The 113,605-nt window shown below is 45.4% G+C and overlaps 5 protein-coding genes across 8 annotated transcripts; 2 read left to right on the forward strand and 3 right to left on the reverse strand.

Annotated features, from left to right (window-relative positions):
• Nucleotides 1-621: 621 nt before the first annotated feature.
• TMEM127 (transmembrane protein 127) lies at nucleotides 622-16,142 on the reverse strand. 3 transcript variants are annotated; one of them, XM_082230597.1, is made up of 4 exons: nucleotides 15,911-16,142; nucleotides 13,156-13,585; nucleotides 7,598-7,762; nucleotides 622-3,458 (listed from the first exon to the last, which is right to left on the reverse strand). In XM_082230597.1, exons 2-4 carry the CDS (start codon nucleotides 13,397-13,399, stop codon nucleotides 3,151-3,153), a joined length of 717 nt encoding a protein of 238 aa, XP_082086723.1. In that variant the 5' UTR covers nucleotides 13,400-13,585; nucleotides 15,911-16,142; the 3' UTR covers nucleotides 622-3,150. The 3 variants fall into 3 exon arrangements, with proteins under 3 accessions (XP_082086723.1, XP_082086721.1, XP_082086722.1); XM_082230595.1 differs by lacking the exon at nucleotides 15,911-16,142 and adding an exon at nucleotides 15,642-15,788; XM_082230596.1 differs by lacking the exon at nucleotides 15,911-16,142 and adding an exon at nucleotides 15,616-15,756.
• CIAO1 (cytosolic iron-sulfur assembly component 1) lies at nucleotides 15,814-24,743 on the forward strand. 2 transcript variants are annotated; one of them, XM_082230436.1, is made up of 8 exons: nucleotides 15,814-15,934; nucleotides 18,783-18,948; nucleotides 19,581-19,729; nucleotides 20,084-20,195; nucleotides 20,433-20,521; nucleotides 21,925-22,126; nucleotides 23,648-23,735; nucleotides 23,913-24,743. In XM_082230436.1, exons 2-8 carry the CDS (start codon nucleotides 18,810-18,812, stop codon nucleotides 24,151-24,153), a joined length of 1,020 nt encoding a protein of 339 aa, XP_082086562.1. In that variant the 5' UTR covers nucleotides 15,814-15,934; nucleotides 18,783-18,809; the 3' UTR covers nucleotides 24,154-24,743. The 2 variants fall into 2 exon arrangements, with proteins under 2 accessions (XP_082086562.1, XP_082086563.1); XM_082230437.1 differs by lacking the exon at nucleotides 15,814-15,934 and adding an exon at nucleotides 16,298-16,342.
• Nucleotides 24,744-26,128: 1,385 nt separating this feature from the next.
• Nucleotides 26,129-76,764, reverse strand: SNRNP200 (small nuclear ribonucleoprotein U5 subunit 200). Its single transcript, XM_082229650.1, has 45 exons — nucleotides 76,603-76,764; nucleotides 74,896-75,059; nucleotides 72,148-72,319; nucleotides 70,592-70,784; nucleotides 69,413-69,468; nucleotides 67,799-67,897; nucleotides 67,374-67,526; nucleotides 63,953-64,052; nucleotides 62,882-63,018; nucleotides 61,972-62,055; nucleotides 61,577-61,750; nucleotides 60,067-60,204; nucleotides 59,757-59,912; nucleotides 57,011-57,181; nucleotides 56,603-56,796; nucleotides 54,558-54,681; nucleotides 52,338-52,487; nucleotides 51,809-51,919; nucleotides 50,928-51,059; nucleotides 50,562-50,750; nucleotides 47,416-47,613; nucleotides 45,896-46,048; nucleotides 45,303-45,383; nucleotides 44,831-44,914; nucleotides 44,015-44,121; nucleotides 43,060-43,178; nucleotides 42,667-42,821; nucleotides 42,271-42,460; nucleotides 39,608-39,781; nucleotides 38,326-38,486; nucleotides 37,676-37,903; nucleotides 36,216-36,407; nucleotides 35,784-35,962; nucleotides 34,615-34,766; nucleotides 33,059-33,167; nucleotides 32,096-32,204; nucleotides 31,693-31,882; nucleotides 31,291-31,455; nucleotides 31,034-31,155; nucleotides 29,322-29,465; nucleotides 28,975-29,151; nucleotides 28,708-28,868; nucleotides 28,299-28,380; nucleotides 28,046-28,138; nucleotides 26,129-26,588 (listed from the first exon to the last, which is right to left on the reverse strand). Exons 1-45 carry the CDS (start codon nucleotides 76,645-76,647, stop codon nucleotides 26,445-26,447), a joined length of 6,411 nt encoding a protein of 2,136 aa, XP_082085776.1. The 5' UTR covers nucleotides 76,648-76,764; the 3' UTR covers nucleotides 26,129-26,444.
• A 5,650-nt stretch (nucleotides 76,765-82,414) lies between these two features.
• SFTPB (surfactant protein B) lies at nucleotides 82,415-95,527 on the forward strand. Its single transcript, XM_082230307.1, has 11 exons — nucleotides 82,415-82,555; nucleotides 84,718-84,851; nucleotides 85,086-85,157; nucleotides 86,504-86,629; nucleotides 87,487-87,636; nucleotides 88,669-88,776; nucleotides 89,506-89,689; nucleotides 91,584-91,744; nucleotides 93,085-93,165; nucleotides 93,902-94,006; nucleotides 95,322-95,527. The coding sequence occupies exons 1-11, from the start codon at nucleotides 82,510-82,512 to the stop codon at nucleotides 95,355-95,357; spliced, it is 1,203 nt and encodes a 400-aa protein (XP_082086433.1). The 5' UTR covers nucleotides 82,415-82,509; the 3' UTR covers nucleotides 95,358-95,527.
• Nucleotides 95,528-98,565: 3,038 nt separating this feature from the next.
• USP39 (ubiquitin specific peptidase 39) lies at nucleotides 98,566-113,332 on the reverse strand. Its single transcript, XM_082230159.1, has 13 exons — nucleotides 113,104-113,332; nucleotides 110,052-110,121; nucleotides 109,484-109,578; nucleotides 108,252-108,388; nucleotides 107,751-107,903; nucleotides 106,146-106,371; nucleotides 105,095-105,172; nucleotides 104,254-104,321; nucleotides 103,039-103,227; nucleotides 102,162-102,304; nucleotides 99,733-99,868; nucleotides 99,445-99,531; nucleotides 98,566-99,044 (listed from the first exon to the last, which is right to left on the reverse strand). Exons 1-13 carry the CDS (start codon nucleotides 113,300-113,302, stop codon nucleotides 98,994-98,996), a joined length of 1,632 nt encoding a protein of 543 aa, XP_082086285.1. The 5' UTR covers nucleotides 113,303-113,332; the 3' UTR covers nucleotides 98,566-98,993.
• Between the last annotated feature and the right edge of the window lie 273 nt (nucleotides 113,333-113,605).

Below are 113,605 nucleotides of genomic sequence, written 5' to 3' on the forward strand. Positions count from 1 at the left end.
TGTCTTGGCAAATTCAGGACCACTTCTATCCCCATCCTTTCCATGTCAGCTGAGAAGCCATGACATACTCTATACCTCTCCCACCTCCTGGAGTCAAAATTTAGACTGTATGTCCCTAATAGCAAAGACATTTGTTTTGTGATTACCTGTCGATCTGCAGCTATAGAGACATTCTCTTGGTAGTGTGTATATTGGTGTTTTCACAGGTAGTTCCACAGCTTTAAAACTGCCTTCGTCCAGAGATCCAAGTGCCCTCCAGTAGTGATGCAAGACCCCTACATATATCACTAGCCTTCATAGATAAGAGAGACTAGAAATTCTAATTCTGGAGTCATGCATTAGCCTTAGAAGCAACCAAGTTCAAGGCAAGTTGACAAGTTGGCTAAGGAACAATTCACACTAAAGGACAGTAGTATAATGGTTTTGACAGCAAAGTAAAAAAAAAAAAAAGCTTTTTAAGATGCACATGCAAGGCAGTGGCCTTTGGTGACTGACAGACAGCTTATACACAAGCAAACAATAGGCAGGTTTGGTTAATGCTTTCTAATGGTGTGTGGGTGAACAAGATTGCCCAGTTATGTGGTAATTTCTCTCAGCCATAGTATAAACACCCCCCAAAAAGACTATTTACATCCTTATTTTATTTTTGGTAGAAAAGGGTATTCAGGATTTTACAGATGGATTTAATCAACAGTGCTTCATGAATGTTGTTCAAGGTCTAAAAATGATCACAGTAACCAAGTACACATGGAAACCAGTTTTGGTCAAGTCACCTCTGTGGAAACAAGCTGAATGGAGCCACCTCCATACTGGAGATAAGTCAAACTCCCTTTGGCACATGGAGGTGCTGCCAGTGTTGCTTTCCCTTCTCAGGGCCAGAAAAAGAGAAGACCGCAAGAGTGACCAGCAAAATATTCCCGAGACCAACCACATCTCTTCGATAGCCAAAGATTAGAGATTAGGTGGAGATAGATAGTAAAATTATGCATACTATTTACAGCCAAACTCTTTTCTCATATGCAGCAGTGGGGAGGGGGAGGAGAGAGGGGGGACAGTCTCTGCTCACACCACATACAAAAGGAGCTACAGAGTCAACTCTGTTGACATGTGGAAGGCCCTCCTCTGGTAAAGACAGTGAGCAGTAACAAGAAGAGAACTCAAAATGAGAATGCACCAGTGGCACATTCATCATTCACTGGACTGGAGCTGAATGAAAACCACTCTTTGTCTAATCTCCTGCAAACTGCTTTTTAAAGACAGACTTCTTTCAAATTCTACAATTTAGTCCCATTTCTCTATATTTTGAAGGAAGCAGAGAGGGAAGCACCTTATCAGAATCCAATTAAAGCCCCCGTTTTCAAGTGATTAGGATAACACAAAGGAGTCACTCCTCACTGTGATGTGTAACATTTCATACTTGTAGCAGGAAAATCTCAGCTACACTGCACATTACTTTTGCATGAACCAGTTCTAGACAGAGAGAAGTTAGCAGACTGAAATCAGATAGACATCTGAAAGACAGGAGTGTCCTCAGGATATAGCTTCAGCATATCCTGAATGGCAACCTGTTTCATGGAAGTTTCACTGTTGAATCTCTTGTCTTCCTAAGTTAAAGCAGCTCTTGCTTTTAGTTCTCCAAAGTGCCATCCCCTTATTTTTATTCTAAACTGAAACAGGCATCTCTTTCATCCACTCCCTCCCATCTTTTCAGTTCAACATAACATCCCACCTAGTCATCAAAAAAGAGCTGCAGTGAGTAGGTCAAGTTCCTGGCTTATTCAAAGCAATTTTAGTTCAAAGCACTACAATACACAAAGAAAAAGGGGGTGTCAGTAATAACACAGAGCATCATGCACCATCTTGCATCACTGCCTGCAACTATCAGGAATATCTCTGCCTCTCAGTTAAACAGTGGCTTAAGTTGGAAGAACTGCCTTTTGGGCTAGAGAGCTTAAAAACCATAAGTAAATATAGTTTCAATTAAAATAGATTAAAAAAATTAAAATCAAGCCTAGGATCAGATTTTGCATATAGTCTTGTGATACACAAATAGGTGCCAATACTACTTCTCCAAAACTGGGACATGAGTGTGCACAGAGGTATGTACACATGTGCCAACATGAACACACACACCAAGTGCCAACTGGAATAACCCTTTAAAAGGTGCTGTTCCTTTACCTCAAAAGGTAGCCCAGTCCATCCAGGAGATATTTAGTAGTGGCAACATCCTGGAGGTGGCTCTGCCAAGTTTTGTTGGTCCTCCCCCCACCCTTCCCAATGCCTATGGAGGAATGGGGGCTACGAGAACAGCAAATAAAGTGCAAAATGTTTCTCTTAAGTAGCATGAGGCAGAATGTGGGAGAGGAAGAAGCAATGGTGGCAGCAAGCTTACCATGCCTTTCAGAGAGCACATGAATCAACCCAAATGTGTCACCTCCCCACAAACCAGTGCATAGAGAAGGATTCCCACCTTCTGATGTGCTAAATGAAGAACATCTTTGCCCCCAGGTGTGAATATCAGTGAGAGTCACATTCCCCCCAAAGAGGCAGCGCCTCGGAGTGCGGGTGGATGAACAGTGCAGGACTGCTGAACTCACGACCACAAGTGTGCATACTAGTGTGAAAGATCTTATCACAATGCAAAAAAAAACTGTGGACCCCTCCCCCCTCTTCCCAAACACTTAAGTCAAGCTTGCACATGCCATCTCTTTCACATACAAGGCAAGACCTCTCCTGGAGTAGCTGTGCTTTGTCTCTCTGTACAGGAGGACACCCAAGTGAGTGCAAGAGCTGGACTGCCTGGGTCGAGTCTGTTGAGTCACAAAAAAGCACAAACCTATAGCTGGGTCACACACCAGTCAGTTCATTGAGTCACTTGCTGTACGAAATGCAAGGGGCTGGGAAAGAAAAATCACCCAGAGTGCTGTTTTGGAAGTCACAGCATGAGCAAAGCTTCAGTTTGCAGCTCCAAAGTGAGTTCTCTTCCTGGCTGGGAGGTCATAAAAGTGAGTGAACCACCTGGGAAAGAAAAGCACCAGTGAGTGGCTCCAGGCAAGGGAATGCAGTCCCAAGTGATTGTGTGCAGTTAGGATCTGCAGCTGGGCTACAAGAAAGCCTTCTTTCCCCCAGCCCAGTCGTTCAGTGGTAGCATTATGGTGTATATGCTGGAGGTGGCTGGAACTGGTTGATCACTTCGTATTCTGCTGGATAAGGTTCATTCTCTTCCATCTCGGAGAGGAGCTCCAATGCTTGCTCTTCCTCTTCAGTTGGGTAATGGCGCAGTAGGTTGGCAGCTGTGGCAAGGATGGAGGCCCCACCAGCTCCAGCCACCAGGTAAAAGCTAACGGCAAAGGTAACATACACTTGTGAGCCATGGTACTTTTTGTGCTGCTGCTGCTGCGCAAGGATGAGCTCCGAGGCCCAATAACAAAACCCGATCACAGTGGCACACTGCAGCACTGAGGGCAGAAGCAAGAGAAAAGAATTAGAAACTGTTCCCCAGATTCTAGATTTAGGTATTTTTATCACAAGCATTGCTCAGTGGAATTCGTTTGACTCTAATGCGACTTCTTAAAAGCTTGTGGATATGGGTAATGTAGCACATAATCCTACAAGTCGTTTATCAGAATGGTAACATATTTACATTTGACTAATTTGAATTTGTGGGTGTGCATTTTCTTGTTTCTGTGCATAGACATGGAGATTTAAAGATGCAAGCTATTTATCAGACTCCACCATGGCTGAGAATGTTCCCGTTTCTCAGCCCCACCCTCTTGCCTGACCTCAGAGGACATCAATGGAGCTTTGCCCAGTTAGTGAGGTTTGAAGAACAACTTCAGGGAAGACAAAAGGATGACAAAAGAAAACAAAGTAGGTCTCACAAACCTGAAGTCTGCCCAGCCTTGGACTAAGTAATGCATGCACAACATCTGAGATTTTTCTAGGCAAAATTCCTAAGTCCCAAACCAGAGAACTCAAGGCAAAACTCAAGGCAAAACAAGGTATTTACCGTATTTTTTGCACCATAACACTCACTTTTTTCCTCCTAGAAAGTAAGGGAAAATGTCTGTGCATGTTATGGAGCGAATGCCTACGGGTGGCGGGGGAGGGGGGGATCTGCTGCAGTCGTGAGCAGAGGATCCATGGTTCCCCTTCCCTCCTCCGAGGCTCGCTTTGAAACAGCAAAGCGGGAGAAGAGCCGCTGAGTGGGGAGGAGAGAGGGACAGAGAGCCTGCTTCTTTAAAGGAGCAAAGCGGGAGAGGAGAGGAGCCGCTTACACGAGTGTAAGCGGCTCCTGTCCAGTTGGTTTCTTTAAAGCAAGCAGGCTCTCTGTCCCTCTCTCCTCCCGCTACATAGCAGCAAAGTTTTTCAGCTCGCTAAGCCGGGGATGAGCGGGGAGGAGGGAGAAAAGCAGAGCCTGCTTGCTTTAAAGGAGCAAAGCGGGAAAGGAGCCTTCTCCCCCTCTTCTTCATTATTAGCAGCATCCTTCTCCACCCACCCCACGCGTGCTCCTTGTCCCTTGAGTGCTTTTCCTTCCCTCCCCACTTAAAACGTGGTTACAAAGCACGGATTCACATGGATCCTCAGGATTTTTGCACTGGGTCATTCCAAATTCACCATCAGATCACATAGCATGTCCATGGCTACATCTTGCACCAAAAAAAATCACGCACCCACTGTTGCCTGGGGCTGCAGTGGTGCAAAAATGTGGTTAGAAAGCATGGATCCACTTGGATCCTCAGGATTTTTGCATTGGGCTACTTCAAACTCACTGTCAGATCACATGTCTGTGGCCACAGCATGAACCACAAAAATCATACATCCACTGTTTCGTTTAGAATTTTTTTTCTTGTTTTCCTCCTCTAAAAACAACATGCGTGTTATGGTCGGGTGCGTGTTATAGAGCGAAAAATACGGTAATTGCTACAACTGTTCTAATATTTTTATTACTATTTATATAGTCTTCAATGTACATACCACTGTATAGAGTAATATAAGCAGAAGGCAGGTCACAGGAATCATAGAATTGTAGAGTTGGAAGGGACCACAAGGGTCATCTAGTCCAACCCCCTGCAATGCAGGAATCTCAGCTAAAGCACCTATAAGAGGTGACTATTCAACCTCAGCTTAAAAACCTCCAAAGGAGAGTCTACTGCCTTCTGGGGGAGTCTGGTCCACTTTTGAACAGCTCTTACTGTCATAAAGTTCTTCCAGGTGTTTAGTCAGGATCTCCTTTTTGTAACTTGAAGCCATTGGTTCAGGTCCTACCCTCTGGAGCGGGAGAAAACAGGCTTGCTCCATCTTCCACTGGGCAGCCCTTTAGATATTACCAATATGCTTCTTAAATTATGGCACCTAGAACCAGACACAGTACTCCAGATGTGGTCTGATGACAGAATATAGCATTACCAGTGGCGTAGCGTGGGTTGTCAGCACCCGGGGCAAGGCAAGTAATTTGCGCCCCCTAACCCGTGGATTTTAGCACTTGAGTGCGAGCGCGCCCCCCCCCAAGATGTTGCGCCCGGCCCCCCCTGCACCCCCACGCTACGCCGCTGCTTCAGGCCCCCCAATAAAACATTTGAGGGGGCCAGTCCCCCAGTTGATGGGCATTGCCAATGTGATCAACTATGCAGGGCGGGGCTTACTTATCCCCCCCAATATCATACTGTATTCACGTTGGCACCCCTGATGAACTCAGCGGGGCTTACTTCTGCCCCGTAAGCCTTTGCACCTCTGCGTCTCCTTTCCTCTCTATATGTAAGAGGGTGAAGGTCAGGCTGGCAGCGCAAATAAGGGCCCCGCTGCTGAAGACCTCTCCCGCCACGACCTCCTGGTCCACGGGCAGGGCAAGAAAGTGCCTTTTCCTTGGGGGGGGGGGAGTCTTAAATTTCAAACCATTATTATTATTATTATTACTACTATTATTATTATTATTTCTCTACCTCCACCGACGACTCGCCCCGTGCGAGGAGGGAGGCAGCGGGCTCCCTTCACCTCCCCGTCCCCTCAAGGGAAAGGGAAAACGACGTGAGGAAAAGCGACGCGGGACAGCGAGCGAGCTTCTCCTCAGATCCTTTTCCCGCCGCCCCCTCGCAAGACAACCCCGAAGCCGCGCGCGGAGGGGGGAGGGACGGGGCCCGGCAGTCTCGCTGCCCCCCAACGCCTCTCGAGGCGGCATGAGGGGCGCCGCGTCAAGGGCGCCCGCGGGCGCAGCGGCGGCTCCTGTCAGGGCACGAGGCGGGCCCGGCGCCTCTCCCCCCCCGTCCGCCCACCCATATCCCGCTCAGGAGGGGCCGGTGGGCTGGCGAGCGCCTCACAGCAGCAGCACCAGAGAGGGAGAGAAGTCCGTCTCCCGCCGCCGCCTCTTCATCCCCAGCAGCAACTTCCCTGCCCGGCTCCCCGCCGCCACCGCCTCCTTCTCTCCCTGCTTTGCAGTAGCAGCCGCCGCCGCTCCTCCTCTCCTCCCGGGGACGATGCTCTGGCTCCTCAGCGGCAGCTCCCGAGCCGTGTCCCCGCGGCGCCTCCGCTCCCCCGGGCTCCCCTTGGCTCCCCTTGGCCGCCTAGCTCCTGCTGCACCACCTGGGGGCAGCGCCCATGGCCGGGGCTTCCTCCTTCTCGAGACATGGGGCTCTGCTATAGCCTGCGCCCGAGGCTCTTTGGCGACTCCGGAGGCGGCGAGCGCCCCCCCCAGATGTTGCGCCCGGTGCAGCCGGCACCCCTGGCACCCCCCACGCTACGCCACTGAGCATTACTATTACTTCCCATGAGCTGGACACTATACTTCCATTGATGTGGCCTAGAATAGCATTAGCGCCTTTTTTCTGCATCTCATGGTTGACTCATGTTAAGCTTGTCGTCTACTAAGACCCCTAGATCCTTATCACATGTACTACTGACAAGCCAAGTGTCCCCTAACGTATATTTGTGCAGCTGGTTATTCTTGCCCAAGTATCAGTAAAGGTAAAGGGACCCCCGACCATTAGGTCCAGTCATGGCTGACTCTGGGGTTGCGGCGCTCATCTCGCTTTATTGGCTGAGGGAGCCGGCGTACAGCTTCCAGGCCATGTGGCCAGCATGACTAAGCCGCTTCTGGCGAACTAGAGCAGCGCATGGAAACGCTGTTTACCTTCCCGCCGGAGCGGTACCTATTGATCTACTTGCACTTTGACGTGCTTTCAAACTGCTAGGTTGGCAGGATGCCTAAGTATAGAACCTTGCATTTGTCCCTACTAAAATTTATTTTGTTAGTTTTGGCCCATTCTCCAATCTGTTAAGGCCATCTTGAATCCCTGTGTATTCTTCTTTACATAGGAATGGATAGCAGAGGGAGAATGTGCAGATGAAGTTGTGTTTTGGTTCGGTTAAAAGGCAAGAGGTTCATAGAAAAGGAGGGTTTGGATAAGGAGAGAGGTGGCACTCCAAAGGAACCAACCTAGAATACAATTTAGCAGCCACATGGGTCTAGAGAAATTGCAGAGGCCATGAGTAAACTATGAACCAACCACATGGGCAACCCCTTTTTGAACCATGGCTTGCAAGCATAAGCTTCAGGTGCCCAACACACTAAACGGAGCAGATCAATCCCCTTTATCATTACCTGTGAGGATGTGGGCAAATGCATAACGTCGTGTGATCTTCAGTGCAGGATGCTTTGGTCCAAACACATCCAACAGAAAAGCTGAAAGGCTGCATATGATTCCCAAGAAGCAGAAGGCAGCAATAACCCGAAGCAACAACACTGTCTGGGGGTTCATGCAGTACTCTGCGGGGAGGGGGGGGGAGAGAATTCAAAGTTAGATTTCACACATGTAATTTACTATTCTTAAGACCAGCTGCTTCCTGGAGCATTCTGAGAATTAAACATATTAGTTTGTAGCTCTGCCAGGATTTACATGGTACTTGGCATTCTTTCCACATTATAAATTCTGTATCTATGATGTGCTAGGCAGAAGTGAGGCTGTTCCTGTCCATACAGCTTAGAGCAGTTTTGCATTTGTTAGCTGATGATGAATTGCCAATGGCATGCTGAAGACAAAAATAAAAGTTGTCACCATTTTAATGAAGTATTATAATATTGCTGGATCAAGTTCTATGTGCCATGCTGATCAAACTGCTTGACACCTCTGTCATAAGAGCACAGGTGTGAAAATGTTGGAGTCTGATGTGGGCTTTAAACAAAGACAAACCTTTTCTTCTGTGGATAAAAAGGAACCTCTCTCTTCCAGACTCACCAAGGGTTATTGCCAAAAGTCACTGCGCAAGCTGAATAACTTCTGCTCATGGAACATAATTTGCCCTCATACTCCATTTCCCACCCCCTAAATCAGCTCTGATGCTTCCCCTCAACCCTTTGGAGTAGTGAAGGTAGTCATAGGGAAAAGAAGGGAAACTTTAATTATGGAAGCAGTATTAGTTCTGCTCTGTGGTGACTTCATTTAATGGATACAGCCACAAAACAAAGGACAAACAAGCCTTATCTGGTCTTATTTAATGGCTGCGTAGTCCAGCACATATTTGATAAATGAGACAGCTTTTTCCTTGAATACATCACTGACATGTCAGTCCCCTTTGTTTGAAATGGGAATTGTGCCCAACCTCCCAGGGTTCTGTGGGAAAGACTATTATATAGCACTTTTAATATCCAATCACTTTACAAGTAGCATATTGGTTATGCGAGAGCACATTTTGCACTATACCATCCGAAACAGACCACATTTTACAGAAATAAAAGTACTTTATACAGTCATTTATAAAAGCCTTCATAAAAAACACAACACACTTTTCAAGCTATATTCCACAACCTTGAGGATCACAGATGTTCTTTCTTGCTTTAAATAAAAATCATTTTGAGAGAATCCAACGACAGAGGAGATGCACTACAGAAATTTACAGAAATCTTACAATTTTGGATTGGCTACATTAATAACAAATAAAATGAACTTGGGGAACTTGCTGCTCTAAAATCACATTATTTGCCATTGACACAAGCAGAGTTACTCTATTATAGGTTTGTTCCAAGATTTCATCATAGACTGCTTCTAACTGGATTCCAGCAGGATGTCTTTCTCAGTCTCAGGTTTTTTCCAGCTTCCCCCATGGTTGGGAACTTCTTTCTAGGCTTGCATTGATTTGATAATGTTGATCACCTAATATTTCAGCCATTCTGACCCACAAAAGGACTTACTTCAGTCCAAAAGCCTCGTACATTCTATTTCCTCAAGGACATTTTCTATAAGTTTAACAATGGTTTTTCTTGTTGCTTTTGCAGCTTACAAGATTGCTGCGTGTTCTCTAAAACATGGGAAGGGAATACCCAACACAAATAACTTGATCCAAAATATACAAAGAGGTGGAGATCAAGCTAGGTTAGGAGGCAGGAGGGTGCTGTGTGTTACTTGGGCTTGAACAGGTTGTGGTAGCCATGTTCAATTCTTGACTGAACAACTGTATGAAAAACTGACATTCTCCTCCAATGCCATCATTTAAAACTCATTCTGAAACTCATGTTTGCCATACTGCATGGAGTGGGGAGAAGGGAGCTGCTGTTTAGAAGTAAACAAAAAGCCTCCTGGGCTCTGAAACTCATTTCACAGTACAGTAGGCCAGCCACTTATGGTTCTGGGGGTATGTGCGCCAAGGCAAACTCATCCAAAGTTGGGAATCCCTGAACTGTCCCGCTACCACAAGGGGCTCTGAGACAGTTGCAGAAAGGCCCTGGGAAGCTCTCAGGGACCTCCTGTGATCTTTGAAGAGCCTGGGAATCAAGGAAAACCCGCTGGGTGTACGGATGGGTCAGTGAGTGAAAATACATGGAGGAGAGAATTGAGCGCACTCTGTTTATTTATTTATTTCTCCCCACCCACATAATGTTATGTTCATGTAAGCAAAGTGAGTGCAAGTTGTGGGCTTACCATACTCTGGATTCTGGCCTAAGTCACACACATGTTAGAATAATCTTTTGGTCACCTGCAGTGCCTGCTTATCCAAAACAAGAGCCTTCTATTGCTCCGGAAAGGATAATCACTCAGATTCATTCTAGCTTATACAGTGGTACCTCAGGTTAAGTACTTAATTCGTTCCGGGGGTCTGCACTTAACCTGAAACTGTTCTTAACCTGAAGAACCACTTTAGCTAATGGGGCCTCCTGCTGCTGCCACGTCGCTGGAGCACAATTTCTGTTCTCATCCTGAAGCAAAGTTCTTAACCCGAGATAATATTTCTGGGTTAGTGGAGTCTGTAACCTGAAGCGTATGTAACCTGAAGGGTATGTAACCCTAGGTACCACTGTATTGGGCTAGAATAACTACTTGTCTGGGCAGCAAGGGTTACTTCCAGGTGACATGGCAAGGGAGCGTTTGTCAACTGGGAGAAAGCTGATTCCTTTTTCTTTAAAGGTACAAATCTAACAAAAAAGACAAACATGTGGGAGGGCAAGCAAGGCGGAATTTTCATGGACTATTTGCTTTTGCAGACCTCTTTGTAGGGGTCTTTAAAACTGAACCCACAGTGCTTTATATTCTTAAATGTGAAAACTGAAAAGTCCTGAGAAGTGTAGTTATTTCCATGTTATTAAAATTTAAAATAAAATTTAAAAAACATTAAGTTCCTCACATTTTCCATCCTTTCTGCAAAGAGCTAGAAACAATTTTTAAAAAATGAAACAGGGATTCTGAGATTTCTAAAGGAGCACAGAAACTACCTAGACTTTCTTCAACATCTGTTGGATGCAGATCTTCCCAAGACAACAGGCTGTTTCATGGCAGCTTCTTCATGACAATGAGCACTATAAAAAACAGTTTAGTAAGATATACTGTGCTTTGTTTCAGATCAATTCATTTGCATCTAGTGCAGCAGCCACATAATCTAATACCAAAGGCATATTTACTTGGAACCGGATGTATAAAGCTAAAACACCACAGTACTAGCCATACCAGAATGAATCAGCCTCATTTGAATATGAAATCAAATTCCTCTTGCTCCCATTAAGAGAACTATGGCATGTAACAACTGTTCATAGCAGGGACATAGTGGGGGGGGGCAATTCGGGGGAGGGGGCGCTGCTCACGATGCCCTCCTCAAGCCAACCCTGCGTGGCTTTGTGAGGGTGGCATGAGAAGGACCCCAGCCTCAGCAAATGGCTGTTATGTCCTTCTCAAGTGCCCTCCTCAAGCAGCTTTGAGAGGAGCATTTCCATGGCACTCTGGCCACCAGAGTGATGCCTGACACAGTGGACTCCATTTGCCCTCAGGGAGTGTGTGTAAAAAGGATGCAACAGCCATGTGCCCTTGGATCCAGATTGAAGTCTAGGATCATTCTGCCCTCCCCGAGCGCTCCAGGGCGCCGTGGGAGCATGCTCCACTGCTGGTTCATAGTGCACTGCAAAGTAACAAAGGTAAAAAGGTAAAAGGCACAGACGCGGGTCTAAATGACTGAGCCTCTTGGGTTTGCCAATTGGAAGATCGGAGGTTCAATTCTGCACAGTGGCGGTGAGCTCCTGTTGCTCTGTCCCAGCTTCTGCCAACCTAGCAGTTCGAAAACATACCAGTGCAAGTAGATAAATAGGTACCTAAGTGATGTTTCTGTGTGTTCTGGCACCTGTCACAGTGTCCCATTGTGCCAGAAGCGGCTTAGTCATGCTGGCCACATGACCCGGAAAGCTGTCTGTGGACAAATACTGCCTCCTTCGGCCTGAAGCAAGGTGAGCGCCACACCCAATAGTCACCTTTACCTTTTTAGCTTTACCGCAAAGCAACTGATACATAAAAGCAAACAAACCAGCCCAGATTCAAAGCGCTTACAGTCTAAACACTGACAGTGGCGTAGACAAAGGGAGGGGAGAAAGGAGAGAGGCATACTCTACAAGGGATGAATTAAGAGTCCCTGCAATTATTCACACAAAGGCTTCATTTCAGTTAGGTATGAGAGGGTTTAAGTAACATGCATCATGGAAACCTTGGGTTTCATGGAGGTTATGGAAAGAAGACAGGTGGTACAATATATGTTATATATAGGCAAGCCCGCATGCATCAGGGTCCTCCTCCCACTGATTCCCCACGTCCCTGTTGCCCAGGCATAGGCAAACTCTGCCCTCCAGATGTTTGGGGACTACAACTCCCATCATCCCTGACCACTGGTCCTGGTAGCTAGGGATGATGGGAGTTGTATTCCCAAAACATCTAGAGGGCAGCGTTTGCCTATGCCTGCTGTTGCCCAACTGACTAGCCAGAATAGCTGAGAGATACTGCTCAGCTATTTCTGTGCTAATCAGCTTGGTGGCAGAAAGGTGCATGACGGCATCTCCTCACCGCTGATGGGTGAGATGAGGTGTGGGTGAAAAAGAGAGGGGTGGAAGGGATGCCTGACCCACAGGCTACATGTGCCTTCAACCCACCATCTATGACCATTGCAGGTGTTAAGAGGGAGGAAAAGAAATTAATGAAGAAACAAGTTTTTTGAGCCCGCAAGAAGTTGCAGTGTGCATTCTTTTTAGTAGCGACAAGCTTCTTGCCAGTTATGGCCAAAGCTGGGAATATGAAATTGCATGGGATGTATGTTGCAAGATCCAGCCAGAACTTAAATAACAGATTTATGATTTAAGCGCATGTCTAACTTTTGTAAACCACTTTGAGGTTTGTTTGTATTTACAATCAAGTGGCATATAAATTTTATGCAATAACTTTATCCCACTGCAATGAATGGAACATTGGCAGTTAAATTTTGACAAGATTAGAGCTCAAAAACGCTGAACATTTAAAATATCATTATAACAAAATTGATACAAAGTGTCCTTTTGACAGCACTTAGTTCTACAAAAAGACAACTTTGGCTGCAGTCCTGTTTAGCTGTAAGTAAGCTCCTCTGACGACATTGGGATTTACATCTGAGTAAACATGCAGACAAGAATGCACAAACTGTAGGGGTAGGTGGAGCAGCAAGTTTCATTGCCACAGGGACCGATCCCTCCATAACTTCTGGGTTGGTAAATATTTAATAAGGAGAACCATGAAACAAGAATCAACTCCTCTACAGGCAGTTGATTATTATATGACACCAGGAATCACACACACAAAATTCACCTTGGTGAGCACAAAATTACACTGAACGGCTACTGCGTGAACCAACCTACACCAATTTCTATACACAATTCACTCTCACCTTTAAGTAAATCCGGGTCTACATATCCCAGCACATCAGCAACTCCCAGCTCCTGGCGAGAACAAGTGCCCCCATGAATCCGTAGCCATGCAGGCTCTGCTAGTGCTGTACACAGGGCAGTTATTGAGAGGGCACCAGGCAATGCAGAAGCCAGGCTCCTTTCTGGCTGCTTTGGCAAGGCACTCCCATCCTGGCCTCTTCGCCTGCGCCCACTGGGCAACACTGAGCCACTTGGGGTGTACATGGATCCTCTTTCTGAGATTAGGCCAAATAAATCCAACGAAACACACTATGCACAGAAGCCCTTGGGATCTTCTGGAATGGGTGAGTGGCCAATGACTATAGGCACCAGTCAGGGGGAGCAGACTCACAGAAGGCTGCAGGCAGAACAGAGCACCAGATGAAGTGCCTCTTCTGCACTCAGAAGAACCTGAAAAAGACAAACAGATCAAGCCTTGTAAATAGCCTCTCACCTGTGGCAAGTTAAGGGCCGCCTCAAGGTGACCAAGTCTGACCAACATTTCTTCCTTTTTTGGTACAAGTGAGCAGACTCACTGATTTCTATGGAGATTCCCATGGTTAAGCAGATGAAATACAGCAGTTTCCCTGCACCCCACAAGCACACAATGCCAAAAAACCTGGGTTTAATAAGTGGTCATTAATTCTCAGGCCAAAGGAGATTAGGGCCAGAGTTCACAAAAGTGGCAAAAATTTTGCTAATGAGTATAATAGACTCATTATGTTCCAAGATTAAATTGCACAAAAGCAGTGTTTTTAAGAGAACTTATTGAGGCTCCCATTTTATACTTCATACAACAATACTAGCAAACCAAATCAACCTGTCAAATGGCAATGGCCAATGGCCAGGCCAGGAGTTGGTCATGGATATTAGACATTCCTGTAATGATGTATGAATGTATGGCTTGAAATGAGGAGCAGCAGTAGCCCCCCCCCCATAGCATTTCTTTATTTTTAGGCAAGTGGATTTGTGCCTTTGTTATGCATATGCACCTCAGCCAACTAAACTGCTTCTAAACAACAGTGAAGCCAGTTAGTGTTCCAAGGGTGCTCCACTGAGACAGAGTATAAATGGAACACGTATCTTGCATATTATCCCACTGAACACTTTCAAAAAACAGTTTGTAGATTTCAGCTGGCTGGAGATAATCCAACATGGCGTATAAAAGAGCTGAGACAAAGGGACCCTCTCTTGTACTTTTGTCAAAATGGCACCTTTGTTTATCTACACATACACACACACAACTTTTTAGCAGAACAATTAGTGCTTCTGACATAGCCACACTGTGTTGTTCATTTAATTATTGCAAGTCTAATGAATGCATCACACAAGAGCTATTCAGGTTGTGTGAGGTCAGAGGACATTAGACATTTTCATAAGGCACATCTAAGTGTTTTGGAATAAAGAATAAAGGGAAATTATCGCTCAAATCATCACAGCTCAAGCAGCTGAGTCCATTTAACAGATTCCACAGAAACCATTCAGTTTATTTAATAATATTAGACATTTACCTGATTAAATGGTAACCAAGTCAAAGTAACACAAGTAACTATGTAGTCTTTCTGCTTTACCTTCCTCTGTTTATCCTCTCATTTGACACAAGGAACCCTGTATATGCTTTCACCAGCCAAAAAAGGAACAAAGATGCCTTTTTTAGTTTGGTTTGCTCCCACTGCTCCCTCAAAATCCCCTTTCCTTTTGTGTTGTGTCTTTTAAATTGTAATCCTGAGACCAGGGACCATCTTAATGAGCATTATAGCCTTCTTCAGGAACTTGTATTCTGCTGAGGAGCGAGGTACACATACTTCAAGTACACATGTAACTTGGAAACAACCCTGCCCTCACCTTTCTTAAACTGCTCACTCTCTGAACAACGAAAAGTACCTTAAAGACTTAACAAGTTTGTTAGAGAGGAAGCTTTCACGGACTAGGGCACAGCTGGCAAACTTCAGTCTTGTGGAATCTCATTTATTTTTCCTGAGAACCCCAAGACTCACCACCCGGAGTCAGGTGCTAAGGGTTATCGCCAACGCTAGGTCCGAGTTACTCGTGCCCTCTGATTTCAGTGGGTCTACTCTTGAGCAGGACTAGCATTGACTACAACCCCCAGAACTAAGGAATCCTACGGCCAGGGATTTGTTTTGAGTAGTAGAACTCAACTCGGACATCTTTTTTAACGTCAGGAAAACATCCACTCGGGGCTCCCGCCCCCCCCCATTTCAGTGAGTGGCAAAGAGGAGGCGTGGTTTTGTTGTCGTTATCAAAACACATTCGAAGCCGGAAATCCAGGCCCCTGGACTTGCGACCCTCCCGGGGAGCCCGATCCACCTCCCACCCACCCCTGGGCCCTCCTTCGCCCCGGCGCCTTCCAGAGAGGGCGCTCTCCCTCGGATCCTGCCCCCCGGGGGGCCCTCGGAGACACAAAGGGGCGCCGCCCTGACCTGGCGGGTCGGACTCCCCCACTCACCGCTCGGCTCCCTTCCCGGGCGCTGAGCCCCGTCGGGCCTGGCCTTCCTTCCAAGGCCGCGGCACTCCGCGGGGCCGGCGCCTTCCTCCTCCTCCTCCTCCTCGCCCGACGACAGCCCGACCCCCCCGCTGCCACCAAACAACAGCCGCCGGCCACTTCCGCTTCCGGCCGGCCGCGCGCATGACGTCACGGCGCCAGAGGCGGGAGGAGGGGCGGGCGCCTCCTGAAACGGAGAAGGCGGCGAACTACGGAAACAGATCCAAATTCACCTCAGCATTTCTCAGCCCTGAGTTGTTGGCATTTTGCTTGACTTTTTCTTGTCTTTATCTTTTGGTAAAGCGCTTTGAGGGGTTATTCTTTTTCTTTTTCCTTCAAGGGGTGAATACATAAATAAATAAATAAAACAACTTTGTTCCTTTGAAAGTTGCAGGAGGGCCAGTTCAAGAACTGAGTAAAGAGATGCGGTCCATCTTTCCTTCCTTGTGTTGTGTGTGTACACTCACCCAATATATATTCTTTCTCGCAAAGCATACTGGGAATCGTAGTTTCCGCCTGGGGTCGTCACTTCCGCCCCGGAGAGGGGGGAGGCGAACCTCGCGGCGAGGGAGTGGCCTCTAGGGGGCGCTGTGGCGGGAGCGGCGCTGCCCGCGTTGCCCTGCGCGCCTGCGCCTAGAGGTGCCCTGTGGGAAGCGCGGAGGCAGGTAGGAGGCAGCGGCGCTGGGTGGCTTCCTTGGGCTGCTGAGGGAGGGTTTGCCGGAGCTGGAGGTACATGGTTCTTCTCCCCCTTTAATTCCCACAACAGCCCTGTGAGGTGGGCTGGCCCGAAGTCACACCCAGTGGGCGTCATGGCTAGTGAGGGGGAAGAGTTGGACCCTGCTCTCCCAGCCCAGGCACAGGCGAACTCGGCCTTCCAGGTACTTTGGGACTACAACTCCCATCATCCCTAGCCAACAGGACCAGTGGTCAGGGATGATGGGAGTTGTAGTCCGAAAACATCTGGAGGGCCGAGTTCGCCTATGCCTGTCCTGCCCGACACTCCGCTGCACCGCTCTGGCTCTCTCATCCAGCTACCAGACTAGACTTGGAGCAAGAGTCCTTTACTACCATTTATCTCTTTTCTTTTATGACCAAGACATACAGCTGATAGAACTTCCTAGTCCAGAGGCAGAATACCTTTGCATGGTAAACTGCACAAGTAAAATAAAAGAGAAGAGGCATCTGCTGTAGGAAGTGAGATGCTATGCTAAGTTGAGCCTTGCTTTGGCCAAGAAGGAGAAGTGCGGCGTAGGGATAGATAGATATGGCTGCATATACGTGATAGCTGTGAATGAACTGTTGTGTACAGAGGCTGTGGAAACGAGTGACGCTGGGAGTGATCAGTAAGGTTTGGTTGTTGGTCCTGATCTGATGCCCCACTTTGTGGCTCCCTGGAAGCACTGGCTGAGCACTTTGGGAAATAGGATGCCAGACTCGGTGGGATCTCACTGTGAGCCAGCAAGGTTCGCACACAAACACACACACAAATCTTTTTTCGCTGGATAGCTAACTCCTGTGGTTTTGGATGTAGCTCGAAGTGTGTATTTTTCTTGGCCCCCACCCCACCCTCTGCAGTGGTTTGATTCTATAAATGTTGACTGCATCTAACGGTCTGCTAAGAAGTCTATTTTGGAAATTAATAAATAATGCAATAGGAATTGGGGTTTATTTCTGGCATGTTCTTAGGTACTGCACATTATATATAGCTGCGGGGAAAAATAAACTCATAAAATTGTAGAGTTAGAAGTGACCCTGGTTATCACCTACTCCAATCTCCTGTAATACAGGAATCACAGCTAACGGGTTACATACTAAATCAAACCAGAGAAATGTGTTGAATTGTGTGATATATTTCTTCTTCAATTTGAATATTCTTTTCCTTTCCTTTTGAATGACATTCTCAACAAATGTTTTACCAGGCCTTAATTCAAATTATGTAGCTTCTGAGAGCCACATAAAACTAACCCTCTACAGCAGTGTTCCCAATTAGTGGTCCACCAAATCCACCCAGGAGGTCTGTGGCACATACCCATCACCTGTCTGGTACATCCCACAGGTCATGCATCCCAGTTTGCATTGGGTCATGTTGGAGGGTATGGTGGCGCCATTCACATAACAAAAACTCCCACAGAGATACCAACAATTTCAAAGGATTGGCTTTTGGAAAACAGGGTCTTCAGTACTTAGCTACAGGCTTGTGGCCCTTAGAATCATAGAATAGAATCATAGAGTTGGAAGAGACCACAAGGGCCATCGAGTCCACAAGGGCCATCGAGTCCAACCCCCTGCCAAGTCCTCCTGTGATCACAGAGTCAAAAGGAAACCTACATACCATATTTTTCGCCCCATAGGGTGCACCTAGGGGTTTTTTTTGGGGGGGGGATAAAGAAAAAAAAGCTTCCCGAGCTTCCCCTGACCCCAGCCCCCAGAACAGGCTGCTATCCGCAAGCCTAGGGAGCCCGGCAGGAAGTCGCGCCGGGCTCCCAAGGGTTGCAGAGAGCTGCCTAAAGCCCGCGGCGCGCTCTTCAGCGCGCCCCGGGTTTTGGGATGCAGGCAGCTCTGTGCAACCCTTTCTTCCCTTGTCTGCAAACACACAGTTCTGTAGTGTACCAGTTACCAAACTTTCTGCCCCTCCCCACAAGGACCACTTGAAACTTGCTGATGATGTTAGTGGACTACTTTAATGATTTTTCTGCCCATTGTAGCAATTGTAATGCACTGTGCTAGATACTGTATACTTTTAAATTGCATTTTTATTGATTGTTCTATTGCACTGTAGTTTATATTCCATAGAATTCAAATCATAATGCAATAAAAGAAATAAAAGAAGCAATAACAATAAATATTACTATTGGATGAAGGCATGATGTGACCCACTGGAGTGAAGGTTTCAGATCACAGTTTTAAAACACTTGCATAATGCAAAAGGCATGTGGGCTGCGTGCCTGGAGGATTTTCATTACACACCTTGATAAAATAAAGGCTTTATTCTGCAGTTGCAAATCGATGTTAGAATGCTGGGCACTCTTGTTCAGGAGATGCCTGAATTGCAAGTTTTTAAATCATTCTTATTTTTTGTTGGTCTCATTCTTTGCTGCTTCATAGGTTCTGCAGGGACTGTTTGGTGTTATAATGAAGGATTCCCTGACACTTTTGTCTCGCATCCCAGCACACCCAGATTCCCGATGCTGGTTTCTCGCTTGGAACCCTACAGGGAGTCTCTTAGCTTCCTGTGGTGGGGACCGTAGCATTCGAATATGGGGGAAAGAAGGTGAGCTAGTCTGCCAGTTTGGACTGCAATCCTAACATAATGTACTTCACCTCAATGGGACTGAGTAGACATGGTTCAGATTGCTCTCCTTGTTGTCATTCCTTGAAAGTAGGGGGAGAGAAACAGGCAACCAAGTCTTTGGTCAAGGGTTTCATTGTGCAATTAGGAGAAGCATTGCACTCTGGGTTCCTGCTGCATCTTATGCTGGGAGGGTAGAGAGAGACTTGTGATGTGTGACCCACCTATAGATGAAATACAGGTGTCAGGAATCTTTGGACCTCCTATCCCTTGGCCATTGGCCATGAATTTCTGTCATCCCATATCAGTGCCTAGGCCTGCTTAAGACAGCTATGACAAAAAAGAGTGGGCCAGTGCCAAAGGGGAGTTGAGTGGGTAGAGCTTTATTAGATCTCTTTCGCCATGATGCTTTTTAACTCGGGTGGTGGTAACAGCAGCTCTTGATTTTTCTGGGTAGTTTAGGTGGATCTGATCCCAGTGTAAAGCTGAACCAGGTAAACACCTCTCTTACTAGGTTTATGTAGTGACCTCTGAGGTGCCAGGAGGAGGGAGAAGGACTCTCCAGTGGACCCTGAGATGTGTCACAGCTCCTAATTGGCTTTCTCTCTTGGCAGGTGATACCTGGGTGTGCAAGTCTGTTCTGGGTGAGGGACACCAGAGAACTATCCGCAAGGTGGCCTGGTCCCCCTGTGGGAACTACCTGGCTTCTGCCAGTTTTGATGCTACCACCTGCATTTGGAAGAAGAACCATGAGGATTTTGAGGTGTCTTGAATCTCCCTTTTGGTTTTGTTGTTGCTGCTGCTGCTTTTCTCATGCTTTTCAGTTGATTAAAAATCTGTCACAATTGAATACATACACACATGCAAACTCATAACACATAGCAAGAAACCCTTCAGATCTTGCTGGACACCAGCTCCTGTCAGCCCCAACCTGCATGACCAATGCTCATAGATAGTGGGATTTGTAATCCAACACTGTCTGGAGGCACCATTTCTGCTGCCTCCAGCAATAGGAAATGTTTGTTGTGTTTTCAGGTGTCTCATCCTGCCACGTTGTCATGTTTTCACAGTTTCCTGGTTACCCTTCTCTTACCCATATCCCCTTTTCTCTTTGCAGTGTGCAGCCACACTGGAGGGCCATGAGAATGAGGTGAAGTCTGTGTCATGGGCACCATCTGGCAGTCTTCTGGCCACTTGCAGCCGAGACAAAACTGTCTGGGTTTGGGAAGGTGAGAGCCGCAAAAGTGTTTTGAGAGGACGGAGCTGGGGCAAAGGAATTGGGATTTTCACTGTGTGTAACTATACTTGATGCATGATGGATGGAGCACAGACATGGGAGGGAATCATAGAATTGTAGAGTTGGAGATGACCCCAAGAGTCATCTAGTCAAACACCTTACAATGCAGAAATCACAGTGCCTTGTTTCTTAAACTGTTCCCCTACATCCCCCCTCTTCTGTGCTGCAGTGGACGAAGAGGATGAATACGAGTGCATGAGTGTCTTGAATTCCCACACGCAGGATGTCAAGCATGTTGTCTGGCATCCCAACCAAGAGGTGAGTGTTCCCCTCCTGTATGGCGGACAGCTGGTATCCTTGGGGCGTGGTGTCTTGGAGACCTATCAAATGGCTGGTCTCTAACCAGGGCAGTGTTTCTATAGCCCCCTGTCATAAACTGTAAACATTTATATTTCTGTCCTTCCTGCCCCCTCCCATTGAAGCCTTATAGCCCTCCTAATCGAACAAGAATACCCTTGTGTTGCAATTTTTGCACTCAGTTGCTGCAGTCTCCTGATGCTAATGGGGTGTGTGGACTGGAGTATTCATTTCAACATGGTCATTTGAAGTAAGACAGAAATGACAGGCTGATCCATAAAACTGCATCCAGGGAATTGTAATGAGTACATAGCAGCAGCTCTCCTTGGGCTTCCCAAATCAGTCAGTGGGAAGATGGTCATCCCCACCAACTCAGGGTGGATTAGGGAGAGACCTTTGTGCAAGGAGCCCTGTCCACTCAGGGCCTGGCTGGCAGAGGGAAGAAGACTTCTCAGGGGCCGGTCCTTCCAAGGGCTGACCCAGCATATTTTGCTGCCTGGGGCAAAGGATCAAATGAGGTTGGCATCCAACCTTTATTTCCTTGACATCTGATGGGAGGGTGTTCCACAGGGTGGCGCCACTACTGAGAAGGCCCTCTGCTTGGTTCCCTGTAACCTCACTTCTTGCAGTGAGGGAACCGCTAGGAGGCCCTCGGAGCTGGACCTCAGTGTCTGGGCTGAACGATGGGAGTGGAGACGCTCCTTCAGGTATACTGGGCCGAGGCCATTTAAGGCTTTAAAGGTCAGCACCAGCACTTGGAATTGTGCTCGGAAATGTACAGGGAGCCAGTGTAGGTCTTTCAGCAAGGGCTGAAAGGCTGCAGCGTTTGCTTCACCCGCTTTGCAGCAGGGATGCAGGCAAAAGGCTGTTCATCACCCTCCCTGGTGTGACCACCAGCAGTGGGGCTTTGTCACCTTCACAGCTTACGTCTCTATTCCTGTTTCTTCGAAGTTGCTGCTTCTCTGTGGATCTGTTTCTCCTGGAAACTACTGCAGGATCCTTGATATCTTTGTTGCCCTAGGACACGGATTGCCAAAGTGGTTTGCCCCCCCCCCCACCCCCATGTTGCTCAGCTGCAACTCTCATCATCCATGATCAGTGGCTGTTCCGACTGGGATTGATGGGCATGGGAGTCCAACATCACCTAGAAGAGAAGGCACACCACTGGCTACCCATACCCTAAGTGCTGTAAACATGCTTTTGGCTTTAAAATAAATTCCGGGATTATCAGGGAACTGAGCTTTGTGTCTTACACAACATTCTGCATTCCCCTCCATGCTCTCATTGGACAGCCCTGCTCTCAGTTTTGCCCCAGAGGTGTTTCGTTCCAACACTTACCTGTGATTTTTCCTTTCCATTACCAGCTATTGGCATCAGCGAGTTATGATGACACTGTAAAATTGTACCGGGAGGAAGAGGACGACTGGGTGTGTTTTACCACCCTGGAAGGGCACGAGTCCACGGTGTGGAGCCTGGCCTTTGACCACAGTGGGGAGCGCCTGGCCTCCTGCAGCGATGACAAGACAGTGCGCATTTGGCGCCAGTATAAGCCGGGCAATGAGCAAGGTCAGTGGCATTTGCAAAGATGGAATGGATCTGTTCAAGGAATTGGATCTGCCTAGTTTTCCAAGGGCCATGGCAGCTAAGATTTGAAGTTTTTGTTGCTGGGGCGGCTGAGCCACCCTAAGGAATTGGCTTCTGTAGGGCCTGAAGAGCTGTCACTGGTGGCAGTGCAGAAGTGCAGCATCTCTTAGGCTTTCCACTGCTGTTTTTTCATTAGGTCAAGGATGCTGTTTGACTCTGCATCCCATTACCCGCAGTCAGCAAGCCAATGTTCAGGGATGATGGGAGCTGTAGTCCAGCAACACTTAGGGGACCACAGGTTCCATATTACATAGCTAAAATCAACCACCACTACACATGCCAATAGTAAATGCCATTCTCTGTGGGCTGGTTCTGAAGTATGCAAAGCTACAGTATCCACAAACAGGAAGCACCAAGGTTTGCAGATGCACAAAAAAAATCCTTAGGAAAACAGCCTAAGGCTGATAGCTCAGTGAGAAATGGGCATGCTCCTTGGACACAAAATGCTGCTGGTAGTGTGGAAGTACAGTGGTACCTCGGGTTAAATACGCTTCAGGTTACATACGCTTCAGGTTACAGACTCCGCTAACCCAGAAATAGTACCTCAGTTTAAGAACTTTGCTTCAGGATGAGAACAGAAATCACGCAGTGGCCGTGGGAGGCCCCATTAGCTAAAGTGGTGCTTCAGGTTAAGAACAGTTTCAGGTTAAGAACGGACCTCCAGAACAAATTAAGTACGTAACCAGAGGTAGCACTGTAAGTCAGTATTATTTTCCCCTATATTACATATGGGGAACCTGGGGCTGAGAAAGCACTGATTCCTGCCCAAGACTCAATGAGTTCGTGATAGAGTTGATGTTTGAGCAGGTGTGTGTGTGTGTTCATGTTCAAATTTACAGCTCAGAATCTTAGCCACTGTGCTATATTACCTCCATGCAGATTCTCTGAATACAGACACACACATACACAATTTTGTATTCTTTAATCTTCTTTAACTTCTAGTCTTTGTGATCGTGGAGATGCCTGAAGCATGGAAGAGTTATCTGAAAAGGGGGTTTGGGTAGGGAAGGCAAGCGTCTCAGCTCTTATCACTGAACCCTTGTTGAGTAAAAACTGTAATGGGAGGGGAGGAGTGAACCCTGTTCTGCCCAATCACATGAGAGAGTGCAGTTATGAAAATCTGTGTGGAAGTTGGAGCAATCTAGAGCTAATTAAGTGATGTTTGAAAAGTTCAGTTCCAGGGTTTTAGTACTTAAGTTGAAGTGCTGACCAAAGACAAGACTTAAGTGTGTCAGGATCTCCTGGCTCCAGGATGTAAATGGGGAATTTCACAGCTTCTGCATCCAGTGGGGACACTGCTTCCTTCCATACACTTTGGTTTCTGAAGTGAAAAAGCATTGGTGGGGTCTGTAGAGCTTCAAGTTGCCTCTCTTTGCAAAGAAGCTTTTGGCCTATGAAGCAAAGAAGACAGGCCCAGCCTAAGGAGTTGTTTGTGTGTTGCAGGTGTTGTCTGCAATGGCACAGATCCTACCTGGAAATGCATCTGCACCCTTTCTGGCTTCCACACAAGAACCATCTACGACGTGGCATGGTGAGTGTGCACGGTAGGAGCTTACAAGTCATTTTGGGCACCAATCAATCTGTTCCAGTCAAGTGGTAAGGCTTTTCCTGTGATTGTATCACTCCATGTGATAGGGGACAGGACCTTTGCACAGATCGCGAGTGTGTTCAGGCCCATAGTCCATTCTTTTCGTTTCATCCTCTGCAGGTGCCAGCTAACGGGAGCTTTAGCCACGGCTTGTGGAGATGATGCCATCAGAATATTTGAGGAGGAGCTGCACTCAGACCCCCACCAGCCCACTTTCACCCTTACTGTCCACATGGCCCGGGCTCACTCCCAGGATGTGAACTGTGTGGCCTGGAACCCTAAGGAGCCTGGGCTGCTGGCTTCATGCAGCGATGATGGAGAGATGGCATTTTGGAAATACCAGCGCCCCGAGGTCTGCTGAGGGTCCAAATTTCCCAGCTCCCTCTGACAATAACACAGTTCTAGTAGTGTAACAGTGGCACACCTGTGGGCAGCAAGCTGGACTGCATCCCCTCTGTAAAGGCAATTAAAAAGGTGATATCGTGTAAGCTTGTTATGAAGTACCTCCCCCCTTTCCACAAGAGCTGCTGTGCCAGAGCTAACACCTAGTGGGGGCAGCGGAGGGCAGCTGGGTCTTCTGCACAGATTGATGTTGTTGACCAAACAGGGTCTTGTCTTGCAGCTGGGTAGAAAATCCCCCAACTACATAGGCTGGGTTTTCTTAGCTTCATCACTCCTTTAAAACGAAGCCAGGGTTGCCTGCAGAAAGACTGGCCTGCTGATTAGGCGTTTCTTACCAGTTGGGAAGCAGCAGGCTTTGTAACTGCTGGTTTTGTACTAAAATGTGGTTGTATAAGATGTAGGTTTGGATTGGGAGGTGGTGCTGCAGAGGGAGAAGAGCAGTTCTGAGCAAATGAGCTTGTGACACTTGTAAAATTTATTTTGACCAAGTGCTATTGTATGTCTGCTGCTATCTCTAAATGGGTTTTTATGTTAAAAATGCAACTAAGACTTTGCCATGCCAACTACTTATTTGACATACAGGGGTCACCATCCAAGAGAGAAAAGTGCTGTTCAGCTATCAGAAATGAGTTGGCAATTTGCCCGGCTGATTCCAAAAATGAAAATGCCAACATAGCTCAGCACAGATGGGTTGAGTTGTCCTTGTCAGTTCATTTCCCCCCTCATTATAAAATGTGTGGGAGTTTCCTCATGGGAAAGGTATCTTTGTCTCATCCGTGTCAAATACTTCAGCATGTGAGGCGGGGAGAGGTTGTTTCACAAAACATTCTGCATGGATTGCAACCTCAGAAGGCAGAGGGGGAAGTCAAGAAGCCCTGGTCAAAATGATTTCCAAACTTCCTCTATATGGTACTGTCTTTTGGGTTCTTGTAAGCACTTCAAGATGGTGGTGCTCATAGCTCTCCTCATTTTATCCACAAAGCAACCTTGTGATGTTGGTTAAGCTGAGACACAGTGACTAAAGCCCATGTCACCTAGTGACCTTCATGACCAAGGTGATCTTTGAATTCTGCTCTGTCCAAGACTCTCTAATAACCACTACATCATGCTGACTTTCCCTGGACACATTGGTTAGGGCTGATGAAAGTTGGGTTCCATCACTATCTGGAAGGCTGGAACAAGGTAACACAAAGGAATTGTTTCCAAAGAGATATTTGTGTTAGTCTGTTGCAGCACAAAACAAATTGGAAAGTCAACTAATTGCAGAGACAAGTATATTAGTTTTGCATGAAGAAGTACATGTATTGATTCTGCCAGCAAGGTAATATTAGATACCTACACTAGAGAGCAGAGAAATAGCCACAGATGGCTGTGCTGCTGTTTCATATTCCCCAATCAGGATAACTATCTTGCTCATGGTAGGGCATCTTAATTAGCTTCCTGCACCTGACATAGGATCCTAATTACAAGCCAGAAAAGCAAGTGTCAAAGACATACTTCAAACCGGGGCTAGGACAATGGGACAGCCCAAAAGACTGTGGGGGAAAGGTAAAAATACATGCAGAGAAAGTCTAGGAATGGGTAGTTAACCTTTTTATACCTACCGCCCACTAATGCATCTTTCTTGATAAAATTTCCTTACCACCCACCAGTGCTCAGGGGAAGGAGGATTCACCTTGTGCCGTAGAATCCCCTACCGTAAGGTTACCAGACGTCCCCGTTTCCCAGGGACAGTCCCTGGATTTACAAACCAGTCCCCATACAAAATCCATTGAAGTTGGAAAATGTCCCCAGATTCATTGAAAAAAAATTGGTAACCTTACCCTACCACCCACCAGAATCCTGAAACGCCCACTAGTAGGCGGTAGGAACCAGGTTGACAACCCCTGGTCTAGGAATTAGTTCCCCCTCCCACAAGAAAAGTAGCAAGGAGGTTGTTCCTAAATATCTTTATTTGGGAAAACAAGTAGGAACACAGCAGAACCAACTGAGTCCACTCACATAAAAATACTGTGCACAAAACTTTTTGAGTTGCTCAGTTAAAAAAAACAAAACAAAACAGGAAGGGCAGAGGTAATTTCTCGAATGCCAGTTGAAAGTGAACAGAAACAGTCAAGTACGGAGTAACCTAACTCTCCAGCCAGCAGGAAGCAGAAGTTCACAAACGTCTCTAGAAGCAGATATTGTGGACATCCCATTCCATGGAGGCTCAGAACTGCACTCATACAAGACAGAAGGTGAAGGCCCAGCTCAATCAGTATCGCTGTCACTCTCCGCTTCCTTTACATCCACACTGAACTTGTACTCCTGGTCGCAGCCCATGTAGGCATCACTCATGAAATAGAGGGTGTAGTTGTGAGTCCCAGTGGCTGGTGCCACAAAGTCCAGTTTCACCTAAAAGGAGACAGAGCATGAACTGGGGTGTAAAGGGTTTGCTCCACAAGAAAGGGGTGGGGTGAGAAGCAAGCTCAGAGGAATGGGGCTCCATGCACACCCTGTGCTGAGAGCTGGGCAGGAAGGAACTGGAGAGGTCGCCCTCTGATATGAGGCTATAGACATTTGATATGACCTGCCTAGCAGAGCAAGGGGGAGAAACAACCCATTCCAGGATTCCCACCTCCTTGCAGGGGGCCTTTGCAGACCACTCTTCATTTTGAAGCTTCAGATTTTCTGTCAATCAGTGACAGTTATGATAAGCAGGACTGTGGGTATTCTGCAATTTAACAGAATGCAGGAAACACAAGGAAATTGGCATTGGGCGTAAGCTGCTGCTTCTAGCAAGTCTACTCTCCCTCTCACTCTTATTGCATGGGGTGGAACTTGTGGCCCCCAAATGTTGCTGAACTACCTCCCATCAGCCCATGGGAGTTGCAATTCAGCAACAGGTGTTCCCACCCCTGCCTTACTGCAAAGCCATGTTTTAAAGTGTGTGTACAAGGCCTGCTAGAATCCCAGAAGCTGCAGGAGATGGGTTTTCAGCCCAATCAAGGATCAGCAAACCCCAATCGGCACATGCTACATAAATCACATAATGCACTTGGATTTCCTGGGGCCAGGAGGAGTCCAGACCCTTGAGCATAAGCACAATTTTATTTTCAGTAATCCCAAACTTATCTTGTATTCTTAAAAAAATGTTGAGGCCAGTAATACCAGGACATGGTCAATAAAGCCAACAAAAATCAGACTGGTGCAAGGTGTGTCAAGCTGTCCATTTGGGAGGAGTATGAGTTAGCTAAAGATCCCACCTCCAACATCCCACACACTACCCATCCTCCTTCACCACCCCCAGCTCCAGCCTGAACAGAATTCAGGTGTGCTTATATAATAAGAGATGCACAGCATGGACTGTTCCTGTGATCCAAAATATGGGTTTATGGGGTGGGGATGGGGGGGTTAGAGGTTGCATCTTAGTCAAAGCTCTCTCCTGACATGATTGCAAGAATAGAGCAGGCCTCTCTAGGGGTGGGGGGGTAGTTTTACTGTGCCGTCCACTATGTCCCTTCTTGCTGCTTCAGCAGGTTTTCTGAGCTGCTCAATTTTTCTGTTTGCAGCTAAGAGGCAGAAAATAATCTCAATTGTTTTACATGAGTGATTGCCTGGATCCCTGTTACGCTGCAACTTGTGGGAGGCCAAAGAAGCCACACCCTTATGGTCTCCCTCACTGGATGCCTTTAACCTCCCCTTTTGCTTGATAATTCTGTCCCATTGGCCAAAAAGCAGGAGGTCCTTGACCTACAATGCTGAGGATGCCCTGGCCTAACACAAGGCTCATGACAGCAGCAATTATGCCTCCCCATAAGGCTCTTCTGGAGGTGAAATGAGATCATCATGGTTGTTCCCAAATCACTCACCTTAGCCTTCTGCTGCAGCGTCAGTCTCTTGATGGAGATAAGGCTGTTGGATTTGGAGTCTCCAATCACTACCCACCAGCCTTCCTCGCGTTTCTGCAGATGAGAGGGGGAAAGTGAGGAAGACGACTTGTGACATCCTCCCTGTCCCTCTGCATCACAACCCTGTAGGTTCCCGCCCCATCCTACCCTTTGCCTCCCACAAGTGGGCCCAGCTGAACTGCATCAGGCACAGGCTGGGCAGGACTCAACATACCTGTGGGAAGAGGGGCGCAATCACTGGTCCAGTGACTTCTTCCTCTCGCTCCAGCTGCACCAGCACCACCACTGGCCCTCCGCTGAAGAAACAAACCAGATTAGACACACACACCTGGAACAATGTGCTAAGGGGGAGCATGCAAAGGTTGCTAACCGGCCTGCAAGCGGCAACGTGCATAGAAGCCCATTTGGCAGCAAATCACATGGCAAAATCATGGTCTACAGTGAAAAATCAACCACAGCAGCTTTCGTTTTGAAAACGGAGGAAGCCTTTGTTATTTTGAAGGAAACCCTCTGAAAGGGCACAAAAAATGAAGAATAATGCCCCCCCCCCCAGCTAAGTAACAAGAACTGCTTGGTCAAATTTACATCTTCTGGCTTTATTTTTCATTGCTATGCTCCATTACCTGCGAATACCATCCTTTTCCACCACTTCATAGGAAAGCTCAATGTTAGGGTAGCGGTTACAGAAGCGGGCCACATCAGCAATTTGGGTATCAGAGAGCTGCAGCAGGGCGTTGCGGTCTTCGTCCTCCATTTCCATGATGTCGAATACACTCTCCACTCCCTGCAAAAGGGCAGACATGGGATAAGGCAGCCGGGGTGGCCAAGAAAGGAGCAGGTTCCTGGTGGTGGAACAACCTCCCCACCTCCCTGCCTGAGTCCGCTCTCACCTTCTCCGTGCAGCGCTTGATGTGCTCAGAGGTGAAGTGGGGCAGCTGCTTCAGGTAGGAGTCCTTTGACCACATGGCCTGGGTGACCATCTGGGCCAGCTCCATGGCAGCCAGAGCAGGACTCAGCCAGCCGTTGCTGGACAGAACATCCACGCAAGCTTGGATCAGACGAATTGCCTGGGAGAAAAGACAGAACAAAGGAGCTTAGCATCCCAGACAATGCCCTCAGCTAGCCAAGCTTCAAATATGAGACCAAATGGGAATTGGCAGCATCTGTTGTGAACTCGCCCTGAGGCAGCAGGCAGCTCTGGGTGCCCCCCAGCCGTGTTTTTGCTCTCCCCCAATACCTTGCTGAGAATCTCCTCTGTGTCAGACTGGAGCTCTGCACTCAGCTGCATACGTGACAGATGAGCCTGAAGCAGAAGGTTCGTTTTGACATGGGGGTCGTTGAATTTGGGGTTATTCAGCTTGTGAGGTACTTTCTGGGCAAGCTGAGGAAAGGAGAGAAGCAACATTCAGCACACAGTAATGTTCTCTGACTATCTCTTAGCACCAAATGCAATCACACACACAAATTGCGGGAGCAAGACAGATTGGAACGCAACGATCAACACCCATCACCCAGAGAGGGCGGGGGCTTGAGCTGCAGCATAAAAGACAGGCGACACTGCCATGCGGAGGACAAGTCTAGAGCTGGCAAAGATGTAGCCAGCAGGATGTAGAGGCCCTGCTAGCCACATTGGCCCACGGATCTACCATTTAGTGGGATAGGGATATATTTCTTATTCAGTTTTAAAAGGTCATCACAGACTTCAGAATTTGAAACTACAGAAGTGAAAGTTCTCTACGAACGAAACAGAGGACAAAATGTACACAATGAATACAGACTGGGTAACTTAAGTGCACATGTACAGCCCAGTAGGTTAACTGTATTTGGTTCTATAAACTTAGCTCTCAGCCACTGGAAATTTTACCACTTTTACATGCATAATATATTTTTCCCAACAAGTACCAACTTCTATTTTGGTTTTAAGTTGTTTTTTTAAAGCAGATCACACATTTTAAAAATATTTGCAACGCACATAAAGCAGAAAGAATTTTTCACAAATGAACCATCTCCACACAAAAATCTCTGTTCAGACAATAACAATTTCCCAATTCTTTAAAACCATGTTTGCTTATCTTTAATATATATATACATAAAAACCCCTCCTAAACAACTCAGTCTTCACCAACTTCGCACAAGAAAGGCCTTAGGAGGGAACTTCTAGTTATGGAATCATAGAATCATAGAATCATAGAATCATAGAGTTGGAAGAGACCACAAGGGCCATCGAGTCCAACCCCCTGCCAAGCAGGAAACACCATCAGAGCACTCCTGACATATGGTTGTCAAGCCTCTGCTTAAAGACCTCCAAAGTAGGAGACTCCACCACACTCCTTGGCAGCAAATTCCACTGTCGAACAGCTCTTACTGTCAGGAAGTTCTTCCGAATGTTTAGGTGGAATCTTCTTTCTTGTAGTTTGGATCCATTGCTCCGTGTCCTGCTCTGTATCCTCATGGATTTATCTCAGGCAGGTGGACGCTAGAGCAGGATCAGGACCACTTGCCCTGCATCTGGCATCTAAATACAGTGGTGCCCCGCAAGACGAATGCCTCGCAAGACGAAAAACTCGCAAGACGAAAGAGTTTTTTGTTTTTTGAGTTGCTTTGCAAGACGAATTTCCCTATGAGCTTGCTTCGCAAGACGAAAACGTCTTGCAAGTTTGTTTCCTTTTTCTTAAAACCGTTAATACCCAGGGTAACCATGCTTCGCAAGACAAAAAATTCGCAAGACGAAAAAACTCGCAGAACAAATTAATTTCGTCTTGCGAGGCACCACTGTACTACTAACTTGGGTTAAATTATTGCTTCCAAATATATATATTTTAATGTTTTGCTAAACCAGAATTTGAGAAGGACTGGGGTCCTCTGCTCTTGGAGGGAAGCCAATGGGCCAAGTCAACCAACCACCCCACCCCCACCCCCCGTGCCCATCAAACTGAAGAGCTGACTCACCTGGCGCAGGAGGTTGTCCTCATGGTGCCGAATGGGAATGTTCTCATACTCAGCAGCATTGGAAATGATTTCAATCAGCCCTCGCACTTTAGTCTTGGCATTCAGGGACATGCTGAAGAGCTCTAGAGGTGGTGGTGGGTTTTTAATAAAAGAAAAGGTAGCATCAGGTATGAGGCTGCAGCCTCAGACAACAAGCAACACACCAGCATGCCATGCACAGGTGCCATGATGTCCGTAACTCCCAGCACGCCCCTTACCAATGGTGGTGTAGTTGATGTAGTAATAAGCTGCAATCATGCCCAAGTTCAAAGGCGCCACATCCATCTCATCCTCAATGCTGATACACTTGGACTGCTCAAGGTCACTAAGCGTCTGCTCCACCAACTCTGACAGGTGGTCACTGAGATGCCTGTGCGAAACTCCTGAACAAAGAGACAAAGGAATACAGATGCTGCACATCCACAGGGGCTGGAAACATAGGAGTTTGAAATAATATTTGTGTTTTATTACTTCAGAACCAGTACAACTTTGAGGAAGGACAGTGTGAAAACATAAGAAATAATCCTTCTCCATTCCCCTCCCTCTTGTCCAAGTGTGTGGCAGGATAGAGGCACAAAGCAACAAAAACAGGGGGAGGGGTTGGGATTCGGCTTTCCCACCTTGCAGGTTGTAGTAGTTGGGATTCTGAGTCATCCTGCGATACAAGAAGGTCCAGGTGAGATAGTCGACAGCATCCTGCTTGTTCTCAATGGTCTTGGTGACGATCTCAGCATTGAAGTGATCGTGCATGCAGTGGTCTAAATGAGACTCCACTGGCAGGGGCTCGTATAGGAACTTCTTGAAGAAATCCTTTGAGTGGGAGAACCAAAGTGGCATTTTTAGTGGAGTTTCATAAAGATCTCCACTCTGAACAAAGGAATACTCAAATCCAGACTGGAAGAGAAACTGTGCCTCAAGCAAACCTCATCCAGGGAACATATGGAAGAAATGTGATCCTAAATTTCTTCAGGCCCCCAGCCCTAAAGAACATGCAAGACCACTCATCCCCTGTTGTTTGCTCACCTTCTTGGATCCCTGGCACATAATGACACAGCGCCCCTCATCGTCCTGCAGTGGGCGGTTTGCATGGCCCACCATCTGCAGCACATCATAGATGGGGTAATCCACATACCTGGCACATAGGAAAGTAATTAACTATGTTAATAGAAGCAGAACGCAAAAGGTTTAGAATTCTGTGGAGGGGAAGCTTCTGCAATATGCATGTCATGACAAATTCCAGATTCAGTCTGACTGGCTGAAAGTTAAAAGGTCTAGTTAGTTCATTTTCTGCAAGGGATGGAGGAGATGCAATGGGCTGCTTCTCCTGCTCATCCATGGATCTCCCTCCTCCACTGCCCCAAATCACCACATTCCCTTGTGAAGAAACCAGGGCAGGAGCTTGGAAAACTGAAGAGGCAAAAAATGCACAGGAATCTTCACCGAGGGCTGAGGGTTCCACTTCAAGAATGAAAGGCCCACTTCAATTCCTTCTGGCCTCTTATGAGGGTACCAGTACCTGGCCACGTATTTTCAGCTGCCCAAATCACAAGAACCAGCAATGTGTGTTGTTGATATGACTGTTTCAATCTGCAGAGGAATTAATACTTGGACTCTGGGTCAGATATTATATTCTGTAAACCATAGCCAAATTGCAGCTATTGATAAAGGTAATGCATGAGACACATGAAAACCCATTTTTTTCACATCAATGTCACTCTAGGAGTAAGAAATACACATCTGGTTGACCAGCTTCTAGACTATTCCAATTGTGCCTGAGCAGCCAGGATGAAACAAGGTCTATCTTAACAACAAAATCAAAACCAGCCCCAAATGAGATGCTCTCCTCTAGTGTCTGGGGTCAGCCTCACTTTCCCTTTCACCCTGGGCTTCTTTTCCCAGTGGCTCTTACATTCCTCACTGCGTAGCCCAACAGTCCTCACCTTTCCCGTGGGCCCAGAACCCAGCAACCCAACTCCCTTCACTCACGCATGGATCTTGCCATTGTAGTACTGCGTGTCCATGATGATCACCAGGTGAGAAGCGACATTCATTCCCCAGCAGAGGCTCCGCGAGGCCACCACCACCTGAATGGCACCTAACAGCAAAAGAGAAGAGCAGAACTAGATGAGAACCAATTCACAGCCCAGCTGACTGTGGTGGAGCAACACACATAGAAGCAGCGCGGAGCAGTCAGCAGTTTGCAAAGTATGATTCAGACACCTAAGCCCTTTCATGACATTATCCGGTGTAGAAATGAACATACATAGTTGAAGGGGTGGAGCCTGCCACCACAATGCCACCTCCTGACATTTCTACTATATCAGATTACATCTGAAAAAATCTAGATTTCTAATTTCCTACAGGTCACCAAGAAACCTAATCATACACTGAGAATATTATTTAACAAAAGAGATTGTGTGCATAAAGGAAGATATGCAGGTTGCTTGATCTGCATCATAGGATGGCCAATTACTGAATTCTCAGGGGTGGCAAACTTGATTTTGCACACAAACTGAGTAGTTGATCGCCTTATTATTTATTGAATTTATATACTGCCCTATACCCGGAGGTCTCAAGGCAGTTCACAATGTTGCTGGAAGAAATGCTTAGGAAGAAAAGCCTCTCAAATACAGAACACATGAGCTCAGGAAACACATACATAAGCATGAGAGGTGTAACATAAAATGCTCAATATCTCCATCACTTTAAAATATTTTTTCCCTTATGTATGAAACATTTCAACAGTGAGGCGGGTGATAAACCAGCAGAATCCCTAATCTGTCCTGATTCCCCAGTGCCAGGGACACACACTCTAGATTCCCCCGACTGGACAGAGAGCCTGGAGATAGAGAATCTCTATAGAGCACAGCAACTCCCCCTCCCTGACCCTTGAGTCTGGCCTGATGCTGCACTGAGTACCCAGGTGGGCACAGCTGGGTGAGACCAACTCCACCCTGTTCACACACCCAGGTTTCAGTCATACATGCCAGATCAGCCTCCTCATCCATAATCAGATCATAGATGAGGGAGATTTTATTCTGGGTCGACCTGGTCACCAGCAGCAGTTGCAGACCCAAGGGTTGGCTGATATGACAACCACAATTCCCCAGGTTGGAGGAGGGGCTGGCACACAGTATAGTCACTAATTGCCTGAGCTGCGTGCCCCTTACCTGGCCTGCCCCTCCTCCCATACCATACCCCCCCTACCCAGAACCACTGTAATTGGGGCTCCTCTCTCCTCTCCTCCCAGGCACATCCCACAAAATGCCCTTACAACTCAGTTAAAAACAGTTAAAACACTAAAAAAAATAAATATGAAAAACAATTTAAAAGAAGTATCTTAAATAAATAAAAATCAACAACCGGGAGCCTGATCTGACCTTTAGTCTTGTACACAGCCATCCCTGATTTACATCTTAGTTACTGCCTTGTGGGTTTTTGGAATTCCCCCCCTGAATAGAGACATTTCTTTATGGTGCCTGATAATCCCTCATTTTCTGAATTGACCCATAAATCTGCAGTCTGCTCCCACCCCACTTTACCTGAGCCAAAAAGCTGCTCCACAACTCTTCGCTCCATGGAGGTCAGTCCCTCATGCAGGTATCCCACCCCGTTCACCAGGGTCTCCTTCAAGGTGTTGTCATTCAGCTTGTCCAAGTAGGGAGCCACATCCTTCTCAGTGCAGTGCAGGAACCTGGCAAGGAGCAACAAGCCAGACCGAAGTCAGGACAGCCAGCAGACCAAGACAAACCTCCTCATTCAGTCAACAGTCTCCATCCTATCACCCAAAAGACTGGTGAAGGGTGACCCCTCCTGTCCCCAGAACCTTAAAAGCAGACGGGAACCATCAACTGTCAGTGACAGAGTTTCTCATCAACACTTCTCATTTCCCTCAACAGCTTTTGTAAAGCAATAATTCTGCCGCAGCAGATTTAATTTCTGGGCAGAAAAGTAGCAACTTGAGAAACTCTCATCTCTGCAAAATCCAGTCTACTTCCAACATCCCTTGCCCATGTTTGGCCCTCACAAACTTCATTACTTCCACATCATCTGCCCCAGACTGAGCTAGATATCCTTCACCCCAGACCCTCCAGCATGTAGACATTAAGCACATACACATCCAGCCAAATACAAATTAAATAAGTGGGCCCATCACACCCATTCTTTCAGATTATTCATATCATTTCTTTGTATAAGAACAAGCATGAAGGAGGTTTCCCAGCCCACTCACAGATCCTTATAGTATCAGTGGAAACAGCTGGTCCTAGCAAGTGTTAACCACTTTCAATTTTAATCTGAGGATGGTCATTTGTCCAGTTTTAATTTTAACTTTTATTTATTTGAATTAATTTTGGGATGCATTTTAATCAACTGATTGCTTGTTTTTATGCATATTGTATTATTTATATGATGCTAGCTGCTCTGAGCCTGGCTCCGGCCAGGGTACAAATAATTTTTTATTATTATTAATTATTATTATTATTAAATGTCAAAGTCACTGAAAGATTGCAGAGGGAAGGCGTTTCACAGAGCAAGTCCCTCTCTATTCTACTCTAGTGTAGCTCCAGTGTCCTTTAATAGCTTCTTGCCCCTTCTCAATTACTGACAGGGGTACAATAAAAAGGAATCACACACAGGCTGCAAAATTCAGCTTCTCCTCTTGTATCATTAAGTTATCTGGAGCACAGATTACATGGTGTCCTGCCCATACCTTTGTCTCTGGACATCTGATGCGCAGGTGGTGAGGATGTCAATGGCTGTGAGGCGCGTCTGCTTGCGAGACGGAACAAACACGATCACTGGCTTCTTTGGAGAGTGCTTCATGATAGCATGATAGACTGGCTTGGCCATGGACAACAGGCGGGTCTGGGTGTGGCTGATGTTGAAGCCCTAAGGAGCAGCAAAAGAGAAGAGAGAGGGTGATAATGTTGCCAAACCTCAGTGCTTGGAAGAGGCTAATGGAAGGGTCCCAGGTTCGATCCCTAGGGTCTCCAGGGAGGGCTGGAACAAAGGCCTGCCTGAAACCTTCAAGAGCGGCTTCCTGTCAGTATTGACTGTACCAAGCCGAATGGCCCTTTGAGCTAGATGAACGCCAGCTTTCTATGTTCCTAGAGTTCCCCAGAGGTGGTGGGTAGGAACTTACTTGGATGTGTAGCTCCAGGGGCACAGGGCGCACGTTGGGGTGGAAGTTGAAGGTGGCCGTGGCACTGCAGCCTAGCCAGTGGGCCACATCCTTGGCGTTGGACAGTGATGAGCTCAAGGCCACAATGCGGATGGGACGCTCAATCTGGGAGGAGATGTAGCGCATCCGGGAACAGATCACCTCCAAGACTGGCTGCAGAAGGAAGCCAAAGACACCTGAGTTATTTCAAGCACCTTCAGCCATTCCACATCTAGATATTTTCATCAGCATTGATTTTATTTTGCTATCCACTCCTCCTCCATCACCACTACTAGGATCTTCAGTTTCCAGCTCATTCCTCAATCATCCCACCTCCCTTCGATCTCTTAGGCAAACTGTGGAAGAATTCCAAGTGATTATACCTTGGTGCAACCAGTTAGTGTGAACAGGTGATACAATTAACAAGAGATCTCGGCAGGCTGTTTTTCATTTTGAGCATGCATAGATATGTAACTTGTATATAATCAATTGACTTTCTTTTTACAGTGTTGAATATTGATATATTGCTTTTGTTTTCAGATCCCTCAAAACATATTGAGCTGTTTTGAAAATAAAACCCAAATTTGGCAGCACATTAATATATGTTCTCCTTTGTTTTGGGGTTCATTTTAAATGCTCAATGGTTTTTGCATTTTCTTGATGCAACCACTAACATTAATACTTCAGTGTCCACCCTCTGGAAGGCCTCATTTCGAGATGATTGAAGGACCCTGACTTTGACTAGCTGGGTTAGGCGGAAAGCCTCCAAGAGAGAGGTGACAGCTCTATAGGAAAAGCCCACCATCTTCACATCCAGCTGGCACCTGCTATTGCCAACTGCTATCAACAATTACTAAAATTGATAATTTCAGTCATCATTTTTGATGCCCAACTGGTTCACTGGCAATATTTATTACTCAGGGGAGGGTGGTAGAACTGAGTTTTGCATCCAAATGTCCCCATGTTTAATCCCTACTATTTCCATGTAGGTCTGGGGAAAGCTCCCTTCCGAAAACCTCAAGAGCTGTTGTTAGATTGTGTAGATAGACAATGCTGAGATAGGTGGTTCAAATGCCTGCTGACGGAAGGTGTCTTCCTATCCCTGGGTAAGTTATCTTTGAAAACCATCAGCCATAAAATACATGGACCTGTTTGGATGCCTCACATTCTGCTCAGCACACACTGGCCGTGGGAGCTACTTCTAATTGCAGCCCCTCGTGCAATGTCAGGTGCTGCACAAGATGCTGGGAAGGAGAGAGGTGCTTAAGGGATGAAACGGTTACAGATTTCTGTCTCCTTCTGTTGCCCAGAACGAGAAACTCCTCAGTACACAGGATATGCAGCAGCTCTGAATGGGAAACCCTCCAAGATAGAAAGGTCAGTGTCCTGCTTTCTCCCTCCAATCCCCTTTGTGGTGGGCTGCATTCCCCCATGTGACTCACCCCATTCTCGCCACCAATGAGATGCACTTCATCCACAATGAAGAGGTTGACGTTTTGCACGTTCTTGCGCTGCTTCCAGCGCCGGGAAAGGATGTCCCACTTCTCAGGAGTGCTGATTATAATGTTGCCTTTGCCCAACAGCTTCAGGTCAGTGCTGGTCTCCCCCGTCAGCAAGACAACTTTCTTGAGTAGGCGCTCTTGGAACTTCTCATACCAATCCAGGAAGATCTTCCATGGCAAAAGGAAGAGCAGACAATGTTCTTAACAGCCGTCCTTCCAAGCACTCTCTTCCTCACACACACAAAGCACACCTTCTCTAGTTTTTCTAGCTTACAAACCAACAAAGTGATCATCCAGACTTACCCACATATATTCTGCAATGCTTTAATTCCATCTTTGCAGAATCTGAACTTCACTCACAAAGCAAAGAGAATAAGGAGGACAATGGGGAAGTAGAGAGAGCTGTGTAACATATACTTGAGTACTTGATCCAGCTAAGGCCAACAGCTACCCCTCAGAACACCCTATCCAGACCATCTTCTTTTGTTTTTCTGCCTGAAAAGCTTTCACTGGGAAGAGGAATTGATTGAAGCTATTCTTATCAACCTCCTGAAAAGGGCAGATTTCAAAATAGTTGGGGAGTGCTGTACCTGCTCAGCAAGGGCTTCCATTGGTGTGATGTAGACACAGCGGCCTTCCAAATTCTGCAGCAACATCCTCAGAATGGCAAACTCAGCACAGATCGTTTTCCCACTGCCTGTGGGAGCTCCCACAAACACATTTTCGTCGCTGTTATAGACGGTGTTGAAAACTAGAACGAGAAAGAAAAGGCAGAGGAAAATTTCCCTATGACCAGCAACAGTTACTCCAGAACCCACAAGAACCGAAAAGTATCCTTCCCCAGATGGTGCCCTCTAGATGTTTTGAACTGCAAATCCCATCAAATCCAGGCAACACAACTGGGGGCGATGGGAGCATCTTAAGAATCATAGAATTGTAGAGCTGGAAGGGGCAACAAGGGTCCTATAGTCCAACCCCCTGCAGTGCAGGGATCTTTTGCACACCGTGGGGCTCAAACCCATGAGCCTGAGATTAAAAGTCTCATGACTGAGCTCAGAGGCTTGCTGGCTGGGGCTCATGGGAGTTGCAGCTCAAACTACGTAGAGGGCACCAGTTTGGTGAACGTTGCTAGAAGTGTCGGTATTTAAGAAAAGAAGAAGAGCTTGCTGGATCAGGCCAATGATGCGTCATATTCAGCATCCTGTTCTCACAGTGGCCAAGCAGATGCTTGTGGGAAACTCCCAAGTGAGATCCAAGCACAAAAGGACTCCCTTCCCGTGGCTTCCAACAACGGGCATTCATCATGGCTAGTAGCGAACTTCCCCAGCAACAGACACAGCACCTGAATTTGTAACCACGTCACAAACAAGCACCACATACCGAAGTGATGTTCACAAGACTACTAGACTGAATCCCCCAGCTATGTGATGGAATGTCTGACAATTAAGACTGCAGTTCTGAATTATGCCATTTTGTCTTGCATGCTCCAGGCTGTTGGCACCTAATATATACCGTATTTTTCGCTCTATAAGATGCACCAAGCCATAAGATGCACCTAGTTTTTGGAGGAGTAAAACAAGAAAAAAAAATATTCTGAATCTCAGAAGCCAGAACAGCAAGAGGGATCACTGCGCAGTGAAAGCAGCAATCCCTCTTGCTGTTCTGGCTTCTGGGATAGCTGAGCAGCCTGCATTCGCTCCACAAGACGCACACACATTTCCCCTTACTTTTTAGGAGGGAAAAAGTGAGTCTTATAGAGCAAAAAATACGGTAATACTATGCAGCTTCCCCCACCCCGCCCCTGCTAAGATGGTTCCTATTTTCTTGGCAGCCCTCCTCATCACTGACTCAGGACCCGGCTGCACTGCCCACCTTGAGTCTGGATAGGATTGAAGAAGGGAAACTTGTCCTGGTAGAGGCTCTCAAAGGCGCTGTTCCGCAAAGCGGAGACAGGCAGTGGCTGCAGGTCCAGCAGCTCGGTTGGGGGAGGGTACTTCTCTGGAAGGATCAGATGTCGGAAGGACACGGGCAGCTGTGTCTCACAGGCTGAAATAATCAAGCACATAAACACAAAGAAGATGAAAACAGAGGATCTAGATCTGTTCTCTGCTTTTACAAGAGGTATTATTTGAATGAGAAGATCACTAGAGAGAGGTCAGACCCAGAATGTTGTAACAGGGCCTGAGGGAGTCACATTTTAGCCATGGCTGTGCTTGTGCCAGGATATGGTGCTCTTAGCAAATGTTCAACATGATCCCAGGTCTGCCCCCTAAACCCTGGAACATCAGGGTGCTCATCTTTCTTTTGCACCTTCTGCACCCTGAGCAGCAGACTGCAAAGATACTTGCATACTCAGATGCAATCCAGGCATTCTCATGACGGTAGTTAGGAGTAGTAGACCGGTGGGGGTCTACCAGTGGCGTAGCGTGGGTTGTCAGCACCCGGGGCAAGGCAAGTAATTTGCGCCCCCTAACCCGTGGATTTGCGCCCCCTAACCCGTGGATTTGCGCCCCCTAACCCTAACCCCCACATGTTGCGCCCGGTGCGGCCGGCCCCCCCTGCACCCCCTACGCTACGCCACTGGGGTCTACTACCCCAAAGCCAATAATTGTCCTACGCCAATTCTGTCATTCAACAGAAGGAAGATTGGCCTCCAAGAGCTATGAAGCGTTTGGAACACAGGATGGAACAGAAAAAAATGCTTTAAGAACTTGGACTGAACAGCTTCTTTAGATCCAAGGTGAGCGTCTGTCCAAATCTGCACCCCACATAATAACTGTGCTAGGGGTTAGCTTTAAACATTTCAAGTGCTGAAGATACATGATTGCCACCTTTTGTATGGAAAAAGCATGTCCAAATTTTGGCACTCTGAGACACTTTTTCCTTCGTGTCTTTCTGATGTGCTGCCCTTTTGACTGAAAATTTGGTCCAACATATTTAAAGACTTTAACTGGTTATCCATATACCATTTGTGGGCCCTGTAGTGTCTTCAAGACTTTGGTAATTCACAGCCAGCTGTTCCTTTTGGCAGTATCCTGAGAATGCCCTCGTCAATCTTCTAGGCCGACTTTTGTTTGAGATAGGAGTACTGTGTCAACAGCATATAGTAACAGATGGCTTTTGTGGCCAATTTAGGGGCATGATACTCTGGGGGTGTTAATTTATATTTATATATAAATTAAATAATGCAGGAGCTAGGATACACCTTGCTTAACTCCCTTTGTAGCTGGTATGCAACCTGCAAGCTGCCTGTTTGTAGAGCAACGCACTTTCAGCATGGTGTCTTTATGTAGACATTTAACCAAGAAAAACAATCTTTTATGTATTCTCAAAGAATTTGATTTATCCCAGAGTCTTACTCAAGAGATTGATTTGAATGCAGCTTTCAGGTCTATGAAAGCTGCATATAGCACGCTACCTGGTTTCTTAACATATTTATCTATAAAATGGGCTAATACAAAGCAATGGTCTGTGCTGGATCTACCTTGTCGACTCTAGCTAGCATAGTACAGGTGATGTGGCCTTTCTGGAAAATTTTCAGGAATTAGGGTAATATACATTGGGAAATTTTCAGTTTGCAACATGAAAATTTCTGATGCTCTAAATAGTAACTTAATTTAGCATGTTCATTCTATTTTAGTAAACAAAGCTTAAAAACAGAACTGTCCAGCTTGCTTAAAACTGCATTTGCAGTTTGCATCCATTCTTCATTACCAAGGATCTTAGGATATGGAACACTTTCCATGGAAAAAATTCCACTCTGCATCACTCCTGTGGCACGACCAACCTGTTATGAACTATTAGAAGAGGTTATAGGGCAGCCACATTTTTCCAAACATGAAGTACTGAAGGGACAGAATTAACTATGCAGGTGAATGCAAACAGTATGGAAGTGATGCTTTTGACTCCTCAGTGTGGCAAAGGAAGACAACACGGGAGGGGCTTCCCTATTACAGTGGTGCCTCGCAAGACGAAAAGAATCCGTTCTGTGATTCTCTTCGTCTAGTTTTTTCGTCTTGCGAAGCAAGCCCATTGAAGGATTAGCGGATTAGCGCTATTAGCGGCTTATCTGCTGATCGGATCAGCTGATAAGCGGCTTAGCGGCTTAGAAAAGGGGGGGGAAGGGAAAAAAACCAGCAGGAACTCGCAAGACATTGTTGTCTTGCAAAGCAAGCCCATAGGAGATTCGTTTTGCGAAGCACCTCCAAAACGGAAAACTCTTTCGTCTAGCGAGTTTTCCGTCTTGCGAGACATTCGTCTTGCGGGGCACCACTGTATACGATTCCAGGCATGTCTATGGCTGTTCAGAGAGGAAAGTGAGGTCCTGATTTGACCCCACCTGGGCTGGCATTGTGTAATGTAGGTGGTGCTGGTGGGCTTTCATCTTTAGGGGAGCAAGAGGGGGCAGAAACAGCTAGAAAAAAGACTTGACAGGCAAAGAACATGTCTAGGCTTCCCCCGCAATAGACTGTTCACACTGCAGACCCCAGCTGGGGAGCTGGAGAACATCCTTCTGCAAAAGAATGGGGACTTACAGAGCCAGCGATCCGAGACCACCCGGATAAAGTATTGTGGGGGGAGAGGCTCGAAGACTGGCACAAAGAAAGTGATGAGGTGTTCATCCTGAGCATACTTGGCCTTCAGAAGGAAATACTCGTGATGTAGGATCACTTCACTGTCCACATCCTCCACCAGGATCCAAAAGGCCTCTGAAGAACCATGCACCTGGCCCAAGAGAGGAGAAAACTGGGATTTAAATACTGCTCTCTCTGTGTACTGTTTAAGGAGTGCAACTTGTACTGCTGCTACCATTCAGTCCCCATCAATCCCTGTTCCATGAGCTGCCTCCACCTCAAACTAGCTACCCAGCAACCCTCCCCACCCCACCTTACTGGTGGCCATTACTTCAGACCTCCAGGGGGTCCCTTTACCTTTTCATCCCACTGGAAATCTGGGGTAATTGTCAGCTCTACTTTCAGAGTGGACCTGGTGATGGGCTGCAGGTGGACAGACAACTCCAGTTTGGGGAACAAATGGACATATTTGTGGATTGTCTTCCCCATCTTTGGCATCCGAATCAGCTCCCCTGTGAAGGGATGGTATTTAAAAAAAAGACGAGTAAGCATGTGCAGAGATGGAGATCTGAGATGAACTGCACACATTCAAGGTTCTCAGCAGGTCATAATCAAGTTGGTCCATACTCTGTAGAAAAACTGAGAGACCCTTTAGCCCAGAAACACCAATCCCTTAGATCCCCTCCGCTGCCACACACACACACACACACACACACACACACACACACACAACCACTTCTGTCCACTGACCTATTTCATTGTGATTCAAGTCATAGAGTCGTTCAAATGGGAAGTTTTTCTTCTCAATTTTCTTCACCACCTCTTCAGGCAGTTTCTTGAATTGACGAAGGGGGCACATGGATTGCCACCTGCATTAGCAAGAAGCACCATCAGGATTGTGCCAGCAATGATGGTTAGTAAGTAATGGAAGAGGAATTTAGGCACTACCCAAGTTCCTTGTGTTTTTCTCCGCGCTCTTCCTTCAAATTGAGGAAGAAAAGTGAGGAGGTTCCTCTTCAGCCTCAAAATGGGCCCTCTGTGTGGCCATCTGTGCATAACCCCACCCCAACCCGCAGCCCCACAAGGCTTCCCATTTCCGGTGCCTTTGGCTTGCAAGCCTGCTCAGGAGACTAAGCCAATGTTCTTCACACTGCCATCGCAAGAGACTTGGGTTGCCTGATGGAGCTTGCTTCTTGCCCCCTGCCCTGGCACAAAAACAAACACCATGGTCTGTCCCACTTATGGGAAGTGATTCTGGAAACCAGTACGGATGCAATCACATAACTGGCTTTCTAGGGCAGGACATACTGCTCATTTTGAAATCCCAGAAACTCCAGTCTTCTGGTCCTTAGCGTGGCACAAGTCCTTTCCCCTCTACAGCTGCTTTCCCAACCAACACTTTAAAAAAAAGGGTATACCACCCTACACTCAAAGGTCTCAGGGCGGTTACAGCATGAAATCACTTTTTATCCCTCCCTTTTGACTGCCCACCCACTGCCAAAAGACTGCCCAGGATGAAGTAAGGAGCATGGTAAGGCAGCACAACTGGATCAGGCTGGTGAGGGGCTGCCAAGCTGCTGGGGTCCTCAGCCAGTGCCCAGCCTGGCTGAGTGCTGCTGCTAGGCCCAGCTGCAGGGCAGGGCACTACTGGTATAAAGTCTGCAATACATAAAGATTAAGAGCATGCTCTGGAGCCACTACGTACATTCGTTTGTCAATCATCTTGCAGAGGTTCAAAGTCTTGTCAGTAAGCTGCGCCCAACCACGGTTGAGGACAATCTCAAAGATTGCACGCATGAGCCGCCCAGCAGACTGAAAGCAGGACAAAACAGATGTCAAATATCAAAGAAAGAAACCTCACAGGGAGGTTTTAGTTGATTTTTTGATTAAAATACAAGCATGTATCCACATCCATCTAAAGATCAATTTGTGAAACTCCGCTTCCACCCTGCAGGTGATCAGGCCCATTAATATAATACATCTGACAAAATGGCTCACAAGAAACAAAGAAGACCTCCAGGTACCTACAAGACTCCTTACTGCAATGAATTTACAGGGCCACCCCTTTGGAATGAAGCCATCTTACACCAAGTTAAGCCACTGGTCCATCTAGTCCAGCCTTTGCCAAACTTGTGCCCTCCAGATTCTTCGGATACGCTGGATATGGCTGTTCAAAATGTTAGTGCAAAAACTCTGGAGGGCACCGGGTTGGCAAAGGCTGGGCAAGCTCTACAATGCCTACTGCAGTGACTTTCCCAGTTCTGCTCCTCTAGATTGAAGGGATGCAACCTGGGGCCTTCTGTATATAAAGTATGGGATCTACCACATGACAAGCTGTACAGACCACCAAAGATAGTAAGTAAAAGTTCCTCTTTACCCATGCACAACAGAAGGCTTGTGATAGCTAAACAACAAACTTATTGCGATGTGGTCTTTCTCAAAGTGGTGGATTCATGAAAACCTTGTAAATGGAGGATACCGGAGCACAAAAGAGCCACTTACAATCTGAATGGTTACTCACCTGAGTGACATACACCATGTCTGCCATGAGAGCAAAGCCCTCCAGCTTCAGCTGGGAGATAAAGGCCTGAAGGAGCACATTGATCTAAGGAGAAGACAATAAGGGGCATTAACATCCTCCAAAGAAGGGATGAGGAACCTTTTTCAGGCCCACAGCCACATTCTCCTGGTGTTGGCCAGACCCACAAACAAGCACACACACAACATATTAAACGTATATATATGTAGCTTTGCAAGTACACTCAAGTTTCACCATAGATTTTCTTCATAGGCTTGCTTTTTTAAAATGAAGTTGGTTTAAAACAAAACAGCTCCCAAGAGGGCAGCCAGCCAGTTACTCCCTTGGGTAAAATGACTCCCTGAACAAGTAGAACTAGTCAGAGGACAAAAAATGGGGAATTCATACAACTCAGGAACTTGTAGAACCAACCTCACGCTGGATATAAGCTTGCCCTGGAAGAGACAGGGCTTACCTTAGCACTAGGCTCCTCAATGCTTTCTTTCACTGGGATTGGGACCCGCTCAAGTAGCTTCTGCAGTTCCAGTTTCTCTTCCTGCAGTTGTTTTAAAAATAGTAATTAGGAAAGAACAGAGTAGGCTAGGCCACTCTGCCAAGCCTACAACAGCACAATATCCTTTTGAAATGAATAAAAAAGTAGGCCACTCATCCACTTCTGAGGGCCACAGATCAACAACTGCAGCAAGTTTGCATGATTAATGGAGAAATATGTATGCAGATATCAGTTTCATTCTCAATGGGTTTTCCACTGAGCTAAGCACCAGTACTTTATTCAAATTTCATTCAGTTCCTTAGCAGTTTAAATACAAACATAGAAATGACGGCAATTTGAAAAAATCAGAACAAGTTGTGTTCTCTGGACAGAGCCTTGCCGATCCAGTACCTTCACGTTTAAAAGTATTTATAGTCACAAAGACTAGGAATGTCTCCTCCACTCCACCAGTAAAAACAAGACCTTGCAGAAGAGGATACAAACTAAACACTAACAAAAATAACTACAAGGGCAGGAGGTGGGTATCCTGCCCAAAAAGATCTCTGGATTCATACCTCTCTCACGGTGATGTTCTTAAACTCAGAAGAAAGTGAGAAAACCCGGAAGAGTTCAATCTCACTCAAGGTGGGCTTGAGTAGTTGGTTGTAAGTCTGTATGGTCTCGTTGGTGATATAGTAGTGGCTGGCAATGCGTCCCAGCTCAGTAACCTGGGGAGAGAGGGAGGAAAGCCACTTCTGGTTAACAAAATGGAGAGGAAAGAACAAACCAGGCTTAGGTTACTGAAACACATAGGTGGGGCAGCCCTCAATATTTTGAAACTTCGGTTCAAAATAGGGTGGGGAGGTTGGTGCACTGGAATGAGCACGTTTTAAGAGATTTAAATTTTAACAGATGTTCATTGGCACCCAGACTGTTTTCCAAGCATAACTGAAGGTGCAAGTTTTAACCTTAAAAGCCCCACCAGGTCTTGAATTAGGTACCTGGAAGGACCATTGCCTCCCAACAAAAGAGACTGTTTTTGAAGGCTGTTTTTGGGGTGCCTTTTGAAGTGAAAGGAGAAGCTGCTTCAAGAAACAAACTGGTTCAGACACAACACTAAGCCAGCCACTCTGTGGCTTGAATAAAATGGAGAAGCTTGAGCTATGTGCACATAGACTACTTTGCTTAGCCAGTTTGGCTTGGTGCTGTGTAAATACTGCTATATAAAATTGTTTTTTCCTCCACTCAAAATATACAAAAAATGGACAGTGGTGACAGAGATTTAACGTATTTTTACATTGATTGGAATGACCACAGATGGAAAGGGGAGAAAGGATCTTTGCTACATCCCTGTCTTGTCATATATTACTACTTCAGTAAACAGAGGTTCAGTTTGGCTAACAGGCTTAGCCTCCTTTTTTTATTCATTTGGAATGTCTAGTGTGAAAATTTCTATGTAATTCATTCTGAAGCTTTAGAAACTGATAATTCTCATGTATAACAATGGAGAAATATACAATGCTTGGATCAAAGATGCATTTCTGCTCCTAGAGTATGCTGCCATCTTCATGAGGAGCATACATTGCTATTGTTTCCTGCAATTTTCTTAGTTTGTGCATCTCAAAAGTAGGAAAAAATAAGATAATGTGCTTAGCACAGGATGCAACCATCTGCAACTCTTTAGTATTTAGCATACCATTTTTAAACCTATATAGGATGTCATTTTTAGTATACTTACCAATTTGCTTGTACAAACTGAAGCCATATGTCATATAGCAAAATGTTACATACTAAGTATACACACATCATTTGGGATTTGTATTATTTTGTATTCGTGTTATTTTATTTGTATTTATCTGCTTATTCTTGGGAGCCACCTAGGAAGCCTTTTTGGCTGAAGGGCAGCATACAAATAGTAACACATTTTATTTTAAAGCAGCAAAATAAGTTTTGTGTGATAAGAATATAAGAATACAACGTGTGAAGATGCACAAAGAGGCTGGCAAAGCAGCTGCAAATAAGCATCCTGGGTGGCCAGACTCCTGATAAGACTAGCAGAAAGCACCTGCAAAGAGAGTTTGAACTCCACTCTCACCTGGAAGTTCCCTGTCTTCTTGTCGTACTTGACCAGGTTGTTCTTATCTAGCATCAGAGCTGCAGTGTGCACCAAATCCAGTCGGCGCTGGTCCAACAGTGGGTCTCCTTTCAGGTCATCATGCGATATCCCGTATAGAGTTGGGGAACGTAGCATTCGTATGTAGAGATAAGTATAGCCAAGCCAGTTTACAGCATCCTGCAGCGGCCAAGAAACACAGTATCAGAGTCAGCAGTTTCCAGCAACCTGTCATGCCTCAAATCCTGGAAGGGATAGGATGGGGCAGAGGCCACAGGGACATCACAGCATGCTTTAAAGTCCACCTCTGCTGGCCATCAGGCAAGGGCAGGCATAGGCAAACTCGGCCCTCCAGATGTTTTTGAGACTACAATTCCCATCATCCCTGACCACTGGTCCTGTTAGTTGGGATGATGGGAGTTGTAGTCCCAAAACATTTGGAGGGCCAAGTTTGCCTATGCCTGGGCAAGGGCTTTTCCCACCTGCCTTGCCCTAACCTCCAGCCCTTTCAGCCCTAGAAGCTTTCAGAAGGGAGTTGCTGTCATGACCATTCTGCGTATGTGCCTTCTGATGAACTGAGTAGAAGACTATGAGTCATGGGGTGGAGAGTGTGTGTGTGTGAATTCAACAGTGCTTAGTTTGTTTTTGGTTGTTAGTTTGTTAATATTGGTTTGTGGATTATGAGTGCTGCCATGCTTTGTGAATTTTATAATATGACTTTTCTTGTGGTTGTGCTGTTTAGCCTATATTTTAAATTGTTTTGTTAAGAGCATTTTATAGAAAGTGGTTGTTTTACTGATAATCTGTAATTGCTCTACTAATGATTTGTTTATTTTTTATATGATTTACGTTGTAATTTGTGGTGTTCTAATATATTATTATTTACTGTGTATAAGATGCTTTGTGACTTGTGTGAGTGAAAAGTGGCATAGAAATATAATAAATGGAATGAAAATGCAAAGGACAGGTCCTTCAAATAATAGTGAAGAGGGGCACACCTTTGCAGATTCATTAACTAATGTCACATCCACACCAGCCATTTAAAGCACATTTATGCCAGAAAACAAGACCCCAAGATGGTTATCACCAATGGAGGCTAAGGCCCGAAAGAAACTCAATATGGAGGCCGGCTGGCCAAAATATTGGGAAATAATAGAAAAAATTGGAGATAATTGGAGGTTGCAGAGCTTGGAAAAAATAAAGAATAAGGTGCGAGATTGGCTACATTACGCTCAAAGTCAAGAGGTTTTTAAATTAGACAAAAAGATAGGATTCCAGGTGGAAAAATCGAAGTTAGAGACAGAATTGTTAGAACCAAAGACTAAGGTACTTTCAAGAATGTATAGCTTGCTGCTTAAATGGAACACTCAGGATAAGACAGTCAAATCAGCCATGATAAAATGGGCCCAGGATATTGGGTATAACATTATGTTTGAGGACTGGGAAAGGTTATGGACCACCGGAATGAAATTCACGGCATGTAATGCCTTGAAGGAAAATATTATGAAAATGATATATAGGTGGTACATGACCCCAGTCAAGCTTGCAAAAATATATCACCTGTCTGATAACAAATGCTGGAAATGTAAAGAGGCTGAAGGGACATTTTTTCACCTCTGGTGGACCTGTCCAAAAGTGAAGGCCTTCTGGGAAATGATTTATAATGGGCTAAAAAAGGTATTTAAATATACCTTTACCAAGAAACCAGAGGCCTTCCTCTTGGGCATTGTCGGCCAGAAAGTGTTAAAAAAGATAGAACGTTTTTTATGTATGCGACCACAGCAGCAAGAATACTTATTGCAAAATGTTGGAAGACACAAGATTTGCCCACACTGGAAGAGTGGCAGACGCAATTGATGGACTATATGGAACTGGCCGAAATGACTGGCAGAATCCGAGACTTGGGAGAAGAAACAATGGAAGAGGACTGGAAAAAATTTAAGGACTATTTACAGAAACAATATAAGTTGTATGAATGTTAAGAAATTGCACGATTTAGTAAAATACTGCTCCAGTAATTTAACTGTGAGATACAGAAAATTAAGTTATAAGTAAGAAAAGGTCGAAACTTAAAGTAATATCATGTTTAATTTAAGGTACAAATAATTGACAAAAACTACTTTAAATCTAGAAACATAACATTTGAAAAGTACAAAATAAGGTATGAAATAAGGTAATAATTTGCTGGTATTTTTTATTTAAATAATGCAGGGTAAGGGAGATGTGAGGAAGTCCAGTTAGTCATATTTCTTGTTCTTTTTTGTTTGTATTGTTTGTTGGCATATTGGTGTTTTGGTTTTTCTGTTTGTTGTCTTTTTGGGATTTTGTGTGTTTGCTTTTTGTTTTGTGTTTGAAAACTTAATAAAATATTTTATATATATAAAAAAAGCACTTTTATGCCACTTTACCAGTCATGCCCCCCCCCAAAGAATCCTGGGAACTGTAGTTTACCCCTCACAAAGCAAGAAACTGCATTTTCCAGGATTTGGCCAGGGTGAGATAGCCAAGACAGTTAAAAGTGGTGTAAGAGTGTTTTAAACTGATGGTGTGGATGTGGCCTTAAGAGAAGAGGGGAAGACTGATGATTTTATCAATGGAGCAGTAAGATGTCACTGGTGAAATGTCTGGCAACAACAGAACATTGTTTTGCAAGAGAATGCATAAGCAGGTGGCTCTTTGTTGTACCATCTGTTGCATAATGGGTTTCCACTAGTCAGCTGTTGCACTGGATTCCTATTTCACAGCATTAAAACTCACCGTCCACAGCACAAGAACCCTTGCACTAGCTGACAGAGAATACTGGATAAAGCCCTGAATTCTGAAATTGCCGCGAACTAGGCTGAGAGGCTTCAGAGATGAACTTCTCTCGCACACAACCCACTAAATACCACGACTACTGCCCTGCATGATTCTAGATGCCAGATTCACAGCTGAGTATCTAGCCTCCCAAAATGTGACTCTAGAACCATCTGAAGGACTGTTACATTATACTTTATACACACACTCAAAATCCCTAATCAGGTGTTGTGACTAAATGGTCTCCCTAACACAGCACCCCCCTTTTTCTCTACACTGAGACACTAAAAACAGAGCAGCCACAAGTCATGACTGGGGTCTCTCCTCCTCACCTTTGCATTTTGGACGTTGCCCAGCACGACCTCTGCATTCAGCATGTCTGGCAGCTTCGCCACCATTTGGCTCTCAATGGGAAGCTGCTGGTTCAGCAGTGAGAGGTAATACTGCAGCTCTCCATGAGAAGTGATCAGGATTCCCTCGCCCTTGGTGTCGTACTGAGGTCTCCCAGCACGACCCAGCATCTTTAAAAACACACACAAGTCAGAGAGGTAAGTTAGACCTCAAACAGAGTTTCTAACATTAATTAACAGCCAAGTGTCTTAAGAATATTTCTGCAACATCTAAAGAAACACAGAGAGAAACAGTGTCCTTAATCCTAAAATCCACTACAGTGTGTGCCTGTGTCCCATAGGAATTACCTGCAAGATGTCCAGGGCACCCAGTTCAGTCCAGCGACCTTTCTCTGGGCTGTACACCTGTGTCCCCTTGATGATGACGGTGTGAGCAGGAAGATTTACACCCCAAGCCAAAGTTGCTGTGGATACCAAAACCTGTAAGGGGAAAATATCAGGGTTGAAAAAAATCTTCTGCTTAGTTTCAAAGGAACTCCCGACAATGCTGCAATACACCGGGGGTGGGGATTAAAAGTGGCACCCAATTTTAATAGAGATTCGCCATCAACCATCTTTGGAGACTGGGTGGTAAGCAGGAGAAGAGCAGACAGGCTGCGCTGCATCAGTTTAAAGCAGAGAGGGAACCATGACAAGATTGTTTTGCTTCAGTGCTGTGCTAGGAGAAAGAAAAGCTCCCCATGCTCACCCCTTTGTCTCCCAAGTCTGCCCCTCCAGTCCCTACCCTTGATCTTTCTTTGCCCACATCCCAGTCCCTCAACCTATTTCTTCCCACAGTTCTTAACCTCTTTCCCCAACCCCTAGTTTCACTCTCCATATGCCTTCCACCCCTGAATCTATTTCTTTCCCTTCCCAGTCTCTGGTCTTGCTCTCTCCCCACCATGACAACTTAAAGTTCACGTGTGCCTCTATGTCAAGCATGTTATAGGGTTTTGCCTACCCCAAGCTCCACCTGCTGTTTGTTGTCTTGCCCTCTTCCCTGTCTTTCACCTCACCGGGAAGCAGGGTTCCAACTTGAATAAAATATTTGGAGGGGAGCCAGCCATGCCCCGCCTTGCATAACCGATCACATAATGCCATACATGGACACCATTTGAATGGCAATGCCCATCAACTTTGGAGGGGGTGACGCCTTCAAATATTTTGCTGGGGGAAATCTGCTGTCATACCTGGATGTGCTTGTCTGCAAACAGATCTTCCACCAATGTTCGGTCCACCCTGGTCATGCCAGCATGGTGAATTGCAAAGCCATAGGGCAGCAAGTCTTTAAGCTCCAAATTCTGTGAGCAAAAAACAACATTGCCGTCAAAAACCCCCAATGCTTCCTGATTTTCTGTAGCTAAGTTAAGGAAGAGATGCAAACTTGTTCTAGAGAAAGAAAAGAGATGCTAGCAAGCACTAAAGATATTCTGGTAAATCTCTGAATTCTATCCTCTGAGGAGCCTAGGCTGACCTTCCACTAGGGGAAGGGACTCTTTCCCAAGACTTATGAAAAGAAAAGGTTTCACTTGGCCTTTGAAAGCAAACCACTTTATTTTCTGGTTCTGACACAGATTTTATCACTGCGTTGTTTCTTGCCAATTATTTTTTGGTTTGGATATTTTGGTATTAATTTATGTGGGTTAATTTGTGAATCATTATACAAATTAAATATGACAAAGTGGTAGATAAAGGTTGAATAAGTACAGAAATAAATACCTTGCATTGCTCAGCTTCTGTCCTCAAGACCTCGGTGGAGGCAGAGCCCTCTCGCAGGAAGAGACCCAGGGTGTCCTTCTCCAGACACATGTCCCTGATGGCTCGAGCAGTTTTCCCGGTCTCCTTCCTAGAGTGGACAAACACTAGCACCTGATTGGAGACAACAGAAATCAAAGTTATCAGTCCATGGTAGCTATGCAATGAGAAAGCAAGCCATTGGGGCACGGGGATCAAAGAGGACAGTATAAGTACAAGCGGAAAAGTCCAAAAGGTGTTCTGCCTCATGTGATCAACATCATGTGAGGAAAGGGGAAGAACTATATTTGCTGGCCCTGCATTCTCTTCTAGCCATATGGGTGAGGCCTGCAATGGAGAGCTTGCTCTGTGCAGGTAGGCTCCAGACGCGATTTAGAGCCCTGTTCATGCAGATAAATGTTCTAAAATCATGCAGGGAGCCAACATGATTTTTGGTTTATAAGAATACACACATTCTGAATAAATGGAGAGCACCAGAGTCAATTAACAGTGGCATATAGGAAAACAGCCCCTTTCCCACTCTACTGTGTGAGAGTAGACTGTATTGACATGTCTGAAAGCAGCAGCAGCATCTGCTGGAAAGAGTGAACCCCAAAACACAGATGAACACTATGCATAACTCTGCCTGCTCTTTCCTAAATGTCTGTACAAAGAAAAGCTGGATTAGGGCTCAAGAGGAGAGCAGTTTAGAAGGGCTTATAGGTACTCAACAGATATACCATGACATTAGATTGCTATGTGCTTCAGATAGACAGCAGCCCACCCTCTTTTTCTCTATACTATAAAATATAGCTGTAGGACCGGGCAAAAAAGGGGAGGCAGCACAGGTTTTTCTAAGCAGAAGATTCCAGTTCCTGTTCATTTAAAGCATTTTTACCGCACTCTTCAGCTGAAGAGGCTCCCAGTGTGGATTAAAAGTCACTAAAGAAAAAGCAAAAGCAGCCTCTGCTCTCAGGCTGACACCTGGAGAAATCACAGGAAGCTGCTACCTGTCAAGGTAAGTTATATTGGGTCAGACTTGGCATGTTCAAAATGTACCCAATGTTAAAATTGCAACTCTTGTCCACTTAAGTTCACTGCAGTTACAACCAAGAGACCCATAAAAATAAAAAAGTCAGTGTTCAACAAAATGGGGAACTCCAGCTGGGTTATAGAAGAAACACCATAGAGGCTGCAATGCAGTTCCAAATCAGCAGCTACCCAGCAGCCAGGACGACATTCCCAACAACGCATGCCTCTTCCTGAGAAGATGCACTTCACCACATCCCTGAGCCAAGAACAGATTAAGAAATGATATTTCAAAGTGGGGGAGGGGATAGAAAGCAATGGCCAAATAAAGACTATTTACAGAAATACTGTAAAATTAATGAATGTTAGGAAAATGTTGGTATGGCTTTAGTAGAAATGTTATAAGGAATTAAGTATAAATAGATTAATAGAGTATTAAAGGGAAAAATAAGGTTAGAATGTGTTAAGATAATTAAAGGATAGAAAGCAGAGGAAGATGGAAAGGAATTGGTGAAACAATTAACAGAAGTGGAATACAAAAAGGGAGGTGTGAGGAGGTCATTGAAATAAGTGAATGAAAGATAAGATATTGAAACTGTTTGATGTGTTTTAAACTGTTTTTGTTTTGTTTTGTTAGTTTAATGTGTTAGTGTTATGTATTGTTTTTGTATTGTATTGTATATATATATATATTGTAGTGTTTAAATTGTTGGAAAAGTAATAAATATTATTTAAAAAGAAAGAAAGAAAGAAAGCAATGGCCAAATAGGATGCCTGAAGGTAAAGAGGGGTGCACAGAGATGCCTCCACCCACTTGCAAGTTGTTCTTCAATAATAATAATAATAATAATAATAATAATAATAATAATAATAATAATAATAATAATTTTTTATTATTTATATCCCGCCCATCTGGCTGGGTTTCCCCAGCCATTCTGGGTGGCTTCCAACAAAGTATTAAAATACAATAGTCCGCCAAACATTAAAAGCTTCCCTAAACAGGGCTGCCTTCAGATGTCTTCAAAAAGTCTTGTAGTTGTTTTTCTCTTTGACATCTGGTGGGAGGGCATTCCACAGGGCAGATGCCACTACCGAGAAGGCCCTCTGCCTTCTTTGAGATGCAACCACTCTTCCCACACCTCCTGCCCCAATTTACCCAGAGATGAAAGAACCTACCTGGTTCTTCCCAGCATGCTCCATGATTTTCTCATACACAATCTCATTCATGATCTGGAAGCGCTTGATTGCTTTCTTCTCAGTGATTCCCACATAAGTCTGTTCCAGGGGCACTGGGCGGAAACTGCAAAAAGTGTCAGGCATCAAGTAAGTGACAAGCAAAAAGGTAAGATCTGCAGAAGGCAATTACTTCCTCAGAAATCTACAGTGAAGGAGCAATGGCATATTTATCTACCCTACAAAATACACTGCACATCCCCTTCTTGTTTGACATTAAAAAACAACTCCATAGCCGCAAACAGGTCATTTACCTAGAGAGCAAATATATATAGGCAAACATAGTGCACACAGAACTTTGTGCAGAAACACTTGGTTTATTGAGGCTAGGACTGTAGTGATACATCACCCAGGATGAGGGCCAGAGCATGATGGCGGCTTCACCCCGCAGTATATGGCGAGTGAAACCGCTGCAGCTCCCAAGTCCCACTTCTTTAAACTGCTCTTCTGAGGGGCACATGGCTGCACACACCTCAGCAAAGCCTTTTAAATACCCCCCCCCGTGCAAAGCCAGCGTTTGAGGGGGTGCCTCAGCACCTTCACCGCAGCCAACTGCCGCTGTGCGCTGGGGGTCGAGGCCCTTCCGGGCTGAGTATGATAGAAGGTTGGACAACTTATAAAAATATATTAAAACAAGAGGGAGGAGAGTTTAAATTAAACAAATTAAGGTTTTATCAGAAAATTAACAACATGGATACAATATAATCATTTGAATGAAATATTTAAGAAAAATAGAATACAAGGGTTTGGGAAACAAATGTAACAACTGGAGAGAGATCTGTTGGAATGCAATATTAAAGTGCTGCCTAAAATGTATAAGGTATTATTGGAATGGGAGACAAAGGATGAGCAAGTAAAATCTTCAATGATACATTGGGAAATAGATATTGGTTATAATATAGATATTGAAACAAGGGACCGATTGTAGAATATGGATATAAAATTTACAGCATGCTATGGTTTAAGAAAAAACTACATGAAAATGTTATAAAGATGGTATCGAATGCCGAATAAATCAGCAAAAATGTATAAATCAAAACCGATTAAGTGTTGGAAATGCAAAGAGGGAAAAAAGGGTTTTTTATCATATGTGATGGTCCTATAGAAAGGTTAAACCTTAATGGGAAATGATATACAGTGGTGCCCCGCAAGACGAATGCCTCGCAAGACGGAAAACTCGCAAAACGAATTTCCTATGGGCTTGCTTCACAAGACGACAATGTCTTGCGAGTTCCTGCTGGTTTTTTCCCCCTTCCCCTCCCTTTTTCTAAGCCGCTAAGCTGCTTATCAGCTGATCTGATCAGCAGATAAGCCGCTAATAGCGCTAATCCGTCAATGGGCTTGCTTCGCAAGACGAAAAAAACCGCTAGATGAAGAGAATCACAGAACGGATTCTTTTCGTCTTGCGAGGCACCACTGTACAATGAATTGAAAAAGATGTTTAAAATAACATTTGTAAAAAAAACACCCAAAGCTTTTCTTTTGGGAATTATAGAGGGAGAACTATCTAAACAGTATAGAAATGTATTCATGTATGCGACTACAGCGGCGAGAATGCTATTTGCCCAAAAATGGAAAGAAGAAGTCCCGATGAAAGAAGAATGGATACAAAAACTTATGGACTATGCAGAAATAGTGAAATTTAGTGGAAAAATAAGAAATCAAGATAACAAACTTTTTATAAAAGAATGGAAATGGTTTATTTAATATTTACAAACAAACTCTAAACAGATAAGGACGTTGGCAGAGTTATTGTAATAACCTGCAGTTTCATGAAAGTATATATTTAAAGTAGATGAATAAAAGAGTAAGTTAAGTTAATTTAGAATATGCAGGAAATGATAAAAATAAATTTAAGGAACTGCAGAAAGAGGAGGAATGAAGTCGAGTTTTGAAATGTGAGAATGATTATAAAACTATTGAAATGCATATAACTGAAAGTCATAAAAAATAAAAAAAGAAGACTCTCCACAGCACACACACCATACCTGTTGTCAAAGTAGAACAAGCCTTTGGTAGGCTCCACCCTCAAGAACGTAGCCACATCCTCGTAGTTTGGTAGGGTGGCACTCAGCCCAATAAGCCGCACATCTTCTTGAGTCATCTCAATGTTGCGAATGGCTCTGGCCACCAAAGCTTCCAGAACAGGGCCCCGGTCGTCATGCAGGAGGTGGATCTCATCCTGTAGAATGCAGGAAGCATTACCCTCCTTGCTCAGGGGGGTACCACACCATTTACACATCCCCAATAGAGCCCAGAAACCATTACATTTGGCTGGTTGCAATTCTGAGTGTCTCAAATGTTCTCCCACCCAGAAAATATCCCCAGCATTGCTGTGTGTAGCAGAAGCACAGACCCTCATCACAGCTCGACGAGAAGCTTCCAAGGCAACTCACCAAAATAATGAGGCGCACCAGCTGGGTATAGGTACGCTCGCCTCCTTTGCGGGTGATGATGTCCCACTTCTCTGGAGTGCAGACAATTATCTGAGTGGCGTTTATTTCTTCCTTGCACAACTGGTGGTCCCCAGTCAGCTCAGCCACAGTGATGCCATAAGTGGCCAAGCGCTAGAAGGAAAATTGGAACACAGCTATAAATAACAGATGTGCATTCATAGTGTGCTTTCAAGTATTCCACACACATTACTGTTTAAACCCTAACAGCAAGTCAGTACTGCCTCTAAATTACAACAATGTGTGGTTGAGAGTGTGGAGCACACCTGAAAACAGTCTTCCGCAAGCTAGAGTCCTCCAGGTGCTTTGGACTACAACTCCCAGCAACCCTAGACAGCATGAATGACAAGGCTGCCTTAAACTGATTAATAGGCCCAAAGCAAAGATCCAAAGAGCCCCTAATTCAGACTTAAACGCTATTCTCCAACAGGTCTCATTAGGTATCGACTCTTCCCCCTAGCATCCATAAGAGAGAGAGGCAAGACAAACAAAGCTCTTTCCATTGGCTGCCTGGACACTACTGCTAATAGGCCCACCCTTTTGAACAGATGGTTAAAAAAAAACTGGTGGAATGGCCGCAAACAAATTAACCTTGCTTGTTTTCCTCTTCCGTCCACTACTTTTTCCTATTGTGCTGCATCTATTACATTGCAAGTTGTTTTGGCAAACACTTTTCTGTTTAATTCCTTGTACAGTGCTTGTTTTTACTGACCCTTTTTGTTTTAATCTTTCTATTTTTAAAATACTTTGGTTGCTTTTATTTTATAAGTTGCCTTGATACTTTTATTGTTGGGCTGCCATATAAATTCAAATGATAGCAACACCTAATAAGCACAAGTGGAAAAGCTCCTCAGAACACTGGACACCGCCGAGACTTCCGGGTTGGCGCCATCGCCGAATGGCGGACTCCCTCCGAGCTCCGGAGGGAGTCTGCTCGGCAGGGGCTGGGTCCTACCGCGCCGGCGACGCGGGGACCCTTAGAAACCACGGGAACGGATCCCGTGGACATGGTGACTCGGCTGGCACCGTTATCGCTCTCCCGGCTTGTGAAAGAGCCTTTTTAAAGGCTACGGATCGGGCGCCGGGGAGTAGCGTGGTGCTTTGAGTCCTCCGCTTCCCCTGCCGGGCGCAGCCGCATGCCATTCGGCGGAGAGCGCTGGCTTCTTCCAAAGGAAATTCGGACAATTGATCAACAACCCGTGAGTAATTGGGCAACCGGGTTTAAAAGGAGGAAAAAAGAAAATTTTTTCCGGATTTGGCACGAGCGGGAGGGGATCCAAAAAAGGAAGTCAGTCCCCTCCCTGATTGTAAACATGCTAAAACAAGGACTGAGAAACCAAGATCTATTCAGAAGCTTATTGATGATAAAAATTACCAACTCCACGATGTGAATTATAAGAACTGTGCTGGAGGAGAGGAGTCGAGGGTGAGGAAAAAGCAACCCCCCCCTGGGAACCGGGGCGATTCGGACAGCCTGGCGAAGAGAGATGGAGATTTTGACAGCTGTCAAAGGAGCTGTCAAAACTGGAAATTATAAAGAGGACTTTGCTACAAGTTCTTTGCTGGTTAATTTTGTTACAATTTGATATAAATATGGATATAAACTGTCGGGAAAAAGAAACAACAAATTGACTTTTGGATTAGAGGATACAAAGTTATTGTAATCCCTCTAGAGGGGATTCGGGACATTACAAGTGTCGTATGTGGAAAACTACTCTGGGATGTGTAAAGGTCTTATCTCCTGAGAAAGCTGCAGAACTGAAATATTATTTTGTCTACAGAGGTGACTATAACACAATAGAATCTTCTATTGAAGCAAGAAAGGAACTGGACGTAAGTCTGTGTCCCTGAATAACAAACCTCTGTAGAGACGTTAAATTTTGGAACAAGAATGTTTTGACAGCTGAACAAGACAGAAACCTGAGAAACCAAGAAATAAAAGAGTAGATGACTGAATACGACACGGAAAGAATAATGGGAGGAGCAACAAAAGATTAAAGAAAATTAAAGGCCTCTATTAGATTGGATTTTCGACGTTAAACATCATTAAGACAATCAAATCCGAAGAAAACAGCATGATGGACTGAGATAAATTTGGCTGTGGACTTAAGATCTCCAGGCCGACAACATACAGACAAATGGACATGGGGAATCAAAACCGGGGAAGGGAGGGGGAACCTTAGAATCCAAAGGCTTTGTAACCAACTTTTTGAATTTCTCTATACTTTCTATCTTATATTCTTTATAACTTTGATATTTTACGTTTCTGTTTTTTCTTTTTTTTTAGAAAGGGGGAACTCGTGGAAGAAATGAGAGCGGATCTTGGGGAAAACTTTGTTCTATTATAAGACGAGGAGTGATGCTAAGATGGTGTAAATTTAAATTGGTTTATGAGTATAATATATTAGGTTTAATTGGGGATGAGAACTTGTGGAACCAACTTAGATAAAGGGGAATACAATCGGGAGGGGAAGGAGGAAGTCCCAGAAAGAAGGTTATGAAAAGAAGGGTCTAAGTTAGTTTCTCTTTTTCTTTCTTTCCTTTATCTTTCTTATTTTCCTATTCTGTTATTATTGGAAATTTTAATAAATATGATTATTAAAAAAAAAAGAACACTGGACACCGCCTCTCCTCCATCCACTCCCACCTGGTGAAGGTCATATACAAGCCAATTGCTGTTTCCTCTTACCTTCCCAAAGCTGCCCACCATTTCCTGGACTAAAGACCTCATTGGTGCAATGTAGATGATTTTGAAGTCATCCACGTTGATTGTTCCATCAAGGTTGATGTGTTTCCCAATCTCACGCAGCATACACATCAAAGCCACATTTGTCTTCCCAGCACCCTGGAATGAAGAGTGTGTCAAAGAAAATCCTCACTTTCCCATCCCTCCCCTCAAACAGGAGACCAGAAAGACATTTCCCCTAATAAAAATCAAGGAACAGTGCAGAGGCTCAGAAAGATCAATCATATTTGACATCAGAAAAAGGAACACTCACTGTGGGTGCACAGAGTAGCAAATTTGTATCTGTCTCAAGGGCAGCACGGTACAGTTTGCTCTGAATCCGGTTCAGTGTTTTGAATCCCTCAAATCCAGCCTGTGCATATTTGGGGAGCTTGTCCACAGGAAGTAGTTGCTGAGAATAAGAAAAGAAATAATGGTTTTGTCCAGCAAGTCAGTAACAAACTCATGAGACAGAATCCTTATAGATGGAACAGAAGCAGTTCAAATCCACAATTCTCTCTGAAGTCACTTTAGAGGAAAGAACCTATGCTGCCCATTGGCCCCTAAAAGCAGTGATGCAATTAAGCAGACTAAAGTTGTAAAGAGGATGACAAATCTTAGATGGGCAGCAAATGCCAAAGCAATTCTTCCAAGATGGCCCTGGTGACTGGAAGGACATAGAGCCTTGTCCAAATTCCTGACACATCACCTGCTCAACAAAGACCTCAGCAGCAGTTAGCTGCTACAATGTCTCCATCATCATCATCATCATCATCGTTTTATTATTTCTACCATGCTCATCTGGCTGTATTTCTCCACCCACTCTGGGCAGCCTACAGCATATATAAAACATAATAAAAACCAAAGCATTAAAAACCTCCTGATACAGGGTGGCCTTCAGGGGTCTTCTAAAAGTTGTGTAATTTTTTATCTCCTTGACATCTGAAGGCAGGGCGTTCCACAGGGAGGGTGCCTGGTTCCCTGTAACTTCGCTTCTCCCAGTGAGGGAACCAACAGAAGACCCTCTTGATGGATTTCTCAGGTTTCCAAGGTTTTCTTTTTTGAGAGCAAAGCTCCAGTCACACGGCTCTTTCAGTGGTGCCACCTAACCTCCCTAACAGACTGCTGTTATAGACTTTATTTGTCCAGGATTTTTAAACTGGAGCTTTTCCTGGGGTAATACTGCTGCTATTGCTTGGTTCTCTTTACAGTCTCAGGCTATTGTCTAGACTAGCCTAGACTAGCATCTCAATCTCTGCTTTTTTCTCTGTGGTCTCTCTAATGAGCAACAGAAAAAAAGCAGAGGTTGAGTTCATACAAGGACCCCCTGTGCAAGCACCAGGACACTAGACAATCCAGTGGTACCTCGGGTTAAGTACTTAATTCGTTCCGGAGGTCTGTTCTTAACCTGAAACTGTTCTTAACCTGAAGCACCACTTTAGCTAATGGGCCCTCCTGCTGCCGCCGCACCACCGGAGCCCAATTTCTGTTCTTATCCTGAAGCAAAGTTCTTAACCTGAAGCACTATTTCTGGGTTAGCAGAGTGTGTAACCTGAAGCGTATGTAACCCGAGGTACCACTGTAGATCAGTAGTTAGCATACAACCTGCTATCAGCCTGAGAGACCAAGAAACAGTAGGATGTGCAAAGAAGGCTTCACGGTTGCTGAAGGCATCCAGCAAGGCTGCTAGTTTGTGAATGAGTGTGTTTGGTGCAGTCAAGACCACAAGCCCCCTGCCACAAGTGCTGTCTATATAGAGGGGAAATAAAAAACACATCAGCAACCTCTTCTGAACCAAAGGGCTTCGGCTTCAGCGCAGGAACATGAACTTCCTCATAGCCTTTGCGTTGTCTGCGGAAAGAGCCATCTGGCAGCTGGCATCGCTTGTTGGCCATGAAGTGACTGCCTTGGGCAAAGACAAGGTCCTCCAAGTCTAAAACTTGCCGAGGGGCCAGTGCCTGAAATGGACAAAATGGAAATTTCCATCAAAAGTAGTTCATTAAATTAAGATGCGACAGCACAGAAACCCGTAAAAACCCCACCCCACCAATCTTTCATTCATAAACAAGCAGGGGAGTTAAGATGAGGAATGATTTCCCCCCCCAGTTCGTGTAGCACCTCACATGTAGCTCAGACCCCCCCCCCCCCCGCCTAAGAATATCTGGTGAAGCAAGAGTACCTCTCCTCCTTGATCCAGATCCATGGTTTCCATGTCAGTGTCCATGCGGGACTGGCGGACACGTTCCCTGCGAGAGCGTTCTTCCTGAAGTGGGAGGACACAAACTCCACGTTAGGGTGAGTTTTTGTTCCAAGGGTCCATACCAGGCTGCTCAACAATGGTGAGCTCCTATATACACTCAGCACTTTCTCCTCACCTGACATCTTGTAGTAAATTGTGTGGCCAATTTGAACTTTGCCCTACAAAAGCTTGCAATTCTGATCCTTCTTCCTTTCCACTGCCCATTGTGTGTATGTCATTCCCAATAAGGCACAATAATAAATACTTTTTCTAAGACATAAAACCCACTGAACCAAAGTTAACATATATAATAGGACTGTGCTGTTACAGACTCACAATAGAGTAGTGGTTCCCCAATATTTTCAGACCACTGCCCCCTTGGTTCTATAAACTCTTCCCCTGTGCTCCCTACCCTAAACTATAAAAAAGCTTTCAGAATAGCAGTTTCAGAATAGCAGTTTCCATGACCCACTAAGGAAGATAACAACACATTAAAATTCAAACCAGCAACAATTAATTACATATGTTCAAAATCCAAAACTATTTAGTTTAAGTGATTCAACAAAACTGATGAACTTGTTCCACACTGAGTAAAATCATGGGAAGGGAGGCTACAGTTGAAACTGCTGCTTGGTCTTATAATGTCTTATAACGGCCTGAGCAAGTCGATCAGCCAAGATTCACTCACTCTCATGGTCTGACCTGCCTTACAGAGCAATCATTGGAGTGAAATGGAACAAGGATGTATTGCAACCCACATTGATGCCTTCAGGCCAAATATATAAGCAAGCCACCACAATTAGATCATTTTTACTCCAGATTCCTTCCCACCTCCATCCCCAATCCTTACCCGGATCAGATCTTCCTTCTCCGTCTCATGCAGCTGATACAGGAACTTTGACAACTCAGGGTCAGATTCCATCTTCCCCATAATCCTCTCCTTCTCAGCTTCACTCTGAGCACTAGCCAAGAGGGTACAGTACAAGACTGGGAGAGAAAACAAATAATTGTAGTATCTTATTCTACTCCTGAGAACTCCAGACAAAACACACAACTGAATCCCCCTTAAGGACAAACAAAGGAAATGAGTGGTGACCGACTGTACTTTTTTTGTCTGTACTTCCCAGAGGCAAATGATCTGGTGCAGAATTTGTATTTCTAGGGATCTGTATTAACTTTCTTCTAATAGGTATTTAGTGCTCAGTTTAATTTTTAAATATGTCAGCTACCTGTAGAAGTACAAAATAGGGCAGCATACTTTCATTCTGCACTGCTGTCTCTTCTCTCCCATGTTTTTTATTAACAGTCCTCAACTCACACAACTAACCACATCTTAACACTATCTATGCCCTGTGACAGTCCTGATCTGGATTGGTGGACACACAGGTGCTATTTAATACACAAAAAAGCAACCACACAATGATGAAACTTGTACAGTTGTACCTTGGATCCAGAACGCCTTGCAAGTTAAACATTTTGGCTCCCGGACGCCACAAACCTGGGAGTGTTCCGGTTTGCGAATGTTCTTTGGAACCTGAACGTCCAATGGGGTTTCCGCGGCTTCCAATTGGAAATCGTGTCTTGGCTTCCGAATGTTTTGGAAGTCGAATGGACTTCCGGAATGGATTCCATTCAACTTCCAACGTACCACTGTACTTCATATCATTCCAAGTTAGGCCATTCTTATCTAAATATCTTAGTGCAAATGTGATAAGACACCACCTCTCTCTCTCAAGTCTTTTGGCATGTGCAGAGGGCTGGTAGGCGGGTGTTATTTCACTTGCACTGCTTTTTATAGAAGGTAAGAAACTGCTAGGTAAGAAATGTCTCCATACAACTCCAAGTTCTCTGTGCACGCCAAGATTTCAGACAACCCAATATTTTGAGAGCTCTACATAATAACAATATAGCAAGCACTCACTCATCATTCTGTGTTGCCTCAACACTTTGATGAAGTCAAATGTATTAAAACCCAGAAGCAAGACAAGCTGGTTTTCACATTCTCTGTCATCGCTGGCAGTCTGGGGAGACATGAAAGGGGAGCAGTGGAAATAGGTCATGTGACAAAGGAAATTGCTCAATTGCTTCTCTTTTCCCCTAAGAAAGGCGTCATGCATCTCCCACCAGTTATTCAAATCCCCAGGAATGGCTGACAGGAAGATGCCGGGAAAATAGAAAAATCCAGTTTACACTTGAAATGGCCCATCTCCCTTTACACCAGGGGAGGTTTGTCCCCTTCCCAAGCCTCTGGCAAAAGTATTCCCTGCTCACCTATGAAACAAGACATTGGCTGTCATTGGTCAGATGGAGGTATGTAACACTCACTCCAATGTGGGGTGAGAGAAACATCAAAAGCTGACCTGTTCTATGCAGCTTTGTCCCCTCCCTCTGTCAAGTAGTCCACAAATGTGTTGTCCACAACGCAGTGGCAGCTGACCATTCCCACTGCTTACTCATAAGTAGACTAGAAATACTGTGTTTTTAGTGAATAGGTTAGAAGCAACCAGGTTTTGAGCCCCAAGCTCTCTTGTTTTCAGAATTCTCTTTCACCATCTATCTGCCTTACTTCCATTTTTTAAGTTTCATAATTTGATGAGTGGGAACTGTGTGCATTTGCTAGTCTTGGAATTCTGAAATCCCCACATGTTTAGGCCGTTTGACACTACTGGATGTCTAAGATATGGGTTGTTAAAGACCAGCACACTGCTTTTACTTGGGGAAGACTGGGAGCATGGACTACCTTCCTGTGTAAACTACAAGGGGTCCGAGAGAGAAACAAGCATGCTGCTTTGATCTCCAGGGTAGGCTACACAGCTGGAAGCCAGCCCTATATTGCCCAACAAGTCATCAGAACTTGGCCTGAGAGGGTGGCAGGGAGTACTGACTTGAAGTCCCTTTAAAAGAAATTGCTGAGGAGCATCCCAGGTCAATCTCTGCTAAGAATGTACGGTCTGACAAATTCCTCCATTGCCTCGCTGACAATTTCATTTTCCAGAAGGTAGAAGAACCAACAAGGTTCCCACCAATAGGGAGGAACTGATCAATGAAATGGAAGTACTCGGAAACTGGGAAGGAAATGATCATGTTCTCCTGGGTTTCAGGATACAGAGGCAGGGGGAAACTGAGTGTAGTCAGAGAGACACTCTGGACTTTAAAAAGGTCAATTTCAAAAAGCTCAAGGAGCTACTTATGGTCAAAAATACTCAAAGAGAAGGGAGTCCAAGAAGGAGGGGAGTTTCTAAAAAGAGAAATATTGAAGGCCCAAATGCAGACAATACCAACAAGAAATAGGATGTATAAACTTACAGATGAGCTGAGAGTTAAGCAGGGCATGTATAAGAAATGGAAGAAAGAGGAAATCACAGAGGAGGAGTATACTCGAGTAGCCAACAGTTGCAGGGGAAAAGTCAGGCTGGCTAAAGCTCAGTACAGTGGTGCCTCGCAAGACGAAAATAATCCGTTCCGCGAGTCTCTTCGTCTTGCGGTTTTTTCGTCTTGCAAAGCAAGCCCATTAGCGGCTTAGCAGATTAGCGCTATTAGCGGCTTAGCAATCAGCTGATAAGCGGCTTAGCGGCTTGGGAAAAAGGGGGGAAAGGGGGGAAAAACTGCAGGAACTCGCAAGACATTTTCGTCTTGCGAAGCAAGCCCATAGGAAATTCATTTTGCGAAGCACCTCCAAAACGGAAAACCCTTTCGTCTAGCGGGTTTTCCATCTTGCAAGGCATTCGTCTTGCGGGGCACTACTGTATGAGTTCAGGCCTGCAATATAGGTTAATAATAATTTTTTAAAAGGTTTCTTTGGCTATGTCCGAAGTAAGAGGTAGAACAAACAAGTGGTAGGTCCTTTGCATGAAGTAGACGAAGAAATGCCATTGGGTGACAGAGAGAAGGTGGAATTATTCAGCACCTACTTTGCCTCTGTTTTCACCCAAAAGGAAACCATGCCCAGCCTAGTGATAACAGAATAAATGATGTAAGGAGGGAGCTGCAGCCCATGATAGGAAAAGAGATAGTAAGGGAACTCATAGCTACTTTAAATGAATTAAAATCTCCAGGGCCTGATGAGCTGTATCCAAGGGTACAAAAGGAGCATGCAAATGTAATTTCAGAAACTTTGTCTATGATCTTGGAGAATTCTTGGAGCACAGGTGAGGTCCCTACAGACTTGAGGCAGGCAAACGTTGTCCCCATGTTCAAAAAGGGGGAAAAGGAAGACCCAGGAAACTACCAACCTGTGAGCTTGATATTGATACCAGGGAAGGTCTTAGAATATATACCACACTTTTGCAATCCTCCCCCAAAAAAGGTCAACAACTCTGGGCAATCCTCCCCCAAAAAAGCTTCCTGCATTTTCTTAAATCCCGAAAAATAAGGAGCGTCTTATACACTGGGGCGTCTTATACACTGAAAAATATGGTAATTCAACAGTCGGTCTGTGAGCACTTAGAAAAGGATGCTGTGATTATTAAGACCCAGCATGGGTTTCTCAAAAATAAGTCATGCCAGACCAATCTGATTTCTTTTTTTGATGGAATTACAAACTTAATGAATCAGGGAAATGCTGTGGATAGTGTATCTTGATTTCAGTAAAGCTTTTAACAAAGCACCCCGTGATATTACAGGGAAGTAATAGTGCCACTCTACTGGAAGTTTTTAAGCAGAGGTTGGATATCCATATCTCATGGAGGCTTTAGCTGGGATTCCTGCGTTGCAGGGAGCTGGACTAGATGACCCATGACTCTTGGGTCCCTTCCAACTCTAAGATTCTATTATTCCTCTCCCACCTCAGGAGAGAAAGTACCCAGAAGACCATGACTTGAGGTCTCAAGAGGAAGACAGGCACAGGTTCTGGCACTGGCCTTCCAGATCCCAACCATTCAGGGCAGATTTTAAAAATGATGGAGAAAAGGCAAAACCTAAAAGGAGCTGCCAAGAGAACCAAAGTAAAAGTAGAAAAATAAGAACAAATAAAGCAGGAACCTGAAAGCAGAAATCTAAAATGCAGCTCTATATAGACAAGGCAAAGACTAAATTGAGGGAGGCGGCTAAGGTAGTCACCCATCCCACGTTTCAGGCAAAGATCCCTGCCTCTTCTAAGCCGGAGTGTATGAGTGTGTTAACCCATTGTTGACATCTGCACAATTCCAGGAATCAAGGCAATTCAAAAGCCAGAGCACCTGGGAAACTACACATAGTAGGTCCAGGTCTTCCCCCCTTCTTAGAGAAGCCACATACGCAATATATTGTTGTTTTTCACATTAAGGTACAAATATACAATAACAGCTAGCACCAGTCCAGGAAAGAAGCAAGCAACCAGAAAGAAACAGAAGAAAACAGAGCACCTTTAAGATTTCCAGCACTTCATCGGCTTTTTTCTGGGATACGATGGCATCATCATAGAAACGGCTCAGTTGCCGCTGCAGCCAGAAAGCGTCAATGTCTCGGGGGTGCAGGTCTTTCTTTTTGGAGCTCATCAGTTCACCTGAGGCTACAAGCTAAGAGAAACAGAATTATCTGCACAACTTACTCGGCACACAGACATGAAAGCTTACAGCACACAAGGCTTAAAAAGAACTTGGTGAGGAAGGCCACATGTGTAGTGTTTTCCTCCACAGTACGGCATATTCCCCTAAGGAGTTAGGAAGTTCTCCTAATCCACATAGTATCAGAGATTCTTAAGTTATTCTGGACATATGCACACAGGCTATTGACAGTCACCACCCTAATAAATGGCAAAAGCCTTTGAATTTTTCCCTGCATGACTCACATTGGCTGAAAGGGTGCAGCGAACCACTGCCTCATCTCCTTCCATGTCATCGTCAGAAGCCTCATCCCGTACTTCACCGTAAACATCCTCATCACCCTCCTGTGGGTGCAAGATAGTTCGTGCTCAGTGCCCTTTCCAAGGACATACCACAACACTTTCAACCACATAACATCTCTGTTAGGAGAACCAAAGACTACCACTGTCGAACATCTACCAGAAGTGATGTTACATTAAAGCAAAGGCAGGCAGGAGTTGAGGCCTAGAAGAAAACCTCTACTTGGAACTAGATACAGTGGTACCTTGGTTTACGAACTTAATCCGTTCTGGAAGTCCGCTCTTAAACCAAAGCATTCTTAAATCAAGGCATGCTTTCCCATAGCAGTGGGGGACTCAATTTACAAATGGAACACACTCAACAGGAAGCGGAACATGTTCTGCTTCCAAGGCAAAGTTCACAAACCAAAACACCTACTTCCGGGTTTGCAGCATTCTTAATCCAAGTTGTTCATAAACAAAGCTGTTCTTAAACCAAGGTACCACTGTATTGTTCGCTGATCAAACTTTTTTTGTTATTTATATTTTATTGAAGTGATTTTAATTTTTTTAAAAAGATACAGAAAAAAGAAATAAAAGAACAAAGATAAATGTAAAAAGGAATATATATATATATATATATATATATATATATATATATATATGCGCGCAAAAATGCAGTATACAATATTCCCATACATTCTTCTATAAATTGCTACAATCGTACCTTGGATCCCGAACACCCTGGACCTTTTTGCTCCTGAATGCCGCAAACCCGGAAGTGATTGTTCTGGTTTGCAAGCACTCTTTTGGAAACCGAACATCCAGCGGGGCTTCCACGGCTTTTGATTGGCTGCAGGAGCTTCCTGCAGCCAATCAGAAGCCACAATTTGGTTTTTGAATGTTTTGGAATTCAACAGACTCCCAGAATGGATTCCATTCAACTTCCAAGGTATAGTGTTGTTATCCTAATTCTTATGTAAATGTTAATAGCCTACTACCAGGGTTCAAATTCTCACTCAACCAGACATTCACTCTCACCCTAAGCTACCTCACAGGGTTGTTGGAAGGATAAAACAGAGAGGAGTGGAGAGAAATACAAACTGGTTTGAACTCCTTGGAGGAAGGAAATACCATGTAATCAAGTCAATCGGTACAAAATAATAAACAGTAGTATTGCAGCTACCAGTGTCACTTTAATGTTAAAAACATCAAATGTAGAGTTTTCTAACATGTTGGCAACACTTCACAAACTCAGGGTTGTATTCAACTAAGTCCTTACTCAAAGCAGACCAACTGAAATTAGTGAACCTAACCTAGTCATGTCCACTAACATCAATGGATCTGCTGAGCAGGACCAACACTGACTGCCATCCATAAACTGGAAAGGAAGATAATCTTAGAAAAAGGACATGGGAAAAGAGAGGACTGCTTGTGTGATTATTGGATGCCTACATTCAAACTCCCATCATCGTGAAGAAAATGGAATGCTCTTTCTCCTTGGGGGTGCATGCAGACAAAAGGGCCACCCTCTGCTTGTCTGGAATATGCATATCCATTGACACCAAATGAATCACTCACCTCTTCATCAGACTCAAACTGCACATTCACCCCATAGGTCTCGTCAATGTTGTCATCTACAAAAGAGGACAAAAATCAGAAACAAGCAACATCATGTGAGCAGAAGAGGTCACATGTACTATATAGAATAATCCTCAGCTTTATTTGAAAAGCAGTGTCCTCTGAAGGCAGGCAAGCAATGATCCATGCTCACAAGCAACCTGTAATGCAGCTGTGCAGAATGTTAGACTGTGCACTAGTCACAACTTTGCATGCTAACACTAACCAACATTTAAAGTGGTTTGTACTGGCACATAAGCAGCAGAATTCAGTGCATGGTGGATACCTCAATAGATGCAGGAGGCATCTGGGAGCCAACATATGAAGCTAGCCTACTATTAAACTCTGACTGAAATTGGCTCCTCAAAGGAGGAAATTCCCCCCGCTGGGGTTACCCAAGAAGCTCTAACTGGAGTTGTTAAGGGTTGAACATGTAATACACGTGCTCCATCAGTCAACTATGATGTCTCCTCAACATGAGCTACCCTGCCCAACAGCCACCACATTCTGCCATGAGAACACATTAGCAGAGGCTTCCAAACGTATTCACATCTCAGTGCTATTTGATGTCCAGGACTGGGAAACAATACTTAGCTCTAATTTCTCTACTACCTATAGCAACCATTCAGGAACAACTTTACAATTTCACTACTATAACTCCCAGCTGTGCTAAGAAATCAAGCTCCTCCCTTCATCAACTGTCACCTGGCATCAGCCGCTACATCACGCTACAGCAGAGGAGAGGAGAGAAGGGAATCAGGGCCACTCCATCAGCGTAGGTCATAGAATCATAGAATGGGGAGTTGGAAGAGAGCCTGAGAGTCATCTAGTTCTAGTCCAACTCCTGCAATGCAGGAATCTCAAACTTTTAGCTCCTCTCCTTTAACCTTTCCATCCTAGCTAGTCATGAGATGAACTTCCAACTAAGAACTTGTACCTGAGTTTACTTATTTTTTCCTCCATCCCAAACCACTTTCCTTTTGTGTCATACATTTTTAGACTGTAAGCCTGAGAGCTGGTGCAGTATTATATGAAGTAATTTTTAAGTGGCTCTGAAAACCTTTATTATTCTCCACAGAATTTAGTATCCAACTGATAAACGCAGAGGAAGCTAAAAGATCCTGAGGCTGCAGGCCCTACCCATGTTCTGGATCTCCTTGTCCCCGCCATAGTCTGTGATCTTCTTGCCCAAGTTGACCAGCACATGATAGCGGGTGTCATCCGTCTGTCCCAGCAGCAGATCGATTTCTTTCCGTCGCTCCTTGTCGCGTAGTTTTTCATTCTTGAGGACTGCCAGGACTTCATCAGCAGCTCCACAGAGAATGTCTCGGGGCTGCAAGAAACAAGACTTGACTTACTCTAGCGCCCAACTCAGGTGATGAGTGCCAACAAGATTGGAGCTAAAAGGGGTAACTGACAAACAGGAGGTGCATCAACAAGCTTGGGAAAATGCCAAGTTTTGCAGAAATATAAATAGTACTTTTAAAATTACACTGACAGGAAGAACTGTTTGACAGTGGAGCAGACTTCCATGAGAGGTTTTTAAGCAGAGGCTCAATGGTCATCTGACATGTATGACCTAGTTGATATTCCTGCCTTGCAGGGGGTTGGACTAGATGACCCTAGGTATCCTTTCCAACTCTACAATTCTATGATTCTGTGATGACCCTCTTCACCCAAAAAGTCAATGAGGATTAAGTATGCCCAGTTGTCACAGAATGCGGACTACCAGTTGAAAGAAAAAAATGGGATATGGAAGGATAAATGCCTTCCCTGAGCATCTCACAGAATAAATTACTTGGGGATGTGGGTGGTGCTGTGGTCACTGAGCCTCTTGGGCTTGCCGAACGGAAGGTCAGCAGTTCAAATCCATGCAACAGGGTGAACGCCTGTTGCTCTGTCCCAGCTTCTACCAACCTAGCAGTCTTAAAGCATACCAGTGCAAGTAGATAAATAGGTACTGCTACAGCGGGAAGGTAAATGGTGTTTCCATGCACTCTAGCACTCATCACGGTCCTCTGTGCACCAGAAGCGGTTTAGTCATGCTGGCCACATGACCCAGAAAGCTGTCTGTGGACAAGTGCCGTCTCCCTCGGCCTGAAAAGCGAGATGAGCGCCACACCCCATAGTCAGCTTTGACTGGACTTAACCGCCCAGGGGTCCTTTACCTTTTACCTTTACCTACACTACAATATTTCATTACAGGTCTGACATGTATTTCCGAGTACGTCTCCATATACCTGAGTTTACTTCAGGATAAGCACTGTTTTTTCTATGGTGTGAAACGAAGGGAAGCATGTGCAATATTTCAGATGGTGGACACATCATGCAGACAGAAGACCAGAAAATCATTTAATAGAAATAAAATACATCTCTGAGAAATGTCCCCATTTGTTATTATTTATTTCTTGTATTCATTTGCATTTCTACCATCTTAGCTCCACCACGGTAGCAAGGAAATGATTCCTAATTGCTAAGCCACATATATTTAGTGTTAGCTGATTACATTATTTGCTAGGCTTGTGCAATTAAGTTAACTGAACACATAATGCCGGATATCGGTATAACTACAGAAATTTAAAATGCTTCATATGCTTACATTATTACTCCCTTTGGTCCATACACAGAGCAGAACACACGGGGATATTAGGCATCTAGTTAATCAATGCCCCTAGAGGATTACTCTCTTCACTCACCTGATCTCCAAGAGCTGCCTGAATGAAGCTCAGCAAGACTTCATAGGTTTCTCGGGTCTCCTTGGTTTTGGGTTTGTAGATAATTCCCACCATCTCATCAATGCCCTCAGAAAGCAGAGTGTAACCTTTCATCTTGTTAATGTCATGTCTGTCCTCATCTCGTTTCCGCCTCCTAGAAAGATGAGAAGATCGATGGCACACAATCAGGAAAGAGAACACCTGACCAATTCATAGCCAGAAGAGATAAGCACATGCACACACACACAGAAAGCACATGCTTCTTTCCCGAAGGCAGCCATGTTGAGGGAAATTTTTAATATTTGATGTTGTATTGTGTTTTAATTTGTTGGAAGCTGCTCAGAGTGGTTGGGGGAACCCAGTCAGATGAGCAGCACCTAAGTTTTTATTTATTATTATTATTATTATTATTATTATTATTATTATTATTATTATTACTATTATTACTATTATTACTGCTACTACTATCTTAGGGAATAATGTTATTTTTACTGATGTTGGAGTACTACCATGTTTTCAAGGGTGTAGCTCAGCAGTGAATCATATATTTTGCATGCAGAAGTCCCAGGTTTAATCTTCAGCTACAAGGATCAGGGAGTAGTTGATGGGAAAGATCGGAGTTGCTGTCAGTTAAAATAAAGGAGCAGGCTAGAAGTTCCCTGAACAACTTAAATGCCCCTATAGCAACGATGGAAATACAACAGGTAATAAACCAGCTCAAAATAGGTAAAGCACCAGGGCCAGATGGACTATCAGCAAAATATTATAAGAAACTATAGGATTTCTTACTCCAACTACTGAAAGGTGTAATGAATGACATTTTAGTAGCAGGAAATGTTCCAAATTCATGGACTAATGCTTATATTACACTTATTCCGAAACAAGACTCTAATGTCAGTTAAAAATTACAGGCCGATCTCTCTATTGAACAATTGACTATAAGCTATTTGCATCTATACTGGCGAAACAGACGAAATCCGTATTAAAGGACATAATACATCAAGATCAGGCCGGATTTCTCCTGGGCAGGCAGTTGAAGGATAATGTAAGGAACATAACTGATATGCTATGCTGATAGTTATTTTAAATTTTTCTGTTAAGACATTATTTACTAAGCGGACAAGACAAGGCTGCCCCTTGTCACCGTTATTGTTTATATTGGTTTTAGAGGTTCTAGCTAAATGAATTAGATCTGATGGAGAGATAAAAGGGCTAACAGTGGGGCAGAGAACATATAAACTTAAGGCATTTGCCAACAATGTGGTGATATCGGTAGAGGAACTTTTGGTCAGTATACCAAGGGTTATAGATTAAATTTTTAAAGGTAATTGAGTGAAAGTCTAGAGTTAAGAAAGTCTGGGGAAGGATGAACTTATCACTTATAGGGAGGATATATGTGATAAAAATGAAGTATGGGACAAATACAAATATTTATTGGAACACAAAACACCATGGTGGCTCTCTCCACTTGAAGCAATACTGGTAAAAAAAAAGGAATATGAGAAATGATCGTGCAACATATAGAGAATTATTAATAGAAGTAGATCAATATTTAAAATTAAGGAGGTTTGAAGATATAAGAGAATTAGAAACTGATTAGCTGCAATATCACCAACTTAATGAAGTGTTTGACAAAAAGAAGGGTTGTTTAAATAAAACCTCCCAGTTTGAAAGGGAACTGTTAGAGAATAAACTAAGTTAATTTCTAAAATGTATAAACTTCTATTAAATTGGCAAGCTAAAGAACAGGTCAAATTGGTTATGGTCTACTGGGTGAAGCATTTTGGTTATAATATGGAATTAGCAGTGTGGGAGAATATGGTCAACAGGATTAAAATTTACAGCTTGTTACACTTTGAAGGAGAACTATATGAAAATGATGTATCGTTGGTATTTAACTCCTAGTAAATTAGCTAAAATCTATAAATCAAAGTCTAAAACATTTTGGAAATGGAAAAAGAAAGAGGGTACTTTTTATCACATGTAGTGGTCATTTAAGATGATAAAAGACTTATGGGAAATGATATACAATTAATTGAAAAAAATATTGAAAATAACTTTTCCTAAGAAACCAGAAGCTCTTCTCTTAGGCATTATAGGTCCAGAGACCCCGAAGGACCAGATGAAACTATTTATGTACGCGACCACGGCTGTGCAGATTCTGTTAGCCCAGAAATGGAAAGATGGTACAACTCTGACCAAGGAAGAGTGGCAGATAAAACTGATGAACTATGTTGAGATGGCAAAACTTACAAGAAGAAATTAGAAACCAAGAAGAGGCGGACTTTAATAAAGAATGGGGAACGTCTACAATCTATATGAAAAACTATTGTAAACAATTACACACATTGGTAGGACTGACAGAAAACTTGTAGCAAAAATTTGAAGAATGGAATGATAAAGGATTTGTAAGAATAGAGTTATAAAAAGAGATGCGGAGGGGAAAATCATTATATTAAGATCCACGATGGGGGGAGGGAAGTCAAATAGGATTTTATGTTTATGTTTTTATTTCGTTTGTTTAGGTAAAATAGAAAATACAAAAATAAAATTATAAAAAACACAAATTAAAAAAAGAAGTTCCCTGAACAACTGAGCACTTCGCTCAGCTGATTAGTGACAAAGGCCTGAATATGATAAGCAAAGACATTCAATTATTGGATCCAACTCTAGAATTCAGTGGGCTATTATACAACAGACAAAAGAACATATTAAATAGTCTTCACCCACTTTGCTCGTCTCTCCTCCTGCATCTGGGGTTTGGTTCTCTGGGCCTTGTCACCCATTCGAGTTCCTTCCAGCTTCCCCACCAACGACAGGACCTCTCCCGTAGGTTCATCACGCCGGGTCCTGTCAATCAGGGAGCGATCAGCTTGAAGTACAAGATTAGAGTTCTGGAAGAATCAAGAAGACAATGGGAGGGGGAGAGAATATCTCAAGTTTAAGAAGAAGGAAATGAAACATATTGTCAAATATTCTGCTATTAGACGAGCCTCCTTTGCCATACCCCTCCCACAATTATTGACTTCTATCAAGAATAAAAGTAATAGACAACTTCAGCTCTAGGGTTTCACATCATTGTCAGCAGCAGTTTGCAAAACACCACCTGCTGTAGTGGTTAAGAGCTTGTGTTACAATCCCAAGATCTGTGAGTCAAATTTCAGCTCACTCAAATTCACTAGGTGGCATCAGGAAGATACCTATTCTCCACAGTAGGAAGGAGATAGTAAAACTGGTCTGAGAGATTTGTATATTATTTGCTTTGAACAGTAAAAATGGTATGTAATTCCTGCTGTGTTACAACTGGGCAACTGTGTTACTTTACTACAGAGGCGAGGAACCTATGGCTCTCTGGAACTTGTTGGAATACAACTGCCATCAGCCCAAACCAGCATGACCAATGGTCAGGAATGATGGGTGTTGTAATCCATCATCATCCAGCAGTGTCCAAAACTCCCATAGTGTTAGGCATGTTTTGTGACAGGAGATTTCATTAGTGTGAGCAGTTTCTGAACTCTTGGTGCAGTATACTGCGCCTAAGATTTCAGATTTAAATTGCCGCTGCTAGCACTGAGGGTGTGGGAGGAGAAATTCCTCCCGCTCAACTTCCAAGAGATCAGTGCAGCTGCGTCATGCAAGCTGATAGGTGCCACCTCTCAGCTGGCCTTACAGATTTGGGCTGCTTTCTGCCTGCCCTGCCTGCAAGGAAAGGGAGTCAGGGGTCAAAAAGAACTTCTTCATTCTCACCACAAAAAAAGCAACTTTTTCCTAGTAATATTATAAACAATTAACAATACTAACAATCAACAGTATTTTTACAATTAAAGCGTTAGGACTGGGATGTGGAAAATATTAAAACAATGAGAGGAGGCAGGATTGGAGATTTGGAGATATGCTTGAGGTCCAGACTATGGAGAGCCCAGAAAAATTAATAATCATAATTTGGACTACAATTTGGTCTTCTTCTTTTTTTAGTTTTTTTTTTTGTTTTTAATCAGATTATGATGTGGATATATTGATTGGCTATCTTTATTGGGACATCATTAAAATGATTTTTTAAAAAAAACACTATTTTTATAATTTATTATTAAACATAATAGCACCTAAAAAGTACTATAGCAGGGGGAGCCACAGCCTTCTGTAGGGGGAAACGACGCTTTTTTGGGGGGGGAGGGGCGCTTCTCCGCCCAACCGGCATCGTTGAGGCCGCATTACAACGTCGCCTCCGACACGCAGCTCTGGGCGGAACTCAGTTCCGGCGAGTTCCGGCTGAAAAAAAAAACAAGCCCCGTTTGTACCCATATTCAGAAGAGGCCCACTGAACTCCAGTCAAGTTTCAGAGGATGTGGTCTGACTAGAGCAAACGGTGAATATTGCCCACTAACAACAAGCCTGGTTTACAGCACCGCTAACCCCCCCCCCGCGCCCGCCACTCACCGCCTTGTACTCGTACTGCAGGCTCCGAGCGGTGACGTCCGCCATGGCGGCTGCCCCGCAGCCCCGCTACCGCCCCGCTTCTGCCCCGCTCGGCCTCGGCGGCGTCTTCTCCCGCTCCTCGAACGCTGCGAAACGATCCCCACACGCAGCGGGCTGCTGCGACACTTCCGCTTCCGGGTGAACCCCCTACAAGTTCTTCCTCTTTCAAACTGGCTCGGAGGGATAAGAGGGCAGAAATGAGTTCACAATCCTAGAGCGGCCGCTGCACTTCCGGGTTCTGATTGCCATGGTTCCCTCCCTTCTCTTTCCATAGAGGGTGCAAAGTGACAGCCGCTCATGGAAAATAACGGAGAGGGCCAGAAGCCTCGGGCTGCCACCTTGATTCGGCCAAAATACGGGACCGGGTGAGGGGTGGGGCTACGTTTTTTTCATCTGGTGCTGAAGTGACTGCAAAGCAATCCATTACAATCTATTGCAGCCCAACAGGATGGTTCCTCTGGAATTTGTCACACACACACACACAAATGTGTAAATATATCTCTGCTTGGCTGCCCAGATCTTAAATATTTAAAATATTTTAAAAATACTTTTTATTAAAGAATTTCTTATTTTACAAAAGTACATGCATTGTCTCTTTTTTCAGGTTGTGTTTTCTAAAGATCAGATACATTTGTTCTGAGACATTAGTGTAACAGTCAAACCTTGGTTCCTGCATGCCGAAAACCCAAAAGTAAATGTTTTTCAGAAGCTGAACATCCAATCCTAAGATTAACCCTAACCCTAAACCCTAACCCTAACACAAACCCTAACAGAACCCAAACCCTTGCCATAAACCGAAGCCTATCCCTAACTCTAAGGTATCCCTACCCCTAAAAGTAACCCAATGCCTAACCCTAACCCTAATGCTAGTCCAACCCTAATCCTAACCTAAGGCTATCTAACCTAATATTTTTTTCAATGAATCCAGGGACACTTTTCGACTTCCTAGTAAACAGATGGATTTTGTCAGGAGACTGATTTGTAAATCTGGGACTGTCACTGGGAAACGGGGACGTCTGGTAACCTTATCCTAACGCTGAGAATAACCCTAACCCTGAGAATAACTCGAACACCAACCCTAACTCTAACCCTAATCCTTGCCCAACCCTAATTTTAAGCTTAACCCAAACCCTATTCCAAAACCCATAACCTAACACTAACCCTCAGGCTATCCTAACCCTAACAGTAACCCAAAGGCTAAGCCAGTATTTCCATATGAGTAGGAATTGAGAGTACTGTTTAGGGGTATTCCCTAACCCTAACCTGGACACAATCCTAACCCTAACCCTATCTGCAACTGTAAGCCTAGCCTAACCCTGAGAATAACCCTAACCCTAAACCTAAGCCTAACCCAAACCCTAACGGAACCCAAACCCTTGCCATAAGCCTAATCCTATCCCTACCCCTAAAAGTATCCCAATGCCTAACCCTAACCAATTCTAACCCTAACCCAACCTTAACCATATCCGCAATATTAACCCTAACCAGAAGCCTAACCCTAACCCTAAACCTTACTCTAACTCTAACCATAAGGCAACCCTAACCATAACCCTGAGAATAACCCTAACCCGGACACAACCCTAACCCTAACCTTTACCCTAAACCTAAACCTAAGACTAAACATAAGCCTAATCCTAATCTTAAAATGCTAACCCTAACCCTAATGCTTGGTGTTGTTGCTTTGTCATTTAGTCGTGTCCGACTCTTCGTGACGCCATGGACCAGAGCACGCCAGGCACTCCTGTCTTCCACTGCCTCCCGCAGTTTGGTCAAACTCGTGCTGGTAGCTTTGAAAACACTGTCCAACCATCTCGTCCTCTGTCGTCCCCTTCTCCTTGTGCCCTCAATCTTTCCCAACATCAGGGTCTTTTCCAGGGAGTCTTCTGTTCTCATGAAGTGGCCAAAGTATTGGAGCCTCAGCTTCACGATCTGTCCTTCCAGTGAGCACTCAGGGCTGATTTCCTTAAGAATGGATACGTTTGATTTTCTTGCAGTCCATGGGACTCTCAAGAGTCTCCTCCAGCACCATAATTCAAAAGAATCAATTCTTTGGCGATCAGCCTTCTTTATGGTCCAGCTCTCACTTCCATACATCACTACTGGGAAAACCCTAACCTTTACCCTAAACCTAAACCTAAACCTAAACATAAGCCTAATCCTAATCCTAAAATGCTAACCCTAATCCTAACCCTAATGCTTACCCAACCCTAATCTTAAACCTAACCCAAAACCTATCCCTAACCAAGGAAAACGTCAACCAATATTTTCTTTTTTAATCTACCCTGAATCTCAAAGCTGCAAACTTTATTGTATGCTCACACTGATCTGCCCCTGTCAGGCATCATGGAACCTGGTCCCCCCCCCCACGGTAGACTGCCAGGAATAGATAGACAAAGAAAGTTCTTACCAAGGTCTTTTATTCAATATTCACAGAGAGAGTCTTAGAAATGTTGCCTCTTGAGTAATTGCATTGGTCCAAGTAATTTCCACCCCCCTTATCTCCTCAATCATCAACAGCACCACCCACCTTATGGTGGCCGTTTGGGGCCATTTGTCTCCAAGCCTTTGCTCTCTTACTTTCAATGCTCACCAGGTTCTGGGAGAAGGGGGGTCTGGAATGCTTTCTAGTGATAACGTGTCAGCCAGCTGCTCTGGCTCTGCCTCCTCCTCTCCCATTATATCCCAACTTCATCCCTCATCTAACCTGATCTCGTTTTTTGACAGAATTACAAGCCTGGTAGATGAAGGGAATGCAGTGGATGTAGCCTACCTTGATTTCAGCAAGGCATTTGACAAGGTGCCCCATGTTATTCTTGTAAAGACGCTGGTAAAATGCGGTCTTGACTATGCTACCACTCAGTGGATTTGTAACTGGCTGACTGACCGAACCCAAAGGGTGCTCATCAATGGTTCCTCTTCATCCTGGAGAAGAGTGACTAGTGGGGTGCCACAGGGTTCTGTCTTGGGCCCAGTCTTATTCAACATCTTTATCAACGACTTGGATGATGGACTCAAGGGCATCCTGATGAAATTTGCAGATGACACCAAACTGGGAGGGGTGGCTAACACCCCAGAGGACAGGATCACACTTTAAAACGACCTTGACAGATTAGAGAACTGGGCCAAAACAAACAAGATGAATTTTAACAGGGAGAAATGTAAAGTATTGCACTTGGGCAAAAAAAATGAGAGGCACAAATACAAGATGGGGGACACCTGGCTTGAGAGCAGTACATGTGAAAAGGATCTAGGAGTCTTGGTTGACCACAAACTTGCCATGAGCCAACAGTGTGACGCAGCAGCTAAAAAAGCCAATGCAATTCTGGGCTGCATCAATAGGAGTATAGCATCTAGATCAAGGGAAGTAATAGTGCCACTGTATTCTGCTCTGGTCAGACCTCACCTGGAGTACTGTGTCCAGTTCTGGGCACCACAGTTCAAGAAGGACACTGACAAACTGGAACGTGTCCAGAGGAGGGCAACCAAAATGGTCAAAGGCCTGGAAACGATGCCTTATGAGGAACGGCTAAGGGAGCTGGGCATGTTTAGCCTGGAGAAGAGGAGGTTAAGGGGTGATATGATAGCCATGTTCAAATATATAAAAGGATGTCACATAGAGGAGGGAGAAAGGTTGTTTTCTGCTGCTCCAGAGAAGCGGACACGGAGCAATGGATCCAAACAAGAAAGAAGATTCCACCTAAACATTAGGAAGAACTTCCTGACAGTAAGAGCTGTTCGACAGTGGAATTTGCTGCCAAGGAGTGTGGCGGAGTCTCCTACTTTGGAGGTCTTTAAGCAGAGGCTTGACAACCATATGTCAGGAGTGCTCTGATGGTGTTTCCTGCTTGGCAGGGGGTTGGACTCGATGGCCCTTGTGGTCTCTTCCAACTCTAGGATTCTATGATTCTATTCTATGATTCTATGATCTACCTCTGAGCTGTGACCTCCCACAAACTACTTTTGTAAATCTATAATGTCTTCCTCTTCTCTGGAAGGTTCAAGCTGGGGAGGCGGTCTCCACCCTTCCTCCTCTATCCAATCCCTGACACCCCCCCTTCTCCTGTACTCTTGTTTTCCTTGTGTGGGCAGGGACTATGTTTTTATTTTGGTTTATTTACCTTAGTTGCCATTAGTTCAAGAAATCAATCACGAGGATAGGTGTGTGACATCAGCATTGCACAATTTGCACATACATACACATTTTTTTAAAGTTAAGAGGAGGTTTGGAACATGGCAATCTGGGAAGAGGGTCCCTGCCCTCTTCTGCAAACAGCATCCAGTCCCAGAATGCTCATTAATGGAGAGGTTGATGATGGTCCTCGTCATCCAGTCCAGGAACGGATGAATGGCTCTATTCAGATGCTGTTTGCTTAGTTGCGTAAGCCCCCTTTCAAGAGTCCCACTCAGCTAAGAGAGGAAAAGCCAAGAGCAGTTATACTCCTGGTGGGAATCAATACGTCCACATAACAAGAGAGTCTTCGCCCATCCTTGATTCTAGAATGTGCGGCTACATTCCACACCTAGCCCAGCCTCCTTTTTGAGTGCTGTAGTTCCAGTCATCAAAGAGGTAAAGCAACAAGCAGCCAAATTGTGTAGCAAATCCTATGGCACTGTAAAGACCTGAATGAGCCCTAAGAATCAGTGTAAAAAAATGATGAACAGATGAACCAGAAGTCAGCAGGTGGTCTTCTTAGGCTTCACACAGGCCTCATTTGCAGTGGCGTAGCGTGGGGGGGTGCAGGGGGGGCCGGCCACACCTGGCGCAACATCTGGGGGTTAGGGTTAGGGGGCACAAATCCACGGGTTAGGGGGCGCAAATCCACGGGTTAGGGGGCGCAAATTACTTGCCTTGCCCCGGGTGCTGACAACCCACGCTACGCCACTGCTCATTTGCACTATTACTACTATATCAATTACTATAGAAGTACCACTATACAATTTTAAGCAACTGTGACTTCCCCTCAAAAATCCTGGAACTGTAGCTTTTTAAGGGTTCCGGTAGATGCTTATTTCCCCTACAGAACTACAATTTGCAGAGTTCCCAGGGTTGACTGTTAAACCACTCAGTGTTTAATGTTTAAAATTCCAAAAATGCTCTATGAAAGCTAAGCCGTTATTAATTATGGAGTTTACTGGTGACACTTGCTCCCCACATGAGATGGGGGAGCCCAAGTCTGGCATATCCACAAGACTACAGATCAGTCCTGCAGAGGGGAACAGTAAGAATATGAGGGAGACAACAGGGCTTGGGATCAAGAATAATCTCCAATGTAGACTGAAGGACAGATTTACCACATAAAATTGCATGGAAAAGTCAAATTTTCTGACTATACCTGCGGATAAAGGGTGGTAAATAAATTCAATAACAACAACAACAATCATAATAATATTTCCCAGCAATTTTTTTAAAGTCCTGAGAGGAAGGAGAGACAGAGAAATGTTCTGTAAAAATAAGGAAGACACTATGCCCATTCCAGACTAACCAGCTGGTGTGGAAGCACCAGAATAGAAGAGTTGAAGGGTTCCTAGCACTGGAATGGTTGCAGGAATGGACTGTAATTCGGAACTGAATAATATGTGCCAACTAATTCAGGGCTGTATCTTCATGTTATGCCACTGATCAGGGCCTCCACTGTAGCAGAGTTACATGGGAATTCTCAAAGTACCTACATCTCAGAACTGAGGGGCTACATGCCCAACAGGAAGCCAAGCTTGAGCGTGAGTGAAACTGTAGATGTGTCAGTAACATGATGCTTTCAGCTGGGCAGGATCTCTGCAGATCTTCTCCACTGGTGCCACACAAGCCCCTCCTTCTACAGCAGAACTATAAAAGAGAACCGTATTCAGGGGTCTTTACACAGCACAACCATGTGGCACCTGCTTCTCGTCATTCTGCTCTGTGGAGGTCCTGCTGGTAAGCACTGGGGAAGGGGCAGGTGGAGGGTGGGGCTTCCTTTCCCCCATGGCCATTAGGAACTTCAAATAGAATGTTGGAAGATTCAGGACAGATAAAATAAGTAACTTATTCACGCACCACACTGGTAGTCACACGGGAGGCAGTGATCACCACTAACTTAGTGGCTTTAAAGGAGGACTAGGCCAGTGTTTTTCAACACTAGTGTGCCGCGAGATGTTGCCTGGTGTGCCGTGGGAAAAATTAAAAAATCCGAAAGATATTTTTTTTTAAGAAAAAGTCAAATTTTCGATTGGGGCGCCGTCCCCGGAGGGAGGCGGGCGAGTCGGGCGGCGAGAGGCGGGGCGGCGGCGGCGAGGAGAGGCCGCCCAGCGGGGGCTCTCGCCGTCTGTCTGCCTGGCTGCCTGCGAGCTCGGCGGGCAGCGCCTCCGTCCGCAGCGCCCGCCTCGCGGCTCTCATTCCCTGCCCCTGCCAAAGCTCACCCAGCCAAGCCGCGCTCTCCTTCCTGCCTCGCTTTGCTGCCTCCTCCCCCCCCCCACCCCAAAGCTTGGAGGTTCCCCGGCGCCGGCCCGCAGGTTTGACCCCCTTCTCACACCTGTTCACGCTCCTTGCACGGAATGGGGCGGATGGGGAGGAACGGGGCTCGCCGCTGCCTCCGCTCGCCCTCCCCCCCTCCGCCGGCGGTCCCGCGATTCTTGGCTTTTTGGCGGTTGGCACAGGTTGCGCACTGAATAAAGTATTTTATAATTTTTCATATTTCTGTTTACTTACTATTTCATAATAAAGTAATTATAAAATACTTTCTTTGTGTTTATTTGATTCCTATTAAAGAGAATTACTTTATATATAGTTAATATAGGCACAGAGTTAATTTTTAAAACATTTTCTAATGGTGGTGTGCCTCGAGATTTTTTTCATGAAACAAGTGTGCCTTTGCCCAAAAAAGGTTGGGAAACACTGGACTAGGCAAATTCATGGGGGATATCAATGGCTACTAGTCATGCTTGGTGTGCACTACCTCCATTGGTTTGCATAGTGTTCTTTAATTTTTTATCATTTATTCATGTCAATTTATTAATGTCACTTAAATTTAAAAGATCCATGGGGTCACAAAGAGTCGGACACGACTAAACGACTAAACAACAACAATTTTTTAAAAATCTAAGTGAATTACTTCCAATAGTATAAAATATGCAAAAATTAGCAATAAAACAGTATATATAATAAATTTATCAAAATATAGGTTAAAAAAAACCCCAGTTAAAAATAAAAGGACCCAAAATAAGCAGACAGCAAGAGTAGATGATAACAATCTTTAATTTAGGAGGGCAAACAAATACTCTGGTATTACTGGTCAGTATAGATAACTGGGGACGCAGGTGGCGCTGTGGGTTAAACCACAGAGCCTAGGACTTGCCGATCAGAAGGTTGGCAGTTTGAATCCCCGCGATGGGGTGAGCTCCCATTGCCAACCTAGCAGTTCGAAAACACATCAAAGTGCAAGTAGATAAATAGGTACCGCTCCGGTGGGAAGGTAAACAGCGTTTCCGTGCGCTGCTCTGGTTCGCCAGAAGCGGCTTAGTCCTGCTGGCCACATATATATATATGGTTTTATTTTCATGTATACAGTCTGTGGACAAATGCTGGCTCCTTCAGCCTGAAGCTAGATGAGCACTACACCCCATAGTCGCCTTTAACTGGACTTAACTGTCCAGGGGTCTTTTACCTTTACCTGAGCATTGGATGGAAGGATTTACAGAATTAATAACTCAGCAGATTTGCTTCCCCATCAGGTTTCCAGGGAAGCCCCAGGTCCAGCACAGAGCAAGACATGTCTCCATCTTTCCAGTTTCCCAAATCAGCCCAGCTCTCACATACACAACCCTCTCATGGCCTATTATTCTCCATCCTAGGATGATGTATCATCCAGTCAGGTGAGGTGGGGAAAGGGCTCCTTGTTTGTTTCTAAGGCAATAGCGCTCACCCTTTAAGATGCAGATGACAGGTGTATTCTAACCTCACAGGTTTGGAAAGGATCACGTGTGTCATCCAGATTCCAGACTGCCCTCCACACCACTTCCCACCAAACCTATATAACAATATTATTCTGCCCACATGCTGCTGCTGCTCACAAGGGCCTGTCCTTCTCTGCCCTTTTCCAGTGCTGGCTGGCAAGATTTCCATTGAGGATGGATGTGCCAAAGGTCCTACATATTGGTGCAAGAACCTCATGACGGCCATCCAGTGTGGTGCCTGGGAACACTGCATGCAGGCTGGATGGAACAGTGCCACCCAAGTGAGTAGCTGCTGTTCTCTCTCTCTTTCTCCCTCCTCTGACTTGACTTCGGTGCAGGAAGTTAAAACTTGGGGGTGGGGTTAGTTGGGGACAACTGCACTGTCTCTGTCTTTGGCATATTGGGTTGCTGTGTCAAGAAGCCCAGTGGTCGCCTGCCCACTTTCTGCCGGTGACCCAGGGTTTTGTGACAGCTGCATTTTCAGGTTGCCCTCATTTCCTTAATTTTTCCTCCAGGAAGACACTTGTGCAGACTGCAAAGAGATTGTTACCATCCTTGTTCGCATGGCCAAGGAGTCAACCTTTAAGGTAACCCAGGTAGCTGGAATGTGTGGAATTAGTGCTGCTGCTGCCCACAAGGTTGTTCTCTCTCTTTTTTTGCAGCAGCATTTAGTCTGTACCTTTTGTTGACATTTAACCCAGAATTCCCTTCATACCATGGAGAATCCTGTAAATAAAAATAACCCATTATGCATCTGCAGTCTAAAACATGTGGGTTTCAGGCTGAAACCCTACATACTCATTTATTTACCTGGGAGTAAGTGTCACTAAATTCAGTGCTTCTTACTTATGAGTGAACATGTGTAGGGTGGTGCTGTTAAAGAGGACAGACCAGCAAGAAGAGAGCCATTACACTCAGGTCTTGCTTGTGACGTCTGGTTGGCTACTATGCAAAGGGGCTGTTAGACTAGAAAGGGCTCCCTTGGGGGTCTTCTGATGTTCTTAGCTAAGCTGATTGTATGAATAGTCCCAGGAGAGGCAGGCATTGTGAGAGACAGCTGGACAGAGATCTCAGTCTTGCCCAGATAGCTCCCAGACACCAGAACTTAGAAACATCCAATGAAGCTAAGTGTTGGATGAAATAAAGTTCTTCACACAACACACAGTTAAATTATGGAACTTGCTCCCACAGGAGGCAGTGATGGCCACCAACTTGAATGGCTTTAAAAGAAGAGAACATAAGCATAGCTGTCAACATTTCCCTTTTTTAAAGGGAAATTCCCTTATTCCAAATAGGATTCCTCACAAAAAAAGGGAAAAGTTGACAGCTATGAACAGAAGGCTGGACTAGGTAGACCATTGGCCTGATGCAGCAGGCTTTTCCTATGTGTGGGGTAACCAGCCTCATATCACAAACATGCATGTCTATTTAATATAGGAAGAGGTTAATACCATAGTGTAAGCTATACTGCCAGGCTTAGCTATGTCCACTTCCCACCACCTTGGGAGGAACTTTGTTCTTCACTCTACTTGATTGCTTCCGCTCACCCGCATGAGCCACTCTTGAATTCCTATAGGAAGTTTCACCACTTGGCAAAGTTTTACTCCCTGTATAACTATTTCTGAAGCACATGACTCTCACCTAAGGAGAATTTGTAAGTAAACCATTTTTTAAACTTACGAAACATGGTCTTTTTCCTATGCTGGGGAAACAAGGAAAAGAAACATTTTGAGGGGACATTTTGGAACTCATGTGGAGGGGCACATTTTAAAGGTGTTACAGCCTATATTTCCACACTTTACTTTGCTGCATGTTTAAAGTATCTGCTGGGGTTCTCTCCCCAAAAAGTACTTCCCCTAAACTTGGATCTTGGCACCCAGAAATTTTCCTATGTTCTCCCCTCTACTCTCTAAACATTGCTGTTCCCACACAGAAGGCCATCCAGAACTACTTGAAACACGAATGTGCGGCTTTTTCACTTCAGACCTTAATCCCAAGATGCCAGGAGCTTGTGGATACCTACTATTCTCTATTCATCACCGCCTTAGAAGGACAGATTGTAAGTGGCCCTTTCCCCCCACACATCAATGGCATTTCTCCACAACAAACAACACAGTGGCTGTTGTGTGGAGGGAGGGAAAGCAGAGGCTGCTCTGTCACGAGGTAGTTGCTTTTGGATGCCCTGAAAGGGCAGCCAGGCAGCTGACAGGCTCATCTGGTCCATTCCACTGGGAAGTTCTTGCACATTACAATGGGGCTTGTGCAGGAAAACTTCCCCAGGGCCTGTGCTGCAAGGACCACCTCTTCATACCTTCCAGCATTCCTCAGATTAAAATAGGAACATTTCTCACTCCCCCCCCCACAAATGACCTCCCCATTTTTGTGTCCCCCCCTGCAAATCAAATTTCTATCAGAAAATTTGTTTTACGAAAAGAAGCACACACACCAATAAATGTATTTAAAAATAAATAATAAATATATTTTAGAAAGAGGCAAGATTAGATGTGGATGCTGGAATCATTTTTTTAAAAACCTCAAGGCTTCTTTTCACACTGCTCATCTCCCCCTTTCTTCCTGCCCAGGGCAGCCCTGTGCTCTGGGGGGGGGGTGTTCCCCTCACAGGTGGCAGCCTCTCTTCCTCACCTGCAGTCCAGCAGCTGCTACAAGCTGCCCAAGGGGGGAATCTGGCAGCGGTAGCCATGGAGAGGCAACAGGATGCTCCTTTGCGGCAGCCAGTGGGAGAAATAGGGACATTCCAGGTTCAAATCAGAAGCTGGGGTGGCTTTCGTAATTCTGGGACTGTCCCTGGAAAATCAGGCCACTTGGTGGGCATGCCTCTGCCTTGCCTGCCTGTCAGAGTAGGGCAACTGGAGGTGGAGTATTCCTTTCTCATGCCTTATCCCTTCTGCCCTTCAGCAACCCGATGCTGTATGTGCAAAGTTTGGCCTCTGCCAGTCTGACCCACTGGAGAGCAAGGACATCTTTGATCTGCTGGTTCAAAAGATGGCAGAACAGATCCAGCTCCTGCAAGGCAAAGCTTTTATTATGCCCAACAACAAGACCCAGGTAAGGAGAGCCTCTTCTGATGACATGGACTCCAGTCCAGTGAAAGAAAATTGTATAAACCCCTAAGCCAGCCTTCCACAACATGGTAACCTCCATATGTTTGACAGTACAACCCACAAACATCTGGAGGGCATTGGGTCAGAGAAGGCTGATCTAAGCAGTTGTCTAGGAAAGCATATTGCATCCTACTTCATTCTACTTTCCCATTATAATGGTTTCAAAAGAGAGCCAGTATGTTCTAGTGGCTAGAGAGTGTCAGACTAGGACCTGGAAAACCAGGGCAAAAATCCCTATTCAGCCATGACATGGTGGTGCACAAGAGCATATATAGAGCCACTTTGAAACCATTATAAGGCAACAAATACCACTAAAAATATGCTAAGCACCCAGTTACAGCTGCACTGCAGTAGGCAACGCAGGAGGGCAGAGATAGAAAGGAAGAGGAATGAGGTAAGGGTAGGGGAGAATGGGCAGAGAAAGAGTCCAGTGGGTAGGTCGGCAGGAGAATCAAGAGACCTAGGTAAAGGGACCCCTGACTGTTAGGTCCAGTCGTGGCCGACTCTGGGGTTGCAGCGCTCATCTTGCTTTATTGGCCGAGGGAGCCGGCGTACAGCTTCCGGGTCATGTGGCCAGCATGACCAAGCCGCTTCTGGCGAACCAGAGCAGCGCATGGAAACGTCGTTTACCTTCCTGCCAGAGTGGTACCTATTTATCTACTTGCACTTTGACGTGCTTTCGAACTGCTAGGTTGGCAGGAGCTGGGATCAAGCAACGGAGCTCACCCTGTTGCGGAGATTCGAACCGCTGACCTTCTGATCGGCAAGCCCTAGGCTTTTATGGTACATAAATGGCAAAGCTGGGGGGCGGGGAGTGCACCCCTCAGGTGGGTGCAATGAAGTAGCCGAAGCTGGAACATTTATGCTCCAGTAACAACAGGGCGTTAATCTTCCCAAAATGAGATCTGCTCTGTTGCACCTTTGATTAATTTCTGTGCCTACCTGCTACACGACTTATTCCTATTTCTTTTCCCAGGATAATCCCAAGGAGGAGCTGCTCTTCCCTTGGCCCTGGCGTTATGTTTTGCCTCAGTGTTGGCTGTGCAAGAACCTTGTAGGCCGGATTGAATCCAGCCTCCCCAAGGTATCGTATTCTCCTTTCTTTGTGCCTTAATTCAGCCTTCTCCAACACGATGCCCATTAGTCCCAGACAGAAGAGTCCTATCATACTGCGTCTGATGGATATTTTGGTCTGAAACATCTGAAGAAGGCTGCTTTACACATCCAAACTCTGGTCCAGAATGCAACCTCACAAGACTCTAAATTGTTCTTTTATTTATTTATTTATCAAATGTTTCTGGACCTCAGCATTAAGCTTGTGAAAGTGTCTGCAACCAAAGCTCAGGAAGCTAAAAGTTTAACTGATAGAAAAGGTGGAGTAGAAGCTCCTGGGATGAGTGGACTGGGCAGGTCTTTGTCTTTTCAACTTTCAGCTTCTTCTCCCAGGAAACCAAGCACTGCTCACAGCTGATATTAAGTATATGGCAAAATCTATGTCAGAAAAAACCCACATCTCTGATTTGCTTAAATTTGCAGTTCTTAGCTGAGAGAGCGTGTCACAATTTGATATGATGAACAGCTGTGAAACCAACTGAATGCCAAAAATTGTCTAAATTGGGGGGACCCTTTGAGCTTGAGGCCACTGGCCCCCCACAACCCTAACTGGCCCTATGAATAAAACCCTGTGATGATTCTTGGCATCTTCCTCATTTCCACCTTCATGTGTCCTAAACTGCAAGGCAGGCGGCAGCTTTCAATTCAGACGCAGGGCAGGCCACTAACTTCACCCAAAGTCCTTTGTCTTCTTCCTTAGGAAGCTATTGGCAAATCCATGGCCCAGCTCTGCCGCTTTGCACCAGGAGCCGCTGCTGGGATGTGCCAGTGCTTGATGGAGAAATATACTGTGACCATTGTAGACGCGGTTCTGGGCAAGTTGGGGCCAAACCTGATCTGCGGGATGATGCTCATGTGTGCCACAGAAGAAAACTGCGGCCCAGGTACAGACAACCTAAAACCTTGGTGGGCTAGGTGATGCTTTGGTGCTTTGGGATCTTGTGGTAATCTGTGATGTTTGTCACTCTGAGAAATTTCTGGACAGTTTCCATCATTTTGGCTGGTTCTGTGTGTAGCAGCTTGCCATCCAGAACAAGAAGCAGCCTGGCCACATACTCACCTCTGCTCCTCCACAGGCCACATCAGGCTAAGTCAAGGGGTCAGAAAATCAGGACCAGGGGCCAAATGTGTGGCCCTCAAAACTCTCTCTAGGCCACACCTCTCACTGGCCCTGCTTCACACCAAGGCCTGGATTAAGCTAAACCAGCAGAAGCCAGAATTTAAGATTCTGCCTGGTCTTCACTGAACCTCCATCCTGATCAGTTTGTGTGATGTTTGCACATCTTCCCATTAACCATTGCATTATTCCACACTTTTCAAGGCATTACCATGTCACTTACCCAATTGCAAAAAGTCTGTATTTTTTTCTCTCCCAAGTAGACTTGTACTAGGATGATAGTTTTTATTCACTTTAATACTGACAAACTAGATTTTCCCCATATGCCCTTGAATCCCTCCCCCCAATAGTGACAGCCTGGAGACGCCCTAGCAATGGAATGACAATTGGTATGCAAGCCCAGCTATTCTCTACAATGGGCAAACCGGCTTTGCATACGATTCTGGGAACAACAAAGAGTTTTTAGAAAGCAGAGGCTGGCTCTGTCCACACTCCTGTTTCCTGTGCATTCTCTGCATTCCCAGTACTGGGTTTTTAATTCGTGTTCGCAGTATCTTATCCAAAATGCAGGAGTAACCTGTACTTTGCCAGTTTGATGCATTACTTCTCAAATCAGCTGCACACTTCAGAGTCCTAATTCGTCTCTAGCCAAGGTGTGACCCCCTATGCAAACAGTAAAGACATCCTCTCCCTGTTTACATCTTCTGTGTACAGAAACAGGAGGCCCTGCTGATGTGGACAGCTGGAGGAGGGGGAGAGCTGTGAAACATGGGGGGGGGGACTTTGCTACCCTTTAAGGTGGTAATGTGGACACCCATTCATTTTCACTAACTGCTGCCTCCTGCTGCAGATGGCAAAAATGAGCAAGCTCCCTGCAGGTAGGCATGCACCAAAGTTGGGGTGCACTTGGCTGCAGCGCACTTCACTAATTTTCCCCAGAAGGTGCTGGAAGAGGAGGTTGTGGAGGGTGGGGGTCCGCCAGTTTGAACAAGCATTTGATTGGGTGGCATGCTTGTCTGTCAGTCCAGCTGTGCAAACAGCATCCTTTGACACTTTGCCTGTATTCTCCCACTGTTTGACAGATGCAGAGGCTTACCTAGGGGTTGGCTGGGTTGGCCCTTGCCAATGGTGCACGCCCAGGGAGGCGGCCGAGAGTGGCTAGGAGCCCACCCACCCATGTGCACTTCTCTGCTTCTCTGAGCGGCCAACATCTCTTTGCCAAGGGGACAAGGGATGTGGGCAGGGGCACCAATACCTCTCATTGCCAGGGGTGCAAGGTAGAGCATCATCTCCTCCCCCAGTGCAATTGCACTAATTGCACTGATTGAAGTCCTTAAGCTGTTCCTAATTTGCCTACAGCTAAGGTAAAGACATTCCCACCCCTGTCAACTCCCCTTGGTGTGTACACAAACAGAAGTGAATCAGACGCTAATGAATCCAACAGCTTTGGGTTGAATGTGGAACTTCATTGCCCTCCGAGGTGGTAATGTGATCACACCCTAGGTCACAACTTGCTATAGAAAGTTGGCTGCTTAGACTGAGATCCAACTGAAGGCAGTGGGTAGCTGGGAAAGTATAAAGCCTTCGTGTGTGCGTGCACGCACGTGCAAAACACCGCACTGCTCCACAGCCCTGCCTCTTTGTGCTTTTCCCCCTTGCAGAGACCCCTCCACTGTCACTCCCTGGCCCAGCTGACCGCTGCCAAGCCTGCCTGGCTCTCAAGACCCAGGTGAAGGCAACCCTCAAGCCCAATAGCAGCAGGGCTGAAATGGAAGCAGCTCTGTTGACAGCCTGCAGCAACACTTTTCGGAGCTGGGAAGAGGTGGGTTACCCTAAAGAGCAGAAAGCCACAGCCTTCTTCAAAGGATTGTTAAAAATATGCAAAGGCCAGTTCCCATACAAACATGGCATGAGATGAACACTGCAAGGCCTTCCTTGTCCTCCTAGCTGGAGGAAGACGCCCAGGACCCTCACCACACCCCTTTATGCCGCTGCTTCTTCCCGACTCTGATGCAGCAGGGAATGAGTGTGTGGCTTGCTCCGTGTCACAATCACAAACGGGGACCTAGGCAGTAGCTGCCTTTCTTAAGCTCTTAGTCTGGTGTCTTCCAACAGTTATTAGACTACAACTCCCATCATCCCTAACCATTGGCTATGCTGGTTGGGGATGATGATGATGAGTCTTTTTATTTATTTATTATATTTATATCCCAGCTTTCCTCCAAGGAATTCAAGGTAGAATACATAGTTCTCCTCCCCACAGTTGCCTCACAACAACCAGGTGAGGTTGGTTAGGTTATGAGTGGCTCAAGGTTACCCAGTGAGCTTCATGGCTGAGCGGGGATTTGAGCCCTGGTTTCCCAGATTCTAGACCAACACTCTAACCATTATACCACACTAGGAATTGTAGTCTAACGATATCTGGAGAGCACCTCACTGGGTTTGTCAGATGGGAGACAGAACTAAATGTGTCAGTTCAGTTAGTCTTCGGTTTCAGCAGGACATGGGGAGGCTAAGAAGTTGTGAGAGAGGTGAGTTTTGAGGGATTTGAAAGATGGTGGTCTTCCATAGATATGCTGGGAAGCAGCCCAATGCATAACAGGCAGCGAGAGAGTAAGGACAAAACCACAGCTTCCCAAAATTCTACTTGGGGACTCTTCACAATTACATCAGCCTTCCTCAACCTGATGCCCTGCAGATGGTTTGGACTACAACTCCTGTCACTGTAAACATCTAGAAGACTGAATAATTACTGCCACTTATAAAACAGCCTTACCCAACCTGGTGCCCTCTGGATTTTTTAAGACTCATCAATAGCAGCCAGAATGGCCAATTATCAGGGATAATGGGAGTTGCAGCCCAACATCTGGATACCATATTAACTAGCCCTGCCCATGAGAAAGACATGATAGGAGCAAGGAATGGGAGCAATCATAAGACTCTGTCTCAGTGTTGTTGTGGTTGTTATTATTAAACAGTGGAGAGAGGGATGATTCCTATTTTCTATTTGTACCCAACTTCACTTGTACCAGCCCATGGACAATAGATAGTGAAATAGCCAGTCCCAATACTCCACTAACACCCTCTGTGCACAGGTGGCCAAGCCAAAAAGGCCAGATGAGCAGAGGCTCAATATTTACTTCTCTTCCTCCTATTTTGTAGTGCAAAAGCTTCATTGATCAGCATGAGCCAAAGTTGTTCCTACTGCTTGCCAAGCCTTGGAGCGCCCAGAGGACATGCCAGGTATGAGGCTATCATCCTTGAGAGAACAACAACATTCAATTTCACATTGCTCACTGTTGGTGTAGCATTTTCAGATGTTATAGTTGAGGAGCACAGCATAGAGGCTTTGGAAAGCATTTTCAAAGTGTAGCAAGCTGACACTCAGCTTCTGGACACAAGCAAGACCCGTGGATCAGTCCCCAACTAAACAGCAGACGCTCTCCTGAACATAACTAAACTTTCTGGAAGTTGGTTCTTCAGTTCCCCAAGTTCAGCATACCTTGCTTACTCCTGTGTACTGTATTGACATTTGGTCATTGCCCTTCTGGCAGGTACTCTTAAGCGATGGCCAGCAGAACCAAATTCAGATATGGGAAGTTGTCAGATACTAAAGCTTAAGATGACCTGTAAAGCAATCGGTGCAAAAGAGGAAGATGAAAAGCCAAATGGGTGCTGCTAGAACATCAGGGCGATGGTCCTCTATAGCTCCTTGAAGCTATAGAGAAAGAAGAGGTGGGAGTAGGAAAACCCCTTTTCAAGCCATTCTAACCATCTCAGAATCTCCCAGAGAGGCCCCCAATTGATACTATCCCTATACTGAAATGGGAAGTTTCTAGCAACAAAGGTGAACACATCATGTCAAGTAAAGGTGCCAAGCAGCATGGACTGCTCTGCCTCTTCTCTTCATAGAATTGTAGATTTGGAAGGGACACCATCATCTGTTCTAACCCCCTGCAAGTTTTTTCCTTGCTAACAGGAACTAGGAGCCTGCGTGGCTGAGAAGCCTTTTCCAGGAACTACTGCCTGTGCCCAGGGCCCCACTTATTGGTGCTCCAGCCTGAGCACTGCTGAGGAATGCAAGGTGAGAATGGAGTGTTGGTTCTTTGGGTTTGTAATGTGCCAAAAGAAGAAATCTATCTCCAGGTGCCAGGATTTTGCCCTAATGGTCTTTGACAACAGGAAGCTTTGAGACTGGTTCACTAAGGGCTCATCTGCTTGCCCTGCTGCTTCCACCCAGGAAAACCCAGTCTTTACCACTGAATCAGAGCAAACAGCAACTACCGTATTTTTCACTCTATAACACGCACCCGACCATAACACGCACGTAGTTTTTAGAGGAGGAAAATCCGTAGGCATGCCACCCGTAGGCATTCCCTCCATAACACGCACAGACATTTCCCCTTACTTTTTAGGAGGAAAAAAGTGAGTGTTATGGTGCAAAAAATACGGTAGTTTTTCCACAGATTGACACTTGTTCCAATTCAGCGCTAAAGAGCAGGCTTTCCTGGGGAAAGTAGTGGAGCAAGTGGAAAGCCACTTGGACCCATGCTTTCTAGGCAAGGGGACAAGTGCAAGTATGGACAAGCCCTAAGAAACAAGGAAAAAACCCACTGACAAAGGCATTTGTGGGTGAAGTCTTTGGGCATATTGTAAAAATAAAATAAGTCATTCTTCTTCGCATCTGTGAGATAGATAGATGGATATAAAACTATTACTGTGTGCTTCCATGTTTTAGTGTTTTTCTGTTTACAGTGGTGCCTCGCAAGACGAAAATAATTCGTTCCGCGAGTCTTTTCGTCTTGCGATGTTTTTCGTCTTGCGAAGCACGGTCCGTCGCAACTGCGCCTCTTCAAGCGGCTTTAAGAAAAAAGCGCAAGACGTTTTCGTCTTGCGAAGCAAGTCCATAGGGAAATTCGTCTAGCGAAGCAACGCAAAACCCTTTCGTTTAGCAAGTTTTTCGTCTTGTGAGGCATTCGTCTTGCACCACTGTATTAGTAGACATGTGAAATACCCCTCCCCACACAGAAAAACAAAGCTAGCTGCAATGTTTCAAAAGTTTCCGTCTGTCAATGGCTACCAAGATAATCACTGTAGGACAACAGCTTGGAATCCCATGGAAGCCCCTCTCATTATATTGTGTGAAACTGGCACAGGAGGTCCTGGTGAAAGGGTGTAATAAGATTGGGCTTTTGCGGCACTTGCAGTCTATAAATGCAACCATTTCCCACAAGTTAATTCCACTTTGAGCTGCTAAACCAGAGCTTTCACATGCCCCCAGCACAGAAACTGCAGAGACCCTGAAGTTCCCAGGTAGCTTCTGTACCTTCATCTACTATAGAATGTCTGCATTGCCTCTTTTGGGTTTGGGTCTAATTTCTCTCTTCTCTCCCTTCTAGGCTGTGCAGCACTGCCAGGATCATGTGTGGCTGTAGCCAAAGAACGGGGAGCCAGCAGCATACAGCGAATAGGGGAGGGTTACACAGCCCTGCCCCACAAACCACTTGCTTGGATTCTTCCTGATGACTGATCATTGTGGCAGGGGATGAGGGAAACCATGAGGCTCTCATACTCTCAACTATTACAGTTATGCCTCTTCCCCCAATTTGTGTTTGATTTTATTTATAAAAATATTTATATAGCAGGGCAGCATAGAGCAAAATTTACAAGAGAAAGAAAACACTATTAAAACCATTCCAAATGATCATGAAAAAGGCAGGTGGATCTGAAAAGCTTAAACTGATGAACAGGCCTGTTGACATTTTAAAAAGTCTTCAAGAGACTCCAGGAGGCAAGGATACCCACCTAATTTCTGTTGGAAGAGTCTTCCGCAGCATGGGTCTGATGACACTAAATGCCCAACTTCTAGTTGAGACCTGCTGGGCTTCTGTAACACAGGGGACAACTAACAGTGTTCCTCTGGATGACCTCAGTGATTGAGCTGGGATATAAGGGCTCAGGCAATCCTTAAGGTATTGTGGACTCAAGGTATTCAAGGATTTGTATATTAATGCAGGAACCTTGATACTTGGCCCAGCAGATGAGCAGCCAGTGTAGATGTTTTAACAGAGGTGTTATATGTTGGCAGCCATTTGCCCCCATTGGTAGTCTAGCCATTGCATTCTACACCAGCTGGAGATTTTGGATCGAGCCTAAGGGCAGCCCCTCATGCAGTGCATTGCAATAATCCAGTCCTGAGGTCACTAATGTACATGTGAAAAGGATCTAGGAGTCTTGGTTGACCACAAACTTGACATGAGCCAGCAGTGTGACACGGCAGCTAAAAAAGCCAATGCAATTCTGGGCTGCATCAATAGGAGTATAGCATCTAGATCAAGGGAAGTAATAGTGCCACTGTATTCTGCTGTGGTCAGACCTCACCTGGAGTACTGTGTCCAGTTCTGGGCACCACAGTTCAAGAAGGACACTGACAAACTGGAACGTGTCCAGAGGAGGGCAACCAAAATGGTCCAAGGCCTGGAAATGATGCCTTATGAGGAACGGCTAAGGGAGCTGGGCATGTTTAGCCTGGAGAAGAGGAGGTTAAGGGGTGATATGATAGCCATGTTCAAATATATAAAAGGATGTCACATAGAGGAGGGAGAAAGGTTGTTTTCTGCTGCTCCAGAGAAGCGGACACGGAGCAATGGATCCAAACTACAAGAAAGAAGATTCCACCTAAGCATTAGGAAGAACTTCCTGACAGTAAGAGCTGTTCGACAGTGGAATTTGCTGCCAAGGAGTGTGGTGGAGTCTCCTACTTTGGAGGTCTTTAAGCAGAGGCATGACAACCATATGTCAGGAGTGCTCTGGTGGTGTTTCCTGCTTGGCAGGGGGTTGGACTCGATGGCCCTTGTGGTCTCTTCCAACTCTATCATTCTATGATTCTATAATGCATGGAATGCAGAGGCCAGGCTACCCCAGTTCAGAAATAGCCAAAGTTGCTCCTAGGCACAGTGGTTGCTTGGGCCTCTAATGACATGGATGTAATCCAGGAGTACCACTCCAACCCATGGACCTGCAACCCTCACCAGAACAGACACATGAACCTCCTACCCACAGAGCCTCCTTCTTCCCTGGATCCAAACTTAGTTTATTGGCCCTCATTCAGTCCACCACGGCATTCAGCATGTGCCCAGGACTTCCACAGCCTCTCCCGATAATATCTGAATGGAGAAATAGAGCTGCATGTGCTTCAGGACTCAGTATTAGTCTTACCAATAAAAGTTATATCCCACCCTTCCTCCCAAAGAAGCTCCAAAAGTCCTGCTCTCAATAGCTCTATGTAGATATTAAATAACATTGGGGACCAATGTGGAACTCTACAGCGCAAGTGCCAGGGAGCTGAACCCCTCTCCCCATACTGCTCTTGGGATTCAAGCCACACAGGTAGGAACAAAGCCACTGTAAATGGGCCTCCGATGTCCATCCTGAGCAGTTGGTCCAGGAGGATACTATGGTCAAACTCTTGGTCTAATTTCATACGTGTCTGAGCATGAAGCTGCTGCAGCAAAGGGAACCAGAAGACCATGCTCCAGTTTTCAAGCATCATCAATTCAAACATTTGTTGTTAGCAATACCTCAGTGAGACACAAGTTCTGAGATGCTATTTGATGGTTAGAACTCTTGTATGAAAGTTGTAACTACAGTGGTGCCTCGCAAGACGAAATTAATTCGTTCCGCAAGTCTCTTCGTCTTGCGAGTTTTTCGTCTTGCGATGCACGGTTTCCCATAGGAATGCATTGAAAATCAATTAATGCGTTCCTAGGGAAACCGCCTTCAGACCAGGTCCGGGGACAGTCTGTCCCCGGACCTCTTCTGAAGGCTGGGGGGGGGGGGACAAGGGCTTTTCTTCCAACCCCCAGCATTTAAAAAAACCCCAGGACAACGGAGGACTTCTCCGCTGTCCGGGCGATCTTAAAATGCTGGCGGGCGGCATTTTAAAATCTCCCCGGACAGCGGAGGACTTCTCCGCTGTCCGGGGCGATTTAAAAGCCCCTGGGAAGGCAGGCAGGGGGGACAAATACTTTTACCTTTACCTTTATTGTGGCAAGGGACGCGGGCAAGGGACGCGGGTGGCGCTGTGGGTTAAACCACAGAGCCTAGGACTTGCTGATCGAAAGGTCGGCAGTTCGAATCCCCGTGGCGGGGTGAGCTCCCGTCGTTCAGTCCCAGCTCCTGCCCACCTAGCAGTTCGAAAGCACCCCTAAGTGCAAGTAGATAAATAGGTACCGCTTACCAGCGGGAAGGTAAACGGCATTTCCGTGTGCTGCGCTGGTGCTGGCCCGCCAGAGCAGCTTTGTCATGCTGGCCACGTGACCTGGAAGTGTCTTTGGACAGCGCTGGCTCCCGGCCTCTTGAGCGAGATGAGCGCGCAACCCCAGAGTTGGTCACGACTGGCCCTGACCGGCAGGGATACCTTTACCTTTACCTTTATTGTGGCAAAGGAGGGAAGGGGTGGAAATTAATAACAACTACAGAGAGTGGACATGGCCTAGGGATGTCATTGATGCGTGGCCCCATTCACCCTTCAGCCACACTCACTTTAGCCATCACTGCACTTGCTCATCACGTGACCATTTCTGCTGAATGCTAGTCCAGTTTTCAGCAAAAGAGTTTGCTCTGGAGAAAAGACATACCATATTAGAAAACCAAGTATACATATTTAATGCACACAGGACTCAGAAGTAGTAGCCTTGAACAAAACACAAGGGAAAGGCCTTCTCCTGTCGCCCCCTGAAATTGATTTCAGCACTAGGTAGACTTGCTGGACAGTGAAATGGGATGCAGAGTTAGCTGTGCCCAAAGAAGTCGAGAAAATACACTCTTGCCCTGTCTTCTTGCTAGTTCTTCTCCAGTGAGAACATAGCCAGGACTGAGCTGCCAAGTGGCACCAAGGAGTCCATTCCCTGCTGGGCTGCTTAATGAACAGAGCCAGGAACAGGAAGAGTGAGGCTTCTAAAAGACAACACCAGCTTGACTGACCGAACACCAAACACCAGTCTCCATTTCACAGTAGAGGTGATGCTGTGATTGCATCTGCATCCTTCTGGCGCTCTCCGTTTCCCTTTTCAAGCCCCTTGCTGGTTGGTCTCCTCTTTGCTATCTCGTCTTTTCCAGATCTACGGAATCGAAAAGTATGGTAAGCAGAGATTGCATGCAATCAAACTTTGTTGCCTAATTCAGCTGTCTGTGCAACTGCACTCAGGCTTCTTTTTATGCCACGGAAAGGAATTACTCCTTTTAGAGCCAGACTGATTCCAGCCCACTTGTTTAGGTTTTATGTTTTACCCCCAACAGCAAAATCCGCAAAGCTTGCACACAGAGGGAGATGTCACCAGCAGGCACCTCATTGCTGCTTGTCTTGGGACCCTGCAGGGCCTTTTTGTGCTCTTGAGGGCTCCCTGGGACCTTACGGTGGCAAAAGGCACAGCAGGTGGTTTCCATGGGATTTCACTACCTAGCAAAACTAGAGCTCCCTTCAAAACCCCACCACCACCATCACCAAAACCCAGTACTAACCTGAATGTAAGCCTCAGAGAGGGTGATCATCTGGGGAAGAATGTCTGTCACCTGCAAATCCTGCAGCTCATACCACTTGCCTGTGCCCTGCAACACCAGGAAAGGAAAGCCACATCAGGAGATAGGCTAGCAAGGAGAACAACATGGCAAAAGAGTTTGCTGCTGGAACTCAGACCAAGTTAAAGCTGCATTTTGAATGCCACTTTCAAAATCTCAGGAGTCAACAACACCAAGTCTGAGATAAGACTCACGTGGTGCAATACATGGTGCAATGGACCCAAGACTCACATGGTGCAATACATGTATCCGGTAGGCCCCTTCTGTTGGTTTCCCATCATGCACGATGTTTGCGATGAGATCATAGGTTGTGTTCTTATGTACAGCCTGCACTTCCTCAGACAGGTATTCCCGGAGATCTACATTCCTACAGCAGGAAGGGAGGCAAGTGAGAAACTGTAAGATACAGGAGTGCCTGCAGCCTCCCTTTTGAAAGGCAGAGGCCCATACAGTTCAGAAAGTTGCCTGCCAGCCTTGAATGGTCATCCCAACATGCTCAGCCCAGGAATCCTGCTTGCTGGGCTCGAGTGGTGGTGGTGGTGGGGCAGCCACCACGTGAGCTGCTGCAGTGCATCCTGCAAAAGTCACACTTGCATGGGAGAAGCCCACTGGAAGGGGGCTGTTGACAGCTACACACTTTGACTAGTAAGCAAGCCAAAATGTGTGGACCCCTGCCAAATAGAGCGCCTTCTGCTTCAGGTCTGATAGCCTGGTTCAAAGTTTGCAACGTCCAAGGGTTAGTAACAAATATATAGGTTTGTATGCTGAAAGAAACAGGAAACAGAGAGAAGGTGCGACCTCCTTTACTTGACAGTTTCAAGAGCCAGTGTCCAGTTATTTGAATGCCAGCATGGGATGCGTCAAAATTGTGAGAACCAGGAGACTAACTAAAGTGAAATGCGGGAAAGGCTCACTCCTGCTGAGACCCTGCTCAGAATGCTGTAGGCGATACTCAGAAGTGTACAGTAAGAGGCAGTGTCTGTGCCAGCAGCTACAATCACCTGTAGAGCCATTGCCATAAACTAGTTTTAAAGAAGGGGCTAAGAGGGTGGTATACAGGCAGCTCTCTCCCACCCCAAGTGGGCTGCCAGTGAATGGTTTCCACTGTCACTACTTCCAGAAAATGGCTCTCTGGCCTCTGAATTGATAGGCAGCTGCAGAAAGGAGAGAAACAAGCTATTAACTTGGTGGTAGTAATGGTAGTTCCTGACAGTAATGCCCCCCACTGCCTCTGCACTGAGAATGTCAGTGCCCCTGCTTGATGAAAAGCAGCTTGATGAAAAGTGGTGTGCAAATACTTGAAATAAAAATGGAAATTAAAATTCTTGACATCCCCAGGTATTATTATTTATTTAGAGCATTAGTACTTCGCTCTTCATCCCCAAAGGCTCCCAGAACAGCTTAGTAAAGGTAAAGGTAAAGGTACCCCTGCCCAAACGGGCCAGTCTTGCCAGACTCTGGGGTTTGTGCGCCCATCTCACATTTATTGGCCGGGGGCCAGCGCTGTCCGGAGACACTTCCGGGTCACGTGGCCAGCGTGACAACGCTGCTCTGGCGAGCCAGAGCCGCACACGGAACGCCGTTTACCTTCCCGCTGGTAAGCGGTACCTATTTATCTACTTGCCCCCGGGGGTGCTTTCGAACTGCTAGGTTGGCAGGCGCTGGGACCGAGCAGCGGGAGCGCACCCTGCCGCGGGGATTCGAACTGCCGACCTTTCGATCGGCAAGCCCTAGGCGCTGAGGCTTTAACCCACAGCGCCACCCGCGTCCCCAGAACAGCTTACATACAATCAAAATAAGACAGTCCCTGTCCACAGGCTTACAATCTAAAAAACATGACATACATGGCCAGCTGCTGGCACAGTTCCGGGGCAGAAGGTGCTTGATGGAGGCAGCCTCTCACACCAGAGCCAATGGAGTGAGCTCTGCTTTGCACTCGGGGGGAGGAAAGACTGCTGGGGGAAACTCTGGAGAGTCCTAGCCAGTCAGTGTGGACAATACCAAAGTAGATTGACTAATGTTCTGCCTCAATATAGAGGCCTTCCGCAATTTGATGCTGTCAGGTGTTTTCAACTACAAATCTCATCAGCCTCAGCAAGAAAGGCCATATAATACTGGAGCTGATGAGAGTTGTAGTCCAAAACACTGAGAGCACCAGGCTGGGTTAGGTTGGTATAAAGCAGCAGGGGTAGGCAAGCTAAGTCTCGGGGGCTGCCTTCTCAATCAGGCTCACGGACGGTCCGGGAATCAGCATGTTTTTAGATTAGTAGAATGTGTGCTTTTATTTAAAATGCATCTCTGGATTTTTGTGGGGCACAAGGAATGCATTCATTTTTTTCTTCAAAATATAGTCCGGCCCCCCACATGGTTTGAGGGACAGTGGACTGGCCCACGACTGAAAAGGGTTGCTGATCCCTGGTATAAAGCAGCACAATGGCAACTGGTCATTTTAAGAACTCTAAGAAAAAGTGCCTGGGTTTTCTTTTTCCCTTCTAAACCATTTTCCTTTCTGTGTTTTGTCTTTCGGATTTTAAGTCTGAGAGCAGGGACTGACTCAACACTGATACCTGCAGGCAGCTCTGGGAGCCTTTGCATCAGACAGCACCTCAAGTTCATGAAGACAAACCAGGACACATCCCATACAGAAAGGCAGCACCTACGTGATGGGAAAGTTGACAATGGTCGGGTTCTTCTCCACAAAGAAATTGTTTTTGGTGAACCTCTTGATGCAGAAGATGAGGTAAGGAGGCAACTTGGTCAGCTGGAAACGCTTTAGGAAGTTCTCCTTATAGGTTTTATATTCCTGAAGGAGAGAAAAACAATGCTTGGAAACATACTTTTCTCAGGGAATCTTGCACTGTGCTGAACTCTGCAACTTTGGGATCTCTTTTCAACTAGCATGATTGCCCTGCATCTACCCAAAGCACCACTTTTAAGTCAGAGAAAAGTAAACCATGTTTAGGCACAGAACTAGAACACTGGGCTTCCCTTGATAATCCCCGCTTGGCCCAGGGCACTGAAGCCCACCTTCCCCACCCTGGACATCCCCTCCCAATGCTTTGGACTATGACTCCATCAACCCCAGGCACCACAGCCGCGCTCCATTCTTATAGCTGTACAAAATATCTGGAGGGGTACATGGCTGGCAAAGTCTGCCCCAAGTGAGCCCTTCCCCCAAATGGGAATCCAAATCTCAAGAGTTCTCTCACCAAAAACTTCAACATTCCCTTTTTGTGGGATCTTACTTGGGATTGTTCTAATAAAAGCCAGCTTGTTCCTCCCTTCTGCACCCCAGTGCCCTTTGTTTCCCTTGTTATTTTACTGATTGCATTTACATCCTCCACAGTCTCGTGTTCCCCCTTTCAAGCCACATTTTTCTCCACTGATTAATGAGAGTGTCACGATACCAACATTTGGAAGGTGTGATGCCTGAAGTCAGCACCACGGACCTCTCAATCTGGATTGTGGCTTCCAGCTCCAAGCCTCCTGGGTGGGGGATGTGGGTGTGGAAGCAGAGAGGGGGGAATGTATAGTTACCTTCTCTGTAATTCCGTTGAACTTGGCCAGGATGTTGAAAAGCGGTACTTGGGGAATGATGAGTTGCTCTTTCTCGTCCTTGTACAGGGGAGCTGTGGGGAGGTCCAGGGTTAGATACATGAAAGTGGATTCCACCATTTTCTCCTGGTATTCGTCATTCTGGAGCAGCTGCTCCTTCTCCTCTGCTGGCTGAGAGAGGGAGACACAGAGAATGAGAAAAACAAAGCAGGTGGTGCAGGAGAAAAAGACTTGTGGCAGACACAGCTGGATGCAAGGCTCCAGTAAGAAAAGTGTGGGGAACCTTCAGGCCACCAGACTTTGATATATACAGAAGTGTTTACTGACTGCCTACAATGGTGTTTCCCAAACCTTAGTTCCATAAACTCATCCCCCCAGTGCCCCCTATACTATTAAAAGCATTATTTAGAATAGTAGTTTGCACAACCCACTAAGAAAGATTGTAAGACAATTCAAAACAGTGGCAACTAATTGCACATTTATTAAAAATGGTATTAAACCTATTTAATTTAATCAACTCAACAAAGCTGATGACCTTGATCCAGTGATACCAGCTATTCAAAGTCTGATAGCCATCTATACCTCCAGCGCCTCCATGTAGCCTCCTCATTATTTATTCTTCATTAGATTTGTATACCCGTAAAACTCAGGGCAGTTCACATAACATTACAATATGAACACAAAATACATAATAAAAACAAAAACAAACTGATAATCCCCCCTTCCACAACACATTTAAAAGGGATCTCAATCAGTCAAAGGCCTGGGTAAAGAGGAACCTATATGCCTGGTGCATAGATGTGTATAATGAAGGTGCCTCCCCAGGGAGGCCTGGGAAGAGCATTCCACAAGCAGGGAGCCACTGCAGAAAAGGCCCAGACCTCAGGGTCCAGGTAGGTTCAAATGGTCCTGAGGTCCTGCAGTCCTGAGATATTTCAGGCTCTTGGTGTCCCCCTGGTAACCCCACTCCTCCCAGAGGATGGTATTGCCCACTTTGGAACCCACTGATGTACATGGTCAAACACAGACTTAGGACTGCTTGTGGGTGTCTAGTGTCGCTAATTAAACTCTACAACGCACTTTACTGCAACAATAGGCTCAGCAAGTATTAGCCACCTCTCACCATCAAGGTTTTCCCGACCCTGTGTGCTTTTCCCTTTTGTAAGCAAGAATCTAACCATACAATAAAGAACTTACCAGATCAGGGTGTGGCAGTTTCTTGGTGAATATCCGCATCGAGCCCTGGAAGACGTCTGTCACAATGGCTACAGACATAAAGAACAAAGCAAAGGAAGTTGCTTTTCATCCTTTCATAGCCCAACCTCCTCAAAGTTTGATATACAGTGGTACCTCAGGTTAAGAACTTAATTCGTTCTGGAGGTCCGTACTTAACCTGAAACTGTTCTTAACCTGAAGCACCACTTTAGCTAATGGGGCCTCCTGCTGCTGCTGCGCGATTTCCGTTCTCATCCTGAAGCAAAGTTCTTAACCCAAGGTACTATTTCTGGGTTAGTGGAGTTTGTAACTTGAAGCGTCTGTAACCTGAGGTACCACTGTATATGCTTCTTTGTTATACTAATTATTCTAATAGTTTATGTTCCATTTTCTTCTGCTTGCCATTAGTCGCTTTGCAGTTCTCTCAGGAAGGAAAAGGGGAATAAAAGCAATAAATGCAATGAAAAAGACAGTAAAGGTTAATGCCAGCCCATTCTTTGTAGTAAGACATTCAGGGACCCTTCCACTGGTCCCACCTGTGGTAAGGTGTAAATAGACTGTCCTTTTCGGTTGTTGCACCCAACTCTGGAACTCACTCCCAAGGGAAGCTTACTTGACAGTCCCTTTGCTCAGGTGAATACTTAAAAAAATATAAAAAATCACCCAGGTCGTTTAGTTTTGACTGCCTGATTTCAAATGGCTACCTGTAGTACTGCATACATCTTTAATGATGTTGTATCTTTTCCTACATTTTGAGCAGCTGTATGTATATCTGAAACACAGCACACGGGTTATTGCAGGGGTCTCAACTTCTTTTACTTACTCTTTTTCTTCTTCTTTGTCCCCCCAAGAGCAGAATGCAAGGCATTCAGGAACCAGGACAGAAAGTCAACCCCATCACCTGCAACGAGGGAAAAGGTAGAGATGAAGAGCATGAAAAAGTGACAACTTCTGAAGGCAGTTCGAGGTAGAGCAGGGCTGCAAGTCTAGGACACTGCTGGGCACAAGGACTCTCACCTCTTCGGCAGCCTTCCGTAACCAGACCTTTTGGACTACAACTCCCATCAGCCCCAGCCAGCAAATGGAAGGCACTGAGGCAGGGAAGTCTGCTCTACAGTTAAAAGCCAACCTCCTTCCTATGAGGTGCGCAATCATGAGCTTCAGTCCTAGCAAAAGAAGGGGCCAAGGCACTCAGCATTTACAAGTCCTCCCCCTCTTGTTATTTATTTACACTCCTTTTCTTCTCCAGAGGCATCCAACCATGCAAGAAGAGGAAGGAAATGCTGAGTGGGATAGAGAAAGGGCCTGGGGAACAGAGGGGTGAAAAGTAGGTTGACAAAGTGGAGCAACAGTTGAGTTGAACTGAAGGTGGAAAAGGCAGGCAACGGTTTGGAGAAAACCACTAGAGCTATGAACAGAGGTCCTAGAAGGAGGGTTCAGAATGTGGGGAGGGCAAATAATGAGAAATGCTTATCAGGTACTGTGCAACTTCCTGGGAGGAAGAGGAAGATGAAATCCATTAAAATAAATAAAACCCTCTAGAGAGTTGCCTGCCACTACAGTGGTACTTCTGGTTAAGAACTTAATTCGTTCTGGAGGTCTGTTCTTAACCTGAGTACCACTTTAGCTAATGGGGCCTCCCCCTGCCACCGCACCGTGATTTCTGTTCTCATCCTGAAGCAAATTTCTTAACCTGAGGTACTATTTCTGGGTTAGAAGAGTCTGTAACCTGAAGTGTCTGTAACCCAAAGCGTCTGTAACCTGAGGTACCACTGTATTTAAGAGTAGCTACATCTGATAAAGGTGGCCACCGCAGCGTTCCTCTAATCTCTTAGTACCAGCAGAACACAAGAAGCCCCCCCCCCATGTCCCACCTTGCTTGGTGATCTGGAAGTTCTTCTTGCTGCAGAGAACTACAGCCTGCAGCATTTCATGGGGGGAGACGTGAGCTTTGAAATTTCGAGGATTCCATAGTTTCCTCATGAGCTCTCCAAACCTCTGAACCAGCAGAAACATGATGTCTCCTGGAGGGCGCTTGATGTTCTTGTAGTTCTCCTCCTCCAAAAAATAATTCCGCAGTGGTGGGACATTAGACAGGGCCTAGGCACGGAGAGGTTAAAGATCAGGGACAAAATACTCCACTTATGTCAAAGTACAGCCTCTCCCACCACAAAAACTTATCAGGTTAAAAATCTAACATTCTGTAACCCACTCAGTTAATTTAAGATACAATACAAATATCAGAGTGCCATCCCAAGTCCACCATATCACCTTGCTCCATTTAATTTTAATCATTGTGTATTCCAGTCTTCCCATGCATGATGCCCTCAAGATGTCTTGGGCAACAACTCCCAACAGCCCCAGCCAGCACTGCTGTATGATGGTGGGCTGAAAGAGTGTCATGCTGACTGGGGATGATACGGGGTTACATTCCAAAACATCTCAAAGGCTTAGGTTTGGGAAGGCTGGATTATTCCCTTTCACCCATTGTATCATTTTAATCTGTGAATTATAGGAACTCCAACATTAAATTTTGTAATCCTGCCAGGCACCAATAAGAAAATAGTAGCACTAAGTACTGTATTTTTTGCTCTATAACACGCACCAGACCATAACACACACGTAGTTTTTAGAGGAGGAAAATCCGTAGGCATGCCACCCGTAGGCATTCCCTCCATAACACGCACAGACATTCCCCGTTACTTTTTAGGAGGAAGAAAGTGAGTGTTATGGTGCAAAAAATACGGTAACTGTTATGAAGGCATGAATGATGATTGCCAGGCACAAACTGAACATGCTCAGCTGGTAGTGAATGAGACTCCTCACCTCAGGGCCATGGGTTTGAGCCCTATGTAGTGCAAAAGATTCCTCATGGTTCCTTCCAACTCTATAATTCTATGCCCAAACCCACCCTGCCCATTATCTTGAATTCAGTGTCTGTATTTGAGCTGGCAGCACCAACAGTTCAGATACAAGCAAATAAGATGTTCAAGTATCTGGAAGAAGTCTGGGTTCACCAGGCTGTTAGACACGTAAACAACCACACAAACCATACTGCATATTCTTTGGCCTCAGCATTTTGTCTCTGACCCGGGGTCAAGTCAACAAGCAAATCCCAGCAACACAATGGAGCAATATTCCTTTACATGGAGAAGTTTACACTGACATTATAGTGATGAATTTCCTAGCCACTCAATGCTTCCAAGAAAAAAGGAGAGTTGTGAAAAACGATTCCATTCTCAAAAGAAAACTTGTGGAACTAAAGCAGTTTTTGGAAAACAGAACAGATTTCTGACAGCTGGCTAAGACTACTGTGTGTACTTTCAATACTTAGAATTATAGGCTTGGAAGGGACCCCTTTTCCCGCTGACAAGGCAGAAAACCCAACTATTATAACCTTCCCTAATGTGTGGCCATCAAACCTCCCAAACCTTCAGTGTAGTATCACCCTCTTCTCCATTTCAAAGATGTCACAGTACCTGGAGAATCGCATTAGCATAATCATTTGCTTTGATGTTGTTCAATCCCACAATGCCCGGCAGGTATGTGGTGCCATCATAGGCTCGAGAGAGTTTGGCTTGCTTATCCAAGTTGGAAATGTGTTGCTTGGTGAAGGTGGGCTTCAGGACATACTGTGGGGGGGAGAAGATAAACAGGACTGAATATGCTGCTGAAAATTCCGGCTTGACGTTTATGTTAAGATGAAGGGTTTTTTTTATAAAAAAAGAATTAGTTAAGACTTAGTTCTTACTAGATTAAAACAAAGTCTACAAAAATACATATCTCTAAAGTTCCATTCCGGACATATGTGAGACATGCTCAGGTAAAGACAACTTTCTGGGGCACAACAAAAACTGCCTCTGAAACGAGGGTTGGGGGCAGCAGAAAAAGCACACGGAAGCTTAATGTGGCAGAGTCACAATGTCTGGCAAGAGCCTACTGTTTCCACCCCCACATCCTTCATAGGGAAGACAACATACGGTGATATCCTCAAGTGAAGAGTCAATGATTTCATAGTTGTCTGGCAGACAATAGAACTTCAAGGTGTGAAGGTTGAGGAAGACGTGATGGCTGAACTGTACACTGTGAATGTAAGCATGGGATTTCAAGCCCCGACCTGCAAAGAAGACAGGAGGCAAGCAAGAAACAAACTGTGAATAAGACAGGATTGCAGTATTGGCTTCTAGTAACGGAACTTCCCTGAGCAATCCTAAGAACTACCCATGGATATTTGTTATCTGTATTATACAGTGCTTGTGGTAGTAAAGCCACAGTGATACCATTAGCTGGTGGCAAAGAATGACCAGCTGTTTTGGGAACTAAATAACTTCAAATCCACATGGAAGGGAAAGTTTTCAGCTTGGTTAGGTTTAAAACCTCCCAAAGGTAGGCTGTGGACTTGAAAGAAGTCCAGATTTAAGGAAATTAATAGTGAGGAGGTTCAAAGGCAAGGAAGATGAAGGAAGAGAGCAGCAAGGATTCAGAAAGCGGAACCAAGCTGGTTGGGAAATGAAGCTTGAGAAAAAGGGCTGAGGCAACAAAGAACTGAGAGAAGATGCATCATGTTTAATAGGCTGGAGGACTTTGTGCAAGTGAGGGGGAAAGTGAGCACCAGCGAGCCTGGGCAATGGAAGCGTGGCTGAAGGAAATGGCCCAGGGCAGTCAATGGCCTGGACTGCAATGGATAGTTGAGACAGAGATGAAGAAGTGAAGAGGAAACGAGAAAAGTAGACCTATTTGTAGAGGGGCAGCCAAAGGAGGTTTGGAAGGCTGGGGATTATGCACCAGAGAGGCACAGAGTTGCTAGGATTGACATCTAGACCCTGATGGGACTGTTGCCACCTCTGACTTCCGTTGCCACTGCAGCATTGTGATCAGCCAACTTGAAGAACCAACCAAGGGTAGATTAAAGCCTGCATTTCAAATGCTGATTTCAGCAGATCAGTTTATTCCATGACTGCAGGCTTCTAGCAGTATAGTAAAAAGATTATAATAGATCACCATCACCCCAGCTTCATTTGTGAGATCTCTTTGATCATAAGAGCCACATTAGCAGTAACGTCATGCAAGGCATGGATCACAAAGTCTTTATTTCACATTACAACTATTCCTGCTAGTTTGGTCCCAGGTTCATTTGCCACAGAGGTAGTGTAGTCGCACTGAACTGGTATTCTGTCTGTAAAGGAAGCATATAATGCCAAAGCATACTTACCCTGAAAATATTTCCCACACACCAAACAAGCATAAACGTTGATATGGGAGAGCGAGATTGAACACAGCTTCTCAAAGTCAAAGTCGAGAACGCTCCTACAGTGGCAGAACATTGGTAAATTAATCCCACCAGACAGATACCCCAATCAAACACTATTCAACTTAATCCAGGAGGAAGCCAGCATGGTCCACATGACACTACACAAAAAAACCTGGACTATAAAGGTACTGCTCAGCTGTAGAGTTTGGAGGTTTTTCTTGTGGACAAAAAGCCACCTTTGCTTTGTATAAACATACAATGCACTAAAGTGTTTCTGTACCATGGTGTATATAACCCATAACAACCTCAATTTAGATCCAATAAGTAAATATTACATATATTTCAGTAAGTCTTGTTTAGTTTACTAATTGTTCCCCACAGTTTGATCATTTAAAGAAATTCTACATCTTTGCTAAAGTTGCAAACTGCCTATTTGAATTTTTCACCACCACCACCATGGTTTTAAATCTCTGCATGTGCATTGCTACAATATATACTGCTCCCTGCTTTGCTTCATCTCGGTACTGACTTGTTTATGGTGTCCAAGTATGGGCAGTGCCTGCTCCGTCGGTCCTCTGGGTCGAATCGACCATATTTCACTGAAAGAGAGGACCAAACAAGAAACATGCTATACTGACATTCTTATAGATATATGTATAGATATAGATACACACACACTTAAATTTAAATGAATATATATATGAGATATGCTGGAGTCTTTAGCATGAAAGAATAAAAAGCATACAGAAGTAGTTTTAAAATATGCAGTAATTTGAACTACTGTAAATTGAACTTGTCCTTGGCCAAATAATTATTTGTATTGATTAGCTTCCTTGGTTACTCTTTTCAGCAGCAAAGTGACACAGAAGAAGCTAATAGCAGAATAAAAACACACCACAGCAACAGAAAACCAGTGTATTAGAATCCCCTGTGCAAATTTATCTAAGATAGCAAAAAAGGGACTTTAGACCTTTATTCATGCAATTTAACCCCTTACAGTGGGATAAAGATGCACTTTCAATAATTGTCAATAAGCATCCTAATACTGAATACATGATCACAGTAGTGTGTGCTTAAGACAGCAACTATCTAAGAATGAAAGCATCAACCACTTCAATTGTTGTCATTAACACTTGTGCCAAGTATTGATCATTAGCTTGGCTTTAACCAGATGAAGAGCCTGACATACAGGTGAAACTTGAAGAATTAGAATATTGTGGAAAAGTTCATTTATTTCAGTAATTCAACTTAAAGGGGAAACTAATATATGAGATAGACTCATGACATGCAAAGCGAGAGATGTCAAGCCTTTATTTGTTATAATTGTGATGATTATGGTGTACAGCTGATGAAAACCCCAAATTAACAATCTCACAAAATTAGAATATTAAATGAAATCAGCAAAACAAGGATTGCAAATAGAGCAATATTGGACCTCTGAGAAGTAGAAGCATGCATATGTACTCAGTACTTGGTTTGGGCCCCTTTTGCATCAATTACTGCCTCAATGCGGTGTGGCATGGATGCTATCAGCCTGTGGCACTGCTGAGGTGTTATGGAAGACCAGGAAGCTTCAATAGCAGCCTTCAGCTCTTCTGCATTGCTCGGTCTCATGTCTCTCATCTTGCACTTGGCAACGCCCCATAGATTCTCTATGGGGTTCAGGTCAGGTGAGTTTGCTGGCCATTCAAGCACAGCAATCCCATGGGCATTGAACCAGGTTTTGGTACTTTGGGCAGTGTGGGCAGGTGCCAAGTCCTGCTGGAAAATGAAGTCAGCATCCCCATAAAGCTCATCTGCAGAAGGAAGCATGAAGTGCTCCAAAATCTCCTGGTATATGGCTGCGTTGACCCTGGACTTAATGAAGCACAGTGGACCAATACCAGCTGATGACATGGCTACCCAAATCAACACAGACTGTGGGAACTTCACACTGGACTTCAAGCATCTAACATTGTGTGCCTCCCCATTCTTCCTCCAGACTCTGGGTCCTTGGTTTCCAAATGAGATGCAAAAGTTGCTCTCATCAGAAAAGAGGAATTGGGACCACTGAGCAACAGACCAGTTCTTTTTATCTTTAGCCCAGGTAAAACGCTTCTGACGTTGTTTCTTGTTCAGGAGCGGCTTGACAAGAGGAATATGACATTTGAAGCCCATCTCCAGGATCCATCTGTGTGTGGTGGCTCTTGGTGCACTAACTCCAGCCTCAGTCCACTCCTTGTGAAAGTCCCCAACATGTTTGAATACTCTTTTCCTGTCAATCCTCTCCAGGCTGCGGTCATCCCTGCTGCTTGTGCACCTTTTTCTTCCACACTTTTCCCTTCCACGTAACTTTCCATTAATGTGCTTTGATACAGCACCTTGGGAACATCCCACCTCTTCTGCAATTATCCTTTGAGGCTTTCCCTCCTTATGGAGGGTCTCAATGATGGCTTTCTGCACAACTGTCAGGTCAGCAGCCTTCCCCATGATTGTGCTTCCTACTGAACCCGTTGCAGGTGTTATGGATTGAATAGCTACTGCACCTTTTCACAATATTCTAATTTTATGGGATTGTTAATTTGGGGTTTTCATCAGCTGTACACCATAATCATCACAATTATAACAAATAAAGGCTTGACATATCTTGCTTTGCATGTCATGAGTCTATCTCATATATTAGTTTCACCTTTTAAGTTGAATTACTGAAATAAATGAACTTTTCCACGATATTCTAATTTTTCGACTTTCACTTAAAGATTCTATCTGTCCACACTACTAATAAAGAGTTGTGTAGAATTCAAAAGCATGCATAGTGTTTCATCAACTGGGACTCTTGACAAGCTAAATAATTTAAAAACAAAATACAAACTAACTCCACACAGGGGTCACATAAAGGAATAATGGCAGGAAAACAACTCATATTGACTAAGTGGCAACTTATGAAATAGCCAAAGACTTGATATTTACAGACATGGCATCAGCATGGACTGACATTTTTAATTTATGAGCCGTTTACAAACTCTATTGTATTGAGCCACACAGTCAGCCAGAACTATGTGCAACTACTGTACTACTGCTTCTATTTTACCAATAGAGTGGCTAGGTTGCAGGGAGAGATCATAACTCAAACAGAGACAATTCGATCTCCACCTAATCTGGAAAAGACCCCTGCGTGGAACCCTGGAGAGCTGCTAGATTCCTTCTAGGCCAGCGCACTATTTCCAGCTGCAGCTGGACAACCAAAAAGGCAGCTCACAAGCAGAGCGAAAATGCTTTCTGCCCTTAAACGTCCACTACTCTGAAGTATCGTGCATCTGTGCAGGGAGGCTCCAGATACCAGCAAGTGGCATCGGACGCTGTCTCACACCCAGGCTACTTGTCCATCCACCTCTTCTCTGCTCAGACTGGCAGTAGCTCTCTAGAAGCAGCTCCCCCTTTCCTCCGCCAAACCCTTTAAACTGGGGGTCGAGCATGGGGCGTTCTGCAGGCAAAGCAGCTGCTCCACGGCCACCGGCGCGCATCATGTGGCAGTGAGTTCCACAGGTTGGCGCTCGTTGATTGATGGACGGGCGGCTCCTCTCCCCCCCCCCCGCACCCACCGGTGGGCTCGTCGTCGTCGTCCTCCTCGTCGAGGGGCTCCTGCTTGACCCGGGGCTCCTCGTCGGCGGGCTCCCGCTTCACCCGCAGGCCCCGAGGCGCGCCGCCCTCCCCGCCCGGCTCTGGCGGGCCGCGGCTGGACAGCGAGCTCCGCACCGACGGCGGGCGGGAATCCCGCTCCCGCTTCACCCGCCCGGACATCGCCGCGGAAGCGCGACCTTCGCAGGCGCACGCGCAGAGGAGCCTCCGGCGCGCCGTTGTTGCCGTCACGTGGAGGGCAACGGTCGCGGCTACGTCTTACGCGCGTCACTTCAGAGAGCGTCCGCAACGCGCGTCTCCATTCATTTGCGCATGCGCATTCATTTGCCCTTTGCTGTAGCTTCTGTGGAGCTGCTGCGCTGGCGGATCGGAAGCGCGTTTGCTCAGGTGGGCGTGGCTTGAGTCAGCCTTGCTCCGGAGTGAGATGGGCGCCCACATCTGCTCTGTTGCAGAAGGCCAGCAGCA

The sequence above is a fragment of the Podarcis vaucheri genome (genome assembly GCF_965113315.1).
Source record: "Podarcis vaucheri genome assembly, chromosome: 7".
NCBI lineage: Eukaryota > Metazoa > Chordata > Lepidosauria > Squamata > Lacertidae > Podarcis > Podarcis vaucheri.

What these genes read in the sequence shown, in the direction of transcription:
- SNRNP200 (XM_082229650.1), bottom strand. Translation starts at nt 76,647, where the DNA reads ATGGCGGACGTCACCGCTCGGAGCCTGCAGTACGAGTACAAGGCG. An exon ending in TGGTGCGCCTCATTATTTTG is followed by an intron (nt 56,797 to 57,010) that starts GTGAGTTGCCTT and finishes TGCATTCTACAG; the next exon opens with GATGAGATCCACCTCCTGCA. An exon ending in CATCAACTACACCACCATTG is followed by an intron (nt 31,156 to 31,290) that starts GTAAGGGGCGTG and finishes CACCACCTCTAG; the next exon opens with AGCTCTTCAGCATGTCCCTG.
- SFTPB (XM_082230307.1), top strand. Translation starts at nt 82,510, where the DNA reads ATGTGGCACCTGCTTCTCGTCATTCTGCTCTGTGGAGGTCCTGCTG. An exon ending in GCTCTGTGGAGGTCCTGCTG is followed by an intron (nt 82,556 to 84,717) that starts GTAAGCACTGGG and finishes GCCCTTTTCCAG; the next exon opens with TGCTGGCTGGCAAGATTTCC. An exon ending in CTTTTCGGAGCTGGGAAGAG is followed by an intron (nt 91,745 to 93,084) that starts GTGGGTTACCCT and finishes CCTATTTTGTAG; the next exon opens with TGCAAAAGCTTCATTGATCA.
- CIAO1 (XM_082230436.1), top strand. Translation starts at nt 18,810, where the DNA reads ATGAAGGATTCCCTGACACTTTTGTCTCGCATCCCAGCACACCCAGAT. An exon ending in AACTGTCTGGGTTTGGGAAG is followed by an intron (nt 20,196 to 20,432) that starts GTGAGAGCCGCA and finishes TCTGTGCTGCAG; the next exon opens with TGGACGAAGAGGATGAATAC. An exon ending in TAAGCCGGGCAATGAGCAAG is followed by an intron (nt 22,127 to 23,647) that starts GTCAGTGGCATT and finishes TGTGTGTTGCAG; the next exon opens with GTGTTGTCTGCAATGGCACA.
- USP39 (XM_082230159.1), bottom strand. Translation starts at nt 113,302, where the DNA reads ATGTCCGGGCGGGTGAAGCGGGAGCGGGATTCCCGCCCGCCGTCGGTG. An exon ending in CTTCACTTGAGGATATCACC is followed by an intron (nt 107,904 to 108,251) that starts GTATGTTGTCTT and finishes TCCCCCCCACAG; the next exon opens with TATGTCCTGAAGCCCACCTT. An exon ending in GACAAAGAAGAAGAAAAAGA is followed by an intron (nt 104,322 to 105,094) that starts GTAAGTAAAAGA and finishes TTATGTCTGTAG; the next exon opens with CCATTGTGACAGACGTCTTC.
- TMEM127 (XM_082230597.1), bottom strand. Translation starts at nt 13,399, where the DNA reads ATGTACACCCCAAGTGGCTCAGTGTTGCCCAGTGGGCGCAGGCGAAGA. An exon ending in AGACCCGGATTTACTTAAAG is followed by an intron (nt 7,763 to 13,155) that starts GTGAGAGTGAAT and finishes CCCTCCCCGCAG; the next exon opens with AGTACTGCATGAACCCCCAG. An exon ending in ATTTGCCCACATCCTCACAG is followed by an intron (nt 3,459 to 7,597) that starts GTAATGATAAAG and finishes TTCTGCCCTCAG; the next exon opens with TGCTGCAGTGTGCCACTGTG.